The sequence below is a fragment of the Solanum lycopersicum genome, chromosome 11 (assembly GCF_036512215.1).
Source record: "Solanum lycopersicum chromosome 11, SLM_r2.1".
In the NCBI taxonomy this organism is placed as follows: domain Eukaryota; kingdom Viridiplantae; phylum Streptophyta; class Magnoliopsida; order Solanales; family Solanaceae; genus Solanum; species Solanum lycopersicum.
In genome coordinates, this window is record NC_090810.1 from 58,015,157 (window position 1) to 58,137,052 (window position 121,896).

Below are 121,896 nucleotides of genomic sequence, written 5' to 3' on the forward strand. Positions count from 1 at the left end.
AAGCTTTCTGGAAAAAGAAGTGGGAAGTGAACCGAGGAGCTCTGAAGGACAATAGAAAATTTATGTGAACTGTCATATATGAGTTATGACTTCTACTTGCTTCAATCATGCCGGATATTTTCTTTTTACATTTTTTATGTACTACTTTAATTTTTTTCTACTCTTTATTGATATTTTTCATTGCTCAATGACTATAAAATATTGGGCCCGTACTAGCATGGGCCTTGCCCATCTAGTAATTACAATAAAAGATTCTTTTATATATATAAAAAATAATATGATCATTATTTTAGTTAAATGAGGTTAAGAAATCAGATTAATCGATTATTAAAAACAAGACTTTAATGACATGTCATGCCAACTAAGAGAGAGTTAGATTTATGAAGTGTCAAAGTATATTTGAGGAAAATATGGATAATTGATTGATATTTTGATCCTAAAATGAAACATAAATGATATTTCAAAATAATTCTCTAAACTTGGGTGACCGTTTACGAAATTAACTTTATTTTGACTGTTCTATATAAAGTGTTTGTTATTTTCTGTCATTACAATTATATATCGATTAACTTTATTCATTATTTATGTCTCTATTGAAATTTGAACTAGAGTCTTGTATTCTCTATTGATCATAATTATGCCTCCAGCATTTTTTATTTTGTGAAAAAAATTGGACTCCTACATATAAATATCGGCTAATTTGTAGACATTTTAATTATTTTAAGCGATGATTTAAATATTTTACTTTTAATTATGAATTAAAATGTTTGAATTATTTGGATCCACGTGTCATGTGTCGTTATTTCATAATTGTCAAACTTTTGTCTAATAAGTATACAATTTTTAAAGTTAGGAGTGTTTGGTTGAAACCACCATCAATTAGGGCGTGTTTGGTACGAAGGATAATGTTTTTTATATGGAAAATATTCTTTTAGAAAATATATATATTTTTTTGAAAAGTAAGTAGATTTTTTGCTTATTTTTTTATGTTTAGTTGATAAATGTAAAATATATTTAAGAAAATATCTTTTATTTTTGGCTTGATGCAAAAAAATAATCTTTAAAAATATAATTTCTGATGCGAAAATCAACCTCGGTAATTGATTTCAGCTCTGATGCCGACACCAAAAAATTAGTACCAAACCCCAATGACTCTTCCAAAATTCAACCTTGAGATTACACCCAGAATCTAAACCAAGATTTATTTTTTCACCGTCTAAAATTTTGTAAGTTATTGAAAAAGTAAGACAATCCCACACTATTTTGTTTGTAAAATTAAAAAATGTACGAACAAACATTAAATTCGAGTCTAATATTTTACGATAAATTAATAAAAGTAAATTTGCTCAAATTTTAAAAATAAGAGAAAATTCTAAATGACAATTTTGTAAAAATAAGGATATTTCCGTAAATCAGCCTATACAATTTTATTTCTTAAAAGGGCCGAAACCGGCTTTAAAGGCCTTATTTAAAAAGCCCATTTTCTTGTTATTGGGCCAATTTTCGTAACGTCAACAAAATTTTGGATAGGCCCATCTAAAAATGATTTAATGAAAAATAATTTCGTCGTATATTTTAGTAATCAAATACTCATACTTCGTAAATTATAAATATTTTTAGCACAATATTTAGTTTTACAAAGACCATGAGGTACAAATATTTTTTTGATTTTGTTTTATTCGCGCCTTCGATTAGAAAAGAGGATAGATATTTACGTTTTTGTATTTTTTAAAATTATATTAATTTGTTACAATATTCTAATTCGCTTTTGTATTGTCCACCTTCAAATTAACTTGAGTTTATTTAGTTCAAAAACATTCATATGTGTAGTTTCTCTTTATATAAGAGGTATAAATACTTTATATAACAATCATTGTACTTATGTAGGATTTTTATGTGTTTTGTTTTAAAAAAAATATATAGTATGAAATTTAGTTATTTTAATTGTACAAGAAAAAGAATATTATTAACATACACACGATGTTTACGATGTTTGGATCAAGTAAATAAATATAAAAACTAAAAAATATACCTTTGCACTATAATTGAATGATTTTTTTTTCCACTTTTCTTAACCTTAAATAATTGAATATTTCTATTTTATATAAATATCGAATACAAATAAATATTTTTTTTAACAAATTTTTATGACTAGTTAATGGAATTTAAAGATGGTTGTCTTTTTCTTTTAAGTGCTCTAGTCAAAAGAATGTCTAGCCCAAGTTCAAAGGCCCCCTTTTCTTTTAATTATATTCAAAAGTTTCAACCTCTTATATATATATATATTTATTTTTAAAAAATAGACTTATAGAGACACATTATTGTATACTTATATTATTAGAGTTGAGCTAGAAATATTTTTTATAAGATGGAAATCTAGAATTTAATTTAAGTTTTAACGGACATAATTTTATAAAAGTCGTTAACAAGGTGAAGTCGTCAAAGCGTGTCGAAAGATTACTACTATGCATTCTTACTCATATAGTTGAGTGTTGGATAGGGTAAGGTATAACAGGACTCAAACCCTCGACCATTAGGTAAAAAGCTCAATTCTCTATCAAATGAGTTATACATGCACCTAAAAAAAGATATAAATAAGAATTGATATGGAAAAGAGGCCAACCCCTATTATTATTATTATTATAAAGAAATAGCATATTAGAATACAAAATTTAATATTTTTAGGTTTTCGTAGAAATAACAATCAATTGACTTTTGAGAAAAAAAGGAGTGATCTTAATAGATTTCTAACCACTAATATGAATAGTACGATTGTCTCTCTTCAATACTTGGCCTACTTGTGGGTTTCCAAGCTTCTTGCTTCAACATAACTCATCGACCAACGAGGGTTGTGATAGAGTGGTAAGTACTATTTCATCTTTAACCGAGAGATCTCGAGTTCAACTCTCCTTGGGTGCAGAGTCAGAGTCGACTTTGTTAGAGAGCGCTTTGCCCCCAATGTGGGACTTTCCAACGCGAATCAAATTTAGTCGGACTCTAATATGAATATCGAACATCAGATCGAAAATCAAAAAAATAAATAAATAGATGTTCAACCAAAACCTCAAGAAATTAATGATAAGGGGTATTTATATATTGAACTATATAGTGGGGAAAAATATATGAGGTTATGAATCAATTAAGTAGGTCAATTAATTCATATAAAACATGTTAGTAAACTCCAAATAGTTATTATATAATATGGTCCATCCAAAATAAATCCATGTGACCTATGTTTACTACTTTACACAAGGGTGTGTGTATATATATATATATATATATATATAAGTACTCTATTATCATATGGTTACCATAAAAGTTTTTACAAAAAAAAAAGGGTCTATCCTACACTAGAAGTCAAAATTTATTTTGTAAATTATATTCCTTTTTTTCTTTTAATTCAATTTTTTCCAAAAATAATTTTATAAAAAAAATCATGTGTTAGCATATGCTTTTCCTCTAGAATAACATGCTCATCACGTGACTAACCCCATATTGCCAATCATACATAAGATTTTTTTTTTCTTCCTTTTTTTCCAAATTTGACCAAAGAAAAATAATACTAAAATCATAAAGAGATCCAATCAAAATGCCCTCGAGGGTTGACGTAGTAATCACTGAAGTGAACGAAGAATTATGCAACTTCCAGCAAAAACAAAGAAACTCTAGGTGATATCATCTCATTTGGTCCTAATCCGATGGACAAAATTATAAACTGCAACATGTTGTTGGTCATCGACAGATGATATATGTTACGTAAAAGTCAATCAATGGATGTCACAAAATTAATCTGGACACCATGATTATTAAAAAAAATAAAAATTGAAATATGTGAAGTTTGTCTGTCCACATTTGTTATATATTTCCTAACACGATAAATAATATTTGGACTTATTAATACGTGTTGTTCAATCAACAATAGTCTTAGGTTAGTAATTTAATGATTAATTTACTAAACAAATTAATACTTAAATTTTATTGAGATTGAATTAATCTCTCCCGCGTTTTTCGCTTACCTAAAAAAAAAGTTAGATATATAAATTATAACCGACAAATTATCACAAATTTCCATGCAATTTCAACATGTTTTTGATATCCTATTGGCCTACCAATTAAATTCTAGTTTTTTTTTATTTATATTTTTGATAAATACAAAGAAATATAACATTTTATGTATTTGAGTTTATGGGGTATACAATTTGAGAATATTCTAAAAAAGATTTTTTTGATAAAAATCGAAATTTATAATATGTATCGTCGCTGGATGAATAAAAGTTAGTCGATAAAAAAGTTGTTGGTTTATAGTATTGGGTTATTGATTTAGTGGTTTTGGTAATGATTTTGATTTTTTTCTTATCGGATTATTGATTCTTAACGGTTTGAAGTTTCTTCTTAACGGGTTAACTGATAACCCGATAGTAAATTAAATAATAATATTTATACCATTTTGTATATAAAGTCCTCGACGTTAGAGTTTAATTTCCTATTTTTATTTTTTATTGTCACAAGCACTTGGTTATTCAACAATATAAAATTGTTTGTTTTTTATTGTCACCTTGTTTCTAAGTGATTTTCAATATTTTTTCTTTTGTGTAAAATCTTAACGGTTAAACGATAACCGAACCGATAAAGATAAAAACGGATAAACCAATATCTTAATAGATCTATAACGATTTAGCATCCCTACAAACCAATAATCAATAAGACAACGCGATAAACTTCAAAACCGAATCGAACCGACCGATACACAGCCCTAGTTGAAATATTCGCTACGTTCATTTAAATGTTATATGAATTAAATTTTAAAAATCGTAAAAAAATTCGATTAATGTCCATATACGTATAACATACTATTACTTCATTTACACATTATTGATGGGTAACGTGGACAACTGGACACATCAGATAAAATTTTCTGTATACATTTTCGATACAAGCAAATATAGTTAATTAATTCTAGATGGAATTAATTTTATCAAATTATTATTAATTAATATAGTATAGTACAACTTGTTTCTGACCTCTTAATTACACTCTCAAAAATATGTTTAAGAATTTTTAGAATATTTTAAAAGAATATCCTATCAGAAAAAATAAAATAAAATATTATATATGTGCTGTTGAATAATTAATCTTACAAGTAACATAAAATATAATTTTTGACTTTAGTTAATGTTAATGTTTTTTTTTTCTACTACTTTATTTAATTTATTGGTTAAAGTGAAATAATAGTGAAATTGAAATATAACCGAACTGTCGGCAGAATATAATACAAAACCCCCACCCCCACCCCCACCCCACCATAAAAAGAAAAAAAAAATAGAACAAACAAAAGTTAGAGAATAATAATTATAATGAAAAAATGTACGTGTTACCTAACTAATTCTCATATATTATTTTAATTAACGAGTAAATTTCTCGTAGCTAACAGAATTTTATGATAGTTTATCGCTAATAATTTAGTTATTCAACTATAAATTTTTTTATTAAAATCATGTTATATTTCAGTATTAAATATAGTTTAGCGATAAATTCCGATTCATTTAGATTTGTATTTAAAAAATATCTCAATTTAGGGTTATAAAATGTTTCTTATTAAAGACGCTTCTAAAATATCGACGGTTAACGAATTTAAAGTTTCAATCATCATCTAATATAAAAAGAAAAAAAATCATAGCTAAAGAATTTTAAAAAGTTCCATATATTAATTACTCTTTATGAGAGAAAAAAAAGGGCCATTTATGCAAAAAATAAAATAATATATATATATATATATATATATATATTCTTGTTTGGTGTCAAAATCATTTTTTTTGTACAAAGATCTAAATATGAAATATTTTCCTTGATGTACATGTTGTCCCATATTATTATTATTATAGGAAAAGAAGTTTAATTATAAAATTCTCTTCTATTATTAGGTTGTCCCACATTTTATTAATTCTCTCAACCTCCCTCTATAGGAAAACCCTAAAATAATTAAATTCAAACTAATAAAGAGTTAAAATTCATGAGGTCGTTTGGTTGGTGAATAAGTTGGATGTGAATTATAATAGGCATAATACATAAATATGCTCTTTAATTTGGCTACAATTCACATTTTTGTCCTTCAACTTTGAAGACGAACAAATAGACACACATGTCCTGCATGTCATTTTTTGTCATACGTGGTGTCCTATGTGTATTGTGTCATGTACGGCTCGTGTGTTTATTTATTTAAAAGTTGGATAATTAAAGTATCTGTTTGTGTATTATGAAAATTAAAGGTCAAAGTTAAAATTTGAAACCAAGTTTAGGATCTAATATATGTATTATGTCATTATAATATGAAAATAAATAAATAAAATTATTGAGTGGATATAAATATTATTATAAATAATTTATTTAATTATGAATCGAATGAACTTAAATAAAAAACTTATCTTCAATTTTAATCTTGATGACTTTTTAAATAGGGTTTGGCTAAAATGCTTTAGAAAAGGGAAAATGTATCATTTCGTTGTTTTATCTCGAAATTATTATTCATAAAGAGCGTAAAATAAAAAATAATAGATTATATGTAAATAATTTTGAATTAAAACTTCTAGCAAATATATAAAAGTAATCTCACATTTAAAAAAATTCAATTATTACCTCTTATTCCACATATAAATATCTTTATACATAATAGTCAAGTCAAATTATACTATACATGTATTTTGTATTGTGCTGGTTAATTTTAATTCAAACAATTAAGTCAATAACTGCTTAATTTAATTCTTTAAATTAAAAAAAAATGGGAAAGGAGAATCCAAAGATGGAAAAAAGAATCCAATAATCTACTAATGAGAACAAATGTTTGACAGATTATAAGTTTGTAGCTTTTTACTAATAAATATAATTAATTTCACAAGAAAACAAAAAATAAAGTAATAAGTCCTTGTATTTTTTTTCTTGGATATATAGAAGCTTCATGAATAGGCAATTTTTTGTTTTTATTAATTATTATATATACTTTATGTGTATTTCTTAATTTATTTCACTATTTTAGTCTAGGATCTTGTGCCACCTCATACATGTTATTATTACTTATTGTTTGCTAATACTTTCTATTTGAGTTTGTTTGTAGCTATTTATTTTATTTGATAAATAACATTGAGTATGATAATTGTATTTTTTTTATTTCGATTAAAGATTTTAAATTTGAGCTTTTAAGAATAAAAAGAATTATGTTGAAAGTATTCTTTTTAAAAATAAATTCTGCAATATGTGAATTCAGACTTGATCAAATTTTACTTCATAGACCCAACTCATAAATTTACTTTATTTCTTGTAGTCTTTCTAATAAGTTATTTCTAAACATTATTTGAGATTTATTGTGAGTGGTATATAAAAAAAAATCATCTTTTTTTTTTCATAAATATAGAGGTAAAATATATATACAAGACTATATTCCATCATTTTTGAACTTTCACTTATAAATTAAACTCTGTATGTTATCGTTCAAATATTTTCTTCGAATAGCACATTGTAAAGAAACATAAAAAGGATTTTTTCTTTTGCTATGAATAATTCAATGATATAAGTTTTTCAAGTAAAGAAAAATTGACTATAAATTGGACAAAAGTTGGTACTTATGACTTATGAGCAAGCTTGTCTAGGTTTTGGCCAAACATATATTTTTTTTAAAAAAACATCATTTTCTTTCATCACTTTTGCATAAAATTAGGTTTTGATAGTTTCATGGAGCTTTGTGTCCATTAAAAAAAGTTGAAATAATAGATCACAATACATTGCTTAATTATGAGAACCCTAGGCTACTTCACCTACAAGTTTGTCATGCTAAGAGGGGGAATGAAATAATTATTTTAATTATATAGTTGATCAAGTGCAAATGCAATTATTTACTTATCCTTAGAGTGGTTTGATTTAAAAAGATGAGTTATGATTGGAATTATTATTTTATGGATAATTTGATCTATTTTAATGCATTAATTGCATAGTTCTAGCAAAAATTATTTGGACTTCTAAAGTAATAGACTGTGTTCAATATGAATTTGAATTAATCGATCATAAAAATATATGTTAAACTTTGAGTAAAAATTCTTTTTTTAAGGAAGAAATAATGTTTGACCTAAGCAAGTTGATCTATTTGGAGTTTTAGGATCCCTCAAGGTTCAACGATCCCCAAATTATGTTTTATTTTAACGAAATATAATATCCCAAACACGTCTAGTACTTTATTGTTTATCGAGAATATTCAATGTCACCATTTGACTTAACTTAACTTAAAATGCTTTATTTTTTATTTTTAAAAAATGTGAGAATTTAATCATTTAATTCAAATATATTTCAAATTTATGACATTAGAATTGAAAATAATTTTGTATTTTATTATAATTCTAAAAAAAAAAAGAAGAGGAGAAGATAGTGATGATTGAAAAACAAGTTTTAGAGCACTTTTTTAAAATTTGAAATCATACAAACTATTTATTCCTTATTATTTAAATGTTATATGTCCAGAGCCATAAATCACAAAAATCAAATTAAAAGTATGTATTATTCATTAATATTTACTATATAATTTGCAAGATATTACATAAAAGCGACTAAGCGAGTTCATTCGATTATACAATGACCATATGGAGACTTTTATTCCACAAGTTTATCAATCAAAATTTCCATAAATTGAGGGTTGGTAATGGATTATTATTATTTATTTATGTAAGCAAAAAACTTATTATCTACTTTTTCACAAAATCTTCAATTTTTATATTTTTTAGGAATGATTAAAGGCAATAAAGACAAAGGAAAAATAGCAATTTCAAAATTATCTTAGGCAATCTTTAGCACGCAATTAATTAAATAATTAATTAACTAACAACTGAAAACGACTCTCTTTAAGATAAAATTAATTAAATAAATTTAAAAGCATAAATCAGCAAATTACGCCAATTTTCCCGCTTCATTATTACTATTTCGACATTTGATTTTTTTTTGCTTCTTCTTTTGACTTAAAAAAAAAAGTATAATGAAAAAAATATATATATTTTAAAGTATAACGAAAGTCATATTTTGATTTGGACATGTTCACGATGCCGTTAATAATAAGTATTTTTATTATTAGTATGTAAATCGATTTAAATAACTAATGAGAATTGATGAGTCGATCCATCTATATATCTTGATTTTATTTTTATAACGGGAGTTAATACACATATTAGACAATCGTAACAATATAAAGGGATCATATATGTGTTTGGACATTATGAGCTCATCATTTAAGATTTTTAACTTTGATATTATTATGTTTTTAAATATACGATTAATTATATTTTTTTTATTTGTTATTTGTTATAATTGTTTGTAACAAATTTTAAACATATAGAAAATGAATGAATAATACAAATAAAATATGAAGAAACATGATTTTATTCATTTAGATAATGAGTAGAATTCTGTTCCTCCCTTAATTCTACCATGATTCGAGGGCCGTTAGTGGCATATTTCTCGAACAAGAATGATTAGATTTGATATGATTTTATTCATCAAGATAACGAGTACAATTCTGTTCCTCCCTTGATTGTACTCTCCTAAGATTTATCCATGATTCGAGGGCCTTTAGTGGCGTATTTCTCGAACAAGAATGATTTAGATTTGACATTATTTTATTCATCAAGATAACGAGTACAATTCTGTTCCTCCCTTGATTGTACTCTCCTAAGATTTATCCATGATTCGAGGGCCTTTAGTGGCGTATTTCTCGAACAAGAATGATTTAGATTTGACATTATTTTATTCATCAAGATAACGAGTACAATTATGTTCCTCCCTTGATTCTATTCTTCTAAGATTAATCCATGATTCGAGGGCCGTTAGTGGCGTATTTCTCGAACAAGGATGATTTAAATTTGACATGAATAATCCATCAATTTGCGTAGTACTCGAGATCTTGATCTCTTTATGGAATTTACGAGATGCCTAATACGAGAATTTAGTACCCTTTATATAGGCATAAACTAGGGTTTAAGGTTGATTAGCCTTCAGAAATCCTAATTTGAGTTGAACACAATTGATAGAATACCAACTCGAATGAATTATATATTGTACAGTCTCACAAAATTTTAATATGTACAATAATAATAATATTAGTGATTCCTTTACCTATAAATTTATGCTAAAGTTTTAAAAATATTATATTCAGTAATTTGAGCTATATTAATCCTTCTGTTTAGTCAGCCGACTGAAAAAATCCATCTTCACTTTATAATAATTTATAGCTAAAAAAAAAACAATTAGTAAATATTTCAATATATATTAAGTTCATTATAGGATAATTATATATCGCACATTGTCTAAAAAAATTGTGAAAATATAAGGAATTATTAAGTGCGTGGGAATGAAGAAATGATTTTTGGAAAAGAGACTTTATCTTTTTATGTTAGGTTTGTCTACCACTTTGGTAACAAAGTCAAAAAATTAAAAGTTAAGTCAAGTTATATATTGTCCTTTTTAATATTTTAATTTTAGAAATAATTATATTTTTGGTACCTTAATATTGATGAGAATTATAATTTTGACCATTACAATATTTGCATTGAGGGATTTAGTTTGAAAAAAAAATAGATATTTTTTTCTCCATTCTTTCATTTTCCATTATTAAATGCATAAAGTGACCGTTAAAATGTATGACTATTCGAGCACAATGCACATAAATAGCTACTATTAATGCAAAATTAAATTATTGAGACAAACTTGTTTGTAATTTTAATAAGTAATTATTTAAGATAATTTTTTATTTTAGAAACATAAGAAAAAAAATTATTTTATCCTTGTAAGTAATTATTACTCTTAATAAGTATTTCAATTATAAGATAATAATAAATAAATAAAATATATTTTTAATGAAGAAAAATTATTGAAGTTTATAGGTTCTATAACAATAACAATTCCACATAAATATTTATTAAATTCTTGGTTGTATGTCTTAATATGTATTTTATGTGAATTGATATTTTTAATTTACTTTTGTTAAAAGTTATGATAGATTGATAAATATTTTTTTATATTTAATTAAAGAATCTCGAGTTTGAGCCTCAGATATCGATCTACTTTGGTCTTTGGATAAGACGGAATATTTATGTTGTAATCAATTTCCTTGATGAAAATTTAAAGTTATTTATCTTAAAACAAATATCAAATATCATATAAAAATAATTCCTCAAATATTATTACTATAAATTCCCCTTCTACCAAAAAATAATAATAATGTAGCTCTTTAAAAAACTAATTTTCTTTATTTATTTCTTTGACTTTTATTTTTACACAACTACCAAAGCTAACTCCTTAAAATAAGCCCAAAGTTGTGCAGCCTCTTTAAAAAAATATGGTAAAAGAATTATTTGTTGTTGTAATTTAATATTTAAATTGAAAATAAAAGTTAGAGTGTATTTATTGATCAGTCACTATATATGATTATGTTTTTATTGAAAATTTGCCTTATTATGTCAATTGGTAATGTATAATTGAATAGAGTTTGAAAATGAGGATAAATACTTAATTGTGTTAAATTTGTAAATGAGGATATAATAATATATAATTTTTTGTATTATTAATTTTTAATAAATATGGCATGCAAATGGAACATCAATATTGATTAATGTATTAAAATGAAAAAAGAATTTTTAAAAATATATTTCGAATTGATTAAAACTTATACAATAATAATAATAATAATAATAATAATAATAATATTGAAAAAAAAATCATACATATATCATTGTCAACCGACAAAAAGCTCCCCTACCCCAAAATCAAAGAAAGAAGTGTGATGGCCTAACCCTAAAAACACAACCATTTTTTTCTTTCTTTTTTCTCGGTGTTCCGATATTTATTTTATACCTTAATTAATTTAAATTTATATAACATAAGATTTGTTATAGGAGGAAATATCGAGTAAAACTAAAAAAAATAATGACCTTCCAACTTATGTTAAAAATAATCATTGTGGCTGAAAGGTACAATTTTGAGATGAATATGATTAAACGGTCAATCACTTATTGGTTTGAAATTTTAAATTTGTATAACATAAGATTTTGTTATAGGAGGAAACGTCGAGTAAAACTAAAAAAAAATAATGACCTTCAATTTATGTTAAAAATAATCATTGTGACTGGAAGGTACAACTTTAAGATGAATACGACTAAACGGCTAATTACTTATTGCGTTTGAAATTTTAAATTATATGAATAGAACTTAATAATAACAAGATAAGATTATAAAAATTGCAAATATTTTATTGATGGATTAATAATTTTATAGGTGGTTAAAAAAATACAACTAAGATGTGGGCAAATGAACATCATATCCTATTGTCTTCATGTCAAATTATGAGTCAGTCATTTGTTTATCTTCTACTTTGTTCCTCACATGAATCTTGTTCTTCAACTTCTTATTACAACTTTTAAAGTGACTAACACAAGTGTTCTTGTTTTGTTTCTATTAATGAAAGCCTTAAAAGAAAAGTTAAATTATTTTGTCTATCTATAAGTCACATATTCGAACAATGAAATCAGTTATCATTACTTGTTTCAGGATAATTAGTCTATTTTATATTTTGATGGTATTGGTTTTGGCTCTTTCCAAAGACGTATTAAGCAGTGTTAGAATCAATTTTTTCATTACAAAAATCAAGATATGAAAAAATGGACACACAAAAAAAGTTATAGAGAATTCAACATTTAATAACATGTAATTTTTTGTCGAGTCATAAGGCTCGAATGAACTCATTGACACTACATGACTCTGCTCTTAAAATTTGAAATTTATAAACAACTACAATAATCTCAACTTTTAGTTAGTACTATATCTATACAGTGGATGTTTCCTCAAAATTTATATGTAAACGAAATGTTTTGTATATGTAAACGAAATGTTTTGTGCATTGATCTGACAATATTTTAATTTATTTTCTTTGGGGACAAAGAAGTTGTAATAGTATAATTGATAGGTCCAAAAATCAAGATCTGCCCATCTATGGGGCATATGCAATAATTCACCAAACACTATACTAGTAGCTAATACACCTTAGTTGCCATAGATCTATTTTATATGGATCTTGTAGATTTGGTTATTGGACATTGAGTGATTTTTTTCACCATAGAATATTCTCTTCAATGTGTATCATAAATATTTTGTGACTAAGGATATGATTGTTGATTTATTGACATTTGATGTATGTAACAAATTAGGGAAAAAAAAAAGAAGTTAAAAATGAGTTATATAAGTAGGTCTAGGAATATCATTTATTCAGAATGTAAGAGACACATTCTAGATTTAACCTTTACAAATTATGAATTTTAGAATAATTATCTCAAGTTCTGATAAATGAGTTTTTATTTGTACATTTCAATGAGTTCTAATTTGTCTGTTTTGATAATGAATTTCTTAATGAGTTATGATTTGTATGTATTTATGTAAGGGATTTTCCTCCAAATCCAACAATAGCTGTTTATTATACTATTTTAAAATATTCAACAATAGTTGTTCACTTTATAAATTTAAGACATAATTTTAAACTTATCATTAATTATAGTCATTTTCTTACCATATCTTTCAAATAATTATATTTATTATATTTAAAGGGTGATTTAATAAAATTATCCTTTTATTTATACCGTCTTAAAAGAAAATGTACAAAATTGCACATAGGGAATCACAAATTATGTTAAAAATAGTTAATTACTCAATTATATTTATTATATTCAAAGGGTGATTTATTATATTCAAAGGGTGAATTAATTTGCCTTTTCTATTATATTTTTCAAATCATTATATTTATTATATTCAAAGGGTGATTTAATAAAATTATACTTTTATTTATACAATCTTAAAAGAAAATGTACAAAATTGCACATATGGAATAACAAATTATGTAAAAAACAGTAAATTACTCAATTATATTTATTATATTCAAAGGGTAATTTATTATATTCAAAAGGTGATTTAATTTGCTTTTTCTATTATATTTTTTAAATTATTCTATTTATTATATTCAAAAGGTGATTTAATTTGCCTTTTAATTATATAGAAACTTACAAAAGAGTTCCCTTTTATTTCTCAATTAATCACTTTCCTAATTTAGATTCTTTTTCTACTCATATAGATCTTGAATTATTCAGTCAATTGGGTCCTTTAATTAATTATTTAAAAATATACACACAGTTTTTTTTCTCATTTGTCAAATCCAGTTGTAAAAAAGAAATTAAAAAAGAAAAAAAATAAAGGGGTCATAATTGAAATTTTTTTAAAAAATGAAAATTAAGTCCAAAAATTGACTATAAAACTCCCCATTTACTCATTCCACACTCACACTAAACTCACTACCCCCTCTCTACAATGTCATAATACTGCTCTGTTTGTTTTTTTTTTATCGACGGACCGAATTAAATTCGATCATCAAATATAACAGAGCAGTATTATTTTATATTATCAGTGTAATTTAACTTGTTATAATTTTTTTTGGCCGCCGCTATGTCGACTGTTCAAGCAACTGCCTCGGACATAGCGGGGCAAATTGGGATGATGTGGGAAGTGTTGAAAGCACCATTATTAGTACCATTGTTGAAATCAGCAGTGTACATTTGCATAGTAATGGAATTAATGTTATTTGTTGAAAGATTATATATGGGAATAGTCATTGTTCTTGTTAAGATTTTTATGAAAAAACCAGATAAAAGGTATAAATGGATACCAATGGCTGATGATGATTTGGAAATTGGAAGTGCTGATTTTCCTAAAGTTCTTGTACAAATTCCCATGTTCAATGAGAAAGAGGTAAAACAACATTTTGATTTGATTTATTTTTTTTCGTTCCGTTCTGTTCTGTTCAGACCCCACTTATATGATTTTTTTACTTTGTGTATGTTGTTGCTTTTGATTGGTAGGGGAAACATGGAGATTTGTGTTTTTATATTCGTGTTCTGGTTTTTTCAAACCTCACTTGTGTGATTTTACTGAGTATGGTGTTATTGTTGATTTTGATTGAGAGGGGAAAAGTAGAGATTTTTGTTTTTAGTTTGTTGATTTTATATATGTATTCTACTGTTTTCAGACTTCACTTATGTGATTTTACTGAGTATGTTATTGTTGATTCTGATTAGAATGACAAAAGTAGAGATTTTTGTTTTGCGTTTTGTTGATTTTAAACCCCTAGGTATACGATTTTACGTATGTTATTGTTGTGTTTGATTGATAGGAAAATGGTAGAGATTTGTTTTAGTTTTGTTTAAAGTTGTTTGATGTTTACATTTATGGTTAGTGGTTTGATGAGTAGGATTCTTTTGGCTTTTACAACAGAATTCGAGTTTGAGTTTTGTAAGTAGCTTTTTGTTATACGTTAGTTTGGATCCGTGTATTAGATATCGGGTGGAATTGAACTTGTCTGATAGGGAGTTTTTTCACCATTTGATTAGTTTTATGGGTCGTCAATTTAGATTAGTGTCGAAAATGATAAGATTTTTCGTAGAAAGTTTTTTTTTTTATGAATTTGATTTGATGTGAATTCGAAATAGTCGAGATTCTTAAAATGGATATCATGCATCGGATGAAAAAGGAAAAAGAAAAGATGAAAAATCCTAATGGCTTGTTTGGTGTAGGTGTATAAGATTTCCATTGGAGCTGCGTGTAACCTTTCGTGGCCGTCCGATCGCCTTGTGATTCAAGTTCTTGATGATTCTACTGATCCTATTGTTAAGGTAAGCCAAACACTACTTAAGAGAAAAAAAAAACCTTTTAAATTTTTAATTATTATTTTTGCATCATAATCATTAGAAAGTACAATCAATTATGCAACATTGTACTACACTTTAAAGCTTACATCAAATACAAAATTCCTAAATTAAATTAAAAAAAATTAATATTTTTTTTTACCTTGATCTTTGTAATCCAATCTTTTTATATTATAAGATCTAATAAAATTCACCTTTACGTGACGTATACACTTCTTCCTATATATTCTTCAAACTTTTTTATTATTAGATATGTATTTTTAAAATTCAATTTCAATAGTTATTATCTAAATATATATTAATTTTTTGATTTTTGATCTTTTTATCTTAAATATATTTGTTAATTGAAAATGATTTATGTTGACTCCTACTTTGTCCCTCTTTTTTAAATTTAATATTAAGCAATCAATTTAGCATTAATTGAGAATGTTGAGTTTTAATTACAAAAACCATTCACCTAATTATTAATTTTTTTAATGAACTTTTTCTCATTTTGTTATTAATACTAATTAATGATTTTTTTTTAATTATTATTTTTAGGATATGGTTGAAACTGAATGTTTAAGATGGGCAAGTAAAGGACTTAATATAACGTATCAAATTAGAGAAACAAGAGGAGGATACAAAGCTGGTGCACTTAAAGAAGGATTAAAACATAATTATGTTAAAGATTGCGAATACGTTGTCATTTTCGATGCCGATTTTCGACCCGAACCGGATTTTCTCCGTAGGTCGATTCCGTTCCTTATACATAACCCCGAAATAGCTCTTGTTCAGGGTCGATGGAGATTCGGTAAGACATTAAAATCTCATATTATTTTAACCGTTTGTGATTGTGACGTAGTTGTTGATGATTTTAATTGGCATTTATTTGTTGATATAAGAAAGTGTCGGTGGTACTATTAAATACAATTATTATTTAAAATGCATTAATTAAAAAAGTGGTAAATTATTGGGTTTTTTTAATTAATTTTTTTTTTTGCATTATTTTTTGTGGGTCCCAAGAAGAATCCATCAGTCACGGGAATTGTTATTATTTATTACGAGTAAATAACGTACATCACGGACTTCACTATTATTTTTTTTTTAAAAAAAATTAGTCTTATGTATTTAAAAAATGTTTATGCATTAAATTGTGACTATAAGATATTTAATATAGGTTATTTTCTTAAGTTAGGGATTATTAAAATTATAAAATTAATGTTTTTTTTTGATTTTTTAATGAAATTATACTGAATTTATTGCTATTTAATCGTTGCGATTGAGTAGTTAAAAATTACTATATAAGATAGTGTATGAGTTTGAATATATTTCTATCAATCACAATAAAGTCATTTATAAAGTATAAAATTAGTTGTTATGAAATTAAGATTGGATTTGCTTTATTTTTATTATCTTATAATAATATGATGTTGATTTATGAAGTTTCCCTTAATAGGCTATCGGCCAATAAAGCAAGGATCCCATTATACTTAATTATTATTATTATATTAATATAATAATACACTTTTGTACTAATTAAGACTTCTCCATCTTCAAAATTTTAAATATTTAAGAAAAGTTACTCTATTTTGGTATGGCTTAATGATTACAATTCAGATAGTGAAAATTATAGTTAATATTTACATTTAGACAATATATTTACGTCACGTATTTTTTAATTGATCTTTCTTCATATCTTATGTGAATACGAGATATTTTATATATTCGTCTTTTTTTTTTAATACTAATTTTGCATTCATAATCAATTAGCGTCATTAACGGTGGGTGTAATGACGTTATTATCCTGTCCGTTTGTTAAATTCTGCCGCAGTTAACGGCGCATATTTGGAAGATAAAAGGGGTAGTTTTGTCATTTTGTTGAACAACGTGAAACATAATGAAATATTTTTAATCAGAAGTGTTGAGATTGAGCTTTTGTAAATACAGAATAACCTTTGTTATAGAAAAGCTTCACCCCCAAAAATCTGATACCTTCCGATGTTATTTCGAGTTTAGTTGAATTTTAATACAGATATCGAGCATTGAATGAGATCGATAGACGTAGGAGGGGTAGATTGGTCATTAAGTGTCCCCACGTGCTATGATGCTGTGCTCAGAGCCTCAGGGTCCACTTGGTGGACCTCCACTGTGTCAGTTCCACGTGTCCTTTCTGTTTCCTCCTTTACTCTACCGACACTTCACTTACTATTTACAGCTCTTTTTATTCTTTCATTTTTCTAATTTATTAATTATTCGATACAAACGAATTTTAAAATTTAAATATTATTAATTTAAAAAAATTATAACATTTATTAAGTAAACTTGTCTATATATATATAAAGATTGAGTTAAAATTATAAGTTCATTTAAATTTAATAGCTTTCGCATTATTTGTCATTAGTGTTGGTGTTAGAATTTTAATATTTGATATGATGCTAAATATTATAGGTTTTTTTTTGAATTGAGAAATAATTATTTTAATTGTTAATCTATGATTGGATCCATTATTGAATGGAACAATTAGACAGCTGGTATTATAATGTAATGTTGGAAATCTAAATAATTTAATCATTGCTTTTATTTTGATTTTAAATTAAATAATTTCCAATCTCCTTTTATTTAATTATTAACATGTTAAAAAATGTATTGAACTTGTTTATTTTTTTTTTATTGCAGTGAATTCAAATGAGTGTTTATTGACAAGAATGCAAGAGATGTCATTAGATTATCATTTTACAGTGGAGCAAGAAGTTGGCTCATCTACTCATGCATTCTTTGGTTTTAATGGTGAGTATTTATCGTCTCGGATTTTTTTAAAATATTATTATATTTTATGTTAAATTAAAAATATATTATTTTATTTGAGTAGATAGTCAAATCATTTATATAAGGCTCTCATAGAAGGTTGATATATTTGACGAGCTGTTAAATTTTCTAAAGAATTTGAATAGCATAGCTTTAAATGAGCTTTTATGTTGCTTGAATTTTTTCAAAAAATGTTATCTGATGTGAGTCGTATATTGATATTTTAAAACGTTTTCATAAGAATTTGGATTTGAGTTTCGAAAAATGTTTCTATTTTTTGTGACACGAATCTAACATATTTTTGGAATTAATGTACCTCTTCATTCTGAATCGAAGATTTTAGATTTAAATTTTTTAAAAAATCATCATTTTTCTTTGCATTTTATCTTTAACATAGATTTTGTTAAGCACGAATTTTAATTAGTTGAATTTACGAAACTAAAGAAGTATACTACCTACTGAATTTAATAAAGTGAGTTATTGTAATTAATTTTAAGATAAAGAATTAATTACAACTCATTTGCAGCAATGAAAGAATCAAGCTGTTATCTCACATGCTTCATCTTCCATCTATAATTAAAACTCTGACCTTTTATTAATTGAAACTTTAATTTCCACCAAGTATCTCTCACATGTTTTATTCTGATTTTGTTTCAATAATAATATTTAAAAAAAATAAAAATCATTACATACATAAATAGTGTCTATTTATGGTGAAAAAAAATAAATAATTATAAATCAATTATTTCTTTAAATTTTTAGCGTAAATATCAATAACGTACAATCAAAATCATGAGAGTATGTTATTATGGTTTACTTATTTTATTATTTATATATTGGAGATAAGAAGTTAAAAGTTATTTCTTTATATCGTTCAAATTTAATGGGCTAAGTTATTTGATATATATCGATAGAAGATCACAATTTTTTAAATTGTTTTTAATTTTTTTAAAATATTAGATTATTTTTTTTATTTGTTCAAATTTTGATTAGTTAAGTTACCTCACATATGTTAATGGAAAATAGTTGTTACTTGTGTTGCTTTTTAGTCTCTTTTGAAAATATCATTTGAAATATTTGATACGAATGTGATAATATTTTAAAAAAGTGTAATAGTATCATTTATCACCGACATCACCATCATTAACAACATAACTAATGTAATCTATCGCTTATAACAATTTAAAATTTTCATTGGGTGCATGTTAGATTCTTTAAAAGTAGCGTGCATAACATTTTTGAAAAGTGTAGTTAATTATTGACAATACTGCTAACAATAACCATAACATATTTAGTGTAATTTCGTAATCTAGGAAGGATAATAAGAGTGTTCTGTCTAACGAAAAATGAATGAATTTTTTCAGGGACTGGTGGTATATGGAGAATAGCAGCCATTGATGAAGCTGGTGGATGGAAAGATAGAACAACTGTTGAAGATATGGATCTTGCTGTTAGAGCTAGTCTTAAAGGATGGAAGTTTGTTTATCTTGGTGACCTCCAGGTATTTGATTAAATTCCTCAATGAACCAACTTATGTTTTTATTTTAATTTTCTACTTAACTGTTTCGTTTCAATCTGTTTGTCTGTTTCTTGACTTGATACGGAGTTCGTTTCAATTTGTTTTGTCTGTTTTTTTGACTTGACATGAAATTCGTTCAATTTGTTTTGTCTATTTTCTTGACTTGACAGGGATTTCGTTTCAATTTGTTTTGTCTATTTTTTTTGACTTGACAGGGATTTCGTTTCAATTTGTTTGCTTGTTTTTTGACTTGGCACAAAATTTGTTTCAGTTTGTTTGATTGTTTTTTGACTTGACATGGAATTCGTTTCAATTTGTTTGTCTGTTTTTTGACTTGACAAGGATTTCGTTTCAATTTGTTTGTTTGTTTCTTGACTTGATACGGAGTTCGTTTCATGTTTGTTTTTTGACTTGACACGAAATTTGAGAAAATTGAGAAGAAGACTTTTGAATCTTGTGGTAAACTTCGAGTGACTCATGAGTTGAATTTTGTTGTCTTAGGTGAAAAGTGAACTTCCAAGTACCTTCAAAGCGTTCCGTTTTCAGCAGCATCGATGGTCGTGTGGCCCCGCGAATTTGTTCAGGAAAATGGTGATGGAAATTATCAGGAACAAGGTGAGTTGCTCGGACTTTACAAAAATGTTGTTGGGCCAGTGTCAGATCATCTAATAGTAGCCAAAAAATGCACTATTTTTGGTTGATCTGACACCTACTTTAGCTTCAAATGCACTATTGTAATTTATGTTGCTTGGACGCTTCAAAAAATGTTGTCACACCCTTGTATAGGATCCTCCAAAAGTAGCCAAGAATGCACTACTTTTGGAGGATCTGACACCCAACACAGTAGCCAAAAATGCACTATTGTGGGCCCTGTTGCTTGAACTCTTTGAACATGTTGTCACACCCCTGTTGGATCCTCCAAAAGTAACCAAAAATGCATTACTTTTGGAGGATCCGAGGTTCACAATATCCTAAAAATGCACTATTGGTGGGTGTGTTACTATATAGTTGCATTCAAGTTAAGAACAACAAATGGCTCTGTTGCACCAATGTTAGATGTGACAGGCACACGTTAACATTTTTAAATAGTCCGAGCAGCATAGTTTTTTGGTGTTACTACTTACTATTGTTACGTTCAACTCGAGAACAAGTTAACACAATTATCACGACGATCAACATTTTTGATGTCTTGTTTTGCTTGTGCAGAGAGTGAATTTCTGGAAGAAGTTTTACGTGATCTACAGCTTTTTCTTCGTTAGGAAGATCATAGCTCACATGGTTACGTTTTTCTTCTTTTGCGTCGTTCTTCCATTGACACTTTTGGTTCCTGAAGTTGAAGTTCCAATATGGGCTGCCATTTACATTCCTTGCATCATCACTACTCTCAACTCTGTCGGAACGCCAAGGTAGCATCATATCCTAACGTCAAGTTCTCTTTTCGTCCTCGTTTTAACATTTTCCACAATGTCCTAATCTGGCTATGGTTTATGCAGGTCAATTCATTTACTGTTCTATTGGATTCTCTTCGAGAACGTTATGGCTTACCACCGAACAAAGGCTACATTCATTGGCTTGCTCGAAGCAAAGAGGGCTAACGAATGGGTTGTCACTGAGAAACTAGGTGATGCTCTCAAGAACAAGGACAAGTCAAAACCTGTCAAGAAAGCTCGAGGACCTCTATTCGGAGACAGGTAAGAAAGAAAAACTTCCATCGCGCTAAATAGTTTAAAACTTTACTGCATATTGAGAAATGATTCAACTCGTCCTAAATCCGCTTCAGTTGTTAACAATGAACTATTCCAATTTGTACAGAATTCTTCCACAAGAACTGGGATTTGCAGCATTCCTTTTCTTCTGTGGTTTATATGATGTCCTTTATGGTAAACGTCAGTACTTCGTCTACGTGTTTCTCCAAGTCATAACGTTTACCATTGCTGGATTCGGCTACATTGGAACGATAGTCCCCTCTTAGCAGAGGACCAGCACCAGCACCAGCACCAGAAAACAACAACATTGTTTATTTCGTCGTCTACACAGATATATAAGTTATATGCAGAACATTGAACCAGAAAAAAAAAATAGTAGATGGATTAGCAAATAGATAGTTTTTCATATTTTTCTCTCTTGTTAGAGTGCTGTTTTTAGCTGTGTGAAATTATATTTTGATTGAACTTGTAAGTTATTTTTTTTTGGTATTTTTGCATCTCTTCAGATTTCTAGAAAAATGGCAAACAATGGCCAAATTCTGTAATCAGTTTTTTTTCTTTTTCTTTTTTGGCATTCTTTTACTTTGATCATGGATGTATTATTATCAAGACTCTTTCAATATATAGAGGTACAAGTGATTCAACAAACTTTACTGTGTCCCAAAGTTATAAGGGTAAAGTCTATGAACATTCTATCGTATCTAAATCATAATAATGGAATCACACGAGGCACGTTGTTATGTTGTCACTATTCATGGTAACGTATCTAAGATTTCTATCAAACGATTTGTTTATAGTATACAATATTATTTTCAAGTATATGTGCAGATGGTTCTAATTGGTTAACTAGCTTTTGCTCATACCAATAAAGTGAAATAGTAAAGGTATATAGACTAATAAATTTGTTGCTTTTCACTACTAGGGCACTTTTTTTTTTATTTATCTCGGGTAGTAAAGACCCTTCACGTCTATTTCTATAGTCTAGGCTTCAATCACCAAAAGAGTAAAAAAGTGGACGATCCTACGGAGGAATAAAGAATGTCACTTTTTTTTTCATCGAGTCAGCTAAAAATTTAATGAACTTAACTAAAACAAACTTAATTAGTTTTTTTTTTAGATAAATAATTTCTCTATTTTCTCTTTTTTAGTCTACTTAAAAAACTCTCTTTTCTCTTTTAAGAATTACTTAATTTCATTTTTTACGTGACATGACAATTCTAGTATATTCTACGTATCCATTATTTAAAACCATGAAATTCAAATATCTTATTTATTTTTTGAAATTTCGAATCAAGTCAAAACTAGACAATCAAATTGAAACGAAATAACTAACTTATTTTTTTTAAAAAAAATTGGCCTCATCTTGAAAATAGAAACTATCTAGTATTTGGTGTATGTCATGTTTATTGAACAAAATATAAGATAGACAACAAACCATAAGAAAGTTGGCAAAATGAAAAAGTAAATTAACAAACTATACAAGAAAGAAGAAAAAGATAAATATGTTGTCTTTTCTTTGAGACAAGGTTTGGTATCAATTATGTGGAGTCACTTTCATGTCAATATATTCATAAAATCTCTTTGCTAAAAACACATGGAAAAAAAAAGTACTTGAATGATATATATATATATATATATAAGCAGAGTCGGAATCAACATTTTAATTTTATGGATTCTGAATTTTAAAATAAACCAACTGAATTATAAACTTAGGAGTCATTTGATCAGGAAACAAGCTATGTCGGGCCTTGACATTAATACTTCTTAACAAAAATGATTTTAAACTCAATATTTGAATTCGAGATCTCTGATTAAAATTCTCGGAATAATTGTCGGCAAGTGTTTAGGATGCTTAAGTTGGTTACCTTTAACTTTATAGCCACATTATGAGTTTTTGCAGGAAATGGACCCATAAATTATTGGCCATTTTTTACAGGAGTTGAAAAGGACATTTAAAAAAAAAAAATATAAATCCAAAAGTATCAACTTTGGAAAACTTTGGATTTTGGAGTATACACAAAATTACTCAAATGGCTATAGAAGAATTATAGTTTGGCATTATTAATTACTCCCTCGGTCCTATTTTACGTGACACTATTTGACTTGGCATGGAGTTTAAGAAATAAATAAAGATTTTGAATTGTTTACCAAATTGACCTTTAAAAGTGGATTCACTTTTCTCTCTCCTCATAAATATATTAGAGTACTATTTGAAATTAAGTGAAACCAACAACGGTAAAACAAGAATTGTACCTTTAAATATTTACCATATAAAGAAATGTGATATTCTTTTTGGTACTGACTAAAAAAGGAAATAGTATCATATAAAATGAAACGAAGAGAGTATCATATTGGATCCTTTTTATAAAGAAAGAAAAGAACAATTGGTAGCTTAATTGTCATGACATATTGTGATTTTTTTCACTTTAATTTGGATTAGATGTTCAAATCATTTTTCAAGAGTTATGACTATACATTCGATTAATATTGATATTGCGATAAAATACTCATAATATTTATTGTTCTTTAAGAAACGTGCAAAATTCAAAATGAATAGATAGAAAAAAAGTATATAGTAGTTTATCGAACTCGCTCAAAATGGAATCTACAGTATTTAATATAAGTATATGACAACTTACAAGATTAAAAGAAATTAGGATTACTTTTAATTTACAAATTAAAATATGTTTGGCTATTAAAAGTAAAGAAATGGATACACTATTGGTGATTGGACAAAGGTGATCCAATGCCATATGAATCACAAGTTACATAAGAATTCCATTGGTCGAAGTAGAGCTGTCAAAATGGGTTGATCCAATTCAATTTTATCGGGTTAAAGAGTTAAATAAATTAGAATGAGCTGATCCGTTTAATCAAAGGACCTATAAAATAGCAATCCAATACAACTCTAAGCGGGCCATGGATTGGGATGAATTAACCCTTCAACCAAAAAACAAATAATATTTTTTTGTAAAGAATACGAATGTTGATAAATTACACATACATGATAACCAAGATACAACATCCATAGAATCATCTGAGCAAAAAATATTACATGATCACTATTTTCATAAACAAGACAATAAAGGAGAAGCGAAAAATTAGACATAAAAATAAAAGTAAAAGAGGTTAAAGATTTATAGTAATAATGGAGTAATGGACTTGGGGTAATAAGAAAATTTAGTGGACTAATGACCCTTAAATGTAAAAGATATGTAAAAAAATATAGTTTTAATTTTATATTGATATTTTAAAAATATTCATTGACAAAATCTTAACAAGTAAAACAAACACACACTTAAAAAAAAATAAATTCACAATCCGCGGGCTGACATTTAAGGCTTGTGAGTTGAGTTTACGAGGCTAGCGGACCAAATGAGGATGGGCTAAAAAGCCTCGTTTCTAAATAGGCTGAAAAAATTGAGCTCAATCCCATTTAATTCAAGGGTTGGATTGGGCCGTCCTTGCGAGCCAAATCCATTTTGACAGCTCTAGGCCGGAGTTTGGAGGTCTCTTCACTTCACGAATAGGCTTATGCTTCGACTTTGATTGTTATGGATCAGTATCAAGATCAGATTTTAAAATATGTGAATCTAATTTTAACAATTGAACCAGTAATAATGAAAATGAACCCTTCTTTTAACTTTTCTATGTTCAATGTAAAAAAGTCGAAAGCCTCTTTTGTTTGGCTGTAAAATACAAATTGCAAGGCTAAATTCAGATCTCCATAACTAGTTCAATATGAGAAATAATGCGTAAATTGAAATTAAGCTGACACTATGTGAATCGGAATAACATAAGCCTTTTTGTACTCGACAACACACTATATCTATCTAAGAGCATTGTTTTTTTTTTTCTCTTTAATATATATATTATGCTATTATGGAAGCCTTTCTAGTATATACTTTCGTATAACTACTACTAGAACATGTAGTATTGGAGTATAAAATAGTAGTGAGGGATTTAAAAAGAATTTTTTTTCTCGCCTAAAATGATTTCGTATAACAAGATGAATGAATCGTTTATCAGTTTGAACTAAGAAGATACACTAGATTTTATTTTAGAAAATCGTTATATTTGAAACATTAATAATTGTGTATCGATACATTATAGGTTAGAGTTCAGAAAAAAAAACAAACTAATAAACTCGATCTTTTTCTAATGAACCTGACCTAATTATTCTCAGTTTGGTATATAAAATTTTATTAGTCAAAAACTATAAATTTAATATGATGTCACAATATTATAATAACAGCGTTTGTAGTCCAACGGTTAGGATAATTGCCTTCCAAGCAATAGACCCGGGTTCGACTCCCGGCAGACGCATAATTTTGTCTTATTTCATCTTTTCTCCGACTCGAAAATACTTTTTTCTCCGACTTGAAAATACTCCTTTATGTTATCGAGAAAATAACACAAAAAGTATCGACAGGGAGGAGAACAATAACATATTTTGTTTTATTTCATCTTTTCTCCGACTCGAAAATACTTTTTTCTCCGACTTGAAAATACTTCCTTATGTTATTGAGAAAATAACACAAAGAGTGTCGACGGGGAGGAGAACAACAACGTATCGAGTATAATCAATAACATTAGTGATATTTTATAATATTTTGTAATATTAGAGATATTTTGTAATATTACATCTTATTTTGTAATATTAGTTTTTTTTTTTTTTTGACTTGAAAATACTCCTTTATGTTATCTAGAAAATAACACAAAAAGTATCGACAGGGAGGAGAACAATAACATATCTAGTTTTTTTTTCTCCGAGTTGAAAATACTTCTTTATGTTATTGAGCAAAATAACACAAAAGTATCAACGGGGAGGAGAACAACAACATGTCTAGTATAATCAATAACATTAGTGATAAAATTTCTATATTATTAATTTTTTATTAAACTATCTTCATTTAAAAGATTTATATACGACGTATCAAAATACATGATCAAGAATAGAAAATAATAGTAATTGAATTTCTTTCTATAATAAATCTTTTTTGTACTATCTCATTAAGAAATTTATAAACGATCTAAAAATTTTATTCATTATAGCGATTAAATGCTCAGATTTATAATTGATGAAAAATAAAAAGCCAAAAGATGGAATTTTTTAAGAATTCAATGAGTGAAAAAATTAGTTGTCAATTCTCTTTTTGAAAAGACAAATAGAAAGAATTAGAAAAAAAATGATAAAAGAGCAAGAAATAAATGGTGAATGTGGAAATATAATAGAAAGAAGCACAAGTGTCTATCACACATCAAATGTCATAATAAGAAATCGAACCGTCGCATCATTTATTAATCGCGTTATACGTTAATCGTTTGATTCAATTTAGAAAAAGTAAAAACCAAAGAGGAGTAGCTTTTATATACTCCAACATCGACTTCTTGTATAATGATCTGAACTCATCGGATGTTGTTGTTGGTAGAGAAATAATAAAAGTTATACATTAATTGGTCTATCTAATATATAAATGAGAAAATTATACATAATGACAAATTATTAAATTATATGTAATGATACAATCACATTTTGATTTTTATTGTGCATGTAACAAACTGTTTGTCGGTTACTTCTTTTCTTCAAACTCTCGCTCGCCACTCTCCCTCTCTTGCTTCATCTCTCGCTCGCTCCTCTCACTTTTTTATACAAACACAAGTATATAAAATACGTTTGTGTTTGTATAAAACGAGAAAAAATTGTATATATACATATATTTTTGTTACCCTCTCCCAGATCTCGCTCGCCACCCTCGCCTCTATCGCTTATACAAATAGAAATGAAATGTATAAATTGTGTTTCTGTTTGTAAAAGCGAGAGAAAATTGTATATACACATGCAAATACATATATATTCATCCTATATACACTGATAATTATACAATACAAATATTCCACTGCCTAATTTTCTTTTGTCTTTCTCGTTTTAAACATACACAAATTATACAATTGATTTGTGTATAACTGCTTTCTTTTGTTTATGTATAGCAAATTATACAATCGATTTCATTGTATATGTATAGTGAATTATATATGTATAACGAAATATAAAATATTATGTTTTCTATGGAGCACAATTATACAAATTTTACTATAGCATACAAATATGGATTTTGTGTTTGCTATATGTGAAGATTGCTCTATATAAAACATAACAAAATTTGCATACTCAAACATTAACTTCTCATCCAATGACCTGAACTCAATGAATGTCGAGAAATAAAAAAAAAGTTATACACTAATCAATCTATTCAATATAATAAAAAAAAAGAAGTAGCTTTTACGTACTCCAACACTGGCTTCTCGTCCAACGACTTGAACCCATTGAATGTCGTCGTGCTCACCAGAGAAACAAAAAAAAAGGTATGGTGACCATGGGGTCGAATATAAAACGTAACATAAAAAGCAATAACTTTTACGTACTCCATCACTGATTTCTCATTGCCCACCGAAAAGATGAAAAAAAGGTATGGTGACCATGGGGTGAGGGGCGAATATAAAACGTAACATAAAAGGAGTAGCTTTTACGTATTCCAACGACCTAAAACCATCGAATGTTGTCGTACTCAGCGGAAAAATTAAAAAAAAAGGATATGGTGGCTGTGGGGTTCGAACCCACGCGCACTTATGTGCAGAAGATCTTAAGTCTTCCCCCTTAACCACTCGGGCAAACCACCTGAACATTTACAAATTTCACTCTCAATTTATCTAATCACAAATTTTGTGTAGAATTATCTAGAAGCTTCTTCATCGTATATAGTCCCTCTTCATCTTCATCTTCATCTTCTTCTTCTCTACAATTCCAGAAGAAGAGAACTTTCCAGAATCTCAAATTGGTAATGGCAGAACACTTAGCTTCAATTTTCGGTACCGAAAAAGATAGAGTGAATTGCCCTTTCTACTTCAAGATCGGTGCTTGTAGACATGGAGATCGATGTTCCAGGCTCCACACGAAACCCAGTATTAGTCCGACGATTCTCCTCTCAAATATGTATCAAAGACCTGATTCAATTACCCCTGGTGTTGATGCTCAAGGCAATCCTATTGATCCTCGCAAAATCCAGGAACATTTTGAGGTATACCCATTAAGTAATTCTGCTGTAAATTACTGTTTTTGTTACGATTTGACATGGTTTATGATATGATTGCTTCTTTTGGGATATACCCAGTTAGTTTTTTCTGCTTTGTTGCTACAATTTGTTTGTTTCATGAAAAAAGACCTTTGTTTTAGGTGTTTTAGTATGAACCATAGATGAGTTTTGTGTGTTTTATGATATGGTTGCTTCTTTTTGAGGTATACCCAATTAGTTTTTTCTGCTTTTCATGCCCATCATGTTGCCTGGATTGACATGTTTTATGATATGATTGCTTCTTTTTGAGGTATACCCAGTTAGGTTTTTCTGCTTTACTTGTCTGTTGTTGCTACATTTTGTTTGTTTCATAAATAAAGAACTTTGCTTTAGGTGTTTTGTGTTTTATGAGATGATTGCTTCTTTTTGAGGTATACCCAGTTAGTTTTTTCTGATTTTACTTGTCTATTGTATTGACTACTGTTGGTATTATAGTAAGGAATGATAGTGCATTTGATATGTTGTATGATACAATTGCTTCTTCTGGAGGTATACCCAAATGGTTTATTTCTGATTTACTTGTCTATTTTATTGATTATTGTTGCTACAATTTGCTTATTTCAGGAAAAAGACCTTTGTTTTAGGTGTTTTAGTATGAGTGATAATGAATTTTGTGTGTCATATGATATGATTGCTTCTTTAGAAGGTAGTTAAGTTCTTCTGCTTTACTTGTCTGTTTTATTGGGTCATTGTTGCCTCTATATATGTGTGCTTCATGAAAAAAAGAGACTGTTATTGTAGAGGTATTATAGTATGAATGATCCGTGATTCGACATATTTTATGATATGATTGCTTCTTTTGGGGTATACCCAGTTAGATGCTTCTTTTTTCTTTTTTTTTTTGTGGTTGAAACTGGTAACTAGTTAGGTGCTTCTGTTTTATCGATCATTATTGCCACTATTTGTGTGTTTCGTGTAAAATGATCATGGATTTGATATGTTTTATGATATGATTGCTTTACTTTGAGGTGTACCCAGTTAAGTTCTTCTGTCTTATTGATCATTGTTGCCACTATTTCTGTGTTCCGTGTAAAAGAAACCTGTTGTTGTAGGAATTATAGTAAGGAATGATCATGAATTTGATATGTTATATGATATGATTGCTTCCCTTCAAGATTTAGCCAGTTAAGTTCTGCTTTACTTGTCTGTTTTATTGGTCATTCTTGCTAGTATTTGTGCAATTCATGGAAAAAAATGGAATTTTGTGAAAGATATTGTAGTATGCATGGTCGGGAATTTTGTGTGTTTTGTGATATTGACTGCTTCTTTTGAGGTATGCCCAATTGTTTTTTCTTCGTTACTTGTCTATTTTATTGGTCATAGTTGCCACTATTTGTGCATTTCATGAAAGAAAAGACTGTTGTGTAGAGGTATTATAATGATCCATGATTTGACATGTTCTATGGTATGAAATATGACTGGTTATTTTTAGGTATACCCAGTTAGGTCCTTGTGCTTTATCGATCATTATGGCCACTATTTGTTTGTTCCGTGTAAAAAGCCGTTGTTGTGGGTTTTTTAGCAAGGAATGATCTTGGATATGACATGCTCTATGATATAATTGCTTCTTTCAAGGTATACCTAGTTGTGTCTTCTATTTTATATATTGATCATTGTTGCGACCATTTGTGTGTTCCATGTAAAAAGATCGTTCTTGTAGGTATTATAGTAAGGATTAAGGAATGATCTTGGATTTGACATGTTTTATGATATGATTGCTTCTTTTGAGTAAGCTTTATGTTGAATTGGAATTGAAGCAGGGCATTGCTTTTTAGTGGTCCATAATGCTCCCTCCACCCTGAAATAGTTTTTTGCTAAGGTATTACTTATTTTGGGATGAAGGGCGTAGTAGTTAGCAAATAGCTTTGCACTTTGTGTTCTTAGAAAATATATGAGATGTAACCAATTGGATATTTGAGATATGACTTGTATGGTACTGTGGCAGGATTTTTATGAAGACTTGTTTGAAGAACTGAACAAGTATGGAGAGATTGAGAGCCTGAATATTTGTGACAATCTGGCTGATCACATGGTAGGTTTTTTGTGCTTTCTTGTAGTCATCCATTGACTGTGACTGGGGGTTTCAACTATGTATTAATGTACCCTGTGCAGGTTGGTAATGTTTATGTTCAGTTTAGTGAGGAAGAGCAGGCTGCAAATGCACTGAAGAATCTTACTGGGAGATTCTATGCCGGTAAGTTTCTATTCTTTCAAACCATATCAGTGATAAAATATTTGAATAGAGGACAAAAGAATTCAAAATGGTGAAAGAACGTGTCATGTATGAATTTTATTATCTGGACCAGGTTCATAACTACATACAACCAAGAGTGTTCAATTGAACACCCTTCGCTGGAAATTATGTTGTGTGTAATATAGGTGATAGAACTGCTAAGGCGAATGACAAGGAGGAGGTGTCTGCTAAACGGCAGAGAGCATGAGGAAAAGTTTATTACTATGTTTTATTCCAATCCCCACATGTTCTTGTAAGGGAAAATTAAATGTTCCGTCCCCATCCCACATATTTTTTCAAAAAGCTCATTTTATGTTGTGCAAGTTCCGAGGCAGCAATCTAAATTTTGTTTTTTATCACCCTTTACCACCATGCTAAAGTATTAGTTGTGTAAAGGGTGTTCAATGTTTAGTGTGTATCAATGAATGATAGATTTTGACCTATATACTACATAATTTATGGTGGCTGTAGCTCTCCGAGTCTCCAACCCTGATTGGAGCATATAGCCCGTCTTGTTCAGTTTGTCACCAATAGTTCATAATGTGATTATTTTCTCTCTTTGGTAATAAACTCTGCAGGAAGGCCCATCATTGTTGATTTCTCTCCTGTGACTGATTTTCGTGAAGCCACCTGTCGACAGTACGAGGAAAATGTCTGCAACCGCGGTGGATATTGCAACTTTATGCACCTCAAAAAGATCAGCAGGTTATTTCCACTCTATGCAAAATATTAACAATTCATTTATAAACAGTAGTCTTAGAAATTCAGTTGTAACTGACTTGTCTTTTATACCGAGTAATTAGGGAATTGCGACGTCAGTTGTTTGGAAGGTATAGGACAAGGCACAGCAGAAGCAGGAGCCGAAGCCCTTATAGGCATCGCAGCTATGAAGACCGCTCTCACAGGAGTCATAGTAGAAAGCATGATGAAAGAGACCATTATTATGAGAGTCGGAGCAGGAGGAACAGAAGTACAAGCCCTGACCACAGGAGGGGTAGGAGTAGGAGTCCCGGTGGCAGGAGAGACCGAAGTCCAGTTAGGGATGGCAGCGAAGAGAGGCGCGCAAGAATTGAGCAGTGGAACCGGGAAAAAGAACAGGCAGAACTTGATAACAGGGCTAATGCAGACAGTAACTACAAAAATGAAAGCAATGAGAATGGATCTGCTCCTAACCAAGATCAATATTATGATCAACAATGACAAGAAAGTGCATATGGATAATGAATGAATATATCGTGCTGGTTTGTGTCCTTATCCCTTATGATTTTTGATGCTTTTGTTCTGTCCTAATGTATTGTCTTCTGAGAGGGCCACCTGCCGTGTAATAGAGCTTAATGCCCATTTTCTACTTGCAGGGGGTGCAGGTTTTCAATTCTTTGATAAGCTATCTGAAAAGTTTTCGACCTTTAATTTTTTTGGTGTTCTGGCTTTAGATATGCTTCTTTTTGTGCATCATTCGTTGTTTGTTATTGCATCTACCCTTTGAATTATTATTTCAAGTTGAAATAGTGGTTTGAACATAAATTATCATTGAATTTGTAGACTTGAAGTTCCACCCACAATTTTCAACTGTCACAAACTTCTTATCCCAAAAACATAGCTATTTGAACACAACTTCAACCACCTGCCCTAAATGTTTGTGTCATTTCAATTTGTTTTACAATTTTGAACTTCTGTTGAGTGTTATAGGGTGTATACATTTTTCTTTGACTTATTCGTTTTGATGTGAAATTCCTCAACATTTATCCTATGTGACATTGTTCAAATTTCACAAACTATTGTGTTATTGTTTGGGAGAAAAATATGTTGTCACAAAGTTTCAAAAACTTGTCGAATTGGTGGTAAATTCTCTGCACTGTAATAATACCAGTTTCGAAAAAAGAAAAGAAAAAGGAACTCTGAATATCATACCACTTCTACATGTGCTATCATCAAATGAATGCTCATCATTAATTTGCCTTTTAAAGTGACTCATGCAGTGTTGCCTCCCAAAAAGCATTGTCGTGTAACGTTTCTGTTACAGGGTTTTCCCACTGCATATAAACTATTCCATAATTGTCAGGTAGGATTGGATCATGTAAAAAAGTAATAATAAACTCATCTCATGCAGTGTTGCCTTCCCAAAAAGCACTGTCGTGTAACGTTTCTGTTACAGGGTTTTCCACTGCATTAACTATTCCATAATTGTTCAGCTAGGATTGGATTATAAAAAGTGATAATAAACTTAGCTTGTCATAACATTTCTTGGTCATCCATTTGTTCTTCTAGGTTATCCAGGCTGAAATGTCCTTTTTCGGGATCTAGGTTTAGGTCTTGCATTTTAAGGGCTTTGTAATAAGAGACTTGCATGATGTTTACTTGTATAATCTTTTGCAAATGCATTGTGTGCTTGTTTGTGCAGTCAGGTTTCTTATGACCAGAGCTCATCCAGGCTAGTAGCTTTCAAACTGTTGTTTGGCCTTTTTCTTCATTTTTATTACTGCTTACCGGGAAATGTATACAGGTTGTGGAGCCAAATCAGAGGATATATACCAACAGGTTTGATTTCACAGGCATTTGCAGGGACGAGAGAAGAATGACCGATCTGCAGGTGGAGACGACAAATGTTCTAGTTCTTATTCCTTTAGTCTACTTTTAGGTTAGGGTAATGCAACTTCGGAACTTGGAACTGCTAGTTTTGCATCCTTCAGACTACTGTTTGCTATTATGAATCGCGGTGAACTTATACGAGACCAGTCTAAGGTCCTAAATGCTCAGTCGTCTAGAAAAGAAACTTGATGATATTATTTAGGTACTTCTATCTTTTACTTGGTTTTTGGTCTTCGAACTAACAGTACGGTCTGTACTGTGTGTATGTTGGCGTTTGGACAATATTTGGTTGAAGTTTGAGTTTAACTGACTGTGATGTTACCTTATTTCCTTATATTTGAATAGGATCTAGTGTTAAACTCTCTAATAATGCCTTATTAAACCTATTTAAATGATTTGATCAAAATTTAGTCACCTACTGTCAGCATGAATTGCATATGCTTTTCCAAAATAGTCCAAGTTCACATTGCAATTTCAAGAGGTAAAACAATATGTAGGTATGGTTAATTACACAATTTAAACTTCATGAACACTCATCACCACTGTGACAAAATCATAGCTCTTGTCAAAAGTGTTAGAACTTTAAAATATGTATCTTTTATATATAGAATTTCACACACGCATATATATATATATAATGTAATTTTTCGACAAAGGATGTCCATCCTGGATGGCCGTTGCTACGCCACTGTCTATAAATCGGTGCGTCAAAGAAAAAGAGGTAGCACAAACAAGATGATAAATTGAAGTATTTAGAAGATGAAAAATTCTTTATAAACACTCCTTTTATTAAGACCATTATTTCTTTCCAAATCTTTAAAAAATGTTGTATGCTTCATGGTGTTTAATCAACTTCCCAAATTAGACAGTTGAAGAGTGTATTATGTTAAAGGCTTTATCCCCACCCATCTCTTCGAAAAGATCAGTCGTGTTTTCCCTTATCCTTGAAAAAGCAACTCGAAATCGATGGGTTATAAGGGGATGCAAAATGTTGGAACTATTATTGACTTAAATTGTTAAGCAGTTGTAATAAGCTGAGAGATCAGGGGAAACAGATATATTCCAAATGATAATTCTTTTCACAGTACCTTATTCTCCTAGAAAATAAGTCTTATTTATCTGTTAATTCATCAAACTCCGATCCAACGACACATTCTACAGGTTTCGAAGAGAACTGGAGCCCAACTAGTGAGAGTGTGCTCTCCAATGGAGATTAAAGATAGTTTTCAATAGACCACAAGTTAAAAGAAAGTTTTTAACCAAAGCAGTAACAGGCTCATCACAGTTAAACAATGAACTATGAAGTTGTAAGATTAAAGGATCATATAAAGAAAGGTGTTCAAAATAGTAATGAATATAGATAGGGGCAAAACTTTCTGGTAACAAAAACATTCATCAAAATTGACCTACTAAGGAAAATAGCTTAAATCCATAGGGAGACCAAACATCTATAAACTAAAAAAATAAAAATAAAAATTCTTTGCTCTTCAACAACATCTTCCAAGCACTCTACTTCCTTCCTTGCTTGCCCTTGAAGTTCTTTTGGCCACTGAAGTTCCTGCACAAGTAATGTCAATAAAAAATTAGTCGTGTTTCAAGCGAAGGGCGTGGGGGAAAACGGGAAGGGGCTTTGCTGTGTTTGTTGTTTGTACATACTTGTTGTTAGATTTGTTGCCGGAGAACTGACCACCAGATTTTGGGGACTGAGTTTTCGGTTTGTTGTTACCATTGAATGCAGGTTTACCATTTTGCTTAGCAGAAGGGGTGGCTGGACCTTTCTTACCACCTGAAAAAAAAAGGATGTCAACGACAAAGGTTGTATAGTAACATTTCATTAAATGAAACATGAAATATATATATATAACCGACCTGACTTGTTGTCGGGGGTTGCTTGTTTAGCTTTTTTGCCGGAGCCAGGAGCTACTTTAGGAGATGGAGCTGGTCTCTTCTTCTGCTCAACCTTTTTATCATTAAAATATCGATTAGGCATAACTAATCTAATTACGACGCCTTCACAAGTCCGGAAAAAACTGGGCACGATCACAGAAAGATCCAAAATTTAATACCTTTTTAGGTGTCTCTTCTTCTGAATCATCATCTTCCTCGGAATCATCATCATCCTCGGAATCATCAGAAAGATCCATCCCTTCTGGTCCATCCTAGAATAAACAACAGGAGAAAATGTTCAATACACCCAGATGGAATATAAGGAAAAAGATTTTTCCTCATATAAAAGATGCAGAATAAGCATTAACAGAAGTCTTTATGAATCATACCATGCCTAGAGGCACATCATCAGAGTCATCTTCAGAATCGTCTTCATCATCAGAGTCATCTTCAGAATCGTCATCATCTTCATCAGATTCCGTCTCTTTCTTTGATTCAGCTACCTTAGCATTTTTCTCATCCTTCGCAGGTGCAGACTTCTTTGCATCAGGCTTTACATCCTTCACATCAGCCTCAAGTTTCCCATTCAGTGCCTCCATAACATTCTCTTCATCGGAAAAAACATCATCTCCAGAGTCAATTTCCTCACTGCTCGGATCATCAGCAGAGTATCCCATGAAGTGCACACTCCCATTTTTCCATCCATGTGAAAGTTCAAACTCCTTTTCAAAGACCAAGTCAAACATCAACTGAGGTCTATCCTCAGCAGATAGAGTTCCAATGACATATTTGTTATCTCCAACAGTTAGGCGTAGTGGAACATATTTGGCTTCTTTGACATCCTTCACTTCACCTATGGCAGCCTACAAACAAACCAACATTTCAACATTCCAAAACGCCCTGATATCCATTTAAAAGCAAAGAGACATTATATTAAGCATTGAGAAAGAATACCAAGAAAAAACCTTACCTGAGAAATATGAATGAGCTTGAAAAGCTCGGGCTTAACCTTTAGTGTTTGTCCTGCTTTCACTTCAACACCTATACATAGTTCATGTGAAAGAGATGTCACACCTTAACAAGTTACACACAATACAACCACAACAAACCCTGTATGATCCCACGAGGGAGGGAGGGGTCGGGGAGTGTATACAGCTTTTTCTTAAGAAATCCACATCAAAATTTTGAAGAACACCTATAACTTACTAATACTAAAAAGTGATATCAGAAAATATTTATATTTCAAAGTAGGGCACTTAGCTCAAAGATTGCAACTTATTTCTCTTATCTGATGTTATAATTTGGGTTTAAAATTCATCAAGATTATGTCTTTAAAAGAAGTAAACATAAAATCTGGCAAACAATTGCTTTTACACATACCCCACAAAGTGCATACAATCTTAACACCAAAACGAATACACATTACCAGTAACATAGCTTAAGATTGAACTACATATCAGTTAGAAACGAACAAAAGAAGATCCATAACCTTGAAAACTTATTACTTTATTTTTTAAACATACAGAAATTGACTTCCAAGCATACCCAAAACACTACAAGGTAACTAACACACACAAAAAAAAAACAGCACAACAACAACATAACAAGCAAAATCCACAAAGTTCATTACTTTCTTTTCAAGTAATCAAAAACCAAACAAGGGAACACATAAAAACTGATTCTTAAACACACCCCAAAACTCCAAAACTCCATTGATGATGTGAAGACCTCAAATATTAAGGGCAACAGAGTATAGCAACAAGACTTTTAAAGGAAACACACAAAAATCAAATTTCAACCATAAACTCTATAAAGCAACAACAGAATACCCACAAAGTTAATTACTTTCAATTCAAATAATCACCAATAAAGAAGCAGAAAACACAGATAAAAACACAATAAAATTGAATTTTAATCATACCCCAAAACTCCATTGATGATTGTTTGAAAAGCTGAAAAACTGGGGGCGAAGTAAGAGAGCAAAAAAGACTGCTATTCGAAGTGCAAAGATTGAAGAGGGCGGTACCAATGAGGGTTTTAGAGGGTTTATATAGAAAAAATTGCCGCTTAACTAGGGTTTATGGTTTCCCAATTTGACAAAAAGTTTCAATTTTTTTTTTTTTGTATACTGAAGAAAACCCGATGGGCCTAGTTTGAGGTAGCCCAATAATACCATTATCATTTATGGGCCAATATTTGAACAACTTTTTATTGACTCTTTTTTTTTTTATTTATATGAGAGTTTTATAGTTAATTACATTAAAAAATTATTTTGTTATTTATATGAGAATTTTATAGTTAATTATATCTAAAAATTATTTAAATTTGGTGGATTCACAAACATCCCAAAATATCTGGATATATCGTATTTTGATTTTGAATATATTCTGATACATTGCTTCTTGATTTTGAATACATTATTCAACGTCTCAATATATTGCGTAATGTGATGTATCCGATCGATAGCACGTAGAGTGATGTATCTGACTTATATATCGCATAAAGTGATGTAGAGAATTTTTGTGATTTTTCAAATAATAATTTTTTTAAAAAATATGATAAAATAAATTATATATTAAGTAATTTTTCCTATTTATATCAGGTAGCCACACTATGGCAAACATTTAAAAGTTGTGTAGTTTTTAATTTTTGTTGTACATATGGCCATATTTATAGTCTTTTTTTTTTTTGTAGTAACATTCACAAAGCACAAGTTTTTATTCTATGTAGGGTATGAATAAGTGTCTGTAAAATTTATATATATATAGGTATAAACTCACTTTTAGAACTTTGCAAAGTTTTGTTTTGAAAAATATAAAACTTATTCATACATAAATTTAGCCCTATTTTATTTGAATTAGCGATATATATATTGACATAATATATAACAGTTGAATCGGCATGCTATTATTTGTATAAAGTATAAGAGCATGAAATATGAAGCATGATGGTTAAAAATGAATGATATCCCATCCTAAGTAACTGCTTTCATGAATAGGCGAGTATAAATTATATAATTTTTTATCTAAGAGAGTTTGAATGAACGTCTTCAACCAACGTGGTTTCGCCCCTGACATAAAATATTTGAATTGTTTAGAATAAGTCGAAATAATTTAGTCTACGAACCAAACATTCCCGATAAATAAGGCTATACTTGGACAACTCCAACAGGCTAAATACTTTACACTTCATGTCCACTCCACTGTTATGTAATACTTCCCTTATCCAATCCTCCATGCCCACCGTCCTCCGCCCTCCCTCCTCCCCACTCCGCCGCCACCACGGCGGCCGCCGGCATCATCGCCACCACCTCTTACCTTCATCACCCTTTTTCCTTCCCCTAAAACCCCTTTCATTATCTCCCTCAATATCCCTTTACACCCCCTTTTCTTCATCTTCCACTTCACCCCAACAACTTCTACTCGATTCCCAAGAAAATCAAGTTGATTTCGACAATTGGGACCCCGTTTCTGCTTCTGGGGTTGCTGAAAGTTTCAATTTTGATGATTCTTTTGACTCTGTGGAGTTGAAGAAGTTTGAAACCCCATCTATTGAGGTGAGGGAATTAGAGGATATACCTGATCAATGGCGTAGGGCAAGATTAGCTTGGCTTTGTAAAGAGCTTCCTGCTCACAGGACGCCTACTATGGTTAGGATTTTGAATGCACAAAGGAAGTGGTTTAGGCAAGAAGATGGGAGTTTTGTTGCTGTTCATTGTATGCGAATTCGCGAAAATGAAGCTGCTTTTAGGGTAATGTGTTCATTTCTTTTGCATCTATGTCCTGTGTCCACACACACAAGTACACAAATAAATTTGTATAGAGTTGAACAAGTAGACAAACTGCGGAAGTGTCCTATGCGGCAATGCATGTAGCATGTTACATGACGTTTTATGTCACGTAGGATATGTGTGTTCTAATTGTTCAACTTTATACTAGTTTAAGTTCGAGTTGTGCACACTCAAAGTTGAAGGACATAGATACAAGTTGATGGCAAGTTATGTATGTATTATATACCTTTTAGCTATGTTGGTTAAAGTATTTGGGTTGTTCAGTAGTAGCCTCACTTATTGGTGTGATATGTTTATGTATTATGTTATGTATGAGACGTGTGTCTAATTGTTCAATTTTAACACTCAAAGTTGGAGGACATAGATATAAGTTGATCCCAAGTTAAAAGGCATATGTATGTATTATGTTATGTAGGATATGTGTGTGTAATTGTTCAATTTTAAACAATCAAAGGTGGAGGACATTGATATAAATTGACGCCAAATTAAAGGCATATGTATGTAATTATGTATTATGCCTTTTAGTTATGTTGGTAAAAAGGTATTTGAGTTGAACATTAGTAGCCTCACTTATCAGTATATATTATGTGGAAGAAATTTGATATAAATTTTGGAGAATGTGGAGAAAAAATTCCATTGAACTGTATGTGTGTTTGCAAAAATGAAGCTGCTTTTAGGGTAGTGGTGTTCATTTCCTTTAGTTTGAAAAAGTTGTTATCTTTACTGTTTTTGGTTATGTTGGTAAAAGTTTTCGGATTGATCATTAGTAGCCTCTCTTAACAGTAGCTACGGAGATAATTTCTGTTATACTGCATGTGTATTCGCGAAAATGAAGCTTCTTTTAGGATAATGTGTTCATTTGCTTTAGTTTAGTCAATTCTTTATTATAGAAAAGGATGGTATCTTTTTGTATTTTTGGTTATGTTGGTATAACATTTGGGTTGATCATTAGTGGCTTCACTTATCACGAACTATATATGTCGATGATATTTGCTAGAAATGGTGGAGAAAATTGCCGTTACTCTGTGCTTGGTTCATTTTTTCTGATAAGATACTTGTGCTTCTTAAGATTTTGTACTTGTCAAGGTTTAGCATTTCATCGTTTTTGCACTTTAAGCAGTGTTAAGAAAATTGCTCAATAGGTTCGCACTCCATGGTGCCTTGTTTTTTTTCATTTGGAATGACTAAGGAAGAGTAGCTATCGGCATTTTACTTGCTTCCTCAAAATAAAATCCAACGCTTTTACGTTGAATTGCATTAAAAAACTTATTTTTCCATTTGTCTGATGCCTAATTACTCATATTATGTATTTAAAATAATAGTGTCTAAGCTCTAAATCACAATGATCTAAAAATATCTGTTGTAAAATAGCAGGTTTACAAATGGATGATGCCGCAACATTGGTTTCGATTTGATTTTGCTCTAGCTACAAAACTAGCAGATTACTTGGGAAAGGAACGAAAGCACTTGAAGTGCCGGGAGATTTTTGATGACATAATTAATCAGGGACGAGTGCCTTGTGAATCTACATTCCATATTCTCATTATTGCCTATCTTAGTTCATCTGGACCATCAGTGCTAGATGAAGCATGTAACATCTACAATCGCATGGTGCACTTGGGAGGTTATAAGCCTCGGCTTAACTTACACAATTCTCTGTTTAAAGCTCTTTTGGGGAAGACATCGAGCGAGAGTAAACAATTTCTGAAACAGGCTGAATTTATATATCAGAACTTGACTTCCTCTGGATTGGAAATACACAGAGATATTTTCGGGGGTCTTATATGGCTTCACAGTTATCAAGATGTGGTCGATATGGAAAGAATCGCTGCACTAAGAGCAGAAATGCGGTCTAGAGGAATTGAAGAGAGCAAAGAGGTACTTGTGTCAGTTTTAAGAGCTTGCTCGAAGGATGGAAATGTGGAGGAAGCCGAAAGAACTTGGTCAAAACTTCTCTCCATCGATGGCTGTCCTCCTTCTCAAGCTTTTGTCTATCGTATGGAAGTATATGCAAAGATTGGAGAACCTACAAAATCTTTGAAAGTATTTAGGAGGATGCAGGAACAACTGGGTTCCACCTCCGTTGCAGCATACCATAAAATAATAAAGGTGCTGTCTAAATATCAAAAACTAGACCTTGCAGATTCTATCATGTCTGAGTTCATAAACAGTGGTATGAAACAGCTGGTCCCATCATTCATCGATTTGATGAGGATGTACTCCATTGCAGGTTTACATGAGAAACTGGAATCTACCTTTCTCCGGTACCGTGAAGTCTGCCATCCGAATCTGACAGTTTTTAATATTTATTTGGATTTATTGGTGAATACTGGCAATCTGAGCCTCGCTGAAGAAATCTTCCATGAAATGCGTGGTAATGTGGCAATTGGTGTTGATTCTCGTGCTTGCAACAGTATCTTGAGAGGCTATATGACCTCTGCAGAGTATGTGAAGGCAGTAAAGATATACAATTTGATGCGCCAAAAGAAATACGACGTTGAGATTGAATCTTCATTGATGGAAAGACTTGATTATGTTCTTAGCTTGCGGGAGAAAGTAATTGAAAAACCTATTAGACTGAAGCTCACAGCAGAGCAACGAGAGGTTTTGACAGGGTCGCTTCTTGGGGGTGTGCAAATTAGATCAGATGAAGAGAGAAGATTGCATGCAATCCATTATGAATTTAATGAAGAGTCGAGGATCCATTCCATTTTTAAGAGACACATACATGATGAATTTCACGAGTGGTTAGGCTCTCATGATATGATGGTGGATAGCACTGCGGACATTCCTAGTTCTTTTACTACCATTTCACATTCTGATTTTACTTTCTATGCTGATCAGTTCTGGCCCAACGGACGTCCTTGTATACCAAAACTTATACATAGATGGTTGTCACCTCGCGTTCTTGCTTACTGGTATATGTACGGTGGTTACCGGACATCATCTGGTGATATTCTGTTGAGAGTAAAGGGAAGTTCAGAGGGTGTTGTGAGTATTCTTAAAGCACTAAAAGCCAAATCGTTACACTGCCGAGTAAAAAATAGAGGGAAGGTCTTTTGGATAGGATTTCTGGGGGACAATGCTACATTTTTCTGGAAGGTGGTAGAGCCCTTCATTATTGATGAGTTAAAGGGACTCCTTAAAGCAGGTGGCGACTCAAATGGATCCCTGGAAACCCAATGTATCAATTTTGACAGCGGATCAGAGTCCAACGAGAAGAATTCAGGTTATATCGAACCTGACACGTCCTTGTCTGATTGATGCATTGGTCTGTATGCCTTCTATTGCAAGGTGTAAAATTATTTGAGATGAATAACGTTGCTGCGAAAGTTTTTGGCTGATAACGTGACGAAGTGCCTTCTGATAGGTATAATTACCTCAACATTATCTTTTGTGATGTGTCTATTGTAGGTTTAAAACCATATATGTAAACTAGCTCTAGACCTTGTACATTCCTCTGGTACATAGCACATTCTTCGAGATCTTCCATAAGTTGAAAGCATGGATTTAAGTAGGGTAGAACGTGTCTTGGTACACAACTTTAATCACCTTTGATTCCCATAACTAGTACACAACTCTAATCACTCTGTTTCATGTTGATCCTACATGAAAATACTACTCTCTTTCCAACCTTTGATCCTCAGTTTCTCGTTCGAACAACAGTAATGATCCGTTAATTTGTGGATTGCAGGACTTGTGGTTCATTCACAGTCAGCTCTGTTACAAGATACTACTCACAGCCCACAGGTACTAATCAACTTTCTTTTGGTGTATTTAAGAGGATACAGAAAAGTAAGTTGTGTGGTCGACTCAAGACAATCTACAAAAGACGGGTACAGCTAGTCTGCTACATGTGCTGAATAGAGGTGGAATCAGTTTACCATATTTTCTTACATTGCTCTATATCATCTACACAGATTTGACAGATGTTCCTATATTTGTTGGGAATGAAGTGGGCTATGCCAAGAACAGCTGCTGATTTTGTTTCATCCTCGATCGGTATGACATCACTTTCTTAGTGCTGGTTAGTTTTCCTCCTCCTTACCTTTGTGTTCAAAATCAACAAGTTTGAGATGAATAAAATGCTAAAACACACTTGTGGGGGGGTGTACACTGATTTGCTGTGGATATTACTGTTACTTAGGACTATGTATTGTGGAGATTGTTGTGTTAAGTACCAACAAAATGTTTAGTGCTGATTGCTAAACATTTTACTTACGAGCTCGTGTAGTACTCACTGCTTGCTTGTAATACAAGTACAACTATTGATTTCAAGTTCGATTAAAGGTGAAGTATTACGAAGGCTGACAGTCAGTGTAAAATTAACCGATTTTGGTGAAAAACTATGGTAATTTTTTATCTTCTTTCAATTGATTGTTGAACTTGTGGTTCTTTGTACACTCCAGTTTGCACTTTGTTCATTTAAAGGGCAAATCATATCATATATTATAATTATATGTTCAACTTTGTGGTACATGTTAAAAAGTTAAAATAGTCCCACATTTATCACGTGAAGCACAAATTTCAAATTATTGACCATATATATTAGTATAATACAATAATTTTATGGAATCTTTAAAGATTTTGTTAGTAGACACAATAATTTTGGATTCACTATATTTACATATGGTAAATATATATAATATTCTACTAAGTATGTCTTTCAAATAATAATAAAGAAACATTTAACATTGCAAGACATTTAAAAGGTACTCTTTTTTTTTTTTTGAAAAGGTTTGAAATATATTTGAATTTTGATCGAAATTGTTGTAATAATTTCAAATTTACATACTATCCCTGCACTATTTAATAGTGTATGAATAAATTATTATTTATAATGATGCAATATCTATGACGTGTACGTATGCATATATATATCTTTAAAATATAGTATTTCATCAATTTCGTATTAATTGAATTTTTGAAGTGTTTCACACCATTTAAGAGAAGTAGATTAAGACATGTATTGAACATAGTTTTTCATTTTTATCCCTATTAATTATTGTCAAATTTATTGAAAAAATCATCATATCGAAAATCCAAACGAAGGATAAAATTGGGAAGAGTATTTAATAATTAATCTTGAAGATTGAACAATTAAGTTAATTTGAACAATGAAAAATGAATTGATATGGAATGAAGGGAATATTAAATAGTTAGGGGTAATCGATCCTATCCAAAGTTTGAAATTATGATAACAGTTTGGATCAAAATTTCAATAATTTTTGTAGCTTTTTTCCTTTTTTTTTAAATGAAAGATGTGTATAAATATTAAGTTTAAAATTTAGTTATAAATATTTGAAATCGTTATTATAAAATTTTGATTAATAATGCACTCAATTATTTTACACATTATTGCTACTTGAAAAATACTATTGGCTTCTCCTTTTTTTTTTTCAAATTAAAATAAATCCCAATCTCAATTTCACAAAATAAAAAATACATAGAAAGGCATAAAATAATTCTACTCCATGTTGCATGTATAACATGACAAAAGATTGATATAAATTATGGTAGAGATTACAAATTCATTATAAAAATCATGTCAGAAGCATCGTTTCATGAGATAGCCTTATACTTTATATATTTAAATTTAATTTGATCAATAATATTTATTTTTCTGCTCACACTTTTAAACAACATCATAACATTATTCTAGATACTCAAAAATTAGTCTACAGTGTATAATGTATAATAATTTTAAATTTACGAAGAATATTAATAGCTCGATTAATTAGGTACGTAAATTTTCATTTTGTTGATAAGAGTTTCAAACTTACAGTGACAAATTTGGAGTATAATTTCTTCACAGCATGAAATCCATGAATTTGAGCCAAGGTAATGAAATTTTTGTAGCAGTAGCTTTATCAGCTTGCTTTGCACAGCTCGAAGAAGAAGACGATGTTCCGGCACCGGCGCCGGCGGAATTTGACGTTTTTGGACATAGAAAGAAGTTTCTAGAACCTAATCCGATCAGTTTCTCTTCCCTGTCTAAACCTGGAACGGGAAAAATATCAGTTCGCCGTGAAAATCAACGGTTCAGATTCAGCGATGAAGTGGATTAAACAGTTCTTACTTTCTAAACTGAACTGCGAGTAATGAAGATCGTAATCGGCGGGATTGACGGATGTAAGAACCGGCCGCCTTCCTTCTTTCGAGTATTGCCGGAGAGCGGCAGCGATGAGATCCTGAACCGTCGATTCAAGCGAAATTAGAACATGTACAGGACCTATACTTCTCTGAATCGTAACATTCAACAGCAGCTTCGTTAGCTTCAATTTGTCCTTCATTTCCGGCGATTTACCGGTTCCGGCTGAAATTCTACCGGCGGAGAGCAAATCCGGTACTGTTCTCGGCCTTCGCAGCAACTCCGACGTACTACCCTCCGAACTCTGTACGTGAAACGACATTGATTTCTCCGATAACTTCCCCTTCCGATTCTTCTCCTCACTACCTCCTCTCCGGTGATTTCTCGGAGAAGGCATTTACGCTTTAATGTTTACCTGTGCGACGGTAGCGGATGAATACCTGTCAGTTTTCCGGTGACCGGCAGTGAACATAACCAGAATGGCAGAAGCGTAATTCAGATGAAGTAGAGGGACTAATTTACAATTGAAGAAAATGGTGTTCCCGCTTACTCCTATTTATATGGGGATGAAGAAGATAAGGTCCATTGAGATTGGTCGAAATTCCTGTAAAATAAGAGCAATTTTTTTTTTTTTAAATGTAAAAGTTTTATAATTATAATTATTTATTTCTTTTGTCTTTTTTCATGTGATAATATTTGATTTAAAATTTAATTTAAAATAAGTTTAAAAACTTTATGATTGAAAGAAAGATTATTCAGAATTTGTGGTTTGAAATACATTTTCTCCATTTACACAATTATAAATTATCTCATAAAATTTTTAAAGTTCGAGTTTTTTTTTTCAATTATAAAAAATGTAATATTCTTTTTAGACTAATTAACAAAAGTGTGGCATGTATAAAGGAAACTTTAACATTTTATTCTAATATATTCAGATATATTACTACTGGACTATAATTTATTTATTTAAGGCCAAATTTATGATTGTTTTTCTAAAGTTGACACGAAATTTTACTTCGACATCTTAAGTGGACGATGTTTAAAAATAATTTTATTTTTTTAATTATTTTTTAATAAATTATTGTCTTGGCAGCGATTTAACGTGAATTTCTTTTGTTATTATTTATTTGCTATTTTTTTAAAAAAAAATGAAATCGCTGCCAAAGCCCCACTTAATTTTCTAATATATTTATAAGGAGAGAGAAAAATGAGTTACTTTTTTTGAGGGGCAATTTAGTAAACATTTCAAAGTCTTCATTATTTCTTAAACTACGAATCGGTTAAAATATTGCCACATAAAATGAGACGGAGAGAGTATTATTTTTTGGCCTAAAAAAAGTCCCTTCACGCGCTGATATTGGGTACATACACTTACCATGTCATGTCAGCGAAAAATATAAAAATGACACAGTGAAATTCTACCTGAAATATCTAAATGAACATTAGCTAGTTGAAGGGCCTAAGTGAAATTTTATGTCAAATTTAAGGAACTATCAATGAATTTGACTTTTATTTGATAATATAGAAATTAAAAAAAAATTAACCTAATAATAAATTTAATAATATTTTATAAGTGACTTACCGCAAGAGTATAATGTACACAATTGTATTTCTATTTTATAAAAATGATAAAAATTATTTTCAACCTTCAACGCTAATAAAAATATATCAAACAAATATCATATTACAATCAATATGAAATTGAAAATAAAAAAAAAAGGAGATAACATATAATTAGTAAAATGAGAGACTAATAAATTAAAACTAATATAATGATATTATTGATAAGAAAAGATCTATATCATACAACTATGTATTAATCTTTTTTATATCTTTCTATTCAAAATTTTAAATTACTAATTTCAAATTATGTAAATTAGGTCCAAACAAAGAGTATAATAATGGGACCCACAGATCTCCTGTGGATCCCACATTATATGACACGTGGCAAACGGCAGCATTGCTTCGCGAGAGTACTTTAATGGTATGTGGTATAAAAACGTTTTAGTTATGACGGCTTTACAATCCAATAAAATAATGACACGTGTAAAATATAGAAACTTCCAAAACATTCCAATTTTTGTTTTTTTTACTTCACAACATTCCCCTTTACCATTCATTAATGATATTTCACAAGATAATTTTTATTATTTTATATTTATTTTTTAATATTTAAATGATTTATAAAATGATAATTTTTCTGTTTTAATTTATACGATATAATTTGTGTTGAAGCAAAATATGATGTATTAATAATTTAAAATAAGTTATAGTGTAAATTTGAATTATTTTATTAATAAAATATTACTCCCCTATCTCTATTTAGTTGTCCATTTTAGAAATAACACACATATTAAGATAGCATTATTTAGTATAGTAAAGTTATAATTTTACCCTTATGAATTATGATTTCAAAAATGATAGAATTAAAACTTATAAATTCTCAAGAAGTTTAAATAAGGGTATAATAGAATTTTTTTTTATTCTTTCTTAATTTGTCAAAATAGACAAGTAAATAGAAAAGGAAATATGAATAAGCAAATAAGGACAAAGGGAATACTAAATATGTAAATGTATCGTTCTTTTATACTCTTGAGCTTCATTAATAAAAGTAACAAAGTAAAAATATTATTTTAATTATATCAAGTAAAATATGAATAAATAAAAATAGACGAAAGAAATACTATTTTATTGATTTTCTTTTTGTGTATGTCAAAGCAACCTGTTTTACTTTTAGACATAAAACATTTAACAGTATTACAAATTATTTGTTTTATTTAGACAGTTAAATTAAAATTGAACATATGATAAAGTTTTTATATTAGACACTTTTCTCTTCAAATTTAAATCATGTTTTGCGCGCATTCTTAAATATTCATTACATAGATAAGTTGATCGTTTAAATTATCTTACCTCCTTTAATTATACCTGCTTATCTAGATAAGTCATAAAACCCCATGACTATTCAAATTGAAGTTGATGTGTATAAATAGAAGGTATGTCATATTTTATATGGTTAACTTAACTATCTGATAGATACTTAAAATACAAAGATTTCCCTCCAAAAAATCAAACTCGAAAATATCTAATGAAAACACTTGATAAACAAGATTTAATTTGTGTTCATGAATGAAATTTATTAATAAATTTAAGAAATTATTTATGTATTCTAAAAATATCATATAATATTGAATAGGATATACTATGAATCCAAAGAGTTTAAATTAATGAACTAACTAAGTAAGAATTATCTTAATACAAGTACAATGTTTTTAAAATTGTGGTTAAATTATCTTAACATTTTTTCACATATATTTCTTGCCAAAATTTAGAAACTTAATTCAATATAGATTGCTTGTATTACTAGTATGATGTGATCATTTAACAATATTCAATGAATTTGTTTTCTAAAAAAGTGGATGAATTTAGGTCATAATCAAATCATATTATCATGTTATGTTTCTGATAAAAAGAAAGAGAAAATAATTATATAAACAATTAAAAATAATGCAAGAAATTAAAACAACATTTTGCAACATTGACTATAGACCTTTCTACCTCCACAACTTAATAACCAAATTCATATATAAATTGAATTCTCATAATAGATCGATATCGTTGAAATAAATTAATATGTTCACAGTGAAGGATTTAGGATTTTCATTAGGGTTCGAAAAAAAATAGTGCTTAAGATTTGAGGTTTGAACCGCTCAACCACTAATTCTTAAATATGCAACATAATTTTTTTCCGAGGGAGTTCCGCAAACTCTAGGTCCTGCCCCAGTATGTCCATGTCATTATCAAATTCGAGATTTTTTTTATAGATAATAAAAAAAAGAATACCTCAATCATTTCTCAATAATTGATATATGTTTAAGTTTTTTTTCACGTAATATTCAAAATCTGTTCTGAAATTCGACTAATACAGATAGCTGAAAAGCCCACTATAAAAAATAAAATATTATTTATTAATTATAATTTTTTATTGAGAATTCAAACTCAAAACTATTCCAGCCTAAAGTATATCTAGTGTAGGTGTGTTCTAGGAAGGTTTGAGTGAAATAATTAAGGAGTTTGGTCTATGAATAATTTGTTAGGTAACAGTCCTTTTTTTTTTTTGTCTGTTTTATATTTTTTTGGTAGAATATTCTAAAATTAAATCGGAATGGGACATATCATGACAATTTAATTAGGGTTTCAAATCTTTTTACGTATTCGATTTTTGATTTATTCAGGTTCGTTTTTTCTTCTTATAGTTCGTTAATGAGTAGAGTGATCAATTTATTTCGATCTCGCTAGATTTGATTAAATTAGTCCTGAGAGTGTTCTTACATTATCTTACGAACTAGTTGGATAAAGATAATTTAGAGAGATTTTATTTCAAGTGACATTTTTGGATTTGATATATTCGATATTTAGTATTTATATTGAATTTTGATTTTGACTCAGATTTATGTTGGAACGTTTAATATTGAAGTGTGATACAAATCTAGCAAAAGGTTGATTTCATTTTTAAAATTCGAACTCAAAATTTCTGATCGAGAAAAAAAAATACTTACCATTTAAACTCAACTTTAGGTAGTCTCTTACACTTACAACTATCAGTTCAAAACTTCCAATTTCAGCTTGACATTTTGCTTCAAATTGTTCCAAAAATTGCAATTCTTAGCCCACCATTAATTAATTGTTTAGTGGCTCTTAAAATATGTGTGAAAAACAAGTCAAAAAGCTCAAAAAATGCTATTCAATTGAGTAATTAACTATTATTAGGTGGACTTAAATAGAATGACAAGTCAAAAACTTTTATCTAAATTAATATTGAGTACTCAAATATATTTAAAAAATGAAAAATCTTTTTAGTCGGAAAATTTGGTATGAATATAATCAGAATGATATTTTTTCTATGATATTTCACCTTTTAAAATATTTTATCCTTTTAACTTTAGTACCTTTAAACTAAAAAATGAAAAAAAGATTAGTTTATTTTAAAAATAATTTTTTTTATAACTTTTTCTTATTTTCTAGCCATTTAACACTTTTCGTTAAAAAATTAACTCAATACTTAATTACGGATAACTATCTAACTTTCAGTTTATTATATCATAGTTATAAGCTTATTATTTTTGTTAAAAAAGAAAAAAAATTATTTATATTTTTTATATATTTTTTAAATATTTAATTTTTGTTTAAAACATCAAAATAACATACTCTAATTAAACTTTTAAAAATTGCAATATAATAATTAAAAATAGACGGAAGGCGTTGTAAATCCTATTCACTCTTAGGTAATACGAGAAAATGATTTCATAAAAGAAAATAATCCTATAAAATTTATTTATCGATTTTCTAGGCGTGTTATTGTTAGAGTTTTGCCTTGATTTTTTTTTTATCTTATTTGAAGTTTATTTTTTTAAAAAAAAAAAAAAAAGACAAAAAAATTACTTTTCTCGAAAAGAAAACATAATTTTCTTTCATATCTGGTTTATTCTTTCTTTGAAGGAAAAATTTGGAGATCTATAAATTAAAAATCTCTATTCTCATAGCATAACATAAAAAAATATTCATAATATAATCAATAAAGAGTTTTGTTACAGGAGATTTTCCTAAACAATTTCAATATTTTCTTTTTATTAAGTGAATATTTGTCCATTATTTTTTTTTAATATTTAGAATTTTGAGAAATATAATTACATGAAATGTGGACCATTTTTGCACAATTATAGGGAGAAAATAGTGAAGTGGTCCCTCAAATTTATACTTTTTTGTCATTTAGGTACCCTAAAATGTTCTGAATTGTCACATTATGTCTCTTATTTTGGGAAATATCATGTGTCCATTTGTAATTGTAGATAAATTATTGGTTGGCCTTGAGATCATGTTAACCTAAGCACATTATTCTCATTTTGATTTCTATTATTGACCTTTTTATTTCTCTTTTGGCATGCAATTTTTGAAAGAAAAAAAAAGAAGAAATATTTATTTGTATATGATGTTTATATAAAATTAAATAATATAAGTTTTGAAGTTAATGTAAAAATATATTGAATCTATCTGGAAAAAAAAAGTTTTACTTGGAAAGTAGAAAAGGTAAATAAGTTGTTTATTATAAGGTGTTGAATATTTTAATGGTATGATGTCTTTTGAAAAAAAGCATATTGATTCAATATAATTCGGATAATATTATATCATATTAAGAGTATTGTTGATTCAGTTTATTCCATCAATTAATTTGTGATATTGATTTGGTGTAACGAGTATGGAAAAAGCAAGTGACGGTGTAGAGAAATATTAATTTTCTCCAAATTCGCATACGAATGGAAATAAATCATGCAAATTTAGTTTGGGGGGGGAGGGGATTGTTGTGCGTATATAAATAAAGTCCCACGTTTAGAGAAGAAAAAAGGGATACATAATACGTAAGATTCAACTAAAGTGACAATATCATATTAAGTTAAGAGTTTTATCGAGCTGATTTAGCTCAACAACATGTATGATGTAACTACTATCTTATTACAAACTTATACATTAGAAGAGAAAACAATTACTTCATTTTATTTTTTATTATTTCTTCTAATGACATGTTTAATGTATAATTGAAGTTTAAAAAATATTGATCACAATCATAAGACGGAGCATCTTGACCTATCCCATTACACTTGCATATTGAAGAAGATACTAATATTTATTTTTTAAAAAAATAAAAGGAACTAATAATGTCAAAGTTATATGCATTTGCCTAGGAATCTTTTTATTTTATTTTATTTTTAAAAATTCTGTTTTTTTTTTTCAAATAGTCCAAAATAAAATTCATCATGGACATAATATGTCATAATATGCCAAACTTATAAAGAAAATGAAGGGAGAGACTCCATGCAAATTGTAATTTTTAATCTTCTCATGAGACTAGGTAGGCATGAGGAAAAGTGGGTAGTGGCTCATCTATCTTTTTTATCTATATACAATTGTGGTGTCTCGAAACATGCGGACATCTCGACTAATTTCATGAAATATCGTCCATCTCCCACCAGCACAAGTACCAAACAACTCTACGGGTAGTGCTTGCACATTTATTGACTTTCAAGACCTAAAAAGATGAATGTGCAAGAAATATGGACTGCAATGATAAGAAGAAGTGATGAGAACAATACATGTTACATATGAAAGAAAGAGGAACAATTCCATGTTACAATCACCAACCCCATGGTGTAAAAAATGTATGACATGGATATGCCTAGCTCGAATCAAACAATTCGCCGCTGCACTGCAAAATTGATCAAAGTTGTTCATAGATTAATGAGAGGTTGAGGAAGGGGAAGGAAAAACCTAGCTTCACTACAAAGGCAATGGTGTGTGTAGTGATAATATGTTGAAGCAAAGCTCTTGTTGATATCCTTGAATTTGTGAAGACGTTTTCTGCTTTGAGCGTTTTCTGATACGCGACTTGCTGATATACTTCTCTGGCATCTGTGCTTGACTAACAGCTCTTAATCTTCCATTTTGTGCAACAGCATAAGGGAAGCTAATTGAGCCTGGAGTCTGTTGCTCCTTTGGAAATTCATGGACATCAGATGGAGCGTTGGACAATGGAGATGACGGTTTAGGACTCAATTTTCCCTTCCAAGCCGTAAATGTATGCTGTAGCTTAGGTGGCACCTGCAAGCCAAAAGAAAATTGTAATGAAGTGTAAAGATTTCCGAAGTACCTGGATGTTGTTTATTCTATAGTTGCCAAGCTATGTTGCTCGGACTCTCAAAAAATGTCGTTTGGTGCCATATCAGATCCTCCGAAAGTAGTGTACTTTGGAGGATCTGACACAGCTGCTACAGCATTTTCAGTTAGTCCTTACATAAGGCGAATATTGTCTGATATCCCTTAAAGCCTCTATCTTTTTCCAGACACTGTTACTCAAGTTTCTCAAATAACTCTGTTCATATTGCAGCATGTTCGATATAAGTTTTTTGATAAGCTAGTATCATGTATTGTGATATGGTGAGCGATGCTTATGATAGTTCGCTGCTGTTTATGAAAGCTGCCCCTCAGATGATTAACATTTTTAGATTCATTATAGGAAAACTATTTCTAATTGTAATATAACCTCTATAGACGAAGCTTCGCTAACCAAACTTTAAGTGATTTTCAAACTTACAGTGGGAACCAAGGTACAGGCAGCAAATGACAAAGAGGATGCTCCAAACGGAGCCTTTCCAGATCTGTTATCCTTCTTGTCACTTTTAGCTGAGCTTTGATTGTCAGCAGATCCAAAACTTGATGCAGTAACCTCCTCTTCGTCTTCCTCGTCCTCGTCCTCGTCCTCATCTTCCTTCTTTTCCGCCCAAGTTTTCTCAAGTTCATCTGTTGATTCAGAAGGTACAATATCATCTTCTTCTTGGGTTCCCATTGCAACTTTCTTTTCCTCCTCTTCTTGCATTCTTTTTAATTCATCATCCATGTCTTCCAACGCTTCCTTTAGAGACAATTCTGCTTCTGCTAATTCTAACTCTTTTTTCAACAGCTCTATCTTCATCTCACCTGCTTTCTTCTTCTCTTCAGTCCATTTCTCAAGTTTGTCAAACATCGGTTTGCATGCATTTTCCACTGAGGTAACAAACCGTTTCCACACACTATCTGATTTGACAGTCCCACCTCGTCCATAAAACTCGTCAAATCCTAGGGGGAGGAATTCAACTTTATCAGGATCGACATCTTCACCCTCTTTTACAGGAGGTTGCCAAAACAATCGTAACCCATGTTCCTCATCTTCCACATAGTTGATAATCCTTCCAGTCGGAGTGTGCAGGATGACAGGATCTTCAGTATAGACGAGTTTAGAAGGATCTTCAGGATCAGGCTCAGGTTCCTTGTTAAGTAAAATAAACTCCGGCTTTTCATCTAACAAAGGGGAATAAAAGGTAAATCTAATTAAAGGGCTTCAGAAGAGAGACTAGTATCAGGTCGTTTAAACAATATGAACAGAAAAATAAGTGCTGAGAAGTACTAACTTCAGGTATATCTACTTTATGATACTCAGTAACCATAGCAGTGGGGGAATTAAGTTGGTTGAAAAGACAAATCAAACTTGAAATGATGTATAGCAGTAATGGTTTATTTTTAATTCGAATTGTTGGAAGTGAAAACTTATTTATTTAAGTGTCAATGATTTTAGGTGAAGAGATATGACGGCATAATACATAAACAGACACTCAAACTTGGCCTCGGTTGTCAAGCAAGCACTCCAAATTTGGGAGTGCACAACTAAACACCTCAACTTGGTCTCAACGGGCAACTAAATACTCCAACTCGTCCCCACTGTGTCTCGTGGACACCGAATGCTGACTGACGCATAAATTTCGGAGATGTCTAGATGATCATTTTGTAAGTTTGGAGTGTTCAATTGACACAGTGGAGATAAGTTGAAGGGTCAAGATGTGTATACTCAAAGTTGGAAGGATTTCTTGCCAGCCAAGGCCATGTTTGAGTGTCCATATATGTATTATGTCTAACTAATATGAAATAGATGTAATAAGAGTTATGAAATCCAGATAAACAATATAATAAATTACATGTTTTAGTAGCAGACATTTGATTTTCTTAGTGAAATCATTCTTTCTGCCCAAGATAATGCAATATAGCATCTGTTTCAAACATAGGAAACCAAACACATTCTCTTTTAGCTAAATTCTTTCCAATAGAATCCCCGTTCAAGCATTTTCACACAGCCTTTGTGCACTGTGAAGTACACGTGTTTCTTGTAACATACTTAACAATAATCTGTGACACTAATATTAAAAGGTAGAAAGCCTTAAACTACAGCTGTTCATAGATGTTTCTCAATGATGTTGACAGCAGAAGGTTGACTATTAAGAAGCAATGAACATACATCTGCGGCAAAGTTACCCATAACATTCCCTGCTAGATGATATAGAATGACTAAAAGAATCATACCTTTGGACCACCAATGTTCAAGCTCTGCAGGCATAGGCAATCGTAAAGGAGCTTTGTAAAATGAGTTCAACCACATTTCTCTCTCTTCATCCACGTCATGTGTATATGCTTTCCAATAATCCGGAACCTGTGTAACAAGTGACTCAGTTAACTTTCCTTACAGCTTTTCGAAACTGTTAAGATTGGTTGTCTATATAACAGCACAGATAATAAACAGACTGAAGTTTAATTTCAACTCACTTCATAAAACTGGTTGATGAAACCTGGTGCCATCCACACATCATCTTCTTCATATAAATATGGATGTTGAGGATCACTATAGGGGCCTCTCTCTTCTCTCACCACTACCGGGGAACAGGCAAAGTAGGTTTAGAAAAGTCATTAGCCCTTGAACCAACTCAACAAGTTTATGAACGATGATAATAGTATGGAAGTCGATGAGAGTGTAACTAATCATGGGGGAAAGCACATAAATCAGATAAATAAGAAAACGCTACATACTTCCATCAGGCTTGTTAATAAACATCCGGGCCTTAGCAGCTGCAACTTCTGCTATACCTGCATGCATCTGAAATAAATGCTGTAAATATTTCATAAGCTTCAGCTAAAAAACTAAGCAGCATATGCTTAGTCTTCAAATTACCGCTGAAATTTCTGCATCACATCCATAAGTATCCTCTGCTACATGTTCTCCAAAATAAAAACGACCCTGCACCACAATATGAGAGCGTTAACTTGATCTCTATCATCCGGGCCTAGATTCTCAAAGCCATTACAGATGTATGTGCATCAAAATCTTGAATTGAAACCAGAAACGATGAGTCTATGAGAAAACAGTCAGAATGTGACTCCTCCATCCATAGTTTTGAGCTCATATTGCTATGGTCAGCTTAAAACTATTGCTTTTATTAAATTTTAGAAGTAGTTATTGAAAAAAATTACAATAATAGAGTCATGTTCTGTAACTAGCTTTTGTCATAAATCTTGCTGCTAATGAGATTGGAAGCTTAAATTTTATGTATTTTCAATTCAATGTGTGAGGGCTATAAGCTGATTGAATTGTTAGTGGTAAAGCTTTTATGAATTTTTTATGTTTCCCGCACAACCAAATCCAAGGGGGTTAGGTTCTCCCAGAACATCCGTTATCAGTATATGGACGGTTATCTCTCGAGCACAGGTTGTCGACAATTACGATCATTCAAAGGCATTTTTCCATTAGCTGGAGTGTGAATTGGGTTTCTAGAGTTCTTTTTCTTCGTATTCAGCAACCTATACTAATAAACTGTTCAGAAGATATCCCACATACAACCTTATATAAACCGAGAGAGGGAGAGAGAGAGAACCCAGGTTTAGCTTAAAAACTGTCTTCTTTACCGGTTTTTCTTTGATTTTTCTCGACCATTATGAGACAAACCTAACTTCCACCAGTTGGGCAAAGGATGGACAAATTTTGCTGTAAGAACTACAGATAAGTTGATTGTCTCATATCTTGTTTAAATTACAAGGCTTTCTGTTCTTAAGAGTTCAATATATTCTCCTCGTGTCAAAATCATATGCCATGATCTTCCTTAAGGTTGCAGATTATCTAGTGAGAATGAGAGTCTTGTGCAATTTCCTAAAGTTTCTGATTGGATAAGTGAATTTCTGATCTAAAACACGATAATGAAAGTTTGACAGGAACTTACATATATTGTGCGTTCATTAACTTCATATAAACCGCAACCATGCATTCTTCCATGCTTCCATTGGCCAGCATAGCGATATCGCCCCTTCTCCCTAACAGAAAAACATGATAAGATAATCAAGTTTTACATGTAAATTTGTGTCCTTGAGTTACAACACCAGTTATACCCTTTTTATACATAGTAGAGATAACAGGTAGATTAGCAAGAGAACAAGGATAGATTAATCCATCACTCAAACTAAAGAATTCCACATGTTACAGAGTTTGACTAAGAAAAAACGATAATAAAAAAGACTTTACTGGAATTAAAGGGGAAACATCTATAGTTCAATGACAAATAAATATCAAAAGTCACGTCATGCATGAGACGCAGTATCAGTTGCAACTAACATAGACTGCGCTTCAGATAAATAACGCAAACAGACGAGATTCTCCACGCCCATCAATTCTCAGTTTTCACGTAAGACTTACGGTTTCTTGCCGAATTGCCTGATCCATTCATCATTCTCATAGAAAGGAATTTCATAACTTCCGTTTGTTAGCTCTAGAGTATCTTCAATATCCTTCTCCAGCCATTCTCTGTCTTCTGGGGACATAAAGTCTCTCTTTATAATCTTGCCTTCAGCTCTCATCTTGGCTTCAAGTCTGGGAAACAATTACACTACTTAATACGAAAGCAAGAACATCAAAGCAAAAAATATCTATGGGCAACATTTTGGAGTGTAAACATACTTGGATCCTGGGATGGGTTCTATGTGGGGTATCTCAACCTCAACAACTCCATGACCTTCCATGTTGTTTTGAAGCCATTCACCTTCATACCTGTGAGAAGCAAAAAAGAAATAACAAATGATGTGATGCAGATGTAAAGTAGAAGAAATCCTAACACACAACGTAATATAAATTAAACACACCAAGCAAATGGTAAAGTGACAACTAGTAAAAATAATACTGACAAACCTGACCAGCCCTTGCTCAGCGACATAAACACCTTTTCCATGTGCCAAGTCATCCCAAACAGTGCCTTCATACCTTCAAACATAAAATGTCATCCTTTTTACTGATAACATCATCTAAAACCAAGAAGAAGGAGGAAGAAAAGCTAAACCGTGACCAAATGGTAGCAGTTAATTGTCACATTAGCATTGCTTAACATTAATAAAGCATATATTTACTGGAGTTTGGAGTAGTAAGGCATAAGACAACATTAATTTGACAAGAAATCCCAAGACGGGGAAGCAAAACCTAACAAAGACATTATATTCCCAAACACAAAGTGAAACTGCAATCATGGCAATAAAATAGAACCTAGTTTATACAGGATGCCAACACGAATAGGCAAACAATTCCAAATATCAGTTAGGTAATACAGGCATGTAAGAGGTGTGTAAACATGTCGTACATATAAAATGCAAAGTTGAAGGCCTAACAAAGATGCAACGAGATATATACTTTCAAAAGAATAAAGTAAAAGGACATCTTTCATGTTTCTCAATATTGCGAAGTTGAAAGGTCAAAATCACAAAACATCAACCTTAGAAAGAATATGGATGGACCAAAATTTGGAAACGGTCCATGCGACCTACCTTGATTATCTATGAAAAAAGAACATTAAATTTTTTGAGGAAGTAACATAAATGACAATAAAATACACACTTTGGAAAACAATGATGTAAACAAATACACCAAGTGATAAATCTAAAGTTAGAATTAACTTAAATTAATATCCTCAGCCAAAAGAATAAAAAAATAAATGCAACACTAGAGATAATCCAAGAAAAGAAATGGTATTACTCTGACTATCTGACGCCTAACATCTTATGAACACATAGCCACAAATGGGATCCTCCAAAATTATGCACTCTTTAAACCAACAGTAAAAGGATTCTGATTGTGTCAGTAAAAGGCTGTAAGATACTTCTTACAAGTAGTCATCAGAAGTTTTTTTTCTGTTCCAATCAAATTTACCATTTACTTCTTCTAATTAGACACCAAGTTATATTCCAACTGTTCATGTAGGAGTCCAGCTTCATTACGAAGACCTATTCTAGTTTAAACCACATTTCAAAGCTTCACATCTTTAACACCCTATAAAATGAGAGCTTCACCAAAAGAAAACACAACCTCTAACAAAAAGTAGCCAGCTTCCCCGCTGTTGTTTCAATTTCCTATTTATTCCATTACCAAACTTGGTAAATGGATGACACATATCCACTTTTACTTGGACTCCTCTAATCCTTCCTCTTTATCCCAAGTTAAAAAGCATTTGACAGAAAGTATAAGCATTTCCATTATCATAGGAACAGAGAATTTTTAACATATTAGGATCAGATACTCAGGTTTCTTTAGCTGAGGAAATAAAAATCTCCAAATTCCACCTACAAGCTCTTTTTAGTATGAAAAATCTCCTCCATCTCATTCACATCCAATTTCTTTATTCAAGATTTACTTTCACCAAATTTGTGGAGTGAAATTGGAAGACTTTAACTAGGCACTACATTAGAGTATGGAAATGACAAAACCTAAACTATATAAGAACAGAGTAAGTCAATATCACTTGAAAACTATAGAACTCTTCCACATTATGCATATGATTATGAATAGTAACACAAGCAGCTAAAACCTCATACAATAATAACAACAGACCCGGTATAATCCCACAAGTGGGGTCTAGGGAGGTAGAATGTACGCAGACCTTACCCCTGGAAACGATGTCTCTGATAGACCCTCAACTCCAGGAGTAGCTAAAACCACATAGCCGATTGATTATATTCATATTCAAAGCTCACCATTCTTGTAAGGAAAAAAAACAATATTTACCTCAATTATAAAGCAAATACAAAACCCATTAAGCAAAAGGGGAAAAAGAAGAGCAAAAGACATATGAGCTACCACCAGCAAAAATGTAGATAACCCATTTCAAGAACTCCTCCACAATAGCACAAAGAATACAAGCACATAATCCCCTATTCAGCTCCAATGCCTATAATTTTATGAAAGTAACACTAACATTTAAAACCATATAGCCAAATATATTTATATCCAAAGTTCACCATTCTTGTAGGGTTAAAAAATAATCTTTAGTAAAGCAAATACAAAACCCGTTATTAAGTAAAGGCCGAAAAATCGGAAAAGAAAGATCAAAAGACTCTCGAGCTACCATCAGCAAAACTGTAGCTAACCCATTTAAAGAACTTCTCTACATTAGCACAATGAATACAAACACACAATCCACTATTCAGCTTCAATGCCTATGATTATAAAAAGTAACACTAACAGCTAAAACCATTCAGCCAATTATAGTCATATTCAAAGCTCACCATTCTCAGAGGAAAAAAAACAACCTTTACCTCAATTGTAAAGCAAATACAAACCAATAAAGCCAAAGTGAAACAATTGAAAAGATCACCAGCTACCACCAGAAAAAATGCAAATAACTCCTCTACATTAGCAGACTATCCATTATTCAGCTCCAATGCCTATGCTTATGAATAGTAACACTAGCAGCTAAAACCATATACAACAACAATGTAATCCCACAAGTGTGTTTCAGAAGGATAGAGTCTACACAAGTCTTACCACTCTAAAACCATATAACCAATCATATTCATATTCAAAGTTCACCATTCTAGTTAGTAAAAAAACAATCTTTACCTCAATTATAAAGCAAAGGCAAACAAAATGGAAACCACAGAGCAAAAGACTTACGTGCTACCATCAACAAAAATGTAGCTAACCCATTTCAAGAACTCCTCAATCCTATCAAGCTCTTCAATCACAGATTTGGGATTGGAAATATCATAATTATTATCCGGTATCACAGGATACGGCTTCCTATACGGTACATAAAACGGGGCAATTGGTGGGTCTCGACCCGCTTTAGTCTCTTCTGCAATGATATCATCTTCCTCTTCATCAACCCAATTCGGGTCCCAACCGGGTTTCGTCATCTCAATCGGAGCATCTCCCCATAGCTCTTTCAAATCCTCTTCCCTCCAATTTTCCGGGTCATAAGGAAAATCAAACAAGTCTTCATGATACGTATACCCTTTTTCCTCCTCATCTAATTCCCTGTTCCTGCTTTTCGAATTGAGGATTCTCATGAAACGCTTCACATTTTCTTCTGGAGTAACATTTTCTTCGTCATCTATGTTCGGCTCACCCGAACGAGTAATTGGTCGAAACCCCTCTTCAGTTTCCGACTCAGAATCAGAAGAATCGTCCGATTCAGAAGGCGAAGAAGGTTCTTCTTCAATTTCTTCTTCTTCTTCTTCTTCTTCCTCTTCTTCTTCTTCTTCATCTTCTTCTTCTTTGTCGGATTCCTCTTCTGGGATTAGCTCATTTTCTGAACTGTTTGAGTTAACTTCTTTTGGGTCCGCCATTGGAGAGTAAGAGAGTAGTAAGACTGAAGAAGATGAAGATAAGGAATGAGAATTTTTTTTGCTTCCGATAGTTTATATATTATTCAAGAAATGGTTGTACTTATGGGAGTATGTATTGTACAACAAAGGCTGCAGGCCAAAATTGATGGGCTAAGCCATTTTTCTTGGACCATATTTAAAGTTTAGCCCCTCTCTATATATATGAAATATTATTTTTACGAAGAGTCGAAAATACCATTAAACGTAAATTATATTAATTTCATTTTTAAATTATTGATAGCCTTAAAAACACTCATTTACTTGACTAAGTTGACTTGAATACGATGTTTTTGACACGTCTCTTGGCTATTTATTATTAGTCTAATACTTTTACTAGAGTTTGAGATTACTTGTTATGTCATATTGCATAACAAGAGTGTATCTAGGTTTAGTTAGTCAAGTGGAAGAATGTTTTTATGGCTATCAATAATTCAGGAATAAAACTAATAATTTGCATCAAATTCAGATGTTTTTCCCGTACTTCTCTCTTTTCATTAATTAGGTTAGAAAAATAAAAGATATACAAAAATATTTCTAGTTAAAATATGATATAACAATTTTAAAAAATGTGGAGTTAAAATTGATTGTTCATTTGGATTGACTTAAAAAGTAGTAGCTTTTAAGTTAAAATAAAAAATAGTCAAAGTTAAATGATTTTCAAGTCAAAAAAAAAAATATTGGGGGAGACGTACATTTTTTACTTATTATAAATCATTTTTTAACTTGATAAGCACTTTCTATCTTATTTTAAGTCGTTTTTAACTTATTTTATTTTTTTAAAATATTCGTCAAACACATACAACAGTAAAAAAAAACTAACATAAAAGTAGATTTAACCAACTTATAAATCAATCCAAACACCCTCATAGTGATTAAAAGTGGGGTTTTTCTATAGAATAATACATGCACATTAGTTAGTTGTGTTTATCATTGATCTATGAGTAATTTCTAAACAAGAAATTTTAATGACATCAATACAGTGTTTTGTTATCAGTTAAGCGAAATTTTTAGCTTTAATGATACCAATATAGTGTTTTGTTATCAGTGCGCAAATTACAGAAATCACATACTTTTTAGGTAAAATTATAATTTATCCCTTAAAAGTTTATAATTACAAAAATACCTCAAAACGGATACAATAATATAAGAGTTGATACATTAATCTATTGCACGACACACATTAATCACTAAGTAAGATACATTATATTTTATACATGATACATTGATCTGATGTACATTTTATACATGATACACTAATTTGATGCGCGAGACAACTAATTTGATGTGTGAGATACACTAATCTGATGCGCGAGGTACATTTTATACATGATACACTAATTTGATGTGCGAGATACACTAATGTGATGCGTGAGATTCATTTAATGTGATGCACCAGAGATTTTGGAAATTCGTAAAACTCATAGGAAATAATGATAATAAGTAAACTAAAAGGTGGAATTTCCGTAGGTAAATCCTTTCTCTAAAGTTTGATGAGCCCATTAGTCGATCAACATGCACTCCCGGCCCATTGGAGAAACAAGAACACATATAGCAAGGAGGAAATTTCATAAATAAGCAAGATATTTTTTTTATTGCAAAAACTAATCATACTTTATTTCAAAATATAGTGATATTTTTTTGGGTAAAATAATAGCCTATATACCATATACACGTGCATACAATATCAACATATATACACATGGATACATTAAATATACAAATGTACATACACTAATGGCGTACATACAATATGTGCGTATATACAAAAATTATGCCTACAATTTAAAAATACATCTATTAACGTATATCTATTATAAACTTTTTTAAATATCTTCATATTTTGATCTTGATAGATTGTGACAAATAATTAGTGACTTAATTTATTTTTTCAAGTTATTATAAATAAAATGAAAATATAGCTCCTTTGATTTTGTAAGTAATAACCATATCACATAAAATGAAATAAATATATATACTAAACATAATCCCAATAGGCAATAACTATGGGCCACATATGAATCAAGTAATGCTAATTGCATAAGCCCAATTGGCCCTTTCTCTTTGTGGAAAATAATTCTAAGAGAACATGCCGAAATGTTTTGTCGACGTCGATCAAGATATTGACTATGCAGCCGGTTGGCCCTCACGGCCAGTTCAACCCATTTTCAAAATCAAATTAGCTCCAAAGCGCGCATAGCCACCAATTTGAAGCTTTTCGTGTGCTATGAAGCACCAATTTTTTAGGTGATACAGATTTCAATAGAAGAAGAATAAAAAAAGCAGAAACACTATTGTGTGATATTAATAATAAAAAAAAAGCTATAATATTAATAAATTCTTAAAAGGGGTTGTCTAGTAGATAAAGCAATTATATTTGTACATGATTGATTGAGGGAAGGGCCTCATGTAATGTAGATGAATCTATACCATCATGCAATACAATATTTGTGATTGTTTCCGAAGTTCGAATCCATCACCTATCGATTACGTGAAGACAACTTTACTGGTTACCTCGATATTAATTAGTCCTTGAACTATACATAAGTATAAGTAATAATCTCTCATAATTAAGGGTGATTATGGTGTTGAGTGTAGATGTAATCCAAGTGAGCTTCTACAAGAACTCTTCTCTTAATGCATTCTTGATCATTTTCATCCTCACATGAATATTCTTCTAACCCCATCAACCTCTACAAAAAATTGCATAAAATAAAAAAAAATAAAATAAAAATAACACAATAAATCTATAATAATGAGACTAAAAAGTATGAAAGTGGAAATAAATAGAAGAAGAAAATTACATTTAAATTAGTACTTCTCATCTTCTCAATTGAGTCTCCATCACTAGATTTATTAGTTAATTTTGCTTCCTTTTCCACTGCAAATCATTCAAAACTTTTGATTAATTTACTCATCAACAAAGCTTTATAAGTACAATATAATATAATTTTCTAAATGAGAATGTGTGCATTTAACTTAGACTATTTTTTTTTATGATAGGTGTTTAAGTTAATTCATGTGGACCTCGTAAATTAATTCATCTAAGAAATAACGTTTACTAACCACTTTTCAGTTATATGTTTAATTTTTTTTATAAAAAAGAAAAAGAAAAACTTCGTACTTTGAATATCACAGTAGCTTTCAGTGATGATTATATCACGGGCAACTAATTTTTAAATTATAAATCAAACAACCTAATAATTTTATATATTTATAATTCACCTCCTAATCAACTAGTAAACATGATATTACTCATACGGGGTTTAATACCTACATAACTCAACTCCAAAACAAATCAGCAACTAAACGACCCTTACTTCATCTAGTATACATTATGTATCATCGACACAAATACTGAATAACTCTAAACATCTAAACTTAATTAAATAGGGAAAATATATATATATAATTATGAAAAATATTCATATAATTACCTTGCAAGTTGTTTACTAAAAAACGACTAGATGCTTGTGAAGAAATGATCATGGAAACAAGAAGAAGTAGCACAAAATATACATTTTGCTTCATCATATTTTTGGTTCTAATAATTTGTGTGAGAGAAAAAAAAAAACTTTGTTGGGTTTTTTGCTGGTTGTGTTGTGGAGAAGTATAAGTATATATATACACATAAAAAAAAAAGGTGGATTTATATTCCCATGGTATTGTAGACATAGAAATACCATAATTATTTAATGGGCCCCCAAAACAAATATTTTTTATGTACATAAAAAAAATGTTGTAGCTTGGTCATGTGACAACAATGCTAAGTGTGCATTTTTTTTTTATATTTAAAATTTGTTGATATGAATATTTGATTTTCTATTATTTTTAGGAGATTTATTTTTATTGGTGTCATTGATTCTTTTAGAAAATTATAACTATTTGCAAGTAAAGATGTAAAGTATGTGAGTTAGGAAAAAAAATAAATATATTTTTGAACTATCGTAAATGATATGTTAAATATTCTCCGTCATACTTTTGGAATATTGGTGTCCTTGTCGTTAAAAAACTTGAGCATATATACCCTTTATATTAACGAACATACACGTGTCATAATCTTATGCACCGATCCGATATTTATTGACGGATAAGATTGCGCCATGTGTCCCTATTTAGCAGGGATGGCTCGACAGTGTTAAAAAAAGACATGCGCCTTAATTAGGGCCTCATTTTCAATAATAATAGGTTATAAGTTATTATTTTTTAACAAATATTGAATACTATTTGTAGAAAAAGTAAATTTTTTATGAAAAATTAAAAAATTATTAGAAGAAATTTGATATATCTGGAGTACTATATCTCATGGAAAATAATTTAAAATAAAAATGATTGTATTATCAATTGAAAACTAAAAGAAATCAATTGTGTAAAAATTATTAGCAATTCAAGTTTAAGGCCCCGTTTAATTTTTACTTTAGGCCACTAATATGCTTGAGTCACTCCTGCTATTTAGTCATTCGTTAAAGGAAATGACATATACTCTAGTTTTTGGACGGCAGAGATATCAATGTCTGAAAAATATGACGAAGAATATATGCATACTATTTACGATAGTTCAGACATATATTTATCTTTTTTTCATTATTTCATAATAACAAAAAAGACAATTAACTGCGATCTTTTTCGACTTATTAATTATTAAGCGTAAGTGAGCAACTAAAAGAAGACAACACATGATAAAGCGATTAATAAAGCTTTAAGTGTCTCGTTAAAATTATCTTAAAATACAGAAAATAATTATTCGAAACTTCTCTTCTTATTGTCAAGTGGCTTCGTGGACTTGGTGGAATGGAATCAAGAAGTCAACCACTTAGACATGCAAACAACTGTTTCCCATTACAACACTTGTTTAATATTTTCTTTTTGTTTTAGTAACTTTTAACTTTCACCAACTATAGACAAGTTTCATAAAAAGACTAGAAATAGAAGTTTAAAATAAAAATGATCGAAACGATTTAAGTTAAGAAGTTTATGAATTCTGAACTTATTCTTAGATTCAATTCTCATTTTATTTATTGAATTTGATTTTTAATATAAATACAAATTTTAAATAAAAATTATTAAATTCGTCTGAATACATTTCTAATATCATAACTCTGCTCTTGATCTAAATTAATAAGAGTCTTTTTTTTATTAATTTGATGTTTGATATTTGTATTATGATGTTGCATGTTGAATACAGATTCACATAGTGAAATCTCATATACACGCTCTAACATAAACAAATTCATATTTAAGATCTCTAATGAATGATTTAAATATTTTTTTTAAAAATATTTATCACTCCGTCACGACTTTTATAACAACTCATTCATATTTAAGATCTCTAATGAATGATTTTAAAAAAAAAAATTAAAAAATATTTATCACTCCGTCACGACTTTTATAACAACTCATGCAAGCACCAAGTTACATTGCTTCCCACATGTAAGCAACCAATTAAAGTGGTGGGAATTCCACCTTCATACAAGACAATATCTATTTTAAGGAATTGTTTGGTTGCAATTGTGAGTGCTTTCTTACAAGACACTCACATATCATCCCATTATTACTTAATTTATTGCAATAAAAGAGTATTGACATGATCCACTCTCTTGGGAAACATTAATAATGTTGGGTGTTTTATTTTAGAAGAATTTCAAAGAAAAAAAAATATATTTTAGAATTAAGAAGAAAAACATTTAGCTTATTATTATTAATAATTAAGAAGGGTGACTTTTTTAAAAATTAGAATCTCTTAAGGTACAAAATATATGCAAAATATTATCTACCAAATACACAAAATAAAATTTCTTTTTCTTTTCCCAAGTACAATCATGTCAAGTTTTAATCTATAATTACTAATGAGACTACAATCAAGACTTACTTTGAATTTCATGTTAAATTACGAACATTTCATCTAAAATTTAAGTTATCAGAGATGGTACACTGTTATTTATACATGCAATGTTATAGTTGTAAAATTGTAATAACAATATAAATTCATTACACTATCAAACATAGTGCCACTAAGGGTTTGTGTTCCTTAAAGAAATGGCACTAAAACTTTATGCCATTATTTAGTATGTGGTTGTGGTGGCTAAGATCTTTGGCATCAAATTTGCATATTATAATATTTTGTACTTATTATATATAGTCCAAAGTTGGCAATATGTAATCCATCATAAATATATAAAATCAAAGTTGTGTATCCTTTATAGGATACTCTTTGATTCAAATTTTATTCTTGCATGCCACATGTTTATCTAGCATTTTTCAAGTTCAAATTTTTTAACATGAAAAATTATGTTTGATTGACACATAATGGAATAGGCTATAATGATTAGGGGTATTTTATTAGGAGAAATAATTTCACTCCATATATATAGAAAGATTTTGATAATCCCATGATATGGGATAATGATGAGAATTTAATTTTAAAAATTGATTAAATGCTATGTTTACTTTTAAAAAAGTAATTAAGGTCATATCTATTAGTGAATTCTAACATATTTAAGAGGAAAAGCAAATATGAAAAAGTTAAAAAGATTAATGTGAATTCTAACATATTTAAGAGGAAAAGCAAATATGAAAAAGTTAAAAAGATTAATGAAGAGGGGTGGATTCAGAATTTAAAGTGTAATTTTTTAGCGATTTTAAAATATTTTATTGTAAGTGCACGAGAGGAATTGAACTCTCACCGAGAAAGGCAACAAAACTTAAGTAGATTTTATTTTAATCGTTGTACTAAAAAACTTACTTTGTTATTGAATTCTCAACGAATAAGTAATGTATTTTTCAATTTAAACAGATAATGTCTGTAAAAATTATTGAATTTCGAAGAATCTACACCCAATTCCCTAATACTAATGTATAAAATGGATTATAAATCGTAAAATTGCTTGTTAATTTAACTTAACTTTGATCGTTACTATATAAAGGTATCAATAATGAAAGACTTACATATATAGCCACTTATAAAAAATTAATTACGACACTAACTATAGATACAAAAAAAGGTATACTAGTTATGCGTAAAATATATATATCATGTGTGTGTAATGTTGATATACACTATCGATTATTATTTTGATGAGTGATTCACAACCTAAAATTCTCATCAATAGAAGCAAAAGGAATAAGTAAAAATATTTTAAAATTATTGGGCTCGACACATTTTGTTGGATTGGACTTCATGGGCCCAAAATCTGTTTCTGGGTTATGATTTGGGCTGAAATTGATCGTGAGCTAGTGATTAGTGACAGAGTTCAAAATTTCACTAAAAAATATGAATATAAAGGAATGAAAAATGGAAAAACTAAAAAATTGAATATCTATTATATATATATAAGAAGTAATTTGAAACTTATATACACAATATAATTTTATCGATAAAAGATATATTGGATTGTGCATATGGTTATTGTGTATTGATCGATTCGATCAATTTAAAATTTATCGATTCGATTTGTCATTTATCGATTTGTAAACATGCTAAACCATTAAAATTTGACTTATCAATTTACCAGCCATTAATCATTGTTCCAAATATTTATCATATTTTAAGTAACAATCCTAAAAGTGATTACTTGTGCAAATTTACCACTTAAAAAAATCATTTTACATTTCTTTTTATTCTTTTGTACTTCCCTTTTGGAAATGATTTATGCATTAACTAATATTATATAAGAGCTAGTAACATATATAAAATAAAAAGAAAAAGAAATTAACTTGGTTATTAAATAAAAAAGATTTAAAAAAGAAAACAAAAGACATAGTCACTCATTTAAATGTAGAATTCTTGAGTTTGCAAAAATAAAAAAAAATACAAATATATGTATATCATAATAGTATAATATTAAATATTTATTTGACCTTATTTATTTATTTATTTTATTTATATCTTTTTACTTGTACAACTTGTATAAGAAAAATTCTAACCAACACCCCCTATTTTGACTTAATTTCCACCTAATTTTTCTTCAACAACCAAACATCATATACAGTCCAGATTTATCATTTGTTACACAATAAACTTCTATTAAAAAAAATGTACAATAAAATAAAATAATATAATCAAGATTTCTTATTTTTTTTGCCGATTTTATTGCCAAAAAAAATTCTACATCTTAATATTTTTAAAAAAATCCTTGAATTGTTAAACAATGACTGTTTCTTTTATAATTCTTATTTCATTTTTTTTTTTGTAAAATATTCATTTGCTTAAAAATATATCTTGAAAGATGACTTCTTAATTATATTTATTTTTATTTCATTTGATTTCTTTTTTTAAAAAAATAATTTAAAAAGGAATAGTTTGTCATGCACACAAAGGGTAGTTGAATTAATCAGACGAGTGGTGGTAGGTAAGGGCCATTTTGAATTTAATAAGAAAATTAGATTTTTATTTAATTTTTTAATCAATCTCGCGATTAATTTAAATTTGTTTGACAAATGAGTTGTTTAAGGAGAAAATCGAAAATGAAAATACTATTTATTTCACTATTATCGATAAATAATATAATTGGTGAGTTATAGATTTCCATCAACTTAAAAAGAAAAAGGTGTCCTTTTTTAGAGATTTGCCAACAATTTGTCAATATTTCATAAAATATAATATATATATATATATATATATATACCACATCTTGACAATTGTCAGTGGTCATTGAAGTTTTCTTCTTTTATAAGAAAATAAACATGTATATAATATTTGGTTTATAGGTTATAATAATTTTGTTTGTAATTTGAGAAAAATTTGATTCTGAATGAAATGATTATATAGTAATTAAGATTAAAGTAAAATTTTAAACTTGTATATTAGAGTGTTTCTGAACTACGCAAATGATCGTCTATGACATGATTCACTAATTCTATCCAAGATACTATGTATTATTCGTTTCGATATCAATTATCATTGATTCAAAATTGAATAGACATACTTTATCATATATATACGAAATTTAATTGATGACTGAAAAAAAAAATAGAACTATAACTTTTCGTATGAATATACTTAATTCTATTTATATTCAACTACATATGTCATTGTGAAAGAATTTTATAGTATAAGATTATTTTTCTACGAGTTGTATGATTCTAGAATTTCTTATTCATCCTTTGTTTTTTTACTACAAATTTTATTGTATAAATAAAAGATAAACTTGGGTAAACGACAATGTTGAGATGGCCGAGTTGGTCTAAGGCGCCAGATTAAGGTTCTGGTCCGAAAGGGCGTGGGTTCAAATCCCACTCTCAACATCTTATATTTTTCTTTTAAAAATATTTCTAACTCGCATTGTCGTCCAACTAAATTTATAGTCACATCAGAAAGTAGGGTTTTGTGTCTCTTCCTTTTTGAACTTTACCGAATTGACTTATTAGTTATGACAAGCTAAATTGTTAAAAATCATTAAGATAGCGACATATTAATTAATCGTTATCAATTTAACCGTTACAATTTGATACAAAAAAAATGATACTAACACATTGCAGAGTAATCCGTTAAAAAAAAATCAGATCGTTAAGAATTAATAACCTTATAAAAATTCAAAACTGTTAAACCAATAACACATTACCGAACCAATAACTTTATTCTATTTGAGTTATTGATTTTGGTTTGATTTTGAATAGCTCTATAAAAGAAGTCTCGCATTAATTATTATTACTCATATTATGATCTGACTAATTTAGAGTCATATTAAAAAGTCGATAAAACTTTCTAATAAAGACAACTTAGTAACCATGTTTAAACTTAGGCCTCTATGGTACTTTAATATCTTATTCTTTTTCTACATGATAACATGAGTAACTTATAAGAATAATTTTTTAAATGCTTTTATAATTCTGTCACATAATTTTTTACTAGTCACTTTCATGTGAGTTACGAAATATCTTAATTAATAAAACGAAAAACTCGTGGAAAATTTAACCTAATATTATTTGATTAGACCTAATATTATTTTCATTGAAATTAATTAGGTAAAAGTTGTTTTAGCTCTGTATTTCATTTTCGAATATTAGTAACTTTATAATCATATAGACTTAATTTCAAATATATAATATAATCTGCAAGGATGATTGAGTTAATTGAGTAGGACAATAAAGGTGTTAGTTATATCTAATATTTTTTTTTAGTCGAACTCGTGACACATAGGTTAAAAGATCTATAAGTATTCAATATTTAACAGTAAAATATTCTTAAAATATTATAAATATAATATATTACTTACATTAAGGGACCAAAATTACATAATTTGATTAATTCGTGGTTAAGTATATTTTGTTAACCATTTCAAGGATTAAAATTTAAAAAATTCAATAATTCAAGGATTAAAAATACTATTACCCCTTAAAATTAATACGAACGTGCAAATGAAATTTTTTTTTAAAAAAATTACAATTGTCTGACATTTTTATAAGAATGGGAAACATCAATAAAAAATAATTAGACACGAAATTAAAATTTAAAATTCATAAATTTAAAATTATATAATTTTAAAGTTATTAGTTCGAAATTCTATATTTATAAAGTTACTGGTGGTACTAAACTCGCAATGAATGAGTTAAATCACCCCTAAGATTGATGAATAAATGATGTCGAAAATAATAATATTAAAATTTTAAAAATAAAGATAATAATAGTAAGTGAAAAGTTATGTTTCCCACCTACCACAAGAATTAAGGTTAAAATATTCGTCCAAATTCGTGAATCTTCACTTAGCTCCGCCTTTAATTACAATTAATTTTTTTTTAAATTTTTTTTTACTATTTCAACCACATTTTCTACTTTTGTTCACCAACCCATTCTCTTCCTAATTTCAAATATTTAGATGAAATATACTTTCAGAGTTAATCGAGTTTTCAGCTTATACATCTTGTATACTGTACAAGTTATATTCAAATAATTAAAAGAAAAACCTAAAATAAAATGTTCGAAAACGTTTAAGGTGGGATTGTTTGATACGATGAAGTTAGAAATTTCATAAATCAAAAAATTCATAAAAGAGAGTTAATGAGATTTCAACACATGAGCATCCTAAGACTCTTTCAAGGCGCCTAAAAATATCACTAGGCTACAACACCTTGTTCTTTTAAAAGTGTTCAGAATATATTATTTAATCATTTCGTATAGCATGATATTTATATGTACGATATTATTTGACAATATTGAGTGTTCAATTGGACACCTTGACTATAACATAGATACGCCCCTATTTGGTAGAATGTATTTTTCAAAAGAAAAATATATGTAGTAGTTTTGTGTATTATGTTATTTATATTAATATTTTGTCTAAGTTATAACTAATACATGACAAATTATTAATATATAATAATGTAAGAGTTTTTAAAGCATGCATCGTGATTAAAGATATAATTATTTTTCAAAATATTTTTACATATTTTTTTATCATATTTAAAGAGGATTTTTATGTAAACAATACATATCATTTTTAATACATAAACTAACATTGTATAGATAATAATTTAATATAACTAATGTCAACATGATAATAAAAACATTAGAAATATTATTATTATATACCATTAAATTTCATATTATTATTATTATAAATCCAATCATATGACTCCAAAAAGGATAACGTGGTTCATAACTTTTTAAAGATAATGCCACAATTACAAAAAGAACAAACTTATCAACACAAAAATAAAAATAAAAATCTCTACATCAAATGGAATGTCTAAAAATGGCAAATATATTATAGACTATGGTCCTTAGTACTACAATTTTCCTTGACCCTAGCAAAAATACCAATCTCAATAATTTTAATTATTAATAGCTCTTTTATCACTTTCTTTTTTAATAAAAAAAATTAGAAAAAAAAAACTATATTATCTTTGACAATAATTAAATTTAATATTTGTTTCTAGTTTACTCTTAAAAACTTTTATAATCACAACAAATGTTTTTATAAAGTTATAATAGTTGTATGCTATGATATTTCTTTTTAAAATTTTAATTATCACAAAATGGAGTGAGTATGTTCAACGAACTTTTTACATCAATAAGTATTGTAATTAAAAAGTTTAGATTTTGTAATCTATAATTAAAAGTTTTCGAGTTTAAATTATTGGGAATGATTTTTTTTTTTAGCATCAATAGAGTTAGATGTTAGTTACTCAATTTATGTATATTTATTTTCCAAACCCAAAATTTTAGTTAGGAACTTAATTTCATGAAAACTCTATATGACCTACTAATGGTTTGGTAATATGTTTTTATATTAGTGTTGATAGTAACAACAAAAAGAAGTTTGAAATAAAAAATCATAAATGTTTCCATCATGTGATAAAATTATTTCAAATGGTATAAATGTGATAGGGCAATAACTTTATAATGATTTCAAGTGATTTTTTGAATTTCAAACTATTTGAGTATATAAAGTTAATAATGTTTTTTTTGAATTGACTCAAAAATATTGAAAAAGAAATTATGATACCTTGTGGGAACATCACATGAGGTTGAAGTTTGTAAGAAGTCAAGAAAAAGTTGTTGAGAGCACAAGTTGGGTGTGTATATATATATAATTTTTATTTACTTATTTTAATTATCTAATAAAAAATGCATGTGAAGAAATTGTTAGAAATATGAAAAGATTATTATAGAATAATTAGTTAATACAATTATTAATATAAATATTTTTAATGGTAAATCTTTGTAGCTTTTGTAATTTAATGAATTTTAGTAGTTTGTTATTAGATTATTGTGGTTTTTATTAAATATCATATTATGGTTATAGAATAATGTATTATATATTTCAATATAAAAATGATAATTTTGAGTTAAATTTATAAATATTTTGGTAGTTTTTAGAACTTGTGAGTACAAAGTCAAGTGGTGATTGTTTTTTTTTTTTTTATAAAAAAAAAGAAGAGAAATATGTTTCCAAGAACTTTGATCAAACACATAATTGAACTTCACATAAATCTAATTTTCTTAAAATATTCGATTATTTATAACAAAATGTTAGGTTAATTAAGATCTTGATTAGTTTGAATTTTCACGAGATTTTTATATAAAAAATATTTTTTATTAATTAATTATATGTTATATTATATCAAAAATAACAAAATAACATTATAATCCAAAATTCGTAAATAAAAATTCGGACTTTTGCATCTTCATAACTCTTTGTCGTGAAGCCAGCATTAGCCTAAAAATTATATTCCCTTGGATCTTATAACTTCATAGAATGAAAAAAAAGTGTATCCTTTTTATTTGATCCTATTTCTACAATTATTTGAAAAACATTACTAATATCAATTACAAGAATATAAAAAAAATAAATTAAATTGATAGAAAGTGCTTTTCTCAAATTAGGTTCACAAAAAAAAACAAATTAAATAATTAAATATCAGATGATTAAATAAAAAAAATACAAAAGGAGAGAAAGAGACAATTGAACTAAGTCATCAAGAATTCAATCACCGATTCTGATAAATTTGTAGATCATAAAAGTTAAGACAGTTGAAAAAACATATTCGAAATTTAAACATATCATCAATTTTACGTTAAGATTTATAGATTAAAATTTTATTTTTTTCGAGCCATAAGAAAAAGTCTATATTAACTATTAAACTAGAAAATAAATAAATTCATCACATATGGGTAAAAAAAATTGAGTATAAACAATTACACATTCACCAAAGATTATGAAATGTAATTTAAATTTAAACTATGATATAAATCCTAAAATAAAACATATTAAATGTAATTTAATTTTTTTTTTCATGAGGTGGGGGTGGTTGTTAATCTTCACGAGAAGGACACCATGGAGTCATATCCATTGGATAACTTCCCAAAACCCTCAAAAACGACGTGAACTCCTGAACTTCAGCCAATGCATTTTGAGCTCTAACATCCGCCATGGAAGCTTCGAAATCTACATAGAACATGTACTCGAAATGCTTCGCCGTTCCGACGTTAGCGTCGTCGACTAGCCGGATCGGACGATTCCGGTGAGGCCGTGACTCGATTTTCGTTAAACTGATGTTTCTGAATGCGAAAGCTGATAAAACTTTGAACAGAACGCTTGTTCCTTTATCATGTGCGAAGACGATGCTTGTTTTGAATGGACGATCGGTTCGAGGAATTATTGGTTCACGAGCTAGCATAACGAAACGAGTTACGTTGCTTGAATCGTCCTGGATTCCTTCAGCTAAGATCTGGAGACCGTATAGATCGGCAGCGCGTGCTGAGGCGATTGCAGCTGTGTCACGGAGGTTGTGGGAAGCTATGTATTCAGCAGCGCCGGCGGTATCGTCAACAGCTTCACGAGTTACGTTTAAACCGAGTTTTGTTAATGTGAGCTCGCATTGTGCTAAGGCTTGTGGATGGCTTATGACTCTGTTGAGATACTCTTTTCGAACGCCTGGAAGTGCTAAGAGGCAGTGGTGGACCGGTAGTTGAACTTCTCCGACGATGTGGAGACGGTGACGAAGGAGGAGGTCGTAGTTTCTGTGAATAGATCCTCCGAGAGAGTTTTCAACGGGGAGAACTGCACGGTCAGCGATCCAGAGTTCAACGGCTTGGAATGCAACCTCGAATTGATCACAAGGTATGGCTTCACATTTCGGATAAGCTTTACCGGCGGCAGCTTCGCTGTACGCTCCAGGTACGCCTTGGTAAGCGACGCGAAGCTGAGCACCGTGCATCGGCGCTGGGGAGAGGTCAGTAATGGTGAGCGGCTTAGGTTGGTTATCGATTGGAACTAGATCGAGATCTATCGCCGCCTTATGGCCGTTCACGGCGGTGATGTTACCAGCACCGCCACTCTTCTCAGCGTTCTGCTGCTGCGACACAACTTTACTTGCTAAAATCGCACAGGAACTCTGCCAGTCGGCTCTAGAACCGCCGGCGTGTCCGGCAGAGTTGGTATTCGCGGTACCGGTGTTGACGGCGGCGTTGGCCGCGTCAAACCGGTAAACGCATGTGATAACTGGTCGAATCGAGTTAACCCGGTTCGACCGTATCTTCGTCTGGATTAAGGATTTGAGATTTATCCCCGACGATGATGGAGTAAGCGATTGCATTTTTCTAGGGTGCAAATTGCAATTACTCTATAAAATTAGGGGCTTAATTGAGAAAAAAAGAAAAATATAAAAAGAGAGAAATTTAGTTGAAGCTTGCAGTTCTAAGGGAACATCCAAGCTGAGAAATGAAAGAAATGTACATGGTATTTATATTGGGGGAGTGGGTGGGTGAAGGAGGTTTGGTCAATCTCTCACCAACCATTTTTTGCTCTCTTATTAATTTCACGGTCAATCATAAATAATTTTTTGTACCTTCAAAGATTACGTATATCTTAAATAGATTACATTTTTGGTTAAAATTAAAAAAATATATATATACTATTATTTCTGTATCATTTATGTGACATTATTTAATTTGATATGTTATTTTAAAAGAATTACTTTTGAATATTATAATTTAAAATATTTCTTAAATATTTATGTGTTTGTAAATAAAAAGGAAAATTAGGATTATATCATTTTTAATCATAATAAAGTAATCTTTTTAGAATGAATTAAAAAAGAAAAATTATCACGACAAAGAAATTAAGAAATGTTATGATATAAACTTAAATAAAACAAAAAGTTAAAGGGGATTTTTTCTACTATTTGACACCCCTTAGTAAAAGGTTGTTTCGTACTAATTATTTATCCTAGTAATTTCTTTTAGAAGACTATTTAAGTTTCCAAAATGATGGGTATTTTTTGTTCTTATTTAATTTTGGAAAAATTTACGAATATTTTTAGATTATAATTGAATTTTTAGAGATACACTTTAACTAAATTAATGTACTATTATCCCTTAAACTTATTTTTTAGTAATTTTGTACATCTTTTTGGTTTACATGACATCTAAATATTTTTCACGCGTCTCAATTGCGTAAAGTCACGGCGTGTGCCATGTAAGACAAAAGATGCACAAAATTATAAAAAAAATAAGTTCAGAAGATAATAGGACCTTAGTTTAGTTAAGATACGTGTGTCTCAGAAATTTCAATCATAATCTAGAGAGTACTTGTGTATTTTCTCTTTAATTTTCTGTCTTCTTTTGACTTGATATGAAATTATAAGAAATAATTTTTTTTTGAATTTTATGTTCTTAATTTCAAATATATCGTATGAAAACTTGAAATTACATTAAAAAGGTCAATATTTTTTTAAAAAAAAAAATCTTTTTTTTAAATGATAACCAAATTGAAGAGAGCAAAAAATTGTGACTCGTCTATTATGTCTAATAACAATAGTAATAGAAAGTTGTTGATATGATACATAAAGAAACACACACGTTTCTATCTAGACATCCACACATATTCATGTGAATTTATAGTGTGGTTTCTTTCCATGAAGATAGAGACAAGTAACAACTCACAACTGTTGTTTACCCTTTTTTTTTCTATTTATGTTATATTATAATAAATTAAAATTTATAAGATTTAGTTCTAATATAAGAAATATTAAAAGAGATTCAAATTTATTCTGCTTCTAATAGTAGAATTCCATGGAGATTAGAGAATTTCGTAGAAATAGCGCCATCCCCACCAACCACTTTTCCTTGAAAAATAATTAGTGTTATTAACTTTTTAATTTAATATATAAAAGTCTTAGGATATTACTTATTTATAATATTAATTATAAGAATGTAAATTTAAAAAGTGATTATTTGTAAACTTTATCCATTGTAATACAACATACTTATATAATTACAGTAACATGCAGTTGAATTGAAGGAGATTCAACTTGTAATAAAATTTTCAAATCAAACTCTGGAAAATACCATTGCTTTATTTGACCATAAATTTAGATATAAAATTCAAAATAGTTGAAAATTATTACATAAAAAGTAGATGAAAAATCATAATTAAAAAAAAAAAATTATTTGAATCTCAAATTAAAAAGGAGACAGATAAACTGAAACGAAATAAATACTATTTAACTTTGGTGTTGGTTTAACCATTGAATTCCCCCGAGTAAATAGAGTCCGGAGTCTAAAGGGTAAAAAATGTTAACAAAAATTTCAAAACGGTATATGAAATTTCTTTTTAATCAAAAGGGCAAAATCGCTCGCGAAGTAGCGATTTTGTCCACTGAAAAAAGCAAAATCGCTGTTGTAGCAGCGATTTGTTAAATTTGCTTTTTTTTAAAAAAAATAAAAAATTATGACAAAATCGCTCCCTCGGAGCGATTTTCAATTTTCAATTTTTTTTTATAACCTTTTTAAGTAAGTCGCTGCTTATGCAGCGACATTACCTTAAATTTTTTTTTTTTTGCTTCTTTTATTTAAAAAAGTTTTAAAGCATGCATGTATTTAAACATACTCTTTATGTAAACAATTTTCTCTCCTCGAGATTTAATTGTACTATTTTTTTGCTTCAAAATATATAAGTGTACTTATTTAAGTAAAAATCATGTTTATTAAAAAATTAATAAATACAATGTGTAGTTTATTACTTTCTCTAGCCTTTTTTTATTTTTTTAAAAAAAATAAATCGCTGCCAAGACAACGGTTTTAAATCAAAAATTTTTTAGTGATTTAATTTTTAAAAATTAAAAAAGAAATAATTAAAAATCGCAGCAATTTAATTTTAAAAAAATATTTTTTTCATTTAAACTTTTTTAAATAAAAGAAGCAAAAATAAAATAAAATTTAAGGGCGACTTACTTAAAAGGGTTATAAAAAAATTTGAAAATTGAAAATTGCTCCCTCGGAAGCGATTTTGTTTTTTTCAATGGACAAAATCGCTACTTCGCGAGCGATTTTGCCCTTTTGGTCAAAAAAAAGTTTCATATACCGTTTTAGAATTTTTCTTAACATTTTTTATCCTTTAGGCTTCGACTCCGAGTAAATATCTATTTGGATGATTAACTATATATTCAAACAGAAGAACTTCTATTAAATTGTTTCACGTAATTTTATGGATAATTTTGATTGTGGAATATTATTGGGAAATGGAAATTTAAAAATAAAACAATAATATGAAATGTTTTTTTTCCCCAATAAAATGTGAAGTGTTTTATATGGAAAAATTATTGATAAATTTAAATTTGACAAAATTGACTATATGAATTCTCATATTCATTTATAATTATTCTATATTTATTGAAATTCTAACACATCCATCACACATCTTAATGTATATAGATGAGAATAAATTTACTATTATTTTTAGGTGAGCAACTTAAAAAGGGCAAAAGAAAAGAGAAAGGTAAGGAGTAAAAAGTGTTTCTCTCTTGCAATTCAAGTAAATCATCGTCAAGTTATCACGTAAAGTTAAGTTTAAGATTGAATTAAAATTGATAATTCAAATTAAATTTTTTTTTTATTGGTTTAATGATTTTGATAATTGTTTTGATTTTTTTATTATTGGACTATCCATTTTTTTAACGATTTAAATTTTTTTCTTAACATGTTATATTTAATACCATTCAGTATTTAAAATTCTTGACAAAAAGTTAGTGTTGTTTTTGAGAAAGATACAATTTATCAACTTATGTGCATAATTTATTTGGTTTGTCGTCATATTTTAATTGGTATTTTTCTTGATGTTTATAGAATACTTTAAATTTCATGTGTTAGTGTAATTGTTATTTTTAAATAGTTTTGTTTCATTTTCGAAGAACTTTTTTTTATATATAAGAAATTGCTCAAGGACTGGTTTTAAATGTAAAAAGGACTATTGTTTTATTTTGAAAAAATAAGTTAAGCTACAACATGCGGTGACTTTTTTCTAAAGAAATTGTATAAATGAAAGTTAATTATCTAACCTTAGCTTAGTGGTGCACTTAATCAAAAATTAAATGTTGGAGTTATCTTTGTTCCTTTTCTCTTCTAATGATGATGATAAAAATGGTTTCAATTATTAATTTATCTAATTTTAAAAAAAGTTTGCACGACTATAGGATAAGTAGAGGAAATTTATTGACAAATATAAATAAATAAGAGGAAGACCATCGTAATTAAAATTTAAAATTGATAATTGTTTGATTAAGTTCAACTTACTAATGACATGATTCTAAATAAAAACATACAAATATGACATAATTCTAAATAGAAATATACAGATCGAAAATTGAAATAAAGCATAATGGGTAGTAAGTCTGGTTGCAAAGTGGGAGAGGAATAGTATTCACGTATTTTCTTATTTTTCGATGTATATTGTTATATATATGTTGCTTTATACCGTATCTCTTACTCTTTTACTACCACATTTGAATCGAGGTTTATCAAAAATAATACTCACTCTGTTTAAAAAAGAATGACTTTTTTTCTTTATTAGTCTTTTTAAAAAAGAATGATCTCTTTCTTTTTTTTGTAACAATTTTTCATGTGGCATCTTTAAGACGACAAGATTAAAGAACAATTTTGTAAGTTATGTCAAATGTATCAAAATGTCGTTTAATCTTGTGGTCTTAAATATGTCACGTGAAAAATTAAAGTTAAAGTGTTGCCAAAAAAGAAAATGATTCATTCTTTTTTAAACAGACTAAAAAATAAACATAATCATTCTTTTTTAAACGGAGGGAGTAGTTGATTACCACCCTTTATATTGGGATAATTTAGAAATCAAAATCGTTTCACCTTTAACATAAGATTTCGAAATCGAGTTTATAAAAATGAAAAAAAAAATCAAAGCAATATACCATCATACACCAGTTTATAGAAAATTTGAAATACGAAACATGAAATCAAATAGGAGTAGTAACGAAATACATCTTTATTATAATAAAAAGGGAAAATACATAAGTACCCTCCCAACCTATGTCCAAAATTTCAGAGAGACACTTATACTAAACTAAGATTCTATTACCTCCCTGAACTTATTTTATAAATAATTTTTTATCTCTTTTTGACCTACGTGGCACTAATTTGAAAAAAAAGTCAACTAGCGTTGGATCCACAAGATAGTGTCATGTAGGCCAAAAAGTGATAGAAAATAATTAATAAAATAAGTTCATGAGGGTAATAGGACCTTAGTATAATATAAATGTGTCTCTGAAATTTCGGACATAGATTGAAAAGGTACTTGTGCATTATCTCTAATAAAAAATAAATCATGATAAAGGAAATATCTTTGCTAAAAGCTACGTACCCAATGACATATACATTAATCCAACATTGTATTTCGAATTTATTATGGTTATAAAAACACAAGTTTATTTTTGAGACGTAATTTGATATAATATTTTTTGTCAAAAAGACAATTTTATTTTTTGGGCTCGAATTGAAACGTTTAGCTTGAGATTTTATTTTTTAAAAAAAGTTTGTTTGTATCACTCTTTTCTTGATATTCTACGTACGATATTTCTACATGTCAATTTTAAGTTGATATTTCCTTCAAATATTGACTATAATTCGATAAATGTCAGTATTGAGAAATAGATGTCTTTGTATAAGTGTCTTTAATTAGAGCCATAAATTTATAGTAATTTAGAAAAAGCATGGAATAAATAAATAAATAGATAAATAAATATCAATATAAATATCTCAACGTTGTATAAGATGATTTATATATGCAGAGTCTGATTTCAAAATAGAAATTTTATGTATTTAATTATTAAAGTTTCGTAGGATTAAATCTACTATATTATTGTTCATTTTTATGATTTGATGCAACTTTAATAAATTTTTAATCATAAATTATATTTTACATTGACATAGAAATAGTTTGATATTATCGAATTCATCTTAAATCAATAATTATTTATGCGAAATTAAATGTAACAATATAATGAAATTCAATTGTTCAATTATAATAATTGAATTCATAGAAATTACATTCGAAATTTGTTCGTGTATATGTTGGTGACTTGATTTAGATATTAATTTTAGAATGAGTTTGACTTTTATGGAAATTTCTGAAATTGTGCTATCAATCATTTTCAATTTTATCTCCAATTATTATTCTGTTACTTTTAAGATTTTATGTATTAGATTTTAAAGTAAACATAATAAATCAAATAACATGATACATTAAGCTTTTGTTATACACAAAATTAAAGAAACCATAAGATTAATCATAAGAAGTTATTATAAGGATGCAATAAATAAATGTTTGTGATTTAATTTGTTTTTGAACTCATATAATAGAAACTTAGTATACACACTATTATTAATATTATTTATTTATTTTTACCTAAAGGTCTAATATATGGGTAGGTGAATTGGGATTTTGGTTGTGTATTAGAACTAAATTCATTGAATGTAGACAGGGTATGCTACTACAGATAGAACCATATTAATCTAGAAAATTAAGTACTCCATGTATAGAGGCGGATTCAGAATTTTCAATAAGGAGATTTATAATTTGTAGAAATAGATAGTCGAAGGGGGTTCAACATCTACTATATATACATATAAACTTATTATAACCATGCATAAATAATATAATTTTTCGCCCGAAGTAATTTAAGATGAATTTACTTAATGTGATGTAGCTCCGCCCCTGCTCATATGTGTTATACATGACATAATACATTGTTCGAGTGTATGTCACATGAATTATATGTAGAACACGTGTATCTACTTGTTTAACTTTATATAAGTTTAAGCGTCTAATTATATATAGTTAAAATTAGACAACAAAAATATCAGCTAAAACTAAGTCATCAAATTAATGCCTTCTTGTCAACATCTCGAATTTTTGGCTAAAATCATTCTTGAAGTATGACCTAAGCTTAAACTACATCCTTCTGTTTATATTTTTTTAGAACTCATGCCACCAACAAAGAGTTAAATGTGTCAAGTTGAATTAATATATATACACATGGTTGCGCTAGTTAAGTTAAGTGACTTTTTTATTTTTTTAGAAATTGAAAAATTAAATCATATTCAGACAAATATATGTTCAAATCTAAATATTTTCGTAAAAATATGGTCAAATACTACTCCAACTTCAAATTTTTCGAATACAATAATTATTTATTTTATTTCATAACTAAACGTCTACGTAATTTCACTAAATTTTCAACATTTCTGTAGATTGTATAAAATGTGAATTGCATTGTGTATATAGTACATGCACCCAAAGTATTTTATTAAGGAAAATCTCTAAATTGTTGGACATAATACTTTTGAAATAATTTTTTTACATAATCGTTCTAACCATCGGAACCTATTGTACATATATTTCAAAACTTATGTGTTGTTGCTAGTCAATTTACTTGATAATGGAAAAAGCATATAAACTGACAACACGCAAAATTTAAATTTCGAGAATGAAATAGTCATTTCCTATCCATATCCTTTTTCTTTTAGGTAGCTTTGATTTTCTTGTCGTGGCAAGACATGAACAGATTAATTCTTTTTATTGGTTCAATCAGTTTCTTAGCAAAAATAGATTGAAGGATGATTCTTGTTATTTTTTATATAGTATAAGGATGTTTTTTGCTCACTTAGATAATATAAGGATGTACATTAGATTTTGAGTTATAGTTGAGGGATGATTTTAGCCAAGAACTCTCAACCTCTCACACATTAGTCATTTACCGTGATTACGTTTTTCTATTATCTTCATGTTATGTTATATTATAGAACATAAGACTGGCGGCGGTACCGGAACCGGGACGAAATTGGTACTGTGTGAAACGATACTGTTTTGGAACTGGGATCGAACCGGACCGGTAAAACGATAAATTTTGTCATATTTCGTCCCGATCCGGAAGGGAACCGGTAGTATACCGGATCGGACCGGACCTATAACTGGAACAGATTTTTATTAAAAAAAAAAAATTATTTAAAACTTAAAGATTTATTTTTTTTAATTGAATATAATTTTAATTATAATAATTAAAAAATCAAAAATTTAAATTTCAAACTTTAAAAGTTAAATTTTTTAAAATTTTTAAACTTTAAAGTTATAAATTTAAATTTCAAATTCTTAAAGTTTGAAAATTTTAAATTCAAACTTTAAAGTTATAAAATTAAAAATTGAAAATATTAAAAATTAAATTTAATACAAAAATATTAAAAAATAAATTAAGGCGAGTAGCCTATATTGTTATTCATATTTATTTGATATTACAATTACATTTACAAAAATATTAGTAGAGTATTAAAAGATTTAATCTACACAACCACTTTCTAGGAAGAGTTCTGTTTGAATTAAATCTCGAATTATCATATTTTTACTAATAGTTGGTGCCACTATATAAATCTCTTCATAAATCATTCAACATTTCTTTAGTAACATGTTCGGAAATTGGTTGAGTAGAAAGATCTTCCATTGTTTCAATCCCGTCGTCACTATAATCCTGCACTACTTCATCAACGTCATCTTGAAATTTGGTCGATAGTGGTTCACGATCCAAATTTTCTTCTCTCGGCATTAATCCAATCTCGAAATAATACCGATATCTCCAAGTTGTCGGCTGCTAGTGAATGCCTATGTTCTCCAAGTTGAAACCTTGCTGCACTAAAGACGACTTCCGAAGCTACTGACGAGGCTTGCATAGCTAATTATCAATATTTCTATCATTATCATTATCACTAGGCAAATCCTCATCAAAATTACCAAAGCGACGTTGTAAATGTCCATGATAAGGATCTAATCCTGAATTACTATCAATATTAAAAATCGTATCATCAACATGTGTATAATCATCCGTATTTATTCTTAATACAATAGATTTTTTAGTTTTTGATTTAGAAGAACTACCGATTTTTGCATTATCGGAGGATGTAAAGTTACACATATTTTTTACATGCTCAAATGCACTTTTTTTACCCTTTCCTTTTTTAACAATATTTTTACCGGAATTCATATTAAAATATTAAAAGTGAGATTATATATAATACGAAAAATGTAATGCAAATAATAAATCACAAAATAAATAAATAATTATTTAAATATAAATGAAATGTAAAATAAAAGTTTGAACAAAAAAGTAGATGTTTATGACCGCCAAAAGCCGGATGTAAAAAGTTGAAAGTTGAATTTTGAAGTTCCAAATCCAATTTTTAAAAATCAAATAAGGCAACACCGAAATTTAAGATATTAGAGAATTAGAGATTAGAGAGTTGAGAGAATAGAAGATTAAGAGATGATTTTGTGATTTAAAAAAATGAAATTTAGGGGTATTTATAAATAAAAAAATGGATTGTATAATTTTTAAAACTTTAGGGTATTAATAAAGATTGGGGAGGTAGGAGTGTAAGTGGCTGAAATTTGGGTAAAATAGCTATTGGGAAAGCCCACTAGCCGTTACCAAACGGCTATAAACGGATAGATTTAATAAAAAAAATTTGACCGGAATAATAATTTTCGAAATCGGAAGGGACCGATAAATCCCAATTTCCATCTCGTTAACTGTCCCGAAATCGAACGGAACCGATCTATACCGAAACTAACCGTAACCGGACCAGGACAGACCGGTAACCGGGACTTACCAGTTCCGCTGCCATCTTAAATAGAACGTTGTTCTATAATCTTCAATGTTATGTTATATTATATGTCTTCTAGTTATTATTACTACTGAATATATGTCTTCTGTTTGTTATTTCTACTCTCATTTTTGTATCGAAAATTGACTCTACCACTATGAAATACACTCCACGCCACAATACCTTGACAAATTACACCAAGTATGTTATTATATCATATCATTTGTTCTCTATAACAACATTTCATTAAAACATAACGAACGAATCGAGTGTATAAGAAAACTCTTGATTGAACACTATTTTGTAGAGTTCAGCTGACATTAATGTAACAAAAAGAATAATATTAATCTCTGTGGTACATACATAGATGAATCTTTTCAACTCTGCAGAAATGTAAATCAAAGTGGGAGCCATAGAAGAAGAAAAATAGTTCCACCTGGACATTTCAACTAAACTACATACAGTTTATACAAACTGATATATTACATGTACACAACTATCTCCCTCTCTATAAGACCTACTTGTTCGATGAACTTGCCTCGCGTGTGGAGAAGTCGTGTTGCCTCATGTTCGTTTTCTGGCGAGACTTCCCTGACGAGCTTGAAAAAATGTTGCTAGATGAAAACTCTGAGCAGCGAATGATAACCCCGGGCTTTATAGTCCAACCCATTTCACCCATCTGAAGAGTTTGCCAACTCTGAATGGCAATCCATAGTCTTTGGCTACAGCAGGTTCTCTTTTTGCTGTTTCGGGGTCAGACCAAACGTACACCCCACGCTCCTGACGACTCCCTGGCACAGTGTTGTCGAGGACCACAGCTACCAAGAATGCTATCACCATGTGGAGTGATAACAATGTATTCAAAACGTAGTTTAGCTGCAAAACAAATAGTTTAGGACCGATTCAAGAGAATTTTAGTTCATGTGCTTTTAAGTCGAAGCTGCATACCGCTCCAAAGTTTGTGCGGATTGGACCGTGAGAAGCCACAACATATGGTTGAAAATAACTCGGAACTTGCAAGTTGCTTTTCTGAGTGATGCCGTACTGTTGGAAATAGGCTGGTATAGATAGCGATAGGAACAAAGACAGGCCAACTATGATAATGTTCCTCGAGCTTCCTGCTTCACTATAGCGTAAATTTGACAAGCCCAAGGCGGTAAGCATTGTCCACATAAAGCATAATAGGCCTGCAACAATGACATCCGGTATTGATGCAATAAAACCTCCTACTTTACCTGTTTGCATGACAGAAGGGAGCATGGTTAAGCACTACATCCCTATGACAAATAGGTGACTCAATGTATGCAAATAGGTGTCGATTACACCAGTACATGACTTTTCAAGGGTAAAAGTGAGACATAGGATATCCATGATATTCGGAGGAATTTGGGTTTGCCTCCTTACCCTCCTCCCACTCCCCCACTTAAACACCAAGCTTAATCTTCGAGGGGCTTCAAACTCAAGATGTTTTCCTACACATCCTGTGTTGTACTTCCTTTACCACTAAACAAAAAGGCCTGCCTTTTTTTAATACTCGAAAAATCCCTTAAGAGTTGGAACACAACGCCAGTTGGTGCACAGGTTCTGAGCTCGAGGCAGGAGTATAGGTCCGTTCCTAAATTTCTTTGGAAATTCCCTAAATTAAACATAATTCTCTTCACAATGCAGTAAGATGTGGGGTTTCTTGAGGGGAGAGGAGGGGGCAAAGAATCGTGATAAAAGCTTCCAACTTGTTTTCCTTAGTTGACATGATCGAATTGATCTAGGTAATGAAAAAAAGGGGTAACAATTTTAGTCCTCTCTAAATCAAGAACAGAATTAATACAAATTACCCCTTCGGGTCTATAATAATGCTCCTGACCCTTGAAACTAAAGAAAACCTCCTCAAGGTTGTTGACCATAAGGTGAAATGCTTAGTTTTTCAAAGTTTTCTAATATAGGAAAAAAAGTTTCCTCCCTGGGCCAGTCGGAGCAAACTTGTATATCTCTTTGTTCACATATTCTTCATCCCATTCCTTATTCATAATGACAAACAAAGAATGATAGAATCAATCAGATTCACATCTTTATACTCAATCTTTGTCAAGAAATACTCCTTCCGTCCACTTTTAATTGTGATGTTGCGCTTTTTGAAAGACTGACTAATTTTCAAAGTGAAACGAGATTACATTAATTTGATATTTTAAACAAAAAATTTAGATATTCAAAAACTATACGAAAAGTATTATAAATTGCAATTTTTTGCATATCAATATGATGAAAAAGTACATCGTAAAATGTTAGTCAAAGTGTTTATCATTTGACTCTGAAAAAGGAAATCATGTGGACGGAGGTAGTAGTAGTTTAGTTTTAAGTGCCACAAACCCAAAAATGAAACGGATAAAAACATAGTATATAAAAACATACCCAATGTAATTCCACAAGTAGGGGCCGGGGAGGATAGTGTATAGACCATACCCCTACCTTGGGAGGTAGAGAGGCTGTACCATTTTCTCTTCATTGTATGCCCCATTTCCCAAGTAATCGGAATATATATCAGTAACTAGTAGAATTCACTCAGGAAGATTCATCACCTTTAGATAGTTTTGAAATCATTAGAACTGTAGAACATGATGAATGGAGAGGGGACTAGATGCATTATTTAACAAAGGTAACATCCAAAAGTTCTTTTCAAATCGGCAAAGATATTTACAAAGATATGCTGCAAGTTCTTCTCGTATCTTACGACATCCAGTATTTATGTCCCATTTTCTCTTCATTGTATGGTCCGAGTGAATCATCTCATTACCAAATTAGAGCACATGCTAATCTATCTCGGTTATGAAGTTTCTAATATGAAATCTATTTTTATTTTTTTAAAAAAAAAATATTACACACACAAAGTAGAACATTGAGATTGTGGAATTAAAAAGGTCAACCGAAGTTCTTTTCCTCTTCGACACACAAAATCAGTACTTCTTTCTACCTCCTGACATGAAACATGGATTAATTATTGGGAGTTGAAAAATGTTAAACAGTTTCCAGAACAACCTACAACCTATGAAGGATATTTATCCGAATTTTATAAATTCATAAAGGTACCTCTAGAAACATACCTATAAGAGACAGGACAATTAAAACACAAGCCCCCAGCTCAATCGCTCTGCGGCTTCCCATTTTGGTAACAGCAATCGTGTGCACATTTTCAGTCAAAGTTGCAGATCCAGTTCCTGTGCCCCATAGACCAGCCAAGAGGCTACAAAGTCCTTCAAGACCAATTCCTCGACTTAAAACACCAGGTGTTGGCGGTCTGGACGCAACCAACAATGATGATGCATGATACGATCCAATCTGAAAGTTGACAAAAGAATAATTAGAAAAAAAAATGACAGTTCAACGCTGCATTCTATATATTGTCCAATATTTGAGAAGAGAACTATTAAGCAAAGAGGCAGTCCGGGAATAGTAAGTCAATTTACAAGCTTGGAACATTAAGAATATATTTAAAGCAAGTATCCGAGTGTGTCTGAAAGCAAAAGTGCAAAGAACCACAATGTTTGCTCTAAGTGAAAACCAAGAGGTTATGCGCACACTTGTCGAAGTGCGGCACACAAAATCAAGAATACAAAACTTATCTAGTACATTTTTTTAGTTTGATCAAGTAATAAGAATTATCTAATACATATGAATTTAGTACTTAAAACATCCAAACTCTATGATTTTGAAATTCCACTACATAGGCTACACGTAGCTGAGGGTGTTCCATTCGTTCAGTTTGCAAAGAGGTCATCTGCTGGGACAAGGGGGAATAACCCACAACGCTGCATTAAGACAAAATGCACAGATATCCAACAAGTCCGCATGTGTGGCCTAGTGGTCAATGGGTTGGGAACCATGGGGTCATAGATTCAAATCCCAGCAGAGACAAAAACATTAGGCGCTTACTTCCCAACAGAGATACATGGTACCCTGTTGCTGGCGGGAGATGGGAGGTATTAGTCGAGGTGCACACAAGCTAGCCCGAGCACCACGGTAATAAATAAAAAGTTCTCCTTGACCAATATATTTTCCTCAAGTTGACTCAAGGCACAGTGATGCAAGTCCTATGTTGCTCTGACTCTTCAAAGATGCCAACGGGTGCGTATTGGATACCAAAAGTAGTGTATTTTTGAAGAATCTGAGACAGGTGCGGCATCAAAAATGAAGAGTCCGCACAATTAATGATGCAATTGAGTTGAGGTCTATATTAATGTCAGACAGCTCTTAAATAAGTCTCTGCTCACAAGATGACACTACTGAAAATGCGATAATTTAGGAGTAACTTGTTACTATAAGGATGAGAAAACTAAAACTCAACAAGGAAACAACTCACCGAATCCACAGATGAAATTATGGATACAACACACATTACTAGAGCCATTTTCCAGTGGAAGACGGGCATACCCCATTGCAATGGATAAGGGAATCTAAACCACGGAGCAGATCCTAATGCATGTAAAGCATCAACACGACAGTGCTTCATCTTAGGGATATTCTCTCTGCAGTGATCGGATATTATATTTAATACTGGTGCATTCACATCACAGCCTTTATAGCTATATACTCCCACTGCCGTCAGAAGGAAAGCTACGGACCATGTTATTGCTAGACCCAATGGAACCTGCACATAAACATGAATGCATCGTTAGAGGAAGGTGAGCAAACAGAAAAGGAATAAAAGCTAAAAAGTAAACCACAGATTTACCGCGTAGATGAGAAACACACGATGACCAAGAACAGATATCTTACGGAGGTACTGCATGACAAGAAAAGATTTAAATTGAAGAAGTTAGACATTATATACTTGCAAAAGAAAATGTTAATCTGATATACCTTGGCAAAAAAATAATGGAAAATGTCGTGACCAACATTGTACTGAGACATTTCAGTTGTTTTACATGATACAGGAAGATATCTAAACAAGAACAACGTGGCAACTTACAAGAGAGAAAAGAATAACCAACAATATCTGCATCGCTCCAATTTCAAGACATGTACCAATTTGTGGGAAACCGTAACTGTAGAATGAAAGTCCAACAGCAGCAACTGTAGGAGCCACAACCACAGGATTGATCAACCTAGACCAGAAAAGGGAAAAACAGTCTCTAGATTAATATTTCCACACCATGTTTTGAGTCCAAAAATAAGAATATTGAAGAATGAAAAGAAGCAGGAAGCTCACAGTTAAAACCAAAAGCCTCGAAAGCACACAAACAACGTTAGAAAGGTTATGCTAGAGAAAGCCAAATAAAGGACAAGATTAATTCATTCAGCTATTGTTTTTAATTTCTGATTATAACCATGGAGTGCGATCATTTGTTAACTGCATTAGTAAAGTTAGAAACTAAAATTTTCACAAGACCTATACAAACAAGGGGGGAGGGAAAAGAAACAGAAGACTACGAGTGGCAGTAAAATTTTCTTCTAGAATAGATTTGGCTCAACTGTAAAGGTAGTACAGCTCGAGACCTGTGGGTAGGTAGGTGCATGTCTCAAGTAGGAAACATGATTTGGTATTCCAACATATATCACAATGTTTTTGGTTGTGTTGCCATTATCCAATCACCAAGAAGTAGCTAATTACCAAGAAAATATCATTTTTCGATAAGAACCAAACCTCAGCTTGTAAATTTTCCTTGTTCTTTTGTGCCGGGAATCTTAAAGTGAGTCATGTAGCTCTTCTTACATATGCTTCACCATTTAGGATTCAAGAATTTATAAAGTGACTAAAGTCTACTTAAACCTAGAAGAAATAGTTGTGGAGGATTGGTTATAAGAAGAACAACATTCCTTTCTTTTTATGTGTTATCGTTAACTAGAACTTCCTCTGTTAATATGTTACGGCAGGGGAATCAAGTTCATATGCCATCTGTATGGTCTGGTAGTCAATATCTAAAGATGAGACTTTCAAGATTATCTGTTATTGTTATCGTCTATCATTTGATTCCAATTGATCAATCATCTCGAGGCAGGAAAGATTGAGACTATCCCATAGACTGAATTATTATTTTGAGAATGATAATAATTCAGTTTATAGGATAGTCTCAATCTTTCTTGCCTCCAAAGACTGAATTATTATTATTTTAGTAATAACCATAGACTGAATTATTAAGTACGCTAAACAGCCACGAATTGTAGAACCCTCCTCAATAACACAACATTGTTAAAGATCATATTGTTTTCAAGTGATTCATGGCATTTCCTATTGCCCAAAAAGAAAAAGATAAAAGGTAACTGAGCGAATGATATGGGACCGGTCAAATAAAAATAGGTCCCTCCATGATCCCAATAAAAACAACCCAGTGTATTCCCACAAGTGGAGTCTCCGGAGGGTAACGTGTACACAAACCTTATCCCTACCTTGCGAGGTAGAGAGGTTGTTTCCGATAAACCCTTGGCTCAAGGAAAAGCTATAAAGAAACAACAAAAATGAAGAAGCCACAACTAAATACTAAGAATAGCACGACAAAGCATTCTGGAAAAAAAAAGGAATAAGAACAGCAATAACAAAATAATACAATAATCCAAGTACAAGAAACAACAGATAACAAAAGAAATTGAAGAACAAGAAACCACAAGAGTATTACAACGTCTACTAGTATGGAAAGGCCCCACCACGATCATAATACACAAATACCAAAGACAGTAAAATAAGTGTTTGGGGAAGGGAGAAGAAGAATGAATTACCTTCTCAACGAAATAGGGTGGCTCAGTCTAACCAATCTAAACTACTAGACCTACTAACGGTGTGAAGAAAAAATGTTTGTCCTTCAATTAGCACCCTAAAGACCACTCCATTGGAGTCAATTAAAAATAAATCCTGATTTTCCCTAAAATCATCCAACATCATATAGCATCGTAAGCACACGGAACATCACTATATTTTAGCACTAAAAAATGCTTTGTAGGTCATATTGATTAATCTACTGGGTATAATTTGACCAGCAGAATAGAGTGAAGAGAATCGTCTTAACTGAGAACTAATGATGATGAAAAGACCCAATAAGCAACAGAATCGACTACTCAGTTTTATTAGCGTCCATGAGGCTCCAAATATTAGCTGCATAATTATGAAAGCATATATTGGCATGGCAGCACAACATGACAACGGAGAAGAATACATACAAATGTCGAACGAGAATTTCTTACCTCACTAATACTGACATCAGCCCACTGTATCCAAGAATTGCTTGAAAAGCTGAAGAAATTATTAAAGCTCCCTGCAACTCCTTCATGATATGCTTGAATTTCTGCAAGTAGGAGACCTTCTTACTACTATGTTTTGACATGAATAACGACTTGATAGGCAACCGTTAAATAGTGCTATTGTTAAATTCAGTGGTGAGACAAGAATCATAGCAAGAAAAAGCTTTGAAACATTACATTTCCTTTCAATGCCAAGAACTCTGGGGAGTTAATTATTGCAAGAGCAGGAGCAAGATAAACAAATGAAGCCCCCTGTATCAGAGGTAACCTCGAGCCAAATGACGTGTGCAACAGCGTCGTCACTCCTGACACAAGGAGCACAGTGGAGACGACATTTGATGTATCCTCCTATAAGTACTAACTTTTATCAGTTCACATCAGTTAAATAAAACAAAACTTACACTATCGTAAACATAGCATGAATAAGAATAAAACGGAAGTAAAAGACTCACATAGTTACCACCCATTGCAGGAACTATCACAAGTGGAATTAATATCAACGATCCCAATATTGAAAGATAATGTTGAAATCCATAGAGTCCAATAGGAACTGCAACATATGAACATACATCAGTAAATTCACTATTAGACCAAAAGATTAAATGTTTTCCACATGTACTGATGTAACTAATATTAATTTCCACCTAAACTGCAATTCACTATACTCAATAATCAATATCGCAATTACATGCTGAAAACAGATAAGTCCAAAAAAACACAAATAAATGGCATTTGATTATCCTGTCAACAAGCAATTCAATGGAAAATGACAGATTTTCCAATGACAAGCGGAATTAATATCAACAATCCCAACACTGAAAGATAATTTTAAATACATATCGTCCAATAGGAACTGCTATATATTAACATACATCATTAACCTCACAGTTAAGACTTAAAAGATCAAATCTTTTACACATGAACAGGTGTAACTCATCTTAATTTAAATCTGAATACATTTGCCAATACGCAATATCACAATTACATGGTCAAAACAGAAAAAGGACCAAAACCCACAAACACATAGCATATCATCATCCTATCAAACAAGGAATTCAATGAAAAATGCTAGTTTTTTCGATTAACTAACGTGTTCAAATAAGAACTCAGTGGCACCACTGAACTAACATATTCAAACGATACAACAACAACATACACATACGTAGTGTAATCCCACAAGTAAGGTATTTAGAGGGTATAATGTGATCGACTCTCGGATTAAACAAAGCATGCCAAACTGTTTGAAAAAAGGTGATACATATATGCGAGCAATAACAACAACGAAAACAACGCGAAATGTAGAGCATTACACAACAAACATGGGAAAGAACAGTAACAACAGCACATTCAAAAATCATCTCACCAAGACCAGGAGTATCTCTAAGCTCATATTTCATATGTGAATGCCTAGACATAAAACCATCATCATCAACTACTTGTGGCAACACATCTACAACCTCTTCATTCCTCGAAACTCTTCGAGACGGCTGCTGAGCCGCAGCTGCAGTCGTAGCTACAGCAGCTGGCTCAGCAGTAGCAGTAGTACCAACTGCTTGTCCATTAGTACTCTTAGCCACTCCTCCACCACCACCACTACTACCACCACCACCATCAGAGTCTCTCCTTTTCCTCACAGGTGGCTTATCCTTCTCACCTGTAGTTTCCCCATTAACCTTCTCCTGTCTAGGCCTAACCCGACCCGCTTCAAGATCCAAATTCGGGTCGGACTCTCTCCTCCGGGTCGACTGCTGCTGCTGTATCCCAATTTGCCCAGAATCACTAGCATTCGTCTCCCCAGAGAATTTTGGGCGAAACCCAGTTTTCTTTGCCCATGAAGTAGGCGGCATTGCTGCAGATTCCGGTGCAGGTGGCCATGGACCGGGTCGAGGACGCTTATTCGGGTCGGAGCTAGCCATTTTTTTTTCCCTCAACACATAGCTCGAATAAAACTAACTTTTACCCAAATGGGTATTCGTGGATCTAACTTCTTAGCTAGGGTTTTTCAACTTTCAAAAACAGCTACAGAAAACAAAAATTTGAAAAAATGAAAACTTTCACATAAAGCAATGAACTTTTTATTACACACAGTAAAAGGTGTTGGTGTGTGAGAGATAATAAAAGAGAAATGTGAGAGTGAGAATTGTACTAGTACACACTGCTGGAGCTAGCTAGCTAAGCTTGTGTAGAGAGAGAAAGAAGAGAGAGAGAGAGAGAGTGACGGAAGAAGACAATGGTTAAGAAAGAGAATTTAGAGAGACAAAGTGATGAAAACGGTGCCGTATGGTTCCTTCTGTTCTCCACCAAAAATGATGTCACCCTTATCCTTTTTGTTTCTAACGTTCTTCTTAAGAACACACTATTTTATTATTTTATATCGGGATATCTCCGAATTATCATAAATAGTATGAAAATATTTTATGTAATTTTTTGTAATATTGATGTCTTTGTCGTTCAAAAACTAAAACATATATACGTTTTACACTAACAAACATATATGTGTCAGAATTTTATCCATTGGTCTGACATTTATTAAGTATCGAATCGACTAATAAGATTGTTTAACTTGTTTCTATTTAGTCTTTTGTTAGAGTGAAGGGCGTACATGCTTTACTCTCTGAATGAAAGGAGTACCAACGTTCGAAAAATGTGACGGAGGGTATACTATTTACAATAGTTACAAATATATTTATCCTTTTTTTCTTTTTATATATGGTGTCGTAAATAAAGTTAGTTTTCTGTTAATTAGATATTTTATATTTGAGCTCAAAATATAAAAGATCTTTCTATCGATTGTTTTGCTTTGAATGGGCCCTATACAATGCAATCGGATTAATCGAATATCAATATAGATATCAAATTTTAAATGAAAAACTAATGAATACTTTTATTTTTATGTATATTATATGTCAAAAACTCATTTAATACTAGGGATAAAGAATAATTAAAAAGAAGTCATCTCATATATGATTGAAATAAAATTATGAGAAAACTTATTTTGAAATGATGATACCTTAGTATTAACATACAAAAATTATTTATAATAGGTAACACTATGAAATTATATCAAATAGGTTATTGTATAAATAAAATTAGAGTTTCGTAAAATTAAATTGCATCTAATTATATTTATTTTTTTGCAAAATAAAAATAGCATATACAAATAAATTACTGTATGTGATTTAAATTTTACCTTGTAAAGATATAAAGATTATTTCTAATAGAACGAAATGGTTGAAATGGTGCAAACAAGAGACTTCTTACTTATGTTGATCAAATTTGGCGTATACTGTCGTAAATTATTAGAATTTTAAAGATAATCGAATGACTTTTATTTCTATATGTCCCTGTCTCACTATATTGATATGTATTATTTGGATAAAAAATCTTTCAGAATAGTTTCATAGAAATTACCAAATATTGTGTATTTTATCTTTTTTTAAAAAAAAAAAATTTACAAGATAGTATGCATTATATCTTTCTCTAATTTTATATATGCAATCACATGAAATATATAATTAATAATGTTATTATTGATTCAAACTGTCTAAAATTTTGACAATTACGTCAATTAAATTTTTATATTCGAACGCTGAAAAATATATATGCTAAGGAGATAAATTTTACGTGGTATGAATTTTTATATATGTTTTTATTTATTCATTTTGACTTGACATATTTATGCAAAAATAGTAAATTCTTTGAATATTTTTATTATATCATTTTTATGATTAAAAGTTATTTATTAATATTTAAATAAAAATAAAATAAATATAAAATAATTAATCTTTTTAATTTTAACATTAAATAATTATTTTAACATATTGAATAAGTAAAAATAGACCAAACATTTAATGTTATGATAGAGTGGATCATATTAATTGAAGGCACGGATATTACAAGTAAAACCAAATCCAATACAAAAGGACAAAATAAAATTTAAAAAATGCAAACTAAAAATAGAAAAACAATAAATACTCTCACTATCCTTAAATGATTCTCACATTTCCCTTGTTGTTGATAAATATAAAAATTATTCTTTTAATTAACTATTTTTGTGATTAGCTAAAAATGATAAACTTTTTGACATAGATATAAGATAGGAAAAATTACGTAAATTGGTATATTTTAATAAATAATTACTAATTTTAGTAATATTTTTAATTTATTGTCATCATAGTATTATTATGTTAAATCTGTAATATGTATTAAAAGTGAATTATGTGTGCAATATATATGAATTATAATTGTTTTTTTAAAATATATTATGTTTGTTTGGTAAAAGTTTGACACATTGTATTATAAGTGTATTAAAATGTGTGATAAATGAATTATCTATCATTGAAATTTATATTATATGTAAATAAAAAATTAATCATTGTGATATGAATTAAACTTGTATTATAAATGAATTAAAAACAATCAAGTAAAAAAGAAATATTATTACTACAAGTGGTAAATATTTTTAATTATCGTATGTTTATGTAAGTTTCCCTATAAGATATGCCACAAAATTATTGAAATTCTCTCTCTCTCTATATATATATAAAAGTACTGTAAATATTTTAAAATTTAATAATAAATTGCTAGTTTTATTTCTGAACTATCGATAACATCATAATATTTTTTTATTTGATTAACTAAATTTAGATGCAATCTCGATCTACCACGTGATATAAGTAAGTAGTCTCAAACTTTTCTTGGAGCACGAGATTCTTAATAAAATAAAGAGAAAATATTGAAAATGCCTCTAAACTTAACGAGAACTTAGAAATGTTTGTCACTCATATTGCAAGATCGGAGGTGTATTTAAATTGAATTAGATCGATAATGCTAATATGATTGCCTTCTTGAATGATTGAGCATATCGCATCATAGTGTTGATATTAACAATCACATTCGATACTAGATACATCTCGAATCCGATACATGACGTAACAAGTGATTTCAAATTCTTATACTAGCATGAAACTCTTAAGAAAACATCAAAAGAAATATTGAAAACTCTCCTAAACTTGATGTGAATTTAGGAGTGTATTTCGCTCATATTACAAAATCGAAAATGTATTCAAATTCAATTAGTTTAATAATGCTAGTATAGTTTGTGGATTGTCTCTATTTACCATATTTACGATGAGACAACTTCAAGCGTCAATGATTTATCAATTCAGCCTTTAGTAGAAAATCTCTTTTTGATAATATCATTCTTACACTTCTGAGTAAAACATACATTTATTTTCCATAAAAAAAAATTTTAGTTTGAACTAATTTTTCTTGTTTTAGTTCTCTTCCAAGAAATAGTGTACAAAATTTCACTAAAATAGTTTAATAATTATTATTCGTGTATATAGTTAACACTCCATCACCCGTAGATGAAACTGTTCCTCTCTCATATCTTGTTTAGTTGCTTGTTACCTTTTGTATCGTACTATATGATTAGTTTAAACAAATCTTTTTATCGTTACTTGAGTTATACCGTATTGTATTATTAAGTAACGATGAAAAATTTTATTTTATATAAGGATCGATTTAGCGTGTGATCGTATCGTTATTTTAGTTATTTTTTCTTATTTTATCTTTATTTATTATATTCAACTTTTCTTGTAAATTTATTGTTCTGAATGCGTGATATTATGTAAAGTTAGAGAACAATACAATTTATATAAACACGATTTTGAGTTTAAATATGATAAAGAGCACTTTTTTGTATAACAAAATTATAAGCTATTCGTAAATTCAGATTTAATAGAACTGTAGCGAAACACCCAATAGGAAAAAAAAAGAAGAAGCATTTAAACGTGTTGCACGAATCCAATCTCTCTTCTCCAATTTCTTGTTCCATTTTCGCCGAATTTAGGTTTTGGATTTCTGAATTTTGATCAAAATTCGAAGAAATGAGCTTTCAAGATCTAGATTCCGGTCGATCATCGGGTCCTCGTCGGAGCAATGTCAACGGGAAGCAAGACGCCACTCAAGCTTTGGCCTCTGGAATTTTCCAGATCAACACCGCCGTTTCCACTTTTCAGAGACTGGTTAATACCCTAGGTACCCCTAAGGATACCCCGGAGCTACGTGACAAGTTGTGAGTTTTTCTATCTGATATTTGATTAGTAAAAATGAGTTTTTTTTTTGGTTATTGTCCTTGCATAGATTTTGATAGGATTTGATAGTTGAGGTATAATTGAGTTGATTTTTTTTCTGGATTTATAGCCTTTTAAGAATCATTAGCAATGTAGTAGGAGATAAGGTATGCGTACATCATAAAGCTTATACCAGACTCCACTTGTGTGATTACACTTGGTATGTTGTTGTATATGTGAACAAAGAGCTTTTCATGCATGCGAAATGGCAGCCTCTTATTTATGTTGGAAAATTTACCGAGTGTGATATCTTGTATACTTGGAAAAATAGACAGTCTGGACTCTGGAGGGAGACATTTGGAAGGAGAAGAGAAAAGAACAAACCTATACGTGGGGTGATGAACTTATTGTAGGTAGAAGAAATGGACCATCTACTTTGTCCTTTTTTTTATCAGAAACAATTTGCAGGTATAGGATATGTGTTTAGTGATAGATGGTAAAGCATGTTTTCTGCTCTAAGGAGATAGTATGAAAAGAAGTTTTGATTTGCAATGCATATGCCTTATGGAAGTCCGCTTGCATATGAGCGTGAAACACAAAAAACAAGAAGGTTTCATGTTTACTAAAAGTGGTACATGTGCTTCACTGACGTAAAGCGTGCAAGTTGAGTAATTAATCATAAGCAGCATAATGACAATATTAGTTAACTGTTGTCTCTTCAAAATCCTTTACCATAGTGAATTCATGTGTGTGTGTATATATATATATATATATATATATATATATAGCACTAGAAAAAGCTATTATTATTATTATTTCTGATGATAAGGTACCTAGAAGATACCAAAATAAGTACATCAGAAAGAGGAACATCCTGCTAAATACTGAAGGAGTACAAGAGATCTAATAGTGAGTCAATGAAGTGGGTTGAGAATCATGAGGTCTCAGGTTCAAATCCCAACGGAAGCAAAAACACTAGGCGATTTCTTCTCCTTTGTCCTAGCCTTGGTAGATTGAGTTACCCACGATTTCTTCTCCTTTGTCCTAGCCTTGGTAGATTGAGTTACCCAGTACCTGGTGGTAGGAGGTAAAAGGTACGCCGTGAAATAAGTTTAGGTGCGCTCTAGCTGGCTTGGACACCATGGTTATTTAAAAAAAGAGATGAGAGATCTAGTAGTAAGTCAGATATATGAGCCTTCCTACACCATAGACACACATTTTCCAAACACCTAACTTGTTCTATGCCGTCTCTCTTGTCATTAAAACATCTATTCTTCCTCTCTGTCATCCCAATAACAAAAAAAGCTGACTTGAATGACCCTGTATTAAGAGCTAAATCGGCTAAAGGTATGGGTAAGTAAAGCATAGAACGCAAGCAGGGGCCAGGTGATAGCAATCCAATAATGTCTGTTCTCCTCTGATATTTGACTGTTCATCCCATCTGCACAGGGCAAGTTTTATGCATCATGGCATGATCCAGAAAACACCAAAAATGGTAAGAAACATAGTCCAGATCTGTCTAACACAGTGCTTCTATTAGGTGATATGAATAATCGTTTCATGTTTACATGTTTATGGTGATGATTTTTGTCCTAGCAGTTCCTTTTCAGAATATCATTTAGGTAATTTGGTGAATAGGTGCCATAGCCCTGTGACACCAAAATAATTTTTGAAAAAGTGGGATAGCACTGCAAGGGTTGGCTGTGAAATGCCTTCATCTTGAACAGGGTGAATGTCTTGCCCTTTTCCCAGTGTGAATAGAGGACTAAGTTATGGGTTGGTAACAAGGAAAAAGAAGCAGTTTGTAGGGTGGGTTAAGGCAATGTATTGATCTTTGGGATTTGAGATTGCATGTTGAATCATTGCTTAAGCAGATATTTAATTCCAGCTTTGCAGTCCAACTTTTGTAATCCCATACCCAACTTAATGCCGCAGCAACAATTATAGTGTGTTGATGAGCTGAAAGGTGACAAACTACTTGTAGTTCCATAATGGGTATAATTAGATTAAAATAATTTCAAAATTGTTTGGTACTTGTGCTGATTTTCTCAACTGCAGGCACAAGACAAGACTACATATTGGGCAATTAGTGAAAGATACTTCTGCTAAACTTAAGCAAGCCAGCGAAACAGATCATCGAATTGAAGTCAGTGTAAGTTTCAGAAAGTGCTCTCCTCTGTTTCTCTGTCTTTGTCTTGGGGGTTCTGCACTTTGATATGTATGTGCAAAACATATATTCATCTTCTCTCATTACAATTTTTTATATTTTAAACATTTGCCAGCCTTGTTTCTATTTCTTGCTCTTCTTACACCTCCCTTTTTTACTTATAATGTGAATTCATTCTTTTGTTCTCAGGCTAGCAAGAAAATTACAGATGCGAAGCTTGCTAAAGATTTTCAAGCTGTATTGAAGGAGTTTCAAAAAGCTCAGAGGCTTGCTGCTGAGAGGGAAACGTCATATTCACCTTTTGTTCCCCAAGCAGTTCTTCCTTCTAGGTAAGTGATGGGTTATACTTTACTGGAATTTACTTATAGTAACCTAGTTAGAAATATGAAGAAGTACATTAAAAGCAACTTGTATCTCAATAATTGAACTTGCCGTTTGATATTCTCAAATAAAACTTCATCCTCTTTTGGTGAACAGTTACACAAACAGTGAGATAGATGTCTCTTCAGATAAAAGTCAAGAACAGCGAGCTCTACTTGTGGAATCTAGAAGGTAAAATAGCCTACAATTAGTACACTTTGATGCTTTCTCTCATAATTTTGTTGTGCCGATGGTTCAATTAAATACTAAAATTTACCAGCAAGATTGTTGTCAATTTCTTGATGCACAAGGAAATGAAATTGGTCTTTAAATTTCGATTCAAGGTGACTTTTTGGTCTATTGTAAATTAGATGGAGGATTCTTTGGTGTGTAGAGAAATCAGATGACATTTCAAGCTTTGCGATTAGGTGTTGGAACTTTGGTGATTTACATTTATGCAACACGACGTAAAATATTGTAAATTTTCTGCAAAGACAAATTGTTCGGAAGAGGTGTCAAATATGATTGAATCTAACTGAGATTTTTCTGAAACAAACTTAAGTTTTTCGAAAATACACTTAAGGCAAAGTTGATGTTAATGTGAATGGGGCTCCTAATACTTTTATGAGAAGACATGGTATGTTATTCCTTTTTTTTTTCCTTAGGTATTCTTTAATTTGTCACAAACATCAACGATGGGAAGTCAGATGATGATAACTGTAATTCACCCTTAAAATGAGAACTGACAGCCAGTGTAATTTGCTTGCAATGACAACATGCTGAAGTTACAAATTTTAGATCTCAGGCACATTAAATGAAAGTATATTGTGATGCAAGTGTCATATAAGATCAACGATTTTACCCCCTTTAACATATCTTCTTTTATTACAAATTCTGGCTTCGTGATATTTAGTTTCTGTTTTATCTTCCACATCCCTCTGCTGCAGGCAAGAGGTTGTTCTTTTGGACAATGAGATTTCATTTAATGAAGCTATTATAGAGGAAAGAGACCAGGGAATACAAGAAGTACAACAACAGATAGGTGAAGTGAATGATATTTTCAAGGATCTTGCCGTGCTTGTTCACGAGCAAGGAACCATGATTGGTATAATCACTCTCTTTCATTTTAGCATTTCGGTACATAGGAATACATATATTGATGTTTGCAGTTTCTTTTTAGATGATATTGGTTCCAACATTGAGAACTCTCATGCTGCAACTGCACAAGGGAGAACACAACTTGCTAAAGCTGCAAAGACCCAAAGATCAAATTCATCTCTGGTAAATCTGACATATTTCACACTTCTTCATAATAAAGACAAAAGTGCGGGTTTGGTGTGCTTAAGCATGTAGTACTCTATGTTACCTCGACTCTTCAAAAATGTCAACGTGCACGTGTTGGATTCTCCAAAAGTACTGTATTTTTGGAAGAATCCGACACGGCGTGGCATCAAAAGTGAAGAGTCCTCGCGAACGGCTAGTGATTGACTTTGAAATTTCATCTTAACAAGTCAAGTCATGAAATTGCTCGAGTTTATTTGTTGATGTATCAGAAAATGAGAAAAGGGACGAAATATGTGGAAAGAATTAGTGGTTAGGTTATGTGTTTCAAAGTTTGAGAATATATCAAGTGGTTTTGTGAAGTTCTTTAATATTCAAAAATGCAATTACACTCCAATTTTACATCATCCTCATCTGCTACCTGGTATCTGCGAATTTGAACTCGTGATTCTGTTCCCTTCTCACTTTGTGCACATCATAGCTGTTACTGTGCTTTCTGGATACCTTTCCATGTCTTATAGGTGCATGCTTCCTTGCTTCTTACCTCTTATCTTATTGTAGGAGATAATCGGAGAGAGAAAATCTCGTTCCACGTTATTTTCCTCGAACTGAATAATTTATTGTCTGTAGATTTTTGACATATTATACTTCGATTTCTGCAGACCTGCTTACTCCTGGTGATTTTTGGAATTGTGCTCCTTATTGTTATTATAGTACTTGCAGCTTGATTTGAAGATTTCGAAACTCTATTAGAAACAGCCTCTCTAGCCCACAAAGGTAAAACGTAAGGTCCGCGTACATCCTACCTTCTCCAAACCCCACTTGTAGGTTTACATTGCATATGTTTTTGCTCTAGAGCATCATCCTAAACTAAGCCAGGAAGATATCTTTGTGACTCATGTTGTTTGAATGCTGAGCCTGGCTTGGCATAAAACTGTGCTACCTCGAATCTTTGGTCGTGCAAAAAAAGGGAAGTTTTGTATAGGGTTTGTTTTTAATATTGTAAATTTGGTGTTTAGGTTGCTAGGTATGTTGCTGCTTTGTAATGACACTATTAACAGGTTTGTCTATAAGAAGTAAAGAGTGTTTTTTGTGAAACAACAATTGCAGAAAGATCAAGATCTCTAGTCCTTCAAAATTGAGCAATAAACAAACTATTGGTACATTTTCTCAACGACAACTACTCGTACAATCACCATCTATCTCCACAAGAACATTCACCATCCTTGAAATGATGGTAACGTATACGATCCCTTATGATAATCTCTCTGTGGTATAACTTTGAGATTAGTTTCATGAAAGAATGACAGTCCTCACAAGACCTCAAGTTCTTCACTATCCTAATAACAGTTCCCGGGTCAGTTCTGATGAGTCCAAAGGACACCGCGAGTTTCTCACTGTGATGGAGAAGCTGAGATGCTTTCTCATCATCATCTATTTCAAGTAAGACTTCTGAAACTTTAGGGTCATAGCCTTCTCTTCTAACGTTTTGTTCCATTTCATCTAATTTTGCGTAAACATGTTCTGCTTCAACATGTCTGGAGTCTCCAGCTGTAAATTCATGGACGTTGCCATCAGTCTCAATCCTGCTACACCCCGGTGACTTCACTAACCCTCTTTGATTCATCAACTCTCTCATCTTCGCCTTCTCCTTCCAATTCCCTGTGGCTGCATAGACGTTCCCAAGAAGTACATAACTCCCACAATCACGAGAGTCCATTTTCAAAAGCTCAACGTCCTTTAGTAAGCGTTTACTCCTTTCAACATCTCCGTGAACCTTACAACCCCATAACAACGTCCTCCATAGCACAACATCCGGATCAATTGGCATCATCTTCCTGATAAACTGCTCTGCCTCGTCTAACTGTCCAGCACGTACAAACGTATCTACTATGCATCCATAATGCTGAATCGTTGGTCTTAACTTATACTTCTTCATACTCCTTATATGATACAATCCTTTACCAATCCAACCAGCATTCCTACAAGCTGATAAAACAGCAGTCATCGTTCTTTCATCCGGTTTTACACTACAACTCTTCATCAACTCAAAATGTTCCATAGCCTCTTCCGATAGCCCATGACTAGCAAGACCAGATATCATTGCTGTCCAAGCATAAACATCCTTATCCATCGTCTCATCAAACACTCGTCGTGCATCATCTATGCACCCACATTTCGCGTACATATCAATAAGCGCGGTACCAACATTAGCCTTCATACCAAGATCCTTCTCCTTCACAAAGCTATGAACTTTCTTCCCAATACTTAAAGCTCCAGTATCAGCACAAGCTCTCAAAACCGAAACGAGAGTAGCTTCGTTCGGATCAACGCCACTCTCCATCATCAATTCAAACAACTTAATAGCTTCAATAGGTCTATTATTATCAACAAAACCATCAATCATTGAAGTCCAAGAAACAACATCTCTTTCAGACATTTCATCAAACACCTTCAAAGCAAGACCTGAATCACCACAACCTGCATACATATGGATAAGGGCATTGTTCACATAACGGTCCGATATCAAACCCGACTTGAAAATCAACCCATGAATCTGTTTCCCCATCTGGGTATTCCGTAACTTCGAACAAGCTTTAAGTACAAACGGGTAAGTGAACTTATCGGGTCCGGGTACGACAACCCCGGGTTGTTCTTCTCTGCAATGCATTGAGAGGAAGAGGGTGATAGATCGGGTCGGGTCAATAGAATCCGAATATGCACGAATCATGGTGTTGTAGTAGTATGAATTTGGGGTTCGGAGATTGGTTAAGATATGGCGGGCGTAGGTGAGGTCACCGGACGGCGAAAGAGCGGAGAAAGTGAAGAGTTTGCTGAGATTTTGGAAATGGGTTGGGTCTTCTTGACCCGATTTGAGTAGTCGGGCATGGAGCTGCATGGCTTGCGCCATTGTTGATATATCCATGGCTGAAGCCATTTGAGAGAGACAAAGGATAACTTATATCTCTATATAATTTTTCCTATCCTCAAGTATAATGACCATAATACCCTTTTATCATTATATTGACGTTTTTTTAAACTTATCGGTAATTTTCATTTGAACACTTTAGTTCAATGTGCGATATGATGAATGGAATGAACTCAATATTGGTGAAGGACGAGAACCATGGTGTTTTTTTATTGCTTGAACAATCCTTTTTCCTTTGATCAAATTTTTGAGGTGAGTTAGACTCGAGATCAATTTTGATAAGGTATTAGAGTTAGATGTGATTCAATCTGAGCCCTTATGGTTCTCGAGAAGTAGTAATTCTAATATGGCCTCCTTAGTGGCTCGAACAATTACAAGAATGAAAATAACTCTGGTCCATAAACATACGTACACTAGACTGAATAGAATATCTGGATTTGGACGGGAGGAGGGAATGATGGATGAGTTGCACATCCCACAATGATGAAATCAAAACCTTAGACTTATAGTATGGTTTGATCGATTGTTCTCTCTTTGAGCTAACTTTAAAATCTCTCATTTTAAAGTTACTAGAATATTTCATTTCGAATTTGATTAAATTGTAATTTCGTTATATGCAACCATAATATTATTTATGTCACACGGTGGTATTATTTTTATATAATATGAAATAACAATGTCGAGATTTAAAATAACAAAATAACAATGTCAAGATTTTAAATAACAAGGAAAATGTCTTTCAAGATCATTTAAGAAAATGAATATCCTATTTTTGTTTAATAGTAATTTTGGTGGTTAAATAAACTTTAGGTAAATAGGTCAACTCATCATCTTTATTTTTATTTTTTTAGTAAATATCACGAAATTTTAATTTTAATTTGTAAAACTTCACGATAATAATATTTTCCTATTAAAATAATTGAAAATTGGTTAATATTTGCGATTTTTATCCACCAAAAGGTGTAAGCCCACTTCATTTCTAGCCACTTTTAATAACGGGCCGTTACATATGTGGCCATCTCAAAGTAAATAAAAAGCCCAATTACAAAAAACCCAAATAGTATATTATTTCTTTTGTAATCATACCAATATTAATACAATATTGGATTCACATAGAAAAAAAAGGACAAATCAATTAATATAATTTAATTTAGGATAAATGATAAAATCTCACCTTTAAGTTCTCTTATTACCATTATCCTCTATTAGTTTTACAAATTCCCAAAGTCCCTCATTTTATTAATGTATCAGCGCATTAAATTAATGTATCTCGCGCATCAAATAATGTATCTGGTGCATTAGATTAATATATCTCGCGCATCAAATTAATATATCATGTATAAAATGTAGATCGGATTAGTGTATCATGTATAAAATGTAATTTATTTTACTTAACGATTAATGTAACTCGCATATCAAATTAATGTATCAGCACTTATATTATTGTATCATTTGAAAATTTTTTGTAATTATAAACTTATAAGGGACAAATGGTAATTTTGCCCGTGATTTCTCATTGTGTTAATCTTTATATCCATACTAATACAACTGTACAAGGATTAATATCATACCATATGTTTTGTTTGGGCTCCCTTTATTGAATATGCTATCTATCTTAAAATATTTATTAAATTTACTAATAATTATATTCAAAAGAATTAAAATTCTTAATTCATACTGCCTTCGTTCCATAATAACTTAACCTTTGAGCCTTTTTTTTTTCAAATTAACTTAAATTTTCAATTTTCAAAATTACGTTTAAAATCTTCTTCCAATTTTACCTGTTAAGTTAGTATTGAAATTAATTATTACAATTAATGTTTAGTTATTTTTGTCAAAAATTAATAAAAATAAAAATAAAAAATTATATTTGATATATAATAATCTACTTTTCTTAAAAAGCGTAAAACACCTCAAACTTAAATTATTACGAAGAGATTAAACTTTAAATCATAATTTCGCACCAATCTTTCGACATACTTTAGGAAGGTGCATGGTTCGTAGAATACACTTTTTTTGGTTTTAGTCTTTTCGAATTTTTGGTTGTTGTGAATTAAAGATGATTTGTTTTTTCTTGGGTTTTGGAAACGAATATTTTGATATTCCACAAGGTTAAAAGCGAAGAAATTTCATTTAAATCCTTTTTCTAACTATTCCTAGTCAAGAAAAAAATTCAAAATATATTTAAATTTTAATTGAAATTATTGTAAAAATCTCAAATTTTAGGTAGAATTTATTATTTACTGACAACTTAATAGTGTTGTTTTAAAGATATGATGCAATATTTATGATGTCAACGTAAATATCTATATATCTTTAAAATACACTATTAAATATTATAAATGAATAATAGGTTCTGCACAAACTTTGGAATTGATATAACATATATATTTCAAACTATTTTCTCCTAATTACTTATCTAATTTTCTTTATTCTGTTTGTCCCATTTTATTTGTGCATTTCGACAAATCAAGAAATGACAATTTTTTAAATTTATTATATTCTCAATTAATTACTTAAAAAAATTAAAATATTAAAATTTTAATTCGTCTATTTCATAATTAACAAAGCCAAAATAATAAACTCACTATTATTTCAAAAGTTCACATGTCATTTGAGGACAGATGAAATATATGGAAATAAAGGAAAAAAGTACAACAGTTGTGTTTGAAGTATTTTGGAAGTTAGTTTATCTTTTTTTTAAAAAAAATAAAAAGCATTTATCAACTTTGACAAGTTGTTTTTATTTTTTTATTTTTTTACTATAGTGATATTAAGTTTATATGTGCACATCTTAATTATTTTATTGAATGTCTACTATTTTTCTCATATATAATTTTTATCATGTTATATGTGGGATGAGAAATGAGAGATGGCAGTAATATAGTATAATAATATAAAATCATGGTATAATATTATAATATTAATTTATGAGATGAAATTAAAGTTTTATTTGGATATGCGATATAAAATTTTGATATTGTATATTTTTTCATAAACATAATAGGTCTGAAACTATTAAAATAGCACCAATTGTTTATTTAATCTTATCAAATAAATAAAAGATTATGAAATCGCATAATAAATTATTACTAAGCTATTTATTCTCCACTTAAATAATTATTTCAATCTAACTTTCAACCTAACTTTCGTTTCTTATCAATATATTTGAGTAAAAATGAAACATCTTTCATGGGCTCTTAAAAGTTTTATTATTTAACAATCGTGAATGTGAATTAAAGCGATCGGTGATAATAAGTTTTATGTCGGTGAGAATAATAGATTTAAAAAATAATGTTATAATTATAAATTTTATTTACATGCGAAATAAATGGTCAGTAAATATAACTGTGGGGTTGTTTTAATAAAATATAAACTTGTGAATTAATTTTATATTAAAATATCTCAAATCATGATATAATATTTCCATATAATTCCATATCATAGGTTTTGAAGAATATAGAGTCATCTTTCATGATGAATTCATTTTCTTTGTTTCTGAGAAATTTATTTTTTTTAGTTTCAACTTTTTCGATTATGAAAAAATTGAAAAATATTTTTCGAAACAGATCACCAGTCTCCTCTTTACCAAAGACTATCATAATTGATTTTATTTCTTATAAAAAAACTTCTAGATCTTTCCAATCTTTAAAGTAAATTATTTGTAGCAAAGTTCTAGTACATTCAGCACACTCTTTCATGTTGTGATGGCTTAAGTTTTGATTAGGTATTTATTTATTTATTTACATTACTTATTAGTGTCTTCCATTTGTTATTCTATGGTTATAAATTTTTTATTTATAAAGACTTTGAATTTGAACATTGACATTAATGGGAGGATTTTTTTTTTAAGATGACTTATTATAATTAACAAGCAATTGATCATAATAATTAATCCTAATTCTTTACCCAAAAACAACTATGATTATTATTATAACATTAAAATATACTAATATTATAAAAGTTCTATAAATGTTCGATATACATAACAATATCTAAATTTAAATAGCGATGAATATAACATCACTAATTTTAAATTAAAAGTATTTTATTTCTCAACACGAGATTTTCAAAAAAGCTTTAAGTATAATCAAATCAAAAATCGAATATCGACATAGGATTCCATCTATCCAACTAAAAGTCATGGTCTAAGAGGTCACATTGGCTATAGTTGGTATGCTCCTCAGCCTTAAACACAAAATTTCGAATTCAAGTCCTTCATATGAATTCATCTTAAAACATTTTATTTTTAAGTGAAATTTTTCGACGTAATTTCAGATTAATCAAATTTATAATAGACACTAGGCACCAATTGGCAAAAAAAAAAAAAAAATTCTTGGACCCAATGTTATGTCTAGTAAATCAACAACAAAATAATTAATTGAATAGATTTGATTCTCTTTATTCCTATTTCAAACCAATTTTTGAGTACATTATTTTTTAGTACTATTTTTTTTTTGCTAGTGCATTATATTTTTGTTGTTTATGGTGGTAGGGCAATAGCTCTTAAATTACAATTTTGGGGTCCATTATTCTTTAGCTCTAATTGCTCTTTTAACCTTTTTGTGTTTTTTTTTGTCGATATTTATTTTAAAGTTCGATTAATATGATATTTAATGCTTATGTTGTCCTTCTTTTATTGACGATCGATTAATTAATATCTATATAGTGTAATTTTAATTGCGCATGTTTATTTGAAAATGCCTTTTTTTAGGACTATAAAATATCTTTGTTTTATAATAAAGTTTATATATTTGAAAGTCAATAAAAGACTTAAAATGCGATGAGAGGAGAGGTAAGATAGAAGAAGATAGTTTCGAGAAAGGGGAAGAGCATGCGGTGATTTCTAAAACGATACGTAATAGGTGCAAGACATAAGGTTTGAGTCATACAACAATAGTTCTGGATAAATCTTGAAATTCGTATATTAGACGGACACATTTAGAGCACATAATCATACACGTATCACGTGAATTTCGCAAAATGTCTATTTTTTTTCATGTACCTTGATGAATGCATCTCGTGTTAAGAAAAACATGAAAAGTAATTATGATTAGAATCTAATAATAGGTTTAAAAGATTAATCATTACACTTACAATTTTATTTTATTTTTGAAATATGACTAATGCCTTTTCTTTTCCTTTATCTTTAGATTATTTTTTCCCCCCACTTTTATACACTTTTATCATTACAAATTTAGCTTCTTTCTTAAACTATGCAGCTTTTTTTTTTTTAACCTTATTAAATCCCTCTATTAAAAATTTAAATTAAATCTTCACTTTCCCTTTATCTTTCTTTTTCTCTTTTCTAATGGATAATTTTTTAACAGTTTTTTAAATAAAACTTAATTGTTTCTAAATTCCTTTATGTTCTAACCTTCTTTTTTTTTGAAAAAAAAATTATTATTACTTTTATTGTGCAAAATTAACATTTTAATATTTTTTTGCGCACTTTCAATTATATTATTTTGGTGAAAGGTCGAATTTGACCCTAAACAATGTTTCAATATTTTTGTTGTTATCGTTAGCCTATTAGGGCAAAGTCGATCCATTTTAATAACAGTAATGATATAAATCAGATATTATTTTATTAATATTATAAAATCTTAGGAGTTATTTTTTTTTGTTTTTTTTTTGGAGGGGTGGGGGGGGTGGGGTTGGAGACTAGAGTGATATGAAAGGACTTTATTCATCTAAAATTTAATAGATTCATGGGGGTTACAAAAGAATTTAATGTGTCTTTCATCTACCTACAATAAAATAAATTTATCCATACCAACATAAAAAAAAAAAATAGAAAAAAGAAGCTTATTGGCTATTTGCAATTAAATTCTCAGTATATTAATTTTAACATATTAATAGTGATACTAAAAATAATATTAATTGCAAATGTAGAATTTTTTTAGAAAATATTTAAAAGGGACCAAAAGTGTTATTATTAATTATTTTTAGTAGTAACTATTTTAGGGATAGAAGTTGGTGGGTCGATAGTAGTTTGGTTTTAATTTTGTAGGACCATTTCCACTATATCCTTTTAATTCTTTTTTAGTCCACCCATTCAACTTTTTTTTTATCGAGGGGTCGTTTCGTAAGACGTATTAAAAAAATAATACATGTATTAATTATGTTACTATTTAATTATTTGATAGGATTCTGAGCTTATGACATTAACAAATTATAATATTAGTAATATCAGAATTACTATTATATGAATAAATATAATTAAAAATAAATTGTTGCTGAATACATTAAATCAAATAATGAATAAGAAATAATATCAATATAACTCGTTTTAACATTTTAATTCACCCTATTCAATAGTGTTTTTTTTAACTCTACGTCTCTATCTAACTAACAACTCTTGAGAGATAAAATAAAACAAATCCTACATGATCTATTTTTTTTTTAAAAAAAGTTAAGTGTAAGGTAATTATAAGTCATTATTATAAAATATTTTATAGCTAAATATTACGTAGAAATAAATTTCAATTAAGTAAATGAGTTTTGAATCACAATTTCCTTTTACTTAATAGAATATGGGATTATCTAATACTTTTTATATTTACAATATTAAAAAAAATAGAAGCTAAATTTAAATTCTATTCTATATATTCTTAGAAACTTAGAATTCAATGAATATGAATTATTATATCTTAATTAATTGTCTTATCAATCATCAATTCTAAGGTTACAAGAAACTGAATAAAATAGAAACTTATATGCAATTTATACCAAATTTATATATAAATAATTCTACTTGGTCAAACTTTCATTAGCAATGTACTTAAATATAGTATATAGTTATTAAATTCCATATACTATAATAAAAAAAAACCACAATTTTTTAAAATTCATTTTTTTAATTGATAGTAGTATCTCAGATGAACTGGCAGACAAATAATAAATTAAAGGGCTAACAACATTTTTCATCCCTCAATTATCTATAAATTTTTTAATTTTATAATTAGTTATTATAATATCCAATTAAACACACTTGGCTATATATAAATTACTTACATTTTTTTATTTGAATTTCTTGTTATTTTTTCTGCTTCAATTATCATATGATGCGTCTTTTTTTCAATTATTCTTTACTTAAATTGAAAATATATCAGAAATAAACTCTCCTATCTTTAAAAAATAAAAGTTAAGTTGTGTACACAATATTTTCAAAACTACTTGCGAAAAATAAAAGTTAAGTTAGTGTACACAATATTTTCAAAACTACTTGCGAGATATTGATTACGTTATCGATTTACCGTAATTATTTATATTTTTAAAAATAATTTAAATATAACAAAATATTTTACACAAAGGACTAAGAAAAAAATAGAGATATTGAGTCTGATATCATATCGATTAAAATTAAAATTTATCAATAATCAAGAAATAAAAAATAATATGCCTTAAATTAAAGAAATATAAATTTCTTTGACATTCTTCTCATCTCATTAACTTTCGAAATTTAGTGTACAACAAAGAGAAAGAACTAAAAAAACAAAAATAATAAAACAAAAAAACAAGAAAACAAATTGTATTTAATACTTTTCATGTGCTTGTCAGAGAAAAGTGAATTTATACTTCATTTTCCTCTGAAACTTCCTATTTATAATAAGGTCAAAAAAATAAAAATAAAAACACTTCTCTTCATTTTCCTCTTAGTTCCCAATTTTATAAAAAAAAAATGAGAGATTTTGCTTCTTGTTTTAGTGAAAATGCAATACAAACTACTTCTTGTTCTAATTATTATTCAAAAACTTCTTGTTTTCCTCAAAATTCATCAACTACCCTTTCAACACAAAACAATGTTACATGTTTGTACAATGTTATTTTATCCAATAAAAAACATTTGTTGATCATAGTTTCATGGTCCAAAACAAATGTGTCACAAACTTTGTACATACAATTTGGTGATAATCCTTCAAATTCCTTCAAAATTAGCGCGATTTCGAAGAAGAAAAAGGGGAAGAAATCAATCGAGTTTGATTCTGATGATGATGATGATCGTAAAAAAATTGAAGTTTTCTGGGATTTATGTGATGCTAGGTACAACAGCAACAACAACAACATGTTTGGTGTAGAACCAATTGATAAGTACTGTGTTGTTGTTACATTTGATTCTCAAATTGTACTAAGCCTTGGTCATGATATTGAAGAAAAGATATTCAAGAATTGTTGTACTTCAATTGCAAAATTTAGTTTAGTGTCAAGACAAGAACATTTTGTAGGCCACACAATTTACTCAACAAGGGCACAATTTTGTGAGAATGGATCAAAACATGATATTTTGATAAGTTGTAAGGGTGAAAATGAAGGAAAAAACATTCATTATCAACAAGAACAACATAATTATCCTGTTTTGTCAATTTGTATTGATAAAAAGATGGTGATTAGAGTGAAGAGATTACAATGGAATTTTAGGGGAAATCAAAGTATTTTTTTGGATGGTTTGTTTGTGGATGTTATGTGGGATGTTCATGATTGGTTCTTTGATTCAACAAACTCTGGTTGTGCTGTTTTTATGTTTAGGACAAGAAGTGGATTGGATAGTAGATTGTGGTTAGAAGATAGAGACAAGTTGATGCACAAGAATCAAGATAAAGTTGAGTTCTCATTCATGATCTATGCAAGTAAGACCACATGATTTCTTCTCGATTTTTTTCGTTTATCTGGTGTTCGATATACCAATTTTGCGTTCCTAATATCTGAGGAACGCTTTTTACAAAGACTTGAATTTGAACCTGGAGTTTCGTTATAGTTATGGATGAAGAAAGAAATTTTATTCATCGAACAACAATTCTGAATAGTATAAGAGCAAATAATTGAAAGGTGATTAATTTCTTCTCTTTTATTATATATTTAATTATTAGATAATTTCTTTTTTTTACCCCTTTAAACCTTTTTTTTTTTGGTTTAGATTTCTTATTTTAATTTATAGATTTGTATGAGTTTATATTAAATCTATCAGGAAAGAAAAAGAAAAAAAAATGGAAGAAAGGGAGAAGACTTATTCTTTTGATTGACCTAGTTAGAATGAATGTAACTTTTTTTTATATATATAGTATAATTTAAGAAGTTCATAGAGTTTTTGATCTTTCGGTTATTGATAAATTTTAATATCTGACTTAGCATATTTAGTTTTCCTTTTTTAATCTTTACTAAAAACTATAGATAATTTTTCAGAATTATAAACCGCTTCCTCATTTAATTAATTTTAAAAATTTAAAACTACTTTTTGGAGAATACTCCCTTTTTCTTGAATTTATCAAAGTGGATGTGTAGATAAAAAAAAAAAGAAGAAAAGAAGGCATCTTATACCAATAGTATAAAATTTGAATGCAAAATTGTTGTTTAGTTTGTGCTTTTGGATTTTCCAATTGATTTAAAAGTTGTGAGTGCTATTAGCTTTAAGAAGACAAGTAGGGCTTTTAGAATCAATTGATAATGATTTCCTTCATGTTAGAATCACGTGAGGTGGAGTCAGGATTTTATGATAATATATTTTAATTTCTATAAAAAAAAATAGATTATTCGATTTTGAATAAATATTATAAAATTTAAAATCTATAATGCAAATATATGATCGAACACAAAATTATTAGATTACATTGAATATATAAGTGAAACTATAGTCCGCCCCTTGGTGGGGAAAGGGAAATTTGATTCATTGATTCGTATTTCCGAAACTAGGGACGTAAAGTTTTTTTTAAAAATATTTTTATCGAAAAAATTAAATTGTATATATAAAGTCAAAACTATTTAACATATATACATTATATATTAGATATTTAATTCTCGTAACTTTTTTAGTTAATGTGTTTTACTTCTCTATATTTTAATTCATCCGAACGAAAATTCTGACTCTGTCATCACTCGCAGTTATAGTAAGAAGTATGTTTGGAGAATAAAATGACTTCGTAGGCTTTTGGTGCAACGATAATACTCACTTAAACTTTATTGTCCTCTTTGACGATGGTTCAATTTCCCTCGATTTCTGAAAATTCATAAACTTTAAAATTTATTTTGGAAATATCATGACAATATTAAATTATGTGTAGATACACAAAGATACACCAAAATTTAATATGAAAAAAAAAAAAGTGGTACTGTAGCCAGCAGCAATAATAATGAAGGATCACAAGTTTTTTTTTGTAGTTTTTGTCTGAACAATACTGACTATAGTTTCACTGGCAAATTAGTACACAACTCCTAAAGACAACCAACAAAAAGTCGTAGTCGAGTGATAAGTACTTCTTCATTCTTAATTAAGAGGTTTTGAGATTTATATCTCATAAATACGAAGTTATCGTTATCAGAAAGTATTTTACCCTTTAAGAATTTCGATGTAAATCTAAATTCAATTATACTTTAATAAAAAATATAAAACGTCGAAGAACGGATTTTTTAAAAAAAAACTCCTAGAGACAAAGGGGGGTGGGGTGGGGTGGGTGGACCATGTATAAAAATGGGGCTTTTTCTTCATTAAATTACAACTTGTAATTATATACATCAGACAGTCTGTTATTGATAAGAAGAAAAGTACATGAAAATTGATTTTTTATTTTTTTTTATGAACCCCATATTTTAATTGGTATGGTACCCACTAGAGTGATTGTTATATCTTAATTTTAAACAAGTCGAGATTGGCTATGTAACGTCTATGATAGAGGATGGATCGATGAGGACAGGTTAAAAAGAAGAATTGATAGGTTCGGAAAAATAAATGTATGTGGTACCTTAGATAAATTTTAAGTCGAAATGAAATACGAAGTGAAGTCTTTTTATAATGCAAGTTCACATGATAAGTTTGTTTTTGGGCTCAATGATAATGTAGTCCAAGGGACAAATGAATCGGGTCATTTCCACTTTTCTCTCTATTTCGTGTTGGTCTTAAATTTTTACTCCTAATAATAAATAACTTTTTTTTGTCAGACATAAATTTATATTTTCACATCACAATACTTCACAAGTCGTGCCCCACGCCCTTAAGGATGTATACCCGACTAGACATAAGTTTGATTTTTATAGACAAAAACTAAAAATCAATCTATTTAAAGGACAAACCGTGCAATTAAATAAATTGTGGGTTTAGGCTACGACTTCTTTCATGTATATTATTTAGATTCACCTCATCCCTTTTTAACATCTTCGATACTGTGTATTCGTAGATGATATATACACAGATTTGCTATGTATTACCACTAGAAATCAAACCATTGATATTGAACTTGTGAATCGATTCATATAACTCATCATAGTTTCTTCTTTTGAACTCCGCCAGTGTCAGCTTGCTAACATTACCGCCTCAAAATCAAATAAATAAAAAAGATTTTAATTTGATAACAATTCACGTAAAACTAATCAATTCACGATAAATTCAAATTGGTTCTAAAAAAAATAACCTCATATACTTGATATACATATCAACTTTGCTAAGTGAATGAACACATCAATTTATCAAAGTTGGTTGTGAATTGTTTTTTTCCATTTTGTGTAATTCTTTTATTTTTCTTAAACACCTTAATACCAATATGGGCCACCAAGACAAATTTAATGTTGTTTCACTTTCAATACTGCTGAAAATTTCTCATTTTTACACTATATATCAACATATAAATATTGTTGTATTAAAATTATACTACTCAACTTCTATATTTGGATGTTGCCTTTAATGATATTATATGATCACGATGTAAATTCAAATTAATCGAGTAAAATTGAATTCACATGATCTAACTTTTATTTGGATTCCTACAACAACTTAAAGTTAATAATAATAATAATAATAATAATAATAATAATAATAATAATAATAATAATATTAACCGTCAAGTATTATAAATATTTGGTGAACTTTTAGTAAATATCCAACATATATTTTTTAATGCATGTATATAAGAATAGGAGCTCCAAAGCAAATATCGAACACTGAATTTTATAGTGATAAAACGACATGTATAGTGAGCAAAATCATTCTCATTTGAGATAAAAACCTAATAGATACGTCACATGGGTGTTAACTTACTATTAATTATATTATCTGTTTTGGATCAAAACTTCTTATTTTCGAGGACATTTCTATATCAAACTTGATAAATCATTAAGTAATATTATTTCTCATTCTTTTCACAAATTTATTTCAAAATTTCATTATATACACGAAGCGGGAGTAGTACTTTTGTGTATCATCGATTTGGTTCAAACATCAAATACAAATAATTTCTTTTATAAAGTCTACATATATTCTATTCGATTAAATCCCGCTTATAGAATTAAGGAAAGATCATGAAAAGGGAGAAGAAAAAAAAAAGATGAAATTGAATTCCTATTATTAAAGATAGAAATAAAATTAGCTTACTAATGAATCAAGAAATGATAATAACATAATTTGGTCGAATACTAAATCAAGTTATTAATTATTTTTCTCTCCTACCAGAGTACGCAATTTGGTATCGATAGCAGAGGTAAAGTTAGAATTTAAATTTACTACTTGAACGAGTTAGGTTATGAATAATTTCAAATATGGTCAATTAAGATGTGTTATTCATGATAGATCGTTATTTTAGTTTAGGATATTTTTATACGAATAGCCAGATAGATTTATTATACATTGATTATACAAATATTATACACATGTTACCTATTTTTAATTTAATCAATTTAGTGGACAATTATTTTGGTTTACTTTTCTTATTTTTTGTGGTTTTATTTTTAGAAGTTGGCCACTTTTTAGACCAATATGTTGAATATTATTAGTTTTGATCTAATTTTGAGAAATTGATTAACTTCTAAACAAAAAGCTACAAAATTAATTTAATTTTTTAGAATATCTAAAATCATAGTAATTATTTTTAAATGATTCTCTAATTTCAACTGTATCACACAAATTAAGACTGACACAATAACATGTATTGGGCTCATGCTGACACAGAATCTCATATATATATATATATATTTGGACAATTTAATAATTTTCACTCAAATTTGACGGTGTATTTTAAAAAAGGGAATATTGTATGAAATATCAAACTATAAATTCAAATTAAACGTTATTACCACATTTTCATTTAATTCTAATATCTAACAAACACTTCACCATCGCCTCTCTCCCAAAAATCTCGCTCGCCACTCTCCCTCGCCTCTCTCACTTTATACTTTGTGTAAATCAGTCAGTGTTATTTACATCAAATTGACTCATGGGGAGGCTTTAGAAAAGCCCAAATAGATTAATTGACAAAAATAGATAAAAGTTTCTCCCTATAATTTCATATAATACTATTTTTTAAAGTTTGATTTTGCAATTAAACAACAAAAAAATGTTTTTTTGTTAGGTCATGAATTACCACCAACAATCCAATTGGAATTTTCAGTTACGGCGAAATAAATATACGAAGAAACCAGAAGGGATTTAGATGAACTCTTTGCGCCCCTCAAGCTCCATTAAAGTACTCATCATTATTCCCACCAAATTCTCTTTCTTTTATTTTCTACGCATGATTTAACGTGTTATGATAGGTTAGTTTATCACGTTTTTATTAGGTTATTAATTTATTATGATTGTTATTTGATTGGATAGATATATATATTTGTATATATTTTTGCACTTTACCCAATGAAAGAGTCAATTTTAACAAAGAACATATTATCATCTATAAATTCTCTAGTTTTCAACCTCTCAACAAGACAATTCTTCTATGATCACAAGACATGATATTGCATTTTGTTTGCCTCAAATTTTGGTCCCTACCACATGCACATTGTTGAGTACCATATTGGTTTGTTGGAGTGTCTTCTTATATGGTTTTGGATAAATTTTCTTCTCGTGATCAAGCGTTCAGATCGAGTTAGATTCAATGTAGCATCAGAGTCAGACTCATCCAATTCTTGTTTCACCTTATATTGTCCACACTCTGGATATCCAGTTTTGGGTGTCCTAGCCTCCTAGGGTATTGAATCCCACCGTTGAGTCCCACACCAGAGGGTGGGAGGTAAAGTTATCTCTTTATATCGTATTTGGACAAACCTTGCTCGTGAACTTTTGGTGCATAATTCTATGAAGAAAAAAGAGTGTGGATTCATATAACTTTAGGCAAACAATGACATAACTTTACAGCATGATGAAAAGCTTAAATTCAACAATGTATTCACTAAAAAGGGCTGTATATCATGTCCCTACTTGTTCCATAAGGTGTTCCAAGTAGTAAAGTTTAGCACATGCTCATACAAATTAAGTGGAAAATGCACCCCACCACTAGTAATTTTCACTTCTTGACATATATTGAAACAAGAAGCATCTTGGAAATCTTCATCAAACACTTTCTTAGCTAATGTCTAGTCATGCACCAGTGTTGCTTTTTGGAGGATCTGACACACATTTATTCGTATTTTTAAAGAGTCCGAGCAAGACAGATCTCGATCACACTATTTAGCTATGTTGCACTGACTCTATAAATGAATCCACACTTGTGTGTTGAATCCTCCAAAAAAGTTACTTATTTGACACACACTAGAACCTAGTGATATTTTTAGCGAGTTCGACCAACATATTCTTTCGGTACAAGATAACAACAAATAATTTCATAAATGCCAAATTCTCATTCTTTGTCATAGAAAGTAAGTTAAAGTAAATATATCTTTGTTTTTACACATGATAGTGATGAATTTAACTACATTAAAACCCCTTCAAGATGATTCAAAAGTACAATCAAGAAAAGCAAAGAGAAGAGCATAGTACCACTAGATCTCTTAATTGCACCAACAGAAACCTCCACCTCTGCATACAAAACACAAAATTTGATGTTTAAAACAAAAGTAAAACTAACTTAACAACCTCCCACCCTAAAAAATGAAGAAAAAAAATAGCCCACAGATGTATAATATATGTATATTTAGTGTATAAAACATGTATATAAATATATTTTTGTAGCCAAAGTGGCTAAATGTGTAAACTTACTACATTCTGTTATATGGCAAAGACATCTCAATCCAACTCCACAATTCCCATGAGGTTTTCTACACTCATCACAAGGATTTGGTACATGATCAACATCCCAAGATATCCTTGTCCCTAACTCAATTTTCACATTTTTATAAACTCTTCTATAATGTGAACATTTCATTTCTTGAACATCATTAATCATCAAACAAGAGAAAGAAGGATGAGAAATAGTTAAAAGTTTGTTTTTGTAATCAATTGAAGAGATTTGGAAAAGGCCATCAAGAGAAGTTTTAAAGTATAAAGTGTTTGATCTACAAAGGACAAGGCTCTTCAAGAAAGATGAATTTTTTGAGTTTTGAGTAACAAATGGATCTTCAATCTTTATGTTTCCACAATACATTTGTGTTGATTGTGAAAAGGAAAAATTCATAAAAATGATCAAAAAGACTAGAAAATGAACTTTCTTGATCAAGATTTCCATGTTTTGTTTGTTTTTTGCTTACTTGATTCAAGATTTGATCTTTTTTACACTTCAAGAATGGAGTTATGTGAATATACAAAAAAAGTAATAATAGATGAAAGGTTGTAAAAAAAAGAGGAATCAAAGAATCAACTTTTTCAATTTGCAGGTTAAAATATTCTATCTTTTTGTTACTTATTATATTCTTTTCAGCATCATAAAACTTTAGGATAAAATATAATCACCTTTTTTTTTTAAATAAATAAAAATCTAATAGAATATGCTTTAGGAACGCTAAAGTTATCTCTGCATGACCTATAGTTCACGATTTTCAAGACGTGGAATCAAGGTGGATCGTTACATTACATTTCATTGGGGTCATGAAGCAACAGTAAAGTTATTTCTATATGACCTATAGTTCATGATTTTCAAGACGTGGAATCAAGGTAGATTGTTATGTTACATTCCATTGGGATCGTAAAGCAACAGTAAAATTATTTTTATGTGACTTATAGTTCACGAT

General features: G+C 29.9%; 13 protein-coding genes, 1 long non-coding RNA gene and 3 other non-coding genes across 27 annotated transcripts in view; 8 read left to right on the top strand and 9 right to left on the bottom strand.

Annotated features, from left to right (window-relative positions):
• LOC112940345 (uncharacterized) overlaps positions 1 to 298 on the top strand; it is a 3,750-nt gene extending 3,452 nt beyond the window's left edge. The window contains exon 3 of the long non-coding RNA XR_003244353.2: positions 1 to 298. This exon is cut by the window's left edge and continues 1,554 nt beyond it. This is a non-coding gene — a long non-coding RNA (uncharacterized lncRNA).
• Positions 299 to 14,217: 13,919 nt separating this feature from the next.
• LOC101245618 (glucomannan 4-beta-mannosyltransferase 2) lies at positions 14,218 to 22,427 on the top strand. Its single transcript, XM_004250961.4, has 9 exons — positions 14,218 to 14,814; positions 15,636 to 15,734; positions 16,308 to 16,560; positions 18,426 to 18,536; positions 19,919 to 20,055; positions 20,575 to 20,688; positions 21,280 to 21,479; positions 21,567 to 21,764; positions 21,886 to 22,427. The coding sequence occupies exons 1-9, from the start codon at positions 14,512 to 14,514 to the stop codon at positions 22,043 to 22,045; spliced, it is 1,575 nt and encodes a 524-aa protein (XP_004251009.1). The 5' UTR covers positions 14,218 to 14,511; the 3' UTR covers positions 22,046 to 22,427.
• A 3,606-nt stretch (positions 22,428 to 26,033) lies between these two features.
• Positions 26,034 to 26,105, top strand: TRNAG-UCC (transfer RNA glycine (anticodon UCC)). The gene has a single exon. It is a non-coding gene; the product is annotated as a tRNA-Gly (tRNA).
• Positions 26,106 to 28,376: 2,271 nt separating this feature from the next.
• TRNAL-UAA (transfer RNA leucine (anticodon UAA)) lies at positions 28,377 to 28,459 on the bottom strand. Its single transcript has one exon. It is a non-coding gene; the product is annotated as a tRNA-Leu (tRNA).
• Positions 28,440 to 34,044, top strand: LOC101245917 (splicing factor U2af small subunit B). Of its 3 annotated transcripts, none has more exons than XR_011212535.1 (6): positions 28,475 to 28,858; positions 30,858 to 30,944; positions 31,025 to 31,106; positions 31,724 to 31,850; positions 31,949 to 33,576; positions 33,649 to 34,044. XR_011212535.1 is itself a non-coding variant. In XM_004250962.4 (6 exons), exons 1-5 carry the CDS (start codon positions 28,622 to 28,624, stop codon positions 32,343 to 32,345), a joined length of 930 nt encoding a protein of 309 aa, XP_004251010.2. In that variant the 5' UTR covers positions 28,475 to 28,621; the 3' UTR covers positions 32,346 to 32,386; positions 33,649 to 34,044. The 3 variants fall into 3 exon arrangements, 2 of the variants coding, with proteins under 2 accessions (XP_010313325.2, XP_004251010.2); XM_004250962.4 differs by having other exon boundaries at positions 31,949 to 32,386; XM_010315023.4 differs by having other exon boundaries at positions 28,440 to 28,858; positions 31,949 to 34,044.
• A 990-nt stretch (positions 34,045 to 35,034) lies between these two features.
• HDT3 (histone deacetylase) lies at positions 35,035 to 37,715 on the bottom strand. The gene is made up of 7 exons (NM_001365033.1): positions 37,543 to 37,715; positions 36,592 to 36,662; positions 36,011 to 36,484; positions 35,801 to 35,893; positions 35,604 to 35,694; positions 35,391 to 35,520; positions 35,035 to 35,292 (listed from the first exon to the last, which is right to left on the bottom strand). The coding sequence occupies exons 1-7, from the start codon at positions 37,553 to 37,555 to the stop codon at positions 35,244 to 35,246; spliced, it is 921 nt and encodes a 306-aa protein (NP_001351962.1). The 5' UTR covers positions 37,556 to 37,715; the 3' UTR covers positions 35,035 to 35,243.
• Positions 37,716 to 38,729: 1,014 nt separating this feature from the next.
• LOC101246211 (pentatricopeptide repeat-containing protein) lies at positions 38,730 to 46,277 on the top strand. Of its 8 annotated transcripts, XM_019211059.3 has the most exons (6): positions 38,730 to 39,372; positions 40,786 to 42,781; positions 43,106 to 43,161; positions 43,332 to 43,438; positions 43,559 to 43,762; positions 45,197 to 46,277. In XM_019211059.3, exons 1-2 carry the CDS (start codon positions 38,812 to 38,814, stop codon positions 42,673 to 42,675), a joined length of 2,451 nt encoding a protein of 816 aa, XP_019066604.1. In that variant the 5' UTR covers positions 38,730 to 38,811; the 3' UTR covers positions 42,676 to 42,781; positions 43,106 to 43,161; positions 43,332 to 43,438; positions 43,559 to 43,762; positions 45,197 to 46,277. The 8 variants fall into 8 exon arrangements, with proteins under 8 accessions (XP_019066604.1, XP_025884168.1, XP_025884167.1 ...); XM_026028383.2 differs by lacking the exon at positions 43,559 to 43,762 and having other exon boundaries at positions 43,106 to 43,247; XM_026028382.2 differs by having other exon boundaries at positions 43,332 to 43,762.
• Positions 42,921 to 45,899, bottom strand: LOC101246792 (uncharacterized protein At4g22758). Of its 2 annotated transcripts, XM_010315024.4 has the most exons (3): positions 45,491 to 45,899; positions 45,195 to 45,411; positions 42,921 to 43,459 (listed from the first exon to the last, which is right to left on the bottom strand). In XM_010315024.4, exons 1-2 carry the CDS (start codon positions 45,897 to 45,899, stop codon positions 45,221 to 45,223), a joined length of 600 nt encoding a protein of 199 aa, XP_010313326.2. In that variant the 3' UTR covers positions 42,921 to 43,459; positions 45,195 to 45,220. The 2 variants fall into 2 exon arrangements, with proteins under 2 accessions (XP_010313326.2, XP_025884173.2); XM_026028388.2 differs by lacking the exon at positions 42,921 to 43,459 and having other exon boundaries at positions 44,889 to 45,411.
• Positions 46,278 to 52,635: 6,358 nt separating the features above from the next.
• LOC101247099 (protein TIC 100) lies at positions 52,636 to 61,681 on the bottom strand. Its single transcript, XM_004250966.5, has 11 exons — positions 60,837 to 61,681; positions 58,089 to 58,160; positions 57,861 to 57,950; positions 57,600 to 57,773; positions 57,130 to 57,220; positions 56,088 to 56,153; positions 55,946 to 56,012; positions 55,685 to 55,788; positions 55,445 to 55,571; positions 53,649 to 54,391; positions 52,636 to 53,155 (listed from the first exon to the last, which is right to left on the bottom strand). Exons 1-11 carry the CDS (start codon positions 61,508 to 61,510, stop codon positions 52,835 to 52,837), a joined length of 2,529 nt encoding a protein of 842 aa, XP_004251014.2. The 5' UTR covers positions 61,511 to 61,681; the 3' UTR covers positions 52,636 to 52,834.
• Positions 61,682 to 63,909: 2,228 nt separating this feature from the next.
• On the bottom strand, positions 63,910 to 65,081 carry PSK3 (putative phytosulfokines 6-like). Its single transcript, NM_001279333.1, has 3 exons — positions 64,984 to 65,081; positions 64,351 to 64,427; positions 63,910 to 64,239 (listed from the first exon to the last, which is right to left on the bottom strand). The coding sequence occupies exons 1-3, from the start codon at positions 65,078 to 65,080 to the stop codon at positions 64,117 to 64,119; spliced, it is 297 nt and encodes a 98-aa protein (NP_001266262.1). The 5' UTR covers position 65,081; the 3' UTR covers positions 63,910 to 64,116.
• Positions 65,082 to 70,708: 5,627 nt separating this feature from the next.
• TRNAL-AAG (transfer RNA leucine (anticodon AAG)) lies at positions 70,709 to 70,789 on the top strand. Its single transcript has one exon. It is a non-coding gene; the product is annotated as a tRNA-Leu (tRNA).
• Positions 70,790 to 75,155: 4,366 nt separating this feature from the next.
• Positions 75,156 to 82,063, bottom strand: LOC101247693 (arogenate dehydratase 3). Its single transcript, XM_069291654.1, has one exon. The coding sequence runs from the start codon at positions 76,580 to 76,582 to the stop codon at positions 75,299 to 75,301; it is 1,284 nt and encodes a 427-aa protein (XP_069147755.1). The 5' UTR covers positions 76,583 to 82,063; the 3' UTR covers positions 75,156 to 75,298.
• A 4,194-nt stretch (positions 82,064 to 86,257) lies between these two features.
• On the bottom strand, positions 86,258 to 95,465 carry LOC101248167 (nucleobase-ascorbate transporter 12). Its single transcript, XM_004250970.5, has 10 exons — positions 94,525 to 95,465; positions 93,614 to 93,711; positions 93,339 to 93,509; positions 93,105 to 93,205; positions 90,898 to 91,033; positions 90,661 to 90,711; positions 90,289 to 90,576; positions 89,033 to 89,267; positions 86,886 to 87,172; positions 86,258 to 86,813 (listed from the first exon to the last, which is right to left on the bottom strand). Exons 1-10 carry the CDS (start codon positions 95,075 to 95,077, stop codon positions 86,592 to 86,594), a joined length of 2,142 nt encoding a protein of 713 aa, XP_004251018.1. The 5' UTR covers positions 95,078 to 95,465; the 3' UTR covers positions 86,258 to 86,591.
• Positions 95,466 to 98,772: 3,307 nt separating this feature from the next.
• Positions 98,773 to 104,144, top strand: LOC101248450 (syntaxin-22). Its single transcript, XM_004250971.5, has 7 exons — positions 98,773 to 99,240; positions 101,297 to 101,390; positions 101,595 to 101,734; positions 101,883 to 101,957; positions 102,713 to 102,870; positions 102,946 to 103,046; positions 103,709 to 104,144. The coding sequence occupies exons 1-7, from the start codon at positions 99,053 to 99,055 to the stop codon at positions 103,772 to 103,774; spliced, it is 822 nt and encodes a 273-aa protein (XP_004251019.1). The 5' UTR covers positions 98,773 to 99,052; the 3' UTR covers positions 103,775 to 104,144.
• On the bottom strand, positions 103,392 to 106,156 carry LOC101248743 (pentatricopeptide repeat-containing protein At4g21065). The gene has a single exon (XM_004250972.5). It carries the CDS (start codon positions 105,982 to 105,984, stop codon positions 104,239 to 104,241), a length of 1,746 nt encoding a protein of 581 aa, XP_004251020.1. The 5' UTR covers positions 105,985 to 106,156; the 3' UTR covers positions 103,392 to 104,238.
• A 5,445-nt stretch (positions 106,157 to 111,601) lies between these two features.
• Positions 111,602 to 115,059, top strand: LOC101249043 (uncharacterized). Its single transcript, XM_004250973.5, has one exon. It carries the CDS (start codon positions 113,660 to 113,662, stop codon positions 114,617 to 114,619), a length of 960 nt encoding a protein of 319 aa, XP_004251021.1. The 5' UTR covers positions 111,602 to 113,659; the 3' UTR covers positions 114,620 to 115,059.
• Positions 115,060 to 120,629: 5,570 nt separating this feature from the next.
• LOC104644768 (uncharacterized) lies at positions 120,630 to 121,531 on the bottom strand. Its single transcript, XM_010315030.3, has 2 exons — positions 120,929 to 121,531; positions 120,630 to 120,748 (listed from the first exon to the last, which is right to left on the bottom strand). Exons 1-2 carry the CDS (start codon positions 121,392 to 121,394, stop codon positions 120,642 to 120,644), a joined length of 573 nt encoding a protein of 190 aa, XP_010313332.1. The 5' UTR covers positions 121,395 to 121,531; the 3' UTR covers positions 120,630 to 120,641.
• Between the last annotated feature and the right edge of the window lie 365 nt (positions 121,532 to 121,896).

Excerpts from the sequence above, each read along its gene's own strand:
- LOC101247099 (XM_004250966.5), bottom strand. The coding sequence starts at position 61,510 with ATGGCGGACCCAAAAGAAGTTAACTCAAACAGTTCAGAAAATGAGCTA. Across the intron at positions 57,951-58,088 it reads GCTGAGCAAGGGCTGGTCAG|GTATGAAGGTGAATGGCTTC; the intron begins GTTTGTCAGTAT and ends TGCTTCTCACAG. Across the intron at positions 55,572-55,684 it reads TCATCAACCAGTTTTATGAA|GTTCCGGATTATTGGAAAGC; the intron begins GTGAGTTGAAAT and ends CTTGTTACACAG.
- LOC101248450 (XM_004250971.5), top strand. The coding sequence starts at position 99,053 with ATGAGCTTTCAAGATCTAGATTCCGGTCGATCATCGGGTCCTCGTCGG. Across the intron at positions 101,391-101,594 it reads ATCATCGAATTGAAGTCAGT|GCTAGCAAGAAAATTACAGA; the intron begins GTAAGTTTCAGA and ends TTTTGTTCTCAG. Across the intron at positions 102,871-102,945 it reads CGAGCAAGGAACCATGATTG|ATGATATTGGTTCCAACATT; the intron begins GTATAATCACTC and ends GTTTCTTTTTAG.
- LOC101246792 (XM_010315024.4), bottom strand. The coding sequence starts at position 45,899 with ATGCCTTCTCCGAGAAATCACCGGAGAGGAGGTAGTGAGGAGAAGAAT. Across the intron at positions 45,412-45,490 it reads CTCGCAGTTCAGTTTAGAAA|GTTTAGACAGGGAAGAGAAA; the intron begins GTAAGAACTGTT and ends TTCCCGTTCCAG.
- HDT3 (NM_001365033.1), bottom strand. Across the intron at positions 36,485-36,591 it reads AGCTCATTCATATTTCTCAG|GCTGCCATAGGTGAAGTGAA; the intron begins GTAAGGTTTTTT and ends GTTTGTTTGTAG. Across the intron at positions 35,521-35,603 it reads AACCCCCGACAACAAGTCAG|GTGGTAAGAAAGGTCCAGCC; the intron begins GTCGGTTATATA and ends TTTTTTTTTCAG.
- LOC101246211 (XM_069291548.1), top strand. The coding sequence starts at position 38,812 with ATGTCCACTCCACTGTTATGTAATACTTCCCTTATCCAATCCTCCATG. Across the intron at positions 39,373-40,785 it reads AAAATGAAGCTGCTTTTAGG|GTTTACAAATGGATGATGCC; the intron begins GTAATGTGTTCA and ends GTAAAATAGCAG.
- LOC101249043 (XM_004250973.5), top strand. The coding sequence starts at position 113,660 with ATGAGAGATTTTGCTTCTTGTTTTAGTGAAAATGCAATACAAACTACT.
- LOC101245917 (XM_010315023.4), top strand. The coding sequence starts at position 28,622 with ATGGCAGAACACTTAGCTTCAATTTTCGGTACCGAAAAAGATAGAGTG. Across the intron at positions 28,859-30,857 it reads AAATCCAGGAACATTTTGAG|GATTTTTATGAAGACTTGTT; the intron begins GTATACCCATTA and ends GTACTGTGGCAG. Across the intron at positions 31,107-31,723 it reads TACTGGGAGATTCTATGCCG|GAAGGCCCATCATTGTTGAT; the intron begins GTAAGTTTCTAT and ends TAAACTCTGCAG.
- LOC104644768 (XM_010315030.3), bottom strand. The coding sequence starts at position 121,394 with ATGGAAATCTTGATCAAGAAAGTTCATTTTCTAGTCTTTTTGATCATT. Across the intron at positions 120,749-120,928 it reads TTGCCATATAACAGAATGTA|AGGTGGAGGTTTCTGTTGGT; the intron begins GTAAGTTTACAC and ends TTTTGTATGCAG.
- LOC101248743 (XM_004250972.5), bottom strand. The coding sequence starts at position 105,984 with ATGGCTTCAGCCATGGATATATCAACAATGGCGCAAGCCATGCAGCTC.
- LOC101247693 (XM_069291654.1), bottom strand. The coding sequence starts at position 76,582 with ATGCAATCGCTTACTCCATCATCGTCGGGGATAAATCTCAAATCCTTA.
- LOC101245618 (XM_004250961.4), top strand. The coding sequence starts at position 14,512 with ATGTCGACTGTTCAAGCAACTGCCTCGGACATAGCGGGGCAAATTGGG. Across the intron at positions 20,056-20,574 it reads TTTATCTTGGTGACCTCCAG|GTGAAAAGTGAACTTCCAAG; the intron begins GTATTTGATTAA and ends TTGTTGTCTTAG. Across the intron at positions 21,480-21,566 it reads AACTCTGTCGGAACGCCAAG|GTCAATTCATTTACTGTTCT; the intron begins GTAGCATCATAT and ends TGGTTTATGCAG.
- LOC101248167 (XM_004250970.5), bottom strand. The coding sequence starts at position 95,077 with ATGGCTAGCTCCGACCCGAATAAGCGTCCTCGACCCGGTCCATGGCCA. Across the intron at positions 93,712-94,524 it reads TAGAGATACTCCTGGTCTTG|TTCCTATTGGACTCTATGGA; the intron begins GTGAGATGATTT and ends CATATGTTGCAG. Across the intron at positions 86,814-86,885 it reads TCCGCACAAACTTTGGAGCG|CTAAACTACGTTTTGAATAC; the intron begins GTATGCAGCTTC and ends TTTGTTTTGCAG.
- PSK3 (NM_001279333.1), bottom strand. The coding sequence starts at position 65,080 with ATGATGAAGCAAAATGTATATTTTGTGCTACTTCTTCTTGTTTCCATG. Across the intron at positions 64,428-64,983 it reads TTTAGTAAACAACTTGCAAG|TGGAAAAGGAAGCAAAATTA; the intron begins GTAATTATATGA and ends AATGATTTGCAG. Across the intron at positions 64,240-64,350 it reads TGAGAAGTACTAATTTAAAT|AGGTTGATGGGGTTAGAAGA; the intron begins GTAATTTTCTTC and ends AATTTTTTGTAG.